The sequence below is a fragment of the Heterodontus francisci genome, chromosome 36, assembly GCF_036365525.1.
Source record: "Heterodontus francisci isolate sHetFra1 chromosome 36, sHetFra1.hap1, whole genome shotgun sequence".
Lineage (NCBI taxonomy): Eukaryota > Metazoa > Chordata > Chondrichthyes > Heterodontiformes > Heterodontidae > Heterodontus > Heterodontus francisci.
The window spans coordinates 51700720-51844898 of NC_090406.1; the positions used below are offsets into that span (position 1 = coordinate 51700720).

At 48.8% G+C, this 144179-nt stretch overlaps 2 protein-coding genes across 4 annotated transcripts; one reads left to right on the forward strand and one right to left on the reverse strand.

The window, feature by feature from the left end:
• Positions 1–24977: 24977 nt before the first annotated feature.
• LOC137351816 (uncharacterized) lies at positions 24978–91184 on the reverse strand. 3 transcript variants are annotated; one of them, XM_068016682.1, is made up of 10 exons: positions 91156–91184; positions 89015–89734; positions 81526–81622; positions 72441–72565; positions 66600–66663; positions 60943–61027; positions 57871–58033; positions 56186–56216; positions 30619–30647; positions 25137–25252 (listed from the first exon to the last, which is right to left on the reverse strand). In XM_068016682.1, exons 2-10 carry the CDS (start codon positions 89646–89648, stop codon positions 25233–25235), a joined length of 1248 nt encoding a protein of 415 aa, XP_067872783.1. In that variant the 5' UTR covers positions 89649–89734; positions 91156–91184; the 3' UTR covers positions 25137–25232. The 3 variants fall into 3 exon arrangements, with proteins under 3 accessions (XP_067872781.1, XP_067872783.1, XP_067872782.1); XM_068016681.1 differs by having other exon boundaries at positions 30619–30674; XM_068016680.1 differs by lacking the exon at positions 57871–58033 and having other exon boundaries at positions 24978–25252.
• A 9928-nt stretch (positions 91185–101112) lies between these two features.
• LOC137351482 (nascent polypeptide-associated complex subunit alpha, muscle-specific form-like) lies at positions 101113–114582 on the forward strand. Its single transcript, XM_068015930.1, has 20 exons — positions 101113–101519; positions 102192–102380; positions 102525–102820; positions 103104–103239; positions 103321–103467; positions 103509–103658; positions 103740–103968; positions 104213–104622; positions 104788–105037; positions 105164–105645; positions 106041–106514; positions 106577–106756; positions 107814–108257; positions 108906–109097; positions 110323–110679; positions 111015–111488; positions 111687–112001; positions 112357–112713; positions 113049–113434; positions 114518–114582. Exons 1-20 carry the CDS (start codon positions 101113–101115, stop codon positions 114580–114582), a joined length of 5940 nt encoding a protein of 1979 aa, XP_067872031.1.
• Positions 114583–144179: the final 29597 nt, after the last annotated feature.

Sequence of the window (144179 nt, forward strand, 5' to 3'; positions counted from 1 at the left end):
AAAGCAAAAGGAGGTGGGATCGCCCTGATAATAAAGGATGCAGTAAAGACAGTAGATAGAAAGGCTCTAACCTCAGAAAATCAAGATGTTGAATCAGTTTGGCTGGAAATGAGAAACAACAAGTGGTGGAAAAGACTGGTGGGAAAGGTTTGTAGGCCCTGTCACGTACATAAGAAGTGTGATGATACAAATTATGGACTAAATTTGAAGAGTTATAAAAACTGACTTTGTCTTTTAAAAAATGGACCTTTCTTTTTAAAAAGTGAACAATGCTCCAAAATAGCCACTGAAGAAAAAAGGGGCTTGTCCTATATATTCCTATATATTGTCCTATATATTCCTATATATTGTCCTATATATTCAAACTATCTGACAGCGACAAAGGAAAATCTGCAAAGCTAAGAGGTGTGAATTGCTCCCATCCTAAAACATTCCAGAATTAAATGTCTTCTTCTGAAACAAAGACTGTGTGAAGTAGCCACGTCCTGGGCCATTGTACGATCACCATGGGGAAGAGACCAAAATATCTCCTACCAGGAGGCGATAAGTAACACAGCTTTACCTTAAAAAAGCAGCCTAGAGAGAGAGACACCCCAGAGAAAGAAAGAAAGAAAAGCAGCATCCAGAAGCTTGTTTCCAGCAAACCAGAAGGCACTTTCCCTGCTGTGAAATCCTACATCTACACTTTATACAGCAGTGAACTAGAAGTGATCCACCACGCTCAACTGAACTTTCAAGCAAGAGAGAAAACTACATACACCTCAGGCCTGCAACCCACGAGAAGTCGAATTTCAAGAGAATTCAACAGGTTTAACATGGCCCCCCAGAAATCTACCCCCCAGTTATAATTGTTTCCTCCTTTTCCCTCTCTGTCTGTCTCGTGTGTGTGGATGTGTGTGTGAGAGAAAGCGTGAGTGGATGCGGTTACGACAATTTCGGGATTTATCAATAAACAATTGATTTTCGGTTTTAAACCTAGAGGAAAACCTGTTGCTGTCTGTTTATTTGACAAATAAAACACCAAGGGGTTAAACCCGAAAAAACAAAACACACTTGCTGCAGTCAGGTGGGAAGTGAACAGTGGGAACCACCCAAATCTCACTACATAGCCATAACAAATTGGGGGCTTGAAGCCAGGATTTGAACCAGCAGACAAACAAGAGATTTGGAAAATGGTAGGAAAATTGACATCTAAAATTGTGGAAAAATAACCAAACAGGTTTTCTTGTATTCTGTTTTTTCTATACAGTGCTAGAACTAAAAGTGATGGCCACATTTAATGCTAAGGAGTTTGTAGAGCAGAGAGAGATATCCCACAGTAAGGTAAACAATTTAAGTACTGAAGATTTAAAAAGCTTAGCTACAGAGATGGGAATCACTTTGAAACAAAAAACAAAGAAACCTGAACTGGTGAAAAGCCTAGCCACCCATTTTAAACTTACTTCTGAACCAGAAGAAGAGATCATGGAATCCAAGTCTGAAAACACAATTCTAGCTAGAATACAGTTGCAGATGAGAAGGAAAGAAATAGAGTTACAGTTGAAAAAGGAAGAGAGAGTTTCAGAAGGAAAGAGAGATAAGAGATTTTCAGTTGAAAAGAGAGGATGTACAATTGCAGAGAGTTGGGTTACAGAGGCTACAAACCCAAAATGAGAATGCTGGCTGCCACTCAAACCTTATCCCAAATTCAGAGCAAAACTTTGATGTACTGAGATACACAGTTAGTGCCAAAATTTAATGAAGAGGAAGTTGAGTCATATTTTATCTCATTTGCAAAGATAGCTACCAGACTACAATGGCTGAAAGAGTTTTGGAGTCTTCTCTTACAAGGCGAGTTTGTGGGTGGGCTGGTGAAGTTTTTTTCCCTGTTATCAGAAGAGAGTTCCCACGACTGTGAATAAACTAAAACTGCAATTCGAAATGCATATGAGCTGATACCAGAAGCAGATAGACAGAAATTCAGACACACCTGGAAAAGACCCACACAGACTTATATTGAATTTGCAAGAATTAAACTTATGGCTTTTGATTGCTGGATATGATCTCTCAAGCTAAAATGCTCATATGAAAATTTGAGAGAAGTGATGTTGCTGGAAGAATTTAAAAATAGCATCCCCAGTCGTATAAGAACCCACATGGAAAAACAAAGGGTCACAAGTGTAAGGGAAGCAGCCAAAATGGCTGACAATTATGAATTAATTCACAAATTCTAACTGAGAATAAATTTGCGTCTAGTAACTCTTCTAAGCTAGGGAGAGATAGCAGGGATGAAGATTAAGCAGAAATGGGCTCGGGAGAAAAGGAGAATAGGGAAGGAAAACAGACCGTCTCCAACTTTTAAAAGAAGGAACCCAGGTAATAAACCAGTAGGGGTTCACCCGACATGTTTCTAGTGTAGCAAATCTGGGCATTTCCAGGCAAATTGTTGCTATGCCAAAAAAACCAACAGGAGGTGCTACAGTCAAGCCCATTTCTGTGGCTTTGAAAGTGGTACTTCTGTGTTATAATATAACTCAAGAGCAGAGCACATGCCAGAAAAATGACTTTTGTGTCCCAGGCAACAGGCAAGGAAGTAACCATCCTCAGGGATACCGGTTGTTTTCGAACACTACTGGCAGCCAAATTTACAGAAATACCACTGAAAAGCAAAACAAAGACTACGGTATTGGTAAAAGGGCTTTCTGGCAAATGCTTGAAGGTTCCCTTTGTTAAAATTTACTTGTAGAGTAAGTTGATCACGAGGGTAGTGACAGTCAGAATCGTTCCAAACTTACCCATGCAGTGGGTAGACCTATTGATTTGTCAGGAAGCACAGTATTGTACCCAGAGGATCCAGAGCAGTCCACAGAGACTGGAGAAACTGAGGGGAGCAAACAAAACCCTGTACAGCTGCAGAGGGCTGAGGAAGTCCCAAAAATCTCACAGTGGGTGATAGAGCCAGAGCTGAAAAAGAATTAAAGGAGCTGAGATAAAAGCCACAAAGGTTGAAGGAAAAGCACCAGAGATAAAGTTAGCTGAAAAAACCTTTTTTAAAGATTTAAATAGGAATGAGGAAAGTTCCCAAACAGGAAAGCCAAGAGTGAGGGAGCTGCCCTCACCTAGTTGAAGTGCCAGAAGGGCATGCAGTGGAAGCTGGACAACCAGCTACAAGCAGTAGTGTCTCAGAGGACATGGGGCAAATTAGGGAAAAATCTATCTCTGAAGTAAAAGGGAAGATAATATACCCTAAAGTGAACCACACTTGTGAAAACACAAGAAAAGTAAAAGTGAGGTCAGCATGGATCTACCCACCAAAGAAACAAATGATCAGGTTCCAAACAAAAAACTAATCAAACTCAACAATTTAGATTCAGAACTCAGCAAGAACAAGGGGCAAGGAGGAAATCCCAGTGGCCTCGTAGGGACTAAAAAACAGTGTATTACCCTAGAAAATAGAACTATCAATGTGCTGGAAGCTGAATGGTTAAAGCCATGTATTGTGGAAGCAATAGTTAAGGAGATAAAGCTTGTACAGACAGAGAACATTGCATCCAGCAGTAACAGAAATTTGCATACTACAAGTTTCCCCAACAATCACGTGTTTCTGGAGATTAACGTTCCCAACGTAGTACAAACTGATGCGAGAGAAATTACAACCCCATTTGACAACATGTAACCAGAAGAAATGCAATTTTTTAAAGGTACCTCATCCAAAGGAAGGATGATGAAAAAACTTAAGCTTCAACCTGAAATGGCTGCAACAAGCAATGTGAGCTGTAGCAGTTGTAAGATGGAGGAGTGAATGAAATGAAAGTGCATTATTGTGACTCTATATCTTTTTTCTTGCTAAACCCAAAAAACAAACAACGTAAAAATGAAATCCAAGGAATTTCATTTTTTTTCCTTTTGGGGGAGGTGTCACACATACAAGACATGTGATGATTATGGACTAAATCTGAAGAGTTATAAAAACTGTCTTTTAAAAAATTGATCTTTTAAAAAAGTGAGCAATGTTCCAGAATGGCCACCAAAGACAAAAGGGGCTTGACCTTTTGTATATTCAAACTGTCTGACAAAGGAAAATCTTCAAAGCTAAGAGGTGTCAATTACACCCATCCTAAAACATTCCAGAATTAAATGTCTTCTTCTGAAACAAAGATTGTGTGAAGTAGCCACGTCCTGGGCCGTTCTGCTATTACCATGGGGAAGAGAGCAAACCGTCTTCTACCAGGAGGCGAGAAGTAACACAGCTTTACCTTAAAAAAGCAGCCTAAAGAGAGAGAGACACCCCAGAAAAAGAAAGAAAAGCAGCATCCAGAAGCTTGTTTCCAGCAAACCAGAAGGCACTTGCCGTCTGTGAAATCCTACATCTACACTTTATACAGCAGTGAACTAGAAGTGATCCACCACACGCAACTGAACTTTCAACTAAGAGAAATCTACAAACTCTCCAGGTCTGCAACCCATGAGAACTCAATTTCCAAGAGAATTCAACAGGTTTACCATGACCTCCTCCTGAAACCTACCACCGCACCCCCCCCCCCCCCCCCCCACCCCCACTTATAATTGCTTCCTCCTTTCCCTCCAAAAAAGTGCAACACAGAGGGATCTGGGTGTTCTTGTACAGGAAACACAAAAAGTTAGCATGCAGGTGCAGCAAGTAATTAAGAAGGCAAATGGAATTTTGGCCTTTATTGCTAGGGGGTTGGAGTTTAAAAATAGGGAAGACTTGTTACAACTGTACAGGGTGTTGGTGAGGCCGCACCAGGAGTACTGTGTACAGTTTTGGTCCCATATTTGAGAAAGGATATACTGGCATTGGAGGCAGTTCAAAAGAGATTCACTAGGCTGATTCCTGGGATGAAGGGGTTGTCTTACCAAGAACAGCTAAACAGGTTAGGCCTTTATTTATTAGAGTTTAGAAGAATAAGGGATGATCTTATTGAAATGTACAAGATTCTGAGGGGGCTTGACAGGGTAGATGTTGAGAAGATGTTTCCACTAGTGGGGGAATCACGAACTAGGGGACATAGTTACAGAGTAAGGGGACACTCGTTTAAACTGAGATGCGAAGGAATTTCTTCTCGCAGAGGGTAGTGAATGTCTGGAATTCTCAACCCCAGAGCGTTGTGGAGGCTCGATCACTGAAAGTATTTAAAGAGGAGGTAGATAGATTTTTGAGGGCTATGAGGAGCTGGCATGAAAGAGGATTTGAGGTTCTGGGGCAGATCAGCCATGATCTTATTGAATGGCAGGGACCGAATGGCCTACTCCTGCTCCTATTTCTTATGTTCTTTTGTTCTCTATCTTGCGTTGGTCAGTGATCGTGTTCCCTGATTTAGACTTGAGGTGGGGGGGGGTGGGGGTGGCGATCTTCTTGATGGTTGGCCCAAAAGCTCTCTTAATGTCATCATACATTCCTCTGATGTTTCCAGTGTCGGAGACTAGCTGAATACGACTGCGTAGGTGTTGCCAGTAGTCATTTGCACAGCGCCTGGCTGTTCTTTGTGCATCACTTCTGGCTACTTTAAGCGCTACGGATGTTAACACGCTGGGGGCTTTCTTGTAGTTCAGCAGTGCAATGTGCTGAGCAGCTATGACAGGTTCCAGCTCTACAAAGTGAGATTGAAACCAGTCTGCATTCTACTTCTCACGTTTGCCAAAGGTGGTCATTGCTGAGTCATAGATGGTGTCTCTGATGTGGGCCCACTTGGTCTCTGCATCCCCTGCATGTGTGTTTTGAAGGACTTTTTCAAGTGAATTTAGAAACTTATGTAACAGCTATGGATAAGAAATTCTGTTAGTGTTGATGGCCCTTCTGCTTGGAGTGATGTAGCTTCTTTGGTTTGAGTCTAACTTTGCTGCACACCAGGGAGTGGTCGGTGTCGCAGTCCGCACTGTAGAAGCTGCGTGTGATTTGAACGCTGTTTAAAGAGGCTCGCCTTGTGACCATGAGGTCCAGCTGGTACCAACGACGTGATCTTGGGTATGTCCATGAAACCTGGTGACAGGGTTTAGTATGAAAGAACGAGTTGGTGATGCAGAGGTTGTGATAGGTACACAACTCCAGCAGTCTCTGTCCATTCTCATTCATCCTTCCAATGCCATAGCGCCCAAGGCAGGATGGCCATGAGTCATGGTCGGCCCCAACCCTGGCATTAAAGTCCCCCAGCAGGAACAAATGTTCGGTATTAGGAATGCTACTAATGATATTATGGAGTTCTTCATAGAACTGGTCTTTAACTTCAGGTGGGGAGCAGAGTGTTGGAGCATAGGTGCTGAGTAGGTGTACTGGAACAGAGGCGGTGAGCAGTCGGATATACAGTATGCGTTCTGAGCCATTTGAAGATGGCTCTATCATGCTGAGCAAAGGGTTTCTGATGGCGAAGCCCACTCCATGCTGTCTTGGTTCTTCAGGATCCCTACCCTGCCAGTAGAAGGTGTAGTCATAAAGTCATAGAGTCGTACAGCATAGAAACAGGCCCTTCGGCCCACAGCGTCCATGCCGACCATAATGCCTATCTATACTAATCCCACCTGCCTGCATTAATTCCATATCCCTCTATGCCTTGCTCATTCAAGTACCTGTCCAGATGCCTCTTAAATGTCGCTACTGTTCCTGCCTCCACCATCTCCTCTGGCAGCTCATTCCAGATACCCACTATTCTTTGTGTGAAAAATTTACCCCTTTGATCCCCTTTAAACCTCCTCCCTCTCACCTTAAATCTATGCCCCCTAGTTTTAGTCACCCCTACCATGGGAAACAGACTCTGGCTATCTACCCTATCTATGCCTCTCATAATTTTATATACCTCTATCATGTCCTCTCTCAGCCTCCTTCGCTCCAGGGAAAACAGACCCAGCCTATCCAATTTCTCTTTATAACTCAAGCCCTCCAAACCAGGCAACATCCTTGTGAATCTTTTCTGCATCCTCTTTAGCTTACTCACATCTTTCCTGTAGTGCGGCGACCAGAACTGCACACTGTTCTGCACACATAGGGAGGTGTGTCTCCTGAAGTGCTGCAATGTCCACATTGAGTCTACTGAGCTTGTTGTTAATGATGGCGGTCTTCCGAGAATCGTTGATTTGTGTAAGGTCTTCCGACAGGCCAAGACACATAGTTCTGATGTTCCAGCTTTCAAAACGAAGGGCTGGTACCTTCTTTCCTTTTTTTGTTGTGATGTTTGGTGCGGTGTTACAGTCCACTTGTTGGGTAGTAACCCTGATCTCCAAGCACCCATTGAAGCAGGTGGACTGTGGTGGGACAGAACCTTTCTGACCAGGAGCTGCCCGGTTTGAGGCGGGGGTGCAAGGGGGGACGGGGTGGGGGGAAGGGGGTGTGAGGGGGGAGGGGGAGCAGGGGGTGCAAGGGGGGAGGAGGAGGGGGTGGGGGGAAGGGGGTGCAAGGGGGGAGGGGGTGAGCACTACCTAGAACTTTACTCCAGGGAAAATGTTGTCACTGATACCACCCTCAATGCAGCCCAGTCTGTGCCAGTCATGGATGAGCTGGGCGAACAGCCAACAAAATTGGAACTCAGTGATGCCATTGATTCTCTAGCCAGTGGAAAAACCCCTGGGAAGGACGGCATTACCCCTGAAATAATCAAGAGTGCCAAGCCTGCTATACTCTCAGCACTCCATGAACTGCTTTGTCTGTGTTGGGATGAGGGAGCAGTACCACAGGACATGCGCGATGCCAATATCATCACCCTCTATAAGAACAAGGGTGACCGCGGTGACTGCAACAACTACCGTGGAATCTAGGCTTATATTAGTTAGGCTTTAGAAGAATGAGAGGTCATCTCATTAAAACATATAAAATTCTTAAGGAACTTGACAGGGCATGATGCTCAGAGGCAATTTCCTTGGGCTTGGGAATGTAGAACTAGGGTCAGTCACAGAATAAGGCGTCAGCCACATAGGACTGAGATGAGGAGAAATTTCTTCACTCAAAGGGTTGTGAATCTTTGGAATTCTCTTCCCCAGAGAGCTGTGGATGCTCAGTCACTGAGTATATTCAAGACAGAGGTCAATAGATTTTTGGTTGGTTGGCATCCTTCCATCTACGAAAGATGATAGACAAGCAGCAAACAATCTATTTACCTGCGGTGTTTTCTCTTGGTGCACCTTTGCTGGTGGCTGTGAAGGCCAGTCCTTGAGAGGCAGATTCTGCCACAAGTGCCGCATGTGAAGCTGCCAGCTGACACTGTGAGTTGTTGTTTTCAGCGTTGGCACCTGTTGCCAAGCTGCTGTCGCCACTGGTTGTCGCAGTAGAGCACATCAGTCCACAGGGTGTGTCAACATTTCCCTTTTTCACCAGCTAGTGGTTCCCAGGTGCAATAGTCGACATTTAGGCCCTTCATGTCACACTTGCAAGCATCCTTGAAGCGGAGCTTAAGGTGCCCCACTGGTCGTCTGGCCCCGACTACCTCACCATACAGAAGGTCCTTGGGTATGTGAACGTCTTCCATCCTGCGGATGTATATTCAAGACAGAGGTCAATAGATTTTTGGATACTAAGGAAATCAAGGGATATGGGGATAGTGCAGGAATGTGGAATTGAGGTAGAAGATCAGCCATGATCTTATTGAATGGCAGAACAGCCTCAAATGGCCAAATGGCCTACTCCTGCTCCTATTTCTTATGTTCTTACACTGTACAGTCTCTCTGAGTGTCTCTCTGTCTCTATACGGGCCTAATTTTAACTCACTCAAAACCCATTCACTTACACAGAGTTAAAATTGGGCCCGTATAGAGACAGAGAGACACTCAGAGAGACTGTACAGTGTAAGAACATAAGAAATTGATATCTGGGCCTAATTTTAACTCACTCAAAACCCATTCACTTACACAGAGTTAAAATTGGGCCCAGATATCAATTTGTCTTCTTTCTCTATCTGTCTTTTTCTCTCTATCTGTCTGTCTGTCTCTCTCTATCTCTCTATACTTCTGACTAGATTTCTCTTTGATTTACTACCGATTATTGGTGTCCTTAGGTAGCAGCAGAAACACAGGCGGACTGGAGGGAAATCTCTGGACGCTGCTTCACTTTTTCATCATCTCAGCCACATCCGTGGAAACAGCCTCCACTGCCTGCACAGGATTAATGCTCCTGGGGCCGGATCTTGCTGGTAAAATAACGGTGTGTAAACATTGTATGACATTATTAATGCGCAAATCAGCCAGAAATTCAGTGGATGAGGAGATAAGGAGTGAGTTGTGAATCACCATTTCTAGCTGGTCGATTTATTTCATCCCACCATTTACCTCACACAAAAACCATCTTGCCCCTCGTCTCCCAAATTAATTAAGAACTTACTGGATTTGCACATTATTTGCCCATTAAACTCACAGCCAAGATTTGGTCCATTGTTCTTTTGAAGATTGGGTCTGAAATCAGATTCCCTAGATTCCTTAGCCGAGGCCAGTCATCCCACAACCCTCCCACCATGAAGGAATAGCAATTCCCCTCTTCCACGCTAAGGTTCTCACTCTCACTAGTGTTCAGTGATTCACCCTTCTGCCTCAGTAGCTTCTTCCTTCTAAGTAGGCATCTCTGTGCTGGATCTTGAGCAGGTAAGCTACCACAACAGAGTTGATGATGAACTGGAAGCAGTAGCAGCTGCATCTCTGGAGCTGCCTGGTGGCTGTCGGTCACCAGTCTCTTCTTCCATGGCACTGTCTATGAAACACAGTTTGTTCAGTTGTGCACATAGTGACAGTTGCCCCAAAAGAAATAGCAGCAGAGTGTAAGGGAATCACAATACTTTTGAAAGTTTGTGCAGCTGATACTATTTATGAAGAGCCTTGCCATGTATTTACCAACCTACTCTTGCCACCTAATCTCTAACCTTGCCCCCTCCCACAGCCTCTCCTGACTGTCTGCCGAGCTTCCTGTCCAGACAGATGTATTATTTTGGTTATTGGTATCCAATGGCAGTCCTGCACCACATTTTCCTTGTGGGGGAGAGACAACAAGGTTAAAAGAATGTGAGACAATTTTCCCCGTGACCCTATGGTGGTGAGCTGTGTCCCTTTTAAAGGATCTGTCCTTCAACACCTTTGTGGCAGCTGTGTGAATTTGGGTAGTACTTGAGTGTTTGCAGTGGTCTTTTGACATCTTGGTAAGCAAGTGAGTAAAGGTGGATGAATGGTAGAGGATGTCCATTGGTCCAGAGCCTTGACTTATCTTGGCTGTCCTTTGTTATCTTGAGACTCGACTATTCCAATGATCTCCTGACCAGCCTCCCAACTTGCATCCTCCAGAAATGTCAGCTCAACCTAAACTCTGCCACCCATATCCTAACTTGCATCAATTCCCACTCACCCATCATTCCTATGCTTGCTGACCTACATTGGCTCCCAGTTGAGCAAAGCCTGAATTTCAAAATTCTGATCCTTGTCTAGAGATCCCTCCATGGCCTCGCCCCTCCTTATCTCTGTAACCTCCTCCAACCCTGCAGCTCTCCAAGATATCTGTGCTCTTCCAATTCTGGCATCTTGAGCGTCCCCGATTTTATTCATTCCACTATTGGCAGCCATGCCTTCAGCTGCCTAGGCCCTCTAAGCTCTTGAATTCCCTTCATAAACCTCTCCACCTCTCTACCTCCCTTTCCTCCTTTAAGACGCTCATTAAAACCTACCTCTTTGACCAAGTTTTTGGTTGTCTGACCTAATATTTCCTTTTGTGGCTCGGTGTAATATTTTGTTAATACTCCTGTGAAGCGCCTTGGAAAATTTTATTATGTTAAGGGTGCTTATGGGAATTCTGTGGCAAGTAGCTCACCTCCTGACTCCCCAAAGCCTGTCCACCATCTACAAGGCAGAAGTCAGGAGTGTGATGGAATATTCTGCACTTGCCTGGATGAGTGCATCAGCAACAACACTCAAGAAGCTCGACACCATCCAGGACAAAGCAGTCTGGTTGATCTGTAGTATAAGGATGTAAGGGGTTAATGATGAAGATAGTGAGAGAAACCCCTCCCACTGTAAGAGTGATAATGTAACAGTCACATGGGAATAGACTTTGGAGAAGAAGAGGTGGCAGCACAAAGGATGCTAGCTTAGGTGGCTTGATGAGAGTGTATATAGTACAATGTAAATAATAGAGTTCTTAGTTGACCTAATCCTGAGTCTGAGACTTTCTCCAGAATGCCCCAGCTACGCTACAAAATACAACAACACACAGTATGATTGTCACCCCATCCACAACCTTAAACATTCACTCCCTCCACCACTGATGCACAGCAGCAGCTATGTGTACCATATACAAGATGCGCTGCAGCAATGCACCAAGGCTCCTTCGACAGCACTTTCCAAACCCGCGACCTCTACCACCTAGAAGGACAAGGGCAGCAAATACATGGGAACACCACCACCTACAAGTTCCCCTCCAAGTCACACACCATCCTGACTTGGAACTATTTCGCCGTTCCTTCACTGTCGCTGGGCCAAAATCCTGGAACTCCCTTCCTAACAGCACTGTGGGTGTACCTACCCCACATGGACTGCAGCAGTTAAAGAAGGCAGCTCACCACCACCTTCTCATGGGCAATTAGGAATGGGCAATAAATGCTGGCATAGCCAGGAACGCCTACATCCCAGGAAAGAATAACAAAAATGCAAGTTGTTGTTATTGTTGTTGTTGCCTTTGTGAGGTCATTGAACCTCTTCCTGCCAATGTACAGTAGTTCTTGGGGTGGTGGACGTTGCACTGACTGAAATCACCTCCCTCCACACATCCTGTGCCATTCACTTAAGGGGCCTTCTGCCCTCAGTGCCCAAGAGTCTGTTCTTTCTGGCCCTGACTTCAGCCTGCAACACCTCCACCGAAAGAAAAGAAACACTTGCATTTATATAGTGCCTTTCATGACCACCAGACCTCTGAAGACGTTTTACAGCCAATGCAGTACTTTTGAAATGTAGTCACTGTTGTAATGCAGGAAACACAGCAGACAGTAGGCCCACAACAAACTCCTACAAACAGCAATATGATAATGACCATCTGTTTTTGTGATGTTAATTGAGGAATAAATATTGGTAAGGATACTGGGGATAACACCCCTGCTCTTCTTCGAAAGACTGCCAATGGCTCTTTTACGTCCACCTGAGAGGGCAGACGGGACCTCCGTTTAACATTTCACCACAAGTCATCTTCCTGCTGCTGATCCCCTGCACCCCAAGGCTACATCTCTCCTTCAGAGAGTTTCGCAGTTGTCTGGCTTCAGTTCAAAGGGTAATCAGGTGTCCAGTTGGTCCCCATTAACCAGCTGCAGCCTTTAAAAGGGCTGCAGCTACTCAAAATTTCCCTCCCACCATCAGCGATTAGCCAATGAGGAGTGTAAGTCTTGCCACCACTACCCCTTGGACAGGAGGGGAATTCACACCATTGTGTGTTTCCATGCCCAGTTCTAGTGCAGATATAATGGTGCTTGGCAGTTTGTGGATTGTCCCACTTGATATCACCATAGACAGATGGTGCAGGAGTCAGCATTGAGAGCAGGCAGTCCTTCACTTGGAATCCTATTGAATGAGCTAACATAGGAAATTGCTAGATGAAAAAAGACCAAGGTCCATCTAGTTATCCTTTTACCTTCCTGGTAATGTATGGTACAGCACTAATCGTGTTATCCACTAATCAGAGCAATCAAACCCAGGCCAGTGTCAGCATCCATCCCCCAACACAAGCTGTACGAGCTTCTAGGGGGAAGTGACATTCTGGGATCTCTGCATTGATGTCCTGAATGACACCCCTGAACAAATGGGGACACCCCCAGAACAATCCGGGCACCCTCAGAACAGTCCAGTTCCCCCATAACAAGCCTGGCACCCCCAGAAAAACCTGCTCACACACAAAACAATCCAGACCACCCCATCCAGTTAATCCTAGAATAACCCGGTAACTTCAGAATAACCTAGGCACCCCCAGAACAACTTGGTCACCCCAGAGCAATCTGGGCAGCCCCAGAACAACCTGGGCACCTCATTCGCTGGCATTTGAGGGATGTTTACTGACGCATTACCCTGGCATTAATGGGAAACCCACAAATGGAAAGGACAACTTTGCCGTTCACTGGCCTGTGCAAAACAACAGAAAACAGGAGGCTTGTTGTCGGTCTGACAGACCATTCGTGCGTTGAGGGAAGAGACGGTTTTATAATTGATGAATAATATTGCACTACCAGATACCCCTCAATCTACACGTGGTAGAGTCCACCATACCCAGCACCACGGAAGTCTGGCATTCTATAAAGTCTTTCTTATGTGGCCAATTGTTTCTCTGCACGGCTGAAGTCATGAATGAATTAGTCATCCATCTAGGACAGTGTGGATCAGCTCCTGAATGGTTGGAGATGGGGCCCTCACGAATGCTTCCTGTTGATAGGAATTAAATGTGCTGTTGGGAGGTTTCTGTTGCTGTGACATTTTATAAATCTCCCTTTTCTCTCTCCACCACTGACTTACTTTTTGAGTAAAGTTCATTCAGGTTAGCAAACCATTTATCAAGTCACCCACTCTAGCCTAAGCAGTGAGCAACACTGGAAAATTCCTCTGCTCAGCCCAACCATCTCCTAAACCAGTACCCAGATCCATGCCTTTCCCGACAGGAATCCCTGGATACCATCGGCAGCAGGCTGATCTGTGTCTCTACTCCTCCAATACAAGACCAGGATATTGAGAGCCACTTTCAGTCCATGTTGGGAATCTGCACTCAGATTGGAAGGTGGAACACCGTGTGGACACAGCATTTACTTGAGTAGGCCTGTCAATCTGACATTAAGTTGCCAAAGAAATTACTGCCACTTCTGGAAATAGGTCTCCAAGTTTCATCTGGGTGCAATTAGCACTAAACACTGCAGTAGATAACCAATCCCATCGATGCTTCTTAAAGAATTTTACTGATTGATGCAAGGGAGCCATTTCCTCGCAGCAATCATGCAAATTTTCCACTTGACATTAATAAACAGTTTCTGATCATATTTTATTAAAAAGGATCATTTATTCCATTAATCAGAACCCTTTAGAGTACAATGTTAGAGAATACAAAATAGCAACATGTCTGGATTAAATTACGGTAAAAAATACACAGTACGTTGTTCATTGTACATTGTAAAAAATAAGTTGTGATCAAAGTGGCAATGAGAGATCAACCAGCTACAAACACACACACCCAAACCGACTCCCCCCACCCACACACCGACTCCCCCCACCCACCCAAACCGACTCCCCCCACCCACACACCAACTCCCCCCACCCACCCAAACCGACTCCCCCCACCCACACACCGACTCCCCCCACCTACACACACCGACTCCCCCCACCCACACACCGACTCCCCCCACCTACACACGCCGACTCCCCCTACCCACACACCGACTCCCCCCCCCACACACCGACTCCCCCCACCCACACACACTGACTCCCCCCACCGACACACACCGACTCCCCCCACCTACACACACCGACTCCCCCCAACCACCCACCGACTCCCCCCACCCACACACCGACTCCCCCCACCCACACACACCGACTCCCCCCACCTACACACACCGACTCCCCCCACCCTTCACACCGACTCCCCCCGCCCACACACCGACTCCCCCACCCACACACACCGACTCCCCCCACCCACACACCGACTCACCCCACCCACACACACCGACTCCCCCCACCTACACACACCGACTCCCCCCACCCACACACACCGACTCCCCCCACCCTCACACACCGACTCCCCCCACCCACACACCGACTCCCCCCACCCACACACACCGACTCCCCCCACCCACACACCGACTCCCCCCACCCACACCCAAACTGACTCCCCCCACCCACACACCGACTCCCCCCACCCACACACACCGACTCCCCCCACCCACACACCGACTCCCCCCACCCACACACACCGACACCCCCCACCCACACACACCGACACCCCCCACCCACACATCACATCCCCCCACCCACACACCGACTCCCCCCACCCACACACACCGACTCCCCCCACCCACACACCGACTCCCCCCACCTACACACACCGACTCCCCCCACCCACACACACCGACTCCCCCCACCCACACACCGACTCCCCCCACCCACACACACCGACTACCCCCACCCACACACCGACTACCCCCACCCACACACACCGACTCCCCCCACCCACACACACCGACTCCCCCCACCCACACACCGACTCCCCCCACCCACACACCGACTCCCCCCACCTACACACGCCGACTCCCCCTACCCACACACCGACTCCCCCCCCCCACACACCGACTCCCCCCACCCACACACACTGACTCCCCCCACCGACACACACCGACTCCCCCCACCCACACACCGACTCCCCCCACCTACACACCGACTCCCCCCACCCACACACACCGACTCCCCCCACCCACACACCGACTCCCCCCCACCTACACACCGACTCCCCCCACCCACACACCGACTCCCCCCACCCACACACACCGACTCCCCCCACCCACACACCGACACCCCCCACCCACACACAGACTCCCCCCACCCACATACCGACACCCCCCACCCACACACACCGACTCCCCCCACCCTCACACACCGCATCCCCCCACCCACACACACCGACTCCCCCCACCCACACACCGACTCCCCCCACCCACACACACCGACTCCCCCCACCCAGCTAAAATCATGCCCACACAACCCGACTCCCCCCACCCACACACCCTGACTCCCCTCACCCAGTTACAAACACACCCACACACCCTGACTCCCTCCACCCAGTTACAAACACACCCACTCACCCCTTGACTCCTCCCGCCCAGTTACAAACACACCCACCCCCACCCTGACTCCCTCCACCCAGTTACAAACACACCCACACACACCCTGACTCCCCCCACCCAGTTACAAACACACCCACTCACCCTGACTCCCCCTACACAGTTACAAACACACCCACGCACACCCTTACTCCCTCCACCCAGTTGCAAAAACACCCACTCACACCCTGACTCCCCCTACCCACTTACAAATACACCCATCCACACCCTGACTCCCTCCACCCAGTTACAAACACACCCACACACCCTGACTCCCCCCACCCAGTTACAAACACACCCACACACCTTGACTCCCTCCACCCAGCTACAAACACACCCACTCACACCCTGACTCCCTCCACCCAGTTACAAACACACCCACTCACACCGTGACTCCCTCCACCCAGTTACAAACACACCCACTCACACCTTGACTCCCTCCACCCAGTTACAAACACACCCACTCACACCCTGACTCCCCTCACCCAGTTGCAAACACACCCACTCACACCCTGACTCCCTCCACCCAGTTACAAACACACCCACTCACACCCTGACTCCCCACACCCAGTTACAAACACACCCACTCACAGCCTGACTCCCTCCACCCATTTACAAACACACCCACTCACACCCTGACTCCCTCCACCCAGTTACAAACACACCCACTCACCCCGTGACTCCTCCCACCCAGTTACAAACACACCCACACACCCTGACTCCCCTCACCCAGTTACAAACATACCCACACACCCTGACTCCCTCCACCCAGTTACAAACACACCCACTCACCCCTTGACTCCTCCCACCCAGTTACAAACACACCCACCCCCACCCTGACTCCCTCCACCCAGTTACAAACACACCCACACACACCCTGGCTCCCCCCACCCAGTTACAAACACACCCACACACCCTGACTCCCCCCCACCCAGTTACAAACACACCCACTCACACCCTGACTCTCTCCACCCAGTTACAAACACACCCACTCACACCCTGACTCCCTCCACCCAGTTACAAACACATCCACTCACCCTGACTCCCCCCCACCCAGTTACAAACACACCCACGCACACCCTTACTCCCTCCACCCAGTTACAAACACACCCACTCACACCCTGACTCCCTCCACCCAGTTACAAACACACCCACTCACACCCTGACTCCCCCTACCCACTTACAAATACACCCATCCACACCCTGACTCCCTGCACCCAGTTACAAACACACCCACACACCTTGACTCCCTCCACCCAGTTACAAACACACCCACACACCCTGACTCCCCCCACCCAGTTACAAACACACCCACACACCTTGACTCCCTCCACCCAGCTACAAACACACCCACTCACACCCTGACTCCCTCCACCCAGTTACAAACACACCCACTCACACCGTGACTCCCCTCACCCAGTTACAAACACACCCACTCACACCTTGACTCCCTCCACCCAGTTCCAAACACACCCACTCACACCCTGACTCGCCTCACCCAGTTGCAAACACACCCACTCACACCCTGACTCCCTCCACCCAGTTACAAACACACCCACTCACACCCTGACTCCCCACACCCAGTTACAAACACACCCACTCACAGCCTGACTCCCTCCACCCATTTACAAACACACCCACTCACACCCTGAATCCCCCACCCAGTTACAAACACACCCACTCACACCCTGACTCCCCCCACCCATTTACAAACACACCCACACACACCCTGACTCCCCCCACCCAGTTACAAACACACCCACACACCCTGACTCCCCCCACCCAGTTACAAACACACCCACTCACACCGTGGCTCCCTCCACCCAGTTAAAAACACACCCACTCACACCCTGACTCCCTCCACCCAGTTACAAACACACCCACTCACACCCTGACTCCCCCTACCCACTTACAAATACACCCACTCACACCCTGTCTCCCTCCACCCAGTTACAAACACACCCACTCACACCCTGACTCCCTCCACCCAGTTACAAACACACCCACACACCCTGACTCCCCCCACCCAGTTACAAACACACCCACTCACACCCTGACTCCCTCCACCCAGTTACAAACACACCCACACACCCTGACTCCCTCCACCCAGTTACAAACACACCCACACACACCCTGACTCCCCCCACCTAGTTACAAACACACCCACTCACACCTGACTCCCTCCACCCAGTTACAAACACACCCACTGACACCCTGACTCACCCCACCCAGTTACAAACACACCCACCCCCACCCTGACTCCCTCCACCCAGTTAAAAACACACCCACTCACACCCTGACTCTCTCCACCCAGTTACAAACACACCCACTCACACCCTGACTCCCTCCACCCAGTTACAAACACACCCACTCACCCTGACTCCCCCCCACCCAGTTACAAACACACCCACGCACACCCTTACTCCCTCAACCCAGTTACAAACACACCCACTCACACCCTGACTCCCTCCACCCAGTTACAAAAACACCCACTCACATCCTGACTCCCCCTACCCACTTACAAATACACCCATCCACACCCTGACTCCCTCCACCCAGTTACAAACACACCCACACACCGACTCCCCCCACCCACACACACTGACTCCCCCCACCGACACACACCGACTCCCCCCACCCACACACCGACTCCCCCCACCAACACACCGACTCCCCCCACCCACACACACCGACTCCCCCCACCCACACACCGAATCCCCCCCACCTACACACCGACTCCCCCCACCCACACACCGACTCCCCCCACCCACACACACCGACTCCCCCCACCCACACACCGACACCCCCCACCCACACACAGACTCCCCCCACCCACATACCGACACCCCCCACCCACACACACCGACTCCCCCCACCCTCACACACAGACTCCCCCCACCCACACACACCGACTCCCCCCACCCACACACCGACTCCCCCCACCCACACACCGCATCCCCCCACCCACACACACCGACTCCCCCCACCCACACACCGACTCCCCCCACCCACACACACCGACTCCCCCCACCCAGCTAAAATCATGCCCACACAACCCGACTCCCCCCACCCACACACCCTGACTCCCCTCACCCAGTTACAAACACACCCACACACCCTGACTCCCTCCACCCAGTTACAAACACACCCACTCACCCCTTGACTCCTCCCACCCAGTTACAAACACACCCACCCCCACCCTGACTCCCTCCACCCAGTTACAAACACACCCACACACACCCTGACTCCCCCCACCCAGTTACAAACACACCCACTCACCCTGACTCCCCCCTACACAGTTACAAACACACCCACACACACCCTTACTCCCTCCACCCAGTTGCAAAAACACCCACTCACACCCTGACTCCCCCTACCCACTTACAAATACACCCATCCACACCCTGACTCCCTCCACCCAGTTACAAACACACCCACACACACCCTGACTCCCCCCACCCAGTTACAAACACACCCACTCACCCTGACTCCCCCCTACACAGTTACAAACACACCCACGCACACCCTTACTCCCTCCACCCAGTTGCAAAAACACCCACTCACACCCTGACTCCCCCTACCCACTTACAAATACACCCATCCACACCCTGACTCCCTCCACCCAGTTACAAACACACCCACTCACCCCGTGACTCCTCCCACCCAGTTACAAACACACCCACACACCCTGACTCCCCTCACCCAGTTACAAACACACCCACTCACACCTTGACTCCCTCCACCCAGTTACAAACACACCCACTCACACCCTGACTCCCCTCACCCAGTTGCAAACACACCCACTCACACCCTGACTCCCTCCACCCAGTTACAAACACACCCACTCACACCCTGACTCCCCACACCCAGTTACAAACACACCCACTCACAGCCTGACTCCCTCCACCCATTTACAAACACACCCACTCACACCCTGACTCCCTCCACCCAGTTACAAACACACCCACTCACCCCGTGACTCCTCCCACCCAGTTACAAACACACCCACACACCCTGACTCCCCTCACCCAGTTACAAACATACCCACACACCCTGACTCCCTCCACCCAGTTACAAACACACCCACTCACCCCTTGACTCCTCCCACCCAGTTACAAACACACACACCCCCACCCTGACTCCCTCCACCCAGTTACAAACACACCCACACACACCCTGACTCCCCCCACCCAGTTACAAACACACCCACACACCCTGACTCCCCCCCACCCAGTTACAAACACACCCACTCACACCCTGACTCTCTCCACCCAGTTACAAACACACCCACTCACACCCTGACTCCCTCCACCCAGTTACAAACACACCCACTCACCCTGACTCCCCCCCACCCAGTTACAAACACACCCACGCACACCCTTACTCCCTCCACCCAGTTACAAACACACCCACTCACACCCTGACTCCCTCCACCCAGTTACAAACACACCCACTCACACCCTGACTCCCCCTACCCACTTACAAATACACCCATCCACACCCTGACTCCCTCCACCCAGTTACAAACACACCCACACACCTTGACTCCCTCTACCCAGTTACAAACACACCCACACACCCTGACTCCCCCCACCCAGTTACAAACACACCCACACACCTTGACTCCCTCCACCCAGCTACAAACACACCCACTCACACCCTGACTCCCTCCACCCAGTTACAAACACACCCACTCACACCGTGACTCCCCTCACCCAGTTACAAACACACCCACTCACACCTTGACTCGCCTCACCCAGTTGCAAACACACCCACTCACACCCTGACTCCCTCCACCCAGTTACAAACACACCCACTCACACCCTGACTCCCCACACCCAGTTACAAACACACCCACTCACAGCCTGACTCCCTCCACCCATTTACAAACACACCCACTCACACCCTGAATCCCCCACCCAGTTACAAACACACCCACTCACACCCTGACTCCCCCCACCCATTTACAAACACACCCACACACACCCTGACTCCCCCCACCCAGTTACAAACACACCCACACACCCTGACTCCCCCCACCCAGTTACAAACACACCCACTCACACCGTGGCTCCCTCCACCCAGTTAAAAACACACCCACTCACACCCTGACTCCCTCCACCCAGTTACAAACACACCCACTCACACCCTGACTCCCCCTACCCACTTACAAATACACCCACTCACACCCTGTCTCCCTCCACCCAGTTACAAACACACCCACTCACACCCTGACTCCCTCCACCCAGTTACAAACACACCCACACACCCTGACTCCCCCCACCCAGTTACAAACACACCCACTCACACCCTGACTCCCTCCACCCAGTTACAAACACACCCACACACCCTGACTCCCTCCACCCAGTTACAAACACACCCACACACACCCTGACTCCCCCCACCTAGTTACAAACACACCCACTCACACCTGACTCCCTCCACCCAGTTACAAACACACCCACTGACACCCTGACTCACCCCACCCAGTTACAAACACACCCACCCCCACCCTGACTCCCTCCACCCAGTTAAAAACACACCCACTCACACCCTGACTCTCTCCACCCAGTTACAAACACACCCATTCACACCCTGACTCCCTCCACCCAGTTACAAACACACCCACTCACCCTGACTCCCCCCCCACCCAGTTACAAACACACCCATGCACACCCTTACTCCCTCCACCCAGTTACAAACACACCCACTCACACCCTGACTCCCTCCACCCAGTTACAAAAACACCCACTCACATCCTGACTCCCCCGACCCACTTACAAATACACCCATCCACACCCTGACTCCCTCCACCCAGTTACAAACACACCCACACACCTTGACTCCCTCCACCCAGTTACAAACACACCCACACACCCTGACTCCCCCCACCCAGTTACAAACACACCCACGCACCTTGACTCCCTCCACCCAGCTACAAACACACCCACTCACACCCTGACTCCCTCCACCCAGTTACAAACACACCAACTCACACCGACTCCCCTCACCCAGTTACAAACACACCCACTCACACCTTGACTCCCTCCACCCAGTTACAAACACACCCACTCACACCCTGACTCCCCTCACCCAGTTGCAAACTCACCCACTCACACCCTGACTCCCCCCACCTAGTTACAAACACACCCACACACACCCTGACTCCCCCCACCTAGTTACAAACACACCCACTCACACCCTGACTCCCTCCACCCAGTTACAAACACACCCACACACACCCTGACTCCCCCCACCCAGTTACAAACACACCCTCACACACCCTGATTACCTCCACCCAGTTAAAACACACCCACTCACACCATGACTCTCTTCACCCAGTTACAACCACACCCACACACCCTGACTCCCCTCACCCAGTTACAAACACACCCACACACCCTGACTCCCTCCACCCAGTTACAAACACACCCACTCACACCCTGACTCCCTCCACCCAGTTAAAAACACACCCACTCACACCCTGACTCTCTCCACCCAGTTACAAACACACCCACTCACACACTGACTCCTCCCCCCACCCAGTTCCAAACACACCCACTCACACCCTGACTCCCCCTGCCCCCCACCCATTTACAAACACACCCACTCACACCCTGACTCCCTCCACCCAGTTACAAAAACACCCACTCACACCCTGACTCCCCCCGCCCCCCACCCAGTTACAAACACACCCACTCACACCCTGACTCCCTCCACCCAGTTACAAACACACCCACTCACACCGTGACTCCCCTCACCCAGTTACAAACACACCCACTCACACCTTGACTCCCTCCACCCAGTTACAAACACACCCACTCACACCCTGACTCCCCTCACCCAGTTGCAAACACACCCACTCACACCCTGACTCCCTCCACCCAGTTACAAACACACCCACTCACACCCTGACTCCCCACACCCAGTTACAAACACACCCACTCACAGCCTGACTCCCTCCACCCATTTACAAACACACCCACTCACACCCTGAATCCCCCCACCCCGTTACAAACACACCCACTCACACCCTGACTCCCCCCACCCATTTACAAACACACCCACTCACACCCTGACTCCCCCCACCCAGTTACAAACACGCCCACACACCCTGACTCCCCCCACCCAGTTACAAACACACCCACTCACACCGTGGCTCCCTCCACCCAGTTAAAAACACACCCACTCACACCCTGACTCCCTCCACCCAGTTACAAACACACCCACTCACCCTGACTCCCCCCACCCAGTTACAAACATACCCACTCACACCCTGACTCCCTCCACCCAGTTACAAACACACCCACTCACACCCTGACTCCCCCTACCCACTTACAAATACACCCACTCACACCCTGTCTCCCTCCACCCAGTTACAAACACAACCACTCACACCCTGACTCCCTCCACCCAGTTACAAACACACCCACACACCCTGACTCCCCCCACCCAGTTACAAACACACCCACTCACACCCTGACTCCCTGCACCCAGTTACAAACACACCCACACACCCTGACTCCCTCCACCCAGTTACAAACACACCCACACACACCCTGACTCCCCCCACCTAGTTACAAACACACCCACTCACACACTGACTTGCTCCACCCAGTTACAAACACACCCACTCACACCCTGACTCCCCCCACCTAGTTACAAACACACCCACTCACACCCTGACTCCCTCCACCCAGTTACAAACACACCCACTGACACCCTGACTCACCCCACCCAGTTACAAACACACCCACCCCCACCCTGACTCCCCCCACCCAGTTACAAACACACCCACACACCTTGACTCCCTCCACCCAGCTACAAACACACCCACTCACACCCTGACTCCCTCCACCCAGTTACAAACACACCCACTCACACCGTGACTCCCCTCACCCAGTTACAAACACACCCACTCACACCTTGACTCCCTCCACCCAGTTACAAACACACCCACTCACACCCTGACTCCCCTCACCCAGTTGCAAACACACCCACTCACACCCTGACTCCCTCCACCCAGTTACAAACACACCCACTCACACCCTGACTCCCTCCACCCAGTTACAAACACACCCACACACCCTGACTCCCCCCACCCAGTTACAAACACACCCACTCACACCCTGACTCCCTCCACCCAGTTACAAACACACCCACACACCCTGACTCCCTTCACCCAGTTACAAACACACCCACACACACCCTGACTCCCCCCACCTAGTTACAAACACACCCACTCACACACTGACTTGCTCCACCCAGTTACAAACACACCCACTCACACCCTGACTCCCCCCACCTAGTTACAAACACACCCACACACACCCTGACTCCCCCCACCTAGTTACAAACACACCCACTCACACCCTGACTCCCTCCACCCAGTTACAAACACACCCACACACACCCTGACTCCCCCCACCCAGTTACAAACATACCCACACACACCCTGATTCCCTCCACCCAGTTAAAAACACACCCACTCACACCATGACTCTCTTCACCCAGTTACAAACACACCCACACACCCTGACTCCCCTCACCCAGTTACAAACACACCCACACACCCTGACTCCCTCCACCCAGTTACAAACACACCCACTCACACCCTGACTCCCTCCACCCAGTTAAAAACACACCCACTCACACCCTGACTCCCCCCGCCCCCCCACCCAGTTACAAACACACCCACTCACACCCTGACTCCCTCCACCCAGTTAAAAACACACCCACTCACACCCTGACTCTCTCCACCCAGTTACAAACACACCCACTCACACACTGACTGCTCCCCCCACCCAGTTCCAAACACACCCACTCACACCCTGACTCCCCCCCCCCACCCAGTTACAAACACACCCACTCACACCCTGACTCCCCCCCACCCAGTTACAAACACACCCACTCACACCCTGACTCCCCCCCCACCCAGTTACAAACACACCCACTCACACCCTGACTCCCTCCACCCAGTTAAAAACACACCCACTCACTCCCTGACTCCCTCCACCCAGTTAAAAACACACCCACTCACACACTGACTCCTCCCCCCACCCAGTTCCAAACACACCCACTCATACCCTGACTCCCCCCACCCAGCTAAAATGCACCCAAACACACCCCGACTCCCCCCCAGCTACAAACACACCCAATTCCCCCCACCCAACTACAAACACTCCCATAATCTGAACAATTACTTGATATTTCTGTCTTTGTTCAATTGTACTGAGGTTGATCAAATCCTATTGAAAATCTAAAGCTCCTGGTGCAGAGATTGCAAATGGGAATTGCTGCTTCCAAGGGCTGGTGATGTAACCATATGTAGGTATTCTAACATTGCTGGAAATGTGTTGTTTGTGAACATGTTTCGACTCCACCATGCAGTTCTGACTTCTGTCACTTTGACTGACGGAATGTGCTCTCCTCTCCTGGCCGTTAGTTGTTGCAGTATGTGCCTTAGTCAAAAGAAACATCATTGAGAAACAGAGCAGCTCGGAACACACAAGCCTATTGTCAGGTTCTTTATTAAATGATGCAAAATTGATTAACTGCCAGTTCTGGAGAGTAAAATCATTTCTACGAGTCAGTAAACATGAGGTGAGCTCAGCTGTAAACTCATAGACTAAAAATTGGTTCGTGGCAATTCTTTGGGGCACAGAGGTCACAATTCACGACCTGCTTATGCCCAGGTTGAGGTGGAGGAGAGCAGCATGTAAATTTGTTGCTGCCATCTCATTTACCTGATTCAGTAGGGAGCCGCTAACCTTCTATTCTTAAAGGCAATCTGTCCCTTTTATTGAATTGCGAGTCTACAACATACTATGTTGCAATTGTAAACAAAGAAAATGGAACATCAGGGCAGAGAGAGGGTTCAAGGAATGCAGCGCTGGAAGCATTAGTGATGGAGATGGACAGGAGGAGAGATGTCATTGTTTCACAGGGGCCAGCAGGCCATCAAGGACACCCTCAGAAGGGACTGGGAGCAGGTAGCCAGGGAGGTCAACTGCCAGTGTCTGGGCCCGAAGACCTGGCAGCAGTGTCACAAGTCGTCTTATGACATCACACAGGTGGGTAAGGTCAGTGAATGCATCTTCACATGACATCTCCTACCCACCACACCACCAGCCCCTCATGCTTTTCAAAGCCACACATCACCATCACTCACCCAGCAGCATCCCTGGCACTCAGGACTCAGGCCTAAAATCCATATTCCACCTCAACTTCACACACCTAGCAATGCTGCCAGCCTCCCACCCACCTGCTGCTACCACATACCTCCAGCTATGGCAGGCACATCAGCCAAACATAGTGCTACACACTTACTGATATTCTCTCCTCTCTCTTGCAGGACAAGGTGGCACACAACAAAAGAGAGCAGAACAGAACCAGCAGTTGACAAGGACGCTTGTATCTCCTGAACCCCACGAGGAGATAACTCTCAGCATCATGGGACTGGCTGTGACAGAGCCCATGTCATCGGCATTTCTGAGAACATTAAGGATGACAGTGTATTCCTGCTTTATGCCCCTTCTCTGCTCCCAATCCATCCTCATTCTGCTCTCTGGATAGGGTAAACATTGAAGGGGGAGGTACTAAAAAAATGAGAAATCATAAAGACAAGAAGTCACTTGTAGGAGTGGTGCACAGGCCACCTCACATTAACCACACTGTAGGATGGGGTATAAAGGAAGAAATAATGGCAGCTTGTCAAAAAGGTACAGCAATAATTATGGGGGATTTTAATCTATATATAGACTGGAAAAATCAGATGGGTAGAGGTAACCTAGATGAGGAGTACATAGAATGTTTTTGGGATAATTTCTTGGAACAATACGTTCTGGAGCCAACCAGAGAGCAGGGTATATTAGACCTGGTGCAACGAGATAGGATTAATTAATGACCTCATAGTTAAGGTGCCCTTAGGTAGCAGCAATCATAATATGATTGAATTTTACATTCAGTTTGAGGGAGAGAAGAGTGGGTCCAAGACTAATATTTTAAACTTAAATAAGGGCAATTATGAGGGCATGAAAGCAGAGCTAAGTAAAGTGAACTGGCAAATCAGGTTAAGGGATAGGTCAATAGAGATGCAGTGGCAGACATTTAAGGGGATATTTCTGAAGACACAGAATAGATACATTTCAATGAGAAAGAAATATTCCAAGGGTGAGACCCACCATCAGTGGTTAACTAAAACAGTTAGAGATAGTATCAAACTTAAAGAAAAAGCCTATAATTGCACAAAGAAGTGAGGCTGGGTCTGAAGATTGGACAAAAAACAGCAAAGAATGACTAAAAGATTGATAAGGAAGGTAAAATTAGAGTACAAGAGAAAGCTGGCTAGAAATATAAAGACAGAATGTAAGAATTTCTCTAGATATTTAAAAAAGAAGAGTTAACAAAGTGAGCGTTGGTCCTATAGAAAGTGAGTCTGGGGAATTAATAATGGATAATAAGGAGATGGCAGATGAACTGAACAGATATTTTGCATTGGTCTTCACTATTGAGGATACGAGTAACATCCCAGTATTAGCTGTAAGTCAGGACATGGAAGGGAGGGAGGGATTCAAGAAAATTACAATCACTAAGGAAATGGTACTGGAACTTGTTGGAGCTGCAGGCTAACAAGTCCCCGGGTCCTGATGGACTTCATCCTAGGGTGTTAAAAGAAGCGGTTAGTGAGATAGTTGATGCGTTAGTTTTAATTTTCCAAAATTCCCTAGATTCGGGGAAGGTTCTGTTAGATTGGAAAATAACGAATGTAACTCCTTTATTCAAAAAGGGATGGAGACAGAAAGCAGGAAACTACAGGCCAGTTAGCTTAACATCTGTCTTAGGGAAAACGATAGAAGCTGTTATTAAAGACGTAATAACAGGGCATTTAGAAAACTTCAAGGTCATCAGGCAGAGTCAACATTGTATTGTGAAAGGGAAATCATGTTTATCCAATTTATTGGAGTTCTTTGAGGGAGTTACATGTGCTGTGGATAAAGGGGAACCGGTGGATGTATTGTACTTAGATTTCCAGAGGCATTTGATAAGGTGCCACATCAAAGGTTATTGCAGAAAATAAAATCTCATGGTGTAGCGGGTAATATATTGGCATGGATAGAAGATTGGCTAGCTAACAGGAAACAGAAAGTAGGCATCATTTTCTGGTTGGCAAGTAGTAATGAGTAGTATGCCACAGGGATCTGTGCTGGGACCTCAACTTTTTACAATTTATATACATGACTTAGATGAAGGGACTGAAGGTATGGTTACTAAATTTGCTGATGACACAAAGATAGGTAGGAAAGTAACTTGTGAAGAGGAGATAAGGGGGCTACAAAGGGATATAGATAGGTTAAGTGAGTGGGCAAAGATCTGGCAAATGGAGTACAATGTGGGAAAGCGGGAAATTGTCCACTTTGGCAGGAAGAATAAAATAGAAACATATTATCTAAATGGTGAGAGATTGCAGAGCTCTGAGGTGCAGAGGATCTGGGTGTCCTAGAGCATGAATTGCAAAAGGTTAGTATGCAGGTGCAGCACGTAATTAAGAAAGCTAATAGAATGTTATTGTTTATCATGAGGGCAATTGAATACAAAAGTAGGGAGGTTATGCTTCAGCTATACAGGGCATTGGTGACACCACATCTGGAGTACTGTGTACAATACTGGTCCCCTTATTTAAGGATGGGTGTAAATGCATTGGAGGCAGTACAGAGAAGGTTTACTAGACTAATACCTGCAATGGGTGGACTGTTTTACAAGGAAAGATTGGACAGGCTCGGCTTGTATCTGCTGGAGTTTAGAAGAGTAAGAGGCGACTTGATTGAAACATGTAAGATCCTGAAGGATCTTGACAGGGTGGATGTGGAAAGGATGTTTCCCCTTGTGGCAGAACACATTGAGAGAGTGGTGAGTAAAGTATATGAGATCTTGGGCTTCATAAATAAAGGCATTGAGTATAAAAGCAGGGAAGTTATGCTGAACCTTTATAAAGCTCTGGTTTGGCCCCAAGTGGAGTAGTGTGTCCAGTTCTGGTCACCACGCTTTAGGAAGGATGTGAGGGTCCTTGAGAGGATGCAGAGGAAATTTACCAGAATATTTCAGGGATGGGGGATTTTAGTTACAAGGTGAGTTTGGAAAAGATGGGATTGTTCTCCTTAGAGCAAAGGAGATTGAGGGGAGATTTAATAAAGCTGTACAAGATGATAACAGGTTTAGCTAAGTTAGACAAGGAAAAACTGTTCCCATTAACTTATGGTACTTAAGGACTGCGGACACAGATTTAAGGTTTTGGGCAAGAATAACAGGGGGAATATGAGGAAGCACTTTTTTATGCAGTAGGTGGTAATGACCTGGAACTTGCTACCTGTGAGGGTGGTGGAAGTGAAAACAATCAATGATTTCAAAAGGAAATTGGATGGGCACTTGAAGGAAATTAACTTGCAGGGCTACGGGGATTGAGGCAGGGTGTGGAACTGCCTTGATTGCTCCATGGCGAGCCAGCATAGACTCGATGGGCTGAATGGCCTCCTTCTGTGCCGTAAATGACTCTATGAGCAAGCTGAAGATGGCGTGGCCATGGACCTCTTGTTTTCCACCCCATTCCCCTACCCTCACACCAATCTTGCCGTTCTGATTTTCTGCTTTCAAACATCAAAGAACTGATGCCTGCTCACACAGGAGTCCCTGGATGAGAGAGAGCAACAGCACAGCACTGATGTAGAGGGCCCTGTCACTTGATCTGACACTCACAGTCACCAGCTCAGATACTGGAACTGCACATACCTTGGAGGCTGCTATAGAGTTGGGATAAGCCTGTGGTGAGTTACTGGGCATGAATGGGCTGCAGCCATCCCAGGGGTAAAAGATGGTTCATTTGCCAGCTCGCAGGAGGGCTAGATCGCAGGCCAGAGGAATAAGATGATGACCTCAATGGGGTGGCACACAGGACAGCACTGATAGACACGCACTCTGAAATGTTGGGTGCATTGGCTGGCCTAACAGACCGCCTTCTCTCACTGTCAAGGAGTATGGTGGGGTCTGGCTCCAAATTGGCATCTTTGTGCAGCCTCTGCTCCATCTCCCTGTCATGCTACAAACGCAAATGCACTGCAACCGTTGCAACCTTTGTGTGGATAGGCCACCTACTCCTCTGTCATCCCTCTGAGGATGCAGCCACAATCTCTGCCAAATCCAGGAACTGACCACAGCACCTTCAAAAACACTTTAGAATACTTCCAGAGATTTTACAAAGCAGAAGTTATTCAAAATAACCATACTTGTAAATTGGGTGCCTGGCCCTTTAAGCAATGGACCGTCTGGCAGTTTGATCTTTGGTGAGTGACAAGCGAATTTGTCCAATGAACCTGTGTGGTCCAAATTTGGAAGTTGGACGGTTACATCAGCTGCAAGGACTGAATGACGCCATGATAGCATCACTTCAGCTGCTTTTGGTGTGCGCGGGGATGCCCGTGTGAGCACCCTCCTTAACATGATGGGCTGCACTGACCGTGCCCAAAGCAGCTGGCAGTGCAGTGCGCAGCCCCCGGGAGGATGTTTGGCTTCCATAGCGACATCTCCAGTGGTACAAAGGATCCGAATTTCATGTCCATAGTTCCCTAGACTTTTGAATTGTTACAAAGCCAAGCGATCGAGACAGTTTTATGTGCAGTTTACTTTATGTCCAGTTCAAACCAGAACAGTCAACACTCAATCCTTGCCTGTGTCATTGTTTGGGGCAATCTAGATACATGCATTGGACTACAGAAACAATCTTAGTGAGTAATCAAACAATAAAACACAAAAACCAAAGGAAGGAGTTCCGTACCTGGACTGCCAACATCATCATAGATATTGCTGCAAGGCAGAGAGCACAGACAGTTACTGAGAGAAATAGGAACAGATTAAACATACTGGGAATATGGTCATTATTAATTCAGAGTAATAATTACTAGTGAAGTGACAATGAGCGAGTAATTCGTAATGAAGACTGGCAATTAATAACAAACCTGTTAGTAATACAGGATAGTCACAAGTCATTAGATTTGGTCATATTTAATGTGGGATTGCTGTTACTAATGACAATAATAATAATACTCAGTATTTGTCTGTCTGGACTGTTTTGATCAATCAGTTGAAGGGGGTTTTGGTGGGTTTATTTGGTGGGTGGTGCCTAGTGCCTGCGGAGTCCTGTGGGGCGCGCGGACAATTGGAGAGCATGACACACATGTGCCGTAAAAGACTATGCTCCTATGACTCTAGTGAGGGCAGCGTGCAGGGGTTGGTGGAGAACAAAAACTGCAGAAGGTAAAACTGCCCAACAACAAAGTTACTCTGGCTGGGGAGATTGGATGAGGGAAGGGATGGGAGTGATGGGGATGTCAAGAACGGGCTGGCGATGGCATAGGAGGGAGGGATCAGATGATGGAATTGTTTAAGTGTGGCAAAATGGCAGGGACAATTATTTGATACAACTTATTATTCAAAAGCTAAAAATGTGTGCTAAAAATTAAGATTCACTAGATTTGAATGAAAAGTTTTAGAAGCTGTCAGGTGAATTAAAAGAATACATCAGCGTTGATTCTAAAGACAAAGATGATAACAGTCTATACTGCCCAGACCTTTGACACAGTCTGACTCCAAAATGGCTGCCATCGCACAAACTTAGACGCAAGGAAGGAACAATTAAAGAGCTGAGTTTTATTCTGACGAGGGGGGTCCTGAGGGCGGGCCAGAAGGTGGAGGGAGACCCCGCCCTTTGCAAATCCATGGCGGGCAGGCAATTAGCTACTTAAAGGCCTCAATTGGCTTGGGGCGGGAAGGCTGTCCTCGGCCTTCCCTCTCCCAGACTAAATTGGAAGGCATCAGGAAGGTGACGGGCATTCCACCCCTCACCTTCCGATGCAATTTTATGGCCTCCCCCCCCTCGCCTCCATTCCCGTCCCTAGGGGGCTCATAAAACTCAGCCCATAATGTTGCTACAAAACTTGAATCCTAAACAAGGACATTGTCATGGAACAAGATTGGTTGTTCGGAAGCTGTTTTCTTCCATGATAGATGCTGAAATTAGAAAGAGTGATAATTCCTTGAATAATATATCGCCTATCAGATATAAATCTGTCTTTTCAACTTAGGAGAAAACAGTTCCCAATTAGACTTTCATATTCTATGACTAGGTCAGACTCTTGACATTTATATTCTTCGGCCTGTTTTTACACATGGACAGCTTTATGTAGCTTTTTCCAGAGTGAGAAGTTTTGCTTCTGTTAAAATCTTTGGTGAAAGAATACCCAAAAATCCTGTATTTAAAGAAGTACTGTTGCAATAAAGATACTAATTTGACTGCAAATGTTTTGCATGTCTCTGCTAGCAATAGAATGAAGACAGAAATTCAACTGGATGAGTCATAAAAACTGCAGCTATAAGAGCAGGTCAAAGTCTGGGTATTCTGTGGCAGTAACTCACCTCCTGATTCCCCAAAGCCTGTTCACCATCTAAAGGCACAGTCAGGAGTATGGTGGAATATTTTTCACTTGCCTGGATGAATGAGGCTCCAACAACACCCAAGAAGATGAATACCATCCAGGACAAATCAGCCCACTTGATTGGCAACCCATCCGCCACCTTAAATATTCACTCCGTCCACCATTGGCGCAATGTGACTGTAGTTTGTACTGCAAGATGTACCGAAACAACTTCCTTAGGCCCCCTTGACAGCGCCTCCTAAACCTGCAACCTCTGCTGCTCAGAAGGACAAGGGCAACAGGCACCTGGAAAAACAAGCACCTGCAGGTTCCCTTCTAAGTCACACATCATCCTGATTTGGAAATATTCTGTCATTGGGTCAAAATCCTGGAACTCCCCTCCTAACAGCACTGTGGGTCTACCTACACCACATGGACTGTAATATAAAGGTTTGAAATGGTTAATGTCTGGGACAGTGTGAGTAACACCTCCCACTATGATGATGTAAGAGATCACATGTAAGACAGGAGGAAAAGAAGAAGCATCATGACCACCGGAGAAGTTAGATCCATTTAAGTAAGGTGCATATAGTTCCTTAAATGTCATGAATAGTTATGGTCAACCTTACCAAAGACTCAGAAATCACTGCGAGCCAGAATAACCAAACCTACAACATGGTGGCAATGGTGAATAGTAGTAGTTTTTCCCATACAACACCCAGAAAAATTTGAAAATGATCAGACCTGAAGAAGTAGCGCCAAAATTGAAGAACTCAAGAAGAGGCTGTGAAGATCTCCAAAGCTGCTCTGTGGACAAAGTGAAGAGTCGGGGAGACAGCTTGCAGAGATATTCAGGCTGCACCACAGAGGTGTGGTGGTCTGTAAAAAAATCCCCAGCGAACGCAGGCGTTGAGTCGGAGAACCAAGCAACAGTCAGGCATCTGGTGAGCAATCCTTAAAAAAGGGTAGAAAATTGTATCTAATGGTGCACTAGGCAGGCAGCACCGGGAAAAAATCAAATTCCTGGCAAGGGCAGATCCAAGGTCAGCGCCATTACATGAGGTGACTGCAAGGCTGAAAAGCACGGGAAAACTTCTGAAAAGCATGGGAAAACTTCCAGTATGGGAAGGAAACTTTAAAATAGAAAGTAAACTACCTAAAAAGTTTAGAAAAGCTGTGGATCTTAAATTTACATTACCAGAGAGGCTTGAACATATGGAAGGACCAAATCAAACTCAAAACTGGTCACTTTGGAGAAACAGATTTTTGAGGCACAGAATGGCTTCTCAGTTAGACAGCAAGTCTGAAGTAGAACAAGTCAACATTTTACCGTAATCCATAGGGGCAATAGCAGACGATGATATTGCAAGACAAGGTATTAATGAGACATCAGATAAATTTTATGAAGTCTTAAAAGCCTTTGATGAGTACTTCAACCTGAGGAACAACAAGATTCTAGAAAGGGAAAAATTCAACAGAAAAGTCTAGAAACCAAGTGAACTGGTAAATGTTTTTATTAATGACCTCTACAGGATAGTTGAAGGATACGAATATGGAGATCTAAAATCAGAATTAATTTGAGACCGTATTGTAGTAGGTATTGCTAATGAATCCCTGTCTGATTTATTATAGTCTAAGGAAGAACTCACCCTAGACAAAGCAATACAGCTGGTGAGACAAGCAGAGGTCTGTAAGCAGAACACAGCAATCCTGAAAGGTGAAGAAAAACCTTGGTTCAGGAACTCTCCAATGACCATACAGTTCTTTAAGCACAGGACTATAAAAGAAGCACCAGAGAAGAAGGTACACTTGGGAGGGAAAGTTCAAGACGCCATGAAACCCTGCCAGCGCTGTGGCACCAAGAAGACCCACAGGCACGAACACTGTTCTGCAAACAAAGCAGAATGCTTTCACTGCAAGAAAATTAGCCATTTTGGAAAGATGCGCAAAAGTAAAACTTCTGTTTTCAAAGGTTCTAAAGAAAATGTCTTCACGCTTAGAGCTATTATTGAAGTTGAACAATCTCCATTGGAAGAGAAATCAGAAAACTTCCTTGGTGAGATCAGTGACCCTAATCATGCATTTTGGTCTGCAGATATATATGTCAACGGACGTATCACCAACTTTAAACTAGACACTGGAGCAACGTAACAGTTTTATCAAAGAATGAACCGCAGTTATCAACGCATTGCCTGCAACCAATAGAAACTCAGTTACTCGGTCCAGGAGGGTTTGAACTGAAAGTAAAGGGAAAGCTACAGGCAACACTCCAGTACAAGGGAAAAGAGATATTGGAAACACTGTATGTTCTACAGAATCAAAAATGTTCTCTTTTAAGTAGAAGAGCTTGTATAGACCTTCATTTTATCAGGAAAGTGGAAGAAATTAAGCAGCAAGAATTCAGGAGTCACTTCCAAAAAGATTTTCTGAAATTATTTACTGAACTAGGAAGACTTAAGACCGGATATAGCATTACGTTGTGAAAAGATGCTAAACTTGTATGTTTTTATGTTGTATGTTTTTTCTTGCCTAGGAAGATACCACACCCACTAATAAAGCAAGTCCAACTTCAGCTAGAAGGGATGACCAGGATGGGAGTCATTTCTCCTGTCACTGAACCTACAGAGTGGTGCTCGGGAATGGTTCCAGCTCCTAAACCGAATGGTAATCTTCGCATTTGTGTAGACTTAACCCAACTTGATAAGGCTGTGGCCTGAGAAATTCATCCAATGTCCTCAGTAGATGAAAGCTTGGCAGAGTTATCTGAAAGTATGATGTTCACAAAGCTCGACACGAATAGTGGCTTTTGGCAAGTCCTTTTGGATGAGAGGCAAGATTACTGACAACATTCATCACTTTGGAAGATGTTGTTTTAATCGTTTACCATTCAGTATAACAGCTGCACCTGAAATATTCCAAAGAACTATGTCAAATATTCTACAGGGCCTTAAAGGAACAATATGCCATATAGACGATATCTTAGTCCATTGTGAATCCATTGAAGAACATGACCTGAGGGTTAGAGCGGTTTTGAATTGCCCACAAGAAGAAGGCCTGATATTTAATGAGAAGTGTGAATTCTCAAAAATGTCTATTCGTTTCCTAGGGTACATTGTTAGCAGCAAGGGCGCAATAGCAGACCCGCAAAAGCAAGAACCATTAGTGAATTCCCAATTTCTACTCTGTCCAAGATTATCAACAATTCCTTGGAATGGTTAATCAGCTGGCAAAATTTCTGCCCAATCTAGCGCAAGTTAGAACTCTTAAGACAACTATTAAGGAAAGCTATTAAGGGTGGTACAGTGGCGCAGTGGTTAGCACCGCAGCCTCACAGCTCCAGGGACCCGGGTTCAATTCTGGGTACTGCCTGTGTGGAGTTTGCAAGTTCTCCCTGTGTCTGCGTGGGTTTTCTCCGGGTGCTCCGGTTTCCTCCCACAAGCCAAAAAGACTTGCAGGTTGGTAGGTAAATTGGCCATTATAAATTGTCACTAGTATAGGTAGGTGGTAGGGAAATATAGGGACAGATGGGGATGTTTGGTAGGAATATGGGATTAGTGTAGGATTAGTATAAATGGGTGGTTGATGGTCGGCACAGACTCGGTGGGCCGAAGGGCCTGTTTCAGTGCTGTATCTCTAATCTAAAAAATCAAGCATGGTGTTGGGATGCACATGAGGAGCAGGCATTTCAAAGGAGCAAGGAAATTCTGATTTCACCAGATATCTTAGCACATTACAATCCCTCACCACCGACCACAATTGCAACAGATGCTGCATCTACAGGGTTAGGGGCAGTCCTTTTTCAAGAGCAGCCAGATGAATGCTGCAGACCGGTTTATTATGCGTCTCGAGCATTATCTGAGACTAAGACGAGGTATGCAGTCAAAGAGAAAAAAGCTCACGCAGTGATGTGGGCTTGCGAAAAGTTTTCAGATTATATCATCACCTTATAGGTTGTCATAGAGACAGACCACAAAACCCCTAGTTCCCTTACTTAATGAAGAAGAACTTGGTAGAATGCCTCTGAGAATTCAGAGATTCCGGTTGAGGCTAATGAGATACACGTACGAAACGGTATATAGAATCATAGAGTCATAGAGTTTTACAGCACAGAAACAGGCCCTTCGGCCCAACGTGCCTGCGCCAACCATCAAGTACTCGTCCAAAACTAATGCCACTTCCCCACACTTGGCCCGTAGCCTTGTATATTATGGCGTTTCAAGTGCTCATCTTTATACTTCTTAAATATCGTGAGTGTTCCTGCCTCTACCACCCCTTCAGGCTGTGTATTCCGGATTCCAACCACCCTCTGGGTGAAAATTTTTTTCCTCAAATCCCCTCTAAACCTCCTGCCCCTTACCTTAAATCTATGCCCCCTAGTTATTGACCTCTCTGCTAAGGGAAAAAGTTTCTTCCTATCTATCCTATCAATGCCCCTCATAATTTTGTATACCTCAATCAGGTACCCCCTCAGACTTCTCTGCTTCAAGGAAAAACAACCCCAGCCTATCCAGTCTGTCTTCATAGCTGAAATGCTCCAGCCCAGGCAACATCCTGGTTAATCTCCCCTGCACCCTCTCCAGTGCAATCACATCCTTCCTATAGTGTGGTGAACAGAACTGTACACAGTACTCCAGCTGTGGCCCAACTAACGTTTTATACAGCTCCATCATAACCTCCCTGCTGTTATATTCTATGCCTCGGCTAATAAAGGCAAGTATCCCATATACCTTCCTAAACACCTTATCTACCTGTGCTGCTGCCTTCAGTGATCTATGGACAAGCACCCCAAGATCCCTCTGACCCTCTGTACTCCCTAGGGTCCTACCATCCATTGTATATTCCCTTGCCTTGTTAGTCCTCCCAAAGTGCATTACCTCACACTTCTCTGGATTAAACTCCATTTGCCACAGCTCCGCCCATCTTACCAGCCCATCTATATCGTCCTGTAATCTAAGGCCTTCCTCCTCACTATTTACGACACCACCAATTTTCGTGTCATCTGTGAACTTACTGATCATACCTCCTATATTCATGTCCAAATCATTAATGTACACTACAAACAGTAAGGGTTCCAGCAACGATCCCTGCGGTACCCCACTGGTCACAGGCCTCCATTCGTAAAAACAACCCTTGACCATCACCCTCTGCCTCCTTCCACTAAGACAATTTTGAATCCAATTTGCCAAATTACCGTGGATCCCATGGGATCTTACTTTCTCAACCAGTCTCACAAGCGGGACCTTATCAAAAGTCTTACTGAAGTCCATGTAGATGACATCAACTGCTTTACCCTCAACTACACACCCAGTCATCTCCTTAAAAAATTCAATCAAATTTGTTAAACACGATCTCCCACTGACAAAGCCATACCTTTCCAAGTGGAGATTAATCCTGTCTGTCAGATTTTTTTCCAATAATTTCCCTACCACTGATTTTAGACTCACCGGCCTATAATTACCTGGTTTATCCCTGCTACCCTTTTTGAATAATGGTACCACATTCGCTGTCCTCCAGTCCTCTGGCACCCTTCCTGTGGCCAGAGAGGATTTGAAAACTTGTGTCAGAGCCCCTGCTATCTCCTCCCTTGCCTCACAGTCTGGGATACATTTCATCTGGGCCTGGGGACTTATCCACTTTTAAGCCTGCTAATACAGCTAATACGTCCTCCTTTTCAATGCTAACTTGATCAAGTATATCACAATCCCCCTCCCTGATCACAACACCTACATCGTCACACTCCATAGTGAACACAGATGAAAAGTAATCATTCAAAACCTCACCTATGTCTTCCGGCTCCACACACAGATTGCCTCTTTGATCCCCAACGGGCCCCATTTTTTCCCTGGTTATCCTCTTGCCCCTAACATACTTATAAAATGCCTTGGGATTCTCCTTTATCTTGTCTGCCAGTGTTTTTTCATGCCCCCTCTTCGCTCTCCTAATTACTTTTTTAAGTACTCCCCTACACTTTCTAAACTCCTCTCAGGCCTCCGCTGTTTTCAGCACTCTGAATCTGCCGACGCCTCCTTTATTTTCCTTATCCAATCCTCTATATCCCTGGACCTTTTGGTCCTACTCTTCACCTTTGCAGGAACATGCTGGACCTGAACCCTCACAATTTCATTTCTAAATGACTCCCACGGGTCTGATGTAGACTTTCCTATGAGAAGCTGCTCCCAGTTCCCTTTGGCCAGATCCTGTTTTATCATATTGAAATCTGCCTTCCCCCAATTCAGTACTCTTATTTCCAGTCCCTCTATGTCCTTTTCCATAACAACCTTAAATCTTGCAGAGTTATTGTCACTATCCCCAAAATGCTCCCCCACTGCCACTTCTACCACTTGTCCGGCTTCATTCCCTAGGGTTAAGTCCAGTACCCCACTCCTCCTCTTGTAGGACTCTCTATGTGCTGGATCAAAAAGCTCTCCTGAATGCACTGGAAGAATTCCGCCTCCTTTAAGCTTTTTGCACTAATATAGGGGAAGTTGAAATCCCCCACTATTACCCTATTATTTTTGCACCTCTCTGAGATTTGCTTACATATCTGCTCCTCTATCACTGCCTGACTGTTTGGAGGCCTGCAGTACACTTCCAGCCAAGTGATAGCCCCCTTTTTGTTTTTAAGTTCTACCCATATGGCCTCATTAGAGGAACCTTCTAAGATATCATCCCTCCTTACTGCAGTAATTGACTCTTTAATCAACAGTGCAAAGCCACCTCCTCTTTTACCCTCTCTTCTATCACGTCTGAAGATTCTATACCCTGGGTTATTAAGCTGCCAGTCCTGCCCTTCCCTCAACCATGTCTCAGTGATAGCAATAATATCATATTCCCATGTGTTAATCAACACCCTCAATTCACCCTTACTAGTAAGACTTCTTGCATTAAAATAGATACAATCTAGCCTTGCATTATTTGCTTGAGCCTTAACAGCTCTACATTTACTCTGCCCTCCAGACTGACTTAGCATCACATTTATATTTGATTGTACATCACCTCCTACTGTGCTTCCACTCTGTATCCCAACCCCCTGCCAAATTAGTTTAACCCCCCCACAACAGCACTAGCAAACCTCTCAGCAAGGATGCCGGTCCCGTTCCGCTTCAGGAGCAATCTATCCATCTTATGCAGATCCCATCTTCGCCAGAAACAGTGATCCAGGAAACTAAAGCCCTCCCTCCTGCACCATCTCCTCAACCATGCATTCCTCTGCTCTAACCTCCTATTAATATACTCAGTAGCCCGTGGCACGGGAAGAAACCCAGAGATTACAACCCTTGAGGTCCTATTTTGTAATCTGCTACCTAGCTCCCTAAATTCTTTTTGCAGGACCTCATCCCTCTTTCTACCTATGTCATTGGTACCAGCATGGACCACGACCTCTGGCTGTGCACCCTCACCCTCCAGAATACTTTGTAGCTGCTCTATGTATAGGGCACGCTGCAAAAGACAGCGGATCTATTCATGGTTAATGGGAAATCCTACCTGATTGTTACTGATTATTTTTCAAGGTGGATCAAAGTCAAACATTTGTACACAACAACAACAAAGACAGTCTTTGAGCTTTAACAGAGACTTCTGTAACACATGGCATCCCTGACACGATTGTGTCAGATAATGGTCCTCAATTTGCAAATGACGACTTCAAACACTTTGCGTAAAACTGTGGATTTGTACATCTTACAAGTTCCCCTAGATATCCTCAATCTAATGGTGAAGCTGAAAGAGGAGTCTGAACTATCAAAGCACTGTTAAGGAAGAATGAAGATTTTCAAACAGCACTCCGAAGCTATAGATCTACTCCATTACTATGTGGATTAGCACCATCAGAATTGTTGATGGGCAGGAAGTTCATAGGAACATAGGAGCAGGAGTAGGCCATTCAGCCCATCGAGCTTGCCTTGCCATTCAATATGATCATGGTTGATCATCCACTTCAATGCCTTTTCCCCAGATTTACCTTCCAGGAGAGCAGCGGACCTGCGGGAAGCACACGGTGCGAGGGGTGGATAAATAGAGCCAGAGGATCGCGGCCGAGAGCACTTACCTTCTGGGAGAGTAGCGGAGAGGAGTCCAGGCGCACTGGAGTTTGAAAACAAAGTGAGTAGTGATGTCACAAGAAAGCTACAAGGTGATTGGTTGGTGAGTAACTGCTGTTAGGGAATAACGCTAAATAGCTGTGTTAGTACATTACTGTTAGGGTGTGTGTGCAGATAGCTTAATAATAAGGAACAAGTGAGTAGCTGGTATTTTGTTTTGAGTAAGGTTTATTTTAACTAGTGAACTGTATTGATTTTTAGTAGGATTTATCAGCACCAGTAAGGTTTTATTAATAATTCTAAGCTGTTATAGTATTGGTAAGGTTTTTCTTAGCAGTAGCAAATGGTCAACTAATAAATAAAGGTATGGCAGGGTTGCTTCAACCTCAAGAGTGCAACTCCTGTGTTATATGGGAGCTCCAGGATGCTTCCTGTATCCTGGAGAACGATTTGTGCAGGAAATGTTGTCAATTGAAGCAGCTTGAGCTCTGGCCTTTGGAACTTGAGCTGCAGCTGGCAACACTGGAGGATGAGAGCTACGTGGATAGCACGTTTATAGATGTGGTCACCCCACAGCTTAAGAGTATGCAGGGAGAGAGGCAATGGGTGACCACCAGACAGTCAAAGAGAATCAGGCAGGTAGTGCAGGAGACCCCTGAGTGCATCTCACTCTCCCAACAGGTATTCAGTTCTGAATACAGAGGAAAGTGATGCTTCACCTGGGGACTGCAGCCGGAGCCAAGTCCATAGCACCATGGGTGACTCAGCTGCACAGGGGGGTACAGGAAAGACTGGAAGAGGCATAGTGATGGGTGATTCAATAGTCAGGGGAACAGACAGGCGTTTCTGTGACCGCAGATGTGAATCCAGGATGGTGTGTTGCCCCCCTGGTGCCAGGGTCAGGGATGTCACTGAGCGGCTGCAGAGCATTGTGAAGTGGGAGGGTAAACAGCCTGCAGTCGTGGTCCACATTGGAACCAACAATAATAGGCAGAAAGAGGGATCTGGTCTTGCAGTCAGAATTTGGGGAGCTAGGTAAGAAATTAGCAAGCAGGACCTCAAAAGTAGTAATCTCCGGATTACTCCCAGCCATGCGCAAGTGAATATAGAAATAGAAGGATAAGACAGATGAATGCGTGGCTGGAAAGATGGTGCAGGAGGGAGGGCTTCAGATTCCTGGGACCAGCTCTGGGGGAGATGGGACCTATACAGGCCAGACGGGTTGCACCAGAACAGAGCCGGGACTGAGTTCCTTGCAGGACGTTTTGCCAGGCTGCTGGGGAGGGTTTAAACTAGTTTGGCAGGGAGATGGGGACCTGAGGATAGACTCAGCTGGGACAAAATCAGAAATGAAAATGAAAGGCAGAAAATTAATGGAAGACAGAGGAAACGAGGGTTAGAAAATTAAAAAAAAGTTTGGCAGTGCTCAAGGGTATCTATTTCAATCCAAGGAATAAAGCCACCCATTTATACTAATCCTACATTAATCCCATATTCCCTACTATATCCCCACCCCGAAGGGCCTGTTTCAGTGCTGGATCTCTAAATAAAATAAAATAAAATAAAGCAGATGAGCTGAGGGCACAGATAGACACGTGGCAGTATGATATCATAGCTATTACAGAAACATGGCTTAAGGAGGGACAGGAATGGCAGCTCAACATTGCCGGTTACAGTGTTTTCAGATGCAATAGGGAGGGGAATAAGAAAGTGGCAATTTTGGTCAAGGGAACTATTACAGCTGTGAGGAGAGATGATATGTTGGAAGGTTCATCAAATGAGGCCACATGGATTGAGCTAAGGAACAAAAAAGGGGCAATCACACTGCTGGGAGTGTACTATAGACCTCCAAACAGTCAGATGGAGATAGAAGAACAGATATGTTGGCAAATCTCTGAGAAGTGCAAGAACAATAGGGCAGTAATAGGGGATTTTAATGACCCCAATATTAACTGGGAAAGTTTTAGCGTGAAAGGAATTGAGGGAGCAGAATTCTTGAGGTGCATTCAGGAGAACGTTTTTGCCCAGTATATAGCAAGTCCAACAAGAGAGGGCACAGTTTTAGACTTAGTTTTAGAAAATGAAGATAGGCAGGTGGAAAGAGTGGCAGTGGGAGAGCATTTTGGTGGTAGTGATCATAATTCAGTCGGTTTTAACATAATTATGGAAAAGGACAGAGATAGAACAGGAGTTAGAGTTCTCAATTGGGGCAAGGCCAATTTTACTAAACTGAGGAGTGATTTAGCAAAAGTGGACTGGAAACAGCTACTTGAAGGTAAATCAGTGTCAGAACAGTGGGAGGCATTCAAAGGGGAGATTCAAGGGTATAAAAACAAGAAATGCTGGAATCACTCAGCAGGTCTGGCAGCTAGACCTGCTGAGTGATTCCAGCATTTCTTGTTTTTATTTCAGATTTCCAGCATCCGCAGTATTTTGCTTTTATTTTGGGAGATTCAAGGGTTTCAGGGTAAACATATCCCCACAAAGAAAAAGGGTGAAGCAGCCAAATCTACAGCCTTATAGATGTCAAGGAGCCTACAGGGTAAGATAAGGCAGAAAAGGAAAGCTTATGTCCAACACCGAGAACTCAATACTGCAGAAAGCCGAGAGGAGTATAGAAAGTGGAGGGGTGAAATCAATAAGGAAATTAGGAAAGCAAAGAGAGGGCATGAAAGAATATTGGAAAGCAAAATCAAGGTGAACCAAAAGATGTTTTTTCAATACATTAAGAGTAAGAAGATAACTAAGGAGAGAGTAGGGCCCATAAAAGACCAAAAAGGTAACCTACGTGTAGGAGTGGAAGATATTGGTATGGTTCTTCATGAATACATTGCATCTGTCTTCACAAAAGAGGGGGACGATGCAGATATTGTAGTTAAGGTGGAAGAGTGTGAAGTATTGGATGTGATAAACATAGGGAGAGAGGTAGTATTAATGGGATTATCATCCTTGAAAGTTGATAAATCACCAGGGCCAGATGAAATGTATCCTAGGCTGTTAAAAGAAGCAAGAGAGGAAATAGCAGAAGGTCTGACCACCATTTTCCAGTCCTCACTGGATACAGGTGTGGTGCTGGGGGATTGGAGAATTGCTAACATTGTACCTCTGTTTAAAAAGTGAGCCAAGGATAGACCGAATAGTTACAGGCCAGTCTAACCTCAGTAGTGGGCAAATTATTGGAATCTATTCTGAGAGACAGAATAAACTGTCACTTAGAAAGGCATGGGTTAATCAAGGATCGTCAGCATGGATTTGTTAAGGGAAGATCTTGTTTGATCAACTTGATCAAATTTTTTGAAGAAGTAACAAGGAAGATAGATGAGGGTAGTGCAGTTGATGTGGTCTACATGGATTTTAGCAAAGGAAATGCAACAAGGTGGATACAAAATTGGCTCAGTGGCAGGAAACAAAGGGTAATTGTTGACGGGTGTTTTAGCGACTAGAGGGTTGTTTCCAGTGGCGTTCTGCAGGGCTCAGTACTGGGTGCCCTGCTTTTCGTGGTGTACGTTAACGATTTGGACGTAAATGTAGGGGTCATGATGAAGAAGTTTGCGGACGATGCAAAGATTGGCCGTGTGGAAGATAGCAAGGAGGATAGCTGTAGGCTGCAGGAAGATATTGATGGTCTGGTCAGATGGGCAGAAAAGTGGCAAATGAAATTCAACTTGGAGAAGTGTGAGGTGATGGATTTGGGGAGGTCAAACAAGGCAAAGGAATACACTATTAATGGGAAAATACTGAGAAGTGTAGAGGAAGTAAGGGACCTTGGAGTGAATGTCCACAGATCCCTGAAGGTAGCAGGACAGGTTGATAAGGTGGTTAAGAAGGCATATGGAATCCTTTCCTTTATTAGCTGAGGTACAGAATACAACAGCAGGGAGGTTATGCTGGAACTGTATAACTCATTGGTTAGGCCTCAACTTGAATACTGTGTACAGTTCTGATCACCTCATTACAGAAAGCACGTAATTGCACCAGAGAGGGTGCAGAGGAAATTTACGGGGATGTTGCCAGGAGTGGAAAAATGCAGCTATGAGGAAAGATTGGATCGGCTGGGGTTGTTCTCCTTGGAACAGAAAAGGCTGAGGGGACATCTGATTGACATGTACAAAATTTTGAGGGGCCTGGATAGAGTGGACGTGAAGGGTCTATTCACCATAGCAGAGAGGTCAGTGACGAGGGGGCATATATTTAAAGTGATTGGTAGAAAAATTAGACCGGGAATGAGGAAAAGCTTTTTCAGCCAGAGGGTGGCGATGGTCTGGAACTCACTAACTGAAAGGGTAGATGAGGCAGAGACCCTCAACTCATTCAAAAGGAGTCTGGATATGCGCCTCAAGTGCCATAATCTGCAGGGCTACGGACCAAATGTTGGAAGGTGGGATTAGAATAGGTGGATCGTTTTTCGGCCAGGACAGATACAATGGGCCAAGTGGCCTCTTTCTGTGCCTTAAACTTCCTTCTTTTGTGATTCTACTATCCCCGTATCCCCTTATGTCATTTGTATTTAGAAATCTGTCCATCTCTGCTTTAAACATTCTCAATGACTGAGCTTCCACAGCCCTCTGGGTTAGAGAATTCCAAAGATTCACAACCCTTTGACTAAAAACATTTCTCCTCATTTCTATCCTAAGTGGCTTCCCCCTTATTTTGAAATTGTGTCCCCTGGTTCTAGACTCCCCAACCAGGGGAAACATCTTACCTGCATCTACCCTGACTATCCCTTTAAATATTTTGTAGGTTTCAATGAGATCATCTCTCATTCTTCAAAACTCTAGAGAATACAGGCCCGGTTTCCTCAATCTCTCTTCATAGGACAGTCCCGCCATCCCGGGGAACAAGTCTGGGGAATCTTTGTTGCACTCCCTTTATGGCAATAATATCCTTCCTAAGGTAAGGGGACCAAAACTGCACAGAGTACTCCACGTGCGGTCTAACCAAGGTTCTATACAAGCTCAAAACACAACTTCCCACCATACCCAAAAAATTACTTCCAGAGGGTTATCAGAGAGCTCAAGACAGAGAAAAGTCTTATCAAAAACAAAAAGATTATAACTATAATAGGAAGTATCTGTACCAGGAACCTACCCAAGTTGATGGAAGGAGAAAAGGTATGGTTATGAGACCAAGGCAGAGAAGGAGTAATCGCCCAGAGAGATGAGAATCAACAGAGATCTTAAGTACAAACTTCATAAGGTACAATAAGAAGAGACAGGAGAAATCTTATTTCTATTCATCAAAGATGTCAACCAGTCATACATTCGGAGAGAAGCAGCAGGAGAGAAGAGGATTTAAAAAGCGGGGCCAAAAGCTCGGAGACTCGGAGAGAAGCAGAGGGAGAGGAGAGGATTTAAAAAGCGGGGCCAAAAGCTCGGAGACTCGGAGAGAAGCAGCGGGAGAAGAGAGGATTTAAAAAGCGGGGCCAAAAGCTCGGAGACTCGGAGAGAAGCAGCGGGAGAAGAACGGGAGGTTCAGACGCAAATCAAAAATCGAAAAATGACATCACAATCAACAGAGAACACGGAGAAACAGAAAGCAGATGGGTGAGTATACCGGTAAGCTTTTAATTTAATCTAAGTTAATCAAATCTAAAATAAGACTTGATCGATTCATTAGTAAAAAAAATAAAAACTAAAGCGGATTTTGTAACTTAGCATAAATTTAGAGACCAGCAGGGAGGGTATTGGTTCAAATTAGGGGCTGGGAAATTAAAACATTTTCAATCAGGGTAGTGTAACAGTAAGAGTATAAACACAGAGAGGTATTAATTACAATTGATTGTTGAAACAGGATATTAAATAGATTGTTTAAAAAGAGAATAAAGGGTTTTTGTTCAGATCATGGCTGGACAGCTGCAACCTGTTGCTTGCAATTCCTGCGTCACGTGGGAATCTCAGGATACTTCATGTGTCCTGGGCAACCACGTGTGTAGGAAGTGTCTCCAGCTGCTTCAGCTCAACCTCAGGATTTCCGAGCTTGAGGGAAGCTGGAATCACTGCAGAGCATCAGGGAGCAGGAGAGTTTCCTGCATCGTACATTCCAGGAGGTGGTCACCCCACAGGCAGTAGGAGTCCAGGATAGTAGGTGGGTGGCCATCCAGAAGAGTAGCAAGAGGCAGGAGTCTTCGGGGTGTGCGCTGCTCCTAAACTGGTACTCAGCTTTGGAGACTGCTGAGAGTGATGACACCTTGAAGGAGTGCAGTCCAAACCATGGCACTGATGTGCATGGGACTGTACAGGAGGGAGCAACAAAGTGCAGAAATGCAGTTGTTATAAGTGATTCCGTAGTCTAGTGGACAGACAGGCATTTCTATAACCGTTATCATGAGTCCAGCATGGTGTGTTGTCTCCCTGGTGCCAGGGTAAAGGACATCACGGAGAGAGTGCAGCATATTCTGCAGGGGGAAGGGAGTGAGTAAGAAGTTGTGGTACATGTTGGTACCAATGACATAGCAAGGGCAGGTACTGAGGTCCCATGGTTAGATTTTCAGGAGCTAGGGGGAAAGTTAAAGAGTACGACCTCAAGGGTAGTAGTGCCACTTGCTAGTGACAGTAGATAGAGGAAGATAGGGAGGATCAATGTGCAGCTTGAAGCATGATGCAAGAGGGAGGGCTTAAGATTCTTGTGGCATTGGGACCAGTTCTGGGGCAGGAGGCACCGATTCAAAAGGGACGGGATGCACCTCAACGGGACTGGGACCAATGTCCTCGCGGGGAGGTTCACTAGTGTGGTTGAGGAGGGTTTAAACTAAGTTGGCAGGGGGGATGGGCACCAGCATGTAAAGGTAGAAAAGAGGAATAAGGTGCATAAGGTGAGAGTGTTAGATAATACTACCAAGGTGCACAGAATACTAGGGGAGATAGATAGCAGTAGAGTAGGGAATAATAAGTTATTAGGTGGGGTCAGGGTAGGGGAGGAAGTAATAAAGTCTAAATCAGGGTTAATGTGCATGTATGTACTACAGACAATGTCCCAGACACTGCCATCACCATCCCCGGGTATGTCCTGCCCCACTGGCAGGACAGACCCACCAGAGGTGGTGGCACAGTGGTATACAGTAGGGAGGGAGTTGCCCTGGGAGTCCTCAACATCGACTCCGGACCCCATGAAGTCTCATGGCATCAGGTCAAACATGGGCAAGGTAACCTCCTACTGATTACCACCTACCGCCCTCCCTCAGCTGATGACTCAGTACTCCTCCATGTTGAACACCACTTGGAGGAAGCACTGAGGGTGGCAAGGGCACAAAATGTACTCTGGGTGGGGGACTTCAATGTCCATCACCAAGAGTGACTCGGTAGCACCACTACTGACCAAGCTGGCCGAGTCCTAAAGGACATAGCTGCTAGACTGGGTCTGCGGCAGGTGGTGAGGGAACCAACACGAGGGAAAAACATACTTGACCTCGCCCTCACCTATCTGCCTGCCGCAGATGCTTCTGTCCATGACTGTATTGGTAGGAGTGACCACCGCACAGTCGTTGTAGAGACGAAGTCCCGCCTTCACATTGAGGATACCATCCATCGTATTGTGTGGCACTACCACCGTGCTAAATGGGATAGCTTTCGATCAGATCTAGCAATGCAAAACTGGGCATCCATGAGGCACTGTGGGCCATCAGCAGCAGCAGAATTGTACTCAACCACAATCTGTAACCTCATGGCCCGGCATATCCCCCACTCTACCATTACCATCAAGCCAGGAGACCAACCCTGGTTCAACGAAGAATGCAGGAGGGCATGCCAGGAGCAGCACCAGGCATACCTCAATATGAGGTGTCAACCTGGTGAAGCTACAATACAGGACTATCTGCATGCCAAACTGCGTAAGCAGCATGTGATAGACAGAGCTAAGCGATCCCATAACCAACGGATCAGATCTATGCTCTGCAGTCCTGCCACATCCAGCCGTGAATGGTGGTGGACAATTAAACAACTAACTGGAGGAGGTGGCTCCACAAATATCCCCATCCTCAATGATGGGGGAGCCCATCACATCAGTGCGAAAGATAAGGCTGAAGCATTTGCAACAATCTTCAGTCAGAAGTGCCGAGTTGATGATCCATCTCGGCCTCCTCCTGAAGTCCCCAGCATCACAGATGCCAGACTTCAGCCAACTCGATTCACTCCGCGTGATATCAAGAAATGACTGAAGGCACTGGATACTGCAAAAGCTATGGGCCCTGACAATATTCCGACAATAGTACTGAAGACCTGTGCTCCAGAACTTGCCACGCCCCTAGCCAAGCTGTTCCAGTACAGCTACAACACTGGCATCTACCCTGCAATGTGGAAAATTGCCCCGGTATGTCCTGTACACAAAAAGCAGGACAAGTCCAACCCGGCCAATTACCGCCCCATCAGCCTACTCTCAATCATCAGTAAAGTGATGGAAGGTGTCATCAACAGTGCCATCAAGCGGCACTTGCTTAGCAATAACCTGCTCCGTGACGCTCAGTTTGGGTTCCGCCAGGGCCACTCAGCTCCTGACTTCATTACAGCCTTGGTTCAAACATGGACAAAAGAACTGAACTCAAGAGGTGAGGTGAGAGTGACTGCCCTTGACATCAAGGCAGCATTTGACCGAGTATGGCATCAAGGAGCCCTAGCAAAACTGAGGTCAATGGGAATCAGGGGGAAAACCCTCCACTGGCTGGAGTCATACCTAACACAAAAGAAGATGGTTGTGGTTGTTGGAGGTCAATCATCTGAGCTCCAGGACACCACTGCAGGAGTTCCTCAGGGTAGTGTCCTAGGCCCAACCATCTTCAGCTGCTTCATCAATGACCGACCTTCAATCGTAAGGTCAGAAGTGGGGATGGTCGCTGATGATTGCACAATGTTCAGCACCATTTGTGACTCCTCAGATACTGAAGCAGTCTGTGTAGAAATGCAGCAAGACCTGGACAATATCCAGGCTTGGGCTGATAAGTGGCAAGTGACATTCGCACCACACAAGTGCCAGGCAATGACCATCTCCAACAAGAGAGAATCTAACCATCTCCCCTTGACATTCAACGGCATTACGATCGCTGAATCCCCCACTATCAACATGCTAGGGGCTACCATTGACCAGAAACTGAACTGGAGTAGCCATATAAATACTGTGGCTACAAGAGCAAGGCAGAGGCTAGGAATCCTGAGGCAAGTAACTCACCTCCTGACTCCCCAAAGCCTATCCACCATCTACAAGGCACAAGTCAGGAGTGTGATGGAATACTCTCCACTTGCCTGGATGGGTGCAGCTCCAACAACACTCAAGAAGCTCGACACCATCCAGGACAAAGCAGCCCGCTTGATTGGCACCCCATCTACAAACATACAGTCCCTCCACCACCGACACACAGTGGCAGCAGTGTGTACCATCTACAAGATGTACTGCAGCAATGAACCAAGGCTCCTTAGACAGCACCTTCCAAACCCGCGACCTCTACCAACTGGAAGGACAAGGGCAGCAAATGTATGGGAACACCACCACCTGCAAGTTCCCCTCCAAGTCACACACCATCCTGACTTGGAACTATATTGCCGTTCCTTCAGTGTCGCTGGGTCAAAATCCTGCAACTCCCTTCCTAACAGCATTGTGGGTGTACCTACCCCAAATGGACTGCAGCGGTTCAAGAAGGCAGCTCACCACCACCTTCTCAAGGGCAATTAGGGATGGGCAATAAATGCTGGCCAAGCCAGCGACGCCCACATCCCTGAATGAATTTTTAAAAAGTGTGAATGCATGGAGTGTGGTTCATAAGATTGGTGAATTAGTTTAGTTTAGTTTAGAGATACAGCACTGAAACAGGCCCTTCGGCCCACCGAGTCTGTGCTGACCATCAACCACCCATTTTATACTAATCCTGCACTAATTCCATATTCCTACCAGCTCCCCACCTGTTCCTATATTTCCCTACCACCTACCTATACTAGGGGCAATTGCTAATGGCCAATTTATCTATCAACCTGCAAGTCTTTGGCATGTGGGAGGAAACCCACACAGACACAGGGAGAACTTGCAAACTCCACACAGGCAGTCCCCAGAATTGAACCCGGGTCGCTGGAGCTGTGAGCCTGCGGTGCTAACCACTGCGCCACTGTGCCGCCCACAGATTGACATGTGGGAATATGATTTTGTGACTAGAACAGAGACCTGGCTCCAAGAAGGGCAGGACTGGATGTCAAATATTCCTGGATACAAGGTGTTCAGGAATGATAGGAAAGGAAGAAAAGGGGAAGGAATGGCGGTATTGATTAAAGAGAGCTTGAGAGAAAGGATATCCCAGAGGGGTCTAGGACAGAATCTATTTGGCTCGAGCTAAGGAACAGAAAAGGTGCAGTTACATTGCTCAGTGTAGTCTATAGGCCACCAGCTTGTGGAAAGGATGTAGAGGAACAAATTTGCAAAGAAGTTAGAGAGAGGTGCAAGAATTATAGTGTAGTTATAATGGGAAACTTTAATTATCTGAATATAGACTGGGATAGTACTAGTGTAAAGGGTAGAGAGGGGCAAGAGTTCTGTGTGTGTCTGCAGAAAGATTTTCTACAGCGGAATGTTTCCAGTCCAATGAAAGGGGAGGCACTGCTGGACCTGGTTCTTGGGAATGAGGTGGACCAAGTGGATCAAATATCAGTATGAGAACATTTAAAGGACAGCGATCATTTTAGGTTTGCTATGGGAAACGACAAAGAACAATGTAGAGTAAGAATAATTAACTGGGGGAAGGTCCAACTTCAATGGTGTAAGAATGGATCTGGGCTGATCGAATTGGAATCAAAGGCTGGCAGGAAAAACAGTAGCTGAACAATGGGCTACCTTTAAAGATGAGATAGTTCAGGCAAAGTCAAGGTATATTCCTTCGAAGAGGAAAGGTAGGGCGAACAAATCCAGAGCTCCCTGGATGATAAAAGAGATAAAGGTGAAGATGCAGAAGAAAACGTGTGCTTATGACAGATTTCAGGTAGATAACACCATGGAGAACCAAGCTGAATATAGAAGGTTCAGAGGGGAAGTGAAAAAACGAATAAGAGAAGCAAAGAGAGAGCATGAAAAGAGACTGGCAGCTAACATAAAAGTAAATCCTGAAGTCTTCTATAGACATATAAATAGTAAAGGTGGTAAAAGGTGGAGTAGGGCTGATTGGGGACCAAAAGGGGGATTTATGCATAGAGGCAGGGGGAATAGCTGAGGTATTAAGTAAATACTTTGCATTTGTCTTTACCAAGGAAGAAGATGCTACCTAGGCCACAGTGAAAGAGGAGGTAATTAATACACTAGAAGGATTTAAAATTGATGAACAGGAGGTATTAGATAGGTTGTCAATACTTAAATTGATAAAGCACCAGTACTGGATGAGATGCGTCCGAGGATACTGAGGGAAGTGAGAATAGAAATTGCGGAGGCATTGGCCATAATTTTCCATTCTTCCTTAGATTCTGGGGTGGTGCCTGAGGACTGGAGAAGTGCAAATGTTACACCCTTGTTCAAAAAGGATGTAAAGATAAGCCCAGCAACTACAGGCCAATCAGTTTAACCTTGGTGATAGGGAAACTTTTGAAACAATAATTCGGGTAAAAATTAAATCACATGGACAAATGTGGGTTAATTAAGGGAAAATCATGTTTAACTAACTTGCTGGAGTTTTTTGTGGAGGTAACAGAGAGGGTTGATGAGGGCAATGCTGTTGATGTGGTGTACATGGACTTCCAAAAGACATTTGATATGGTGCCAACTACAGACTTGTGAGCAAAGTTAAAACTCATGGAATCAAAGGGACAGTAGCAACATGGATACGCAATTGAATGAGTGACAGGAAACAAAGAGTAGTGGTTAATGGATGTGGTTTGGATGAAGGTTCGTAGTGTAGTTCCCCAGGGGTCAGTGTTGGGACCCTTGCTTTTCCTGATATATATTAATGACCTAGACCTTGGCATACAGGGCAACATTTCAAAATTTGTGGATGATAGAAAACTTGGAAGCATTGTGAAATGTGAGGAGAATAGTATGGAACTTCAAAAAAGACATAGACAAATTGGTGGAATGGGCAGACAAGTGGCAGATGAAGTTCAGTGCAGAGAAATGTGAAGTGATTCATTTTGGTGGGAAGAACATGGATGTTTCCCCTTGTGGGAGAATCTAGAACTTGGAGTCACTGTTTAAAAATAAGGGGTCGCCCATTTAAGACAGAGATGAGGAGAAATATTTTCTGTCAGAGGGTCATGAGTCTTTGGAATTCTCTTCCTCAAAAGGCAGTGGAAGCAGAGTCTTTGAATATTTTTACGGCAGAGGTAGATAGATTCTTGATAAGCAAGGGGGGGTGGAAGGTTATCGGGGGTCGGTGGAAATGTGGAGTAATCAGTTCAGCCATGAACTTAATGAATGGCGGAGCAGGCTCGAAGGGCCGAGTGGCCTACTCCCGCTCCTAATTCGTAAGTTCATATGAGACAATACAAAATAAAGGGTACAGTTCTAAAGGGGGTGCAGAAGCAGAGGGACCTGGGTGTATATGTGAATAAGTCATTGAAGGTGGCAGGACAGTTTGAGAGAGCAGTCAATTAAGCATACAGTATCCTAGACTTTATTAATAGTGGCATAGAGTACAAGAGCAAGGAGGTTATGTTAAACTTGTATAAGACACTTGTTTGTCCTCAGCTGGAGTATTGCATCCAGTTCTGGGCGCCGCATTTAAGGAAAGATGTGAAGGTATTGGAGAAAGTACAGAAAAGATTCACGAGAATGGTTCTAGGGATGAGGAACTTTTACGAAGATAGATTGGAGAAATTGAGACTATTTTCCTTGGAGAAGAGAAGGCTGAGAGGGGATTTGATAGGGAGAAACTGTTCCCACTCATAAAAGGATCAAGAATGAAAGGGCACAGATTTAAGGTAATTGGCAAAAGAAGCAATGGTGACACGAGGAAATCTTTTTCACACAGTGAGTAGTCAGGATCTGGAATCCACTGCCAGAGCGTGCGGTGGAGGCAGATACAATGAAGGCATTCAGAAGGGAATTAGATAGTTGCTTGAAAAGGAAGAATGTACAGAGTTATGGGAGAAGGCGGGGGAATGGCGCTAAGTGAGTTGCTCACTCGGAGAGCCGGTGCAAACACAATGGGCTGAATAGCCTCCTTCTGTGCTGTAACAATTCTGTGATTCTTTGATTTGGATGAAACAGATGTTGATCCTGAAATTCAGAAAACACCCAATACTATAAAGTTGAATGAAGACCATTCAAGTCAAGAAACAGGAGTTCAGAGAAAGATCTTCCAAGTCTGACAAGAACACGATCAGGGAGAGTTGTGAAGCCTCCTGACAGATTGAATCTGTGATGTCAGAGACTTGGGAGGAGATGTGGTAGTATGTAAAAGTAAAAATTAAGATAAATATATATATGGAAAAATACTTGGGGGGAGATGTAGTACAAGGGTTTGAAAGGGTTAATGTTTGGAACAGTGTGATGTAAGATATCAAATATAAAAGAGGAGAAGAAGCCTCATGACCATCAGAGAAGTTAGTCATGTTTAAGTAAAGTCTATATAATTCCTTAACTGTCAAATAGTTATGGTTCAACCTTACCAAAGACTGTGTAATCTCTGCTGGATAGAGTAAACCAAACATACAACATGGACTGCAGCCGTTCAAGGTGGTGGCTCACTACCATCTTCTGATGGGCAATTATGGATGGGCAATAAATACTGGCCTGCCCAGTGAAACCCAGAGCCCGAGAATTAATAAGAACAAAGATAATTGATCGAGCAGGGTCAATTTTAATGGAGAGAGTGCTCCAGTTTCCTCCCACATGCCAAAGACTTGCGGGTTGATAGGTAAATTGGCTATGGTAAAAATTGCCCCTAGTGTAGGTAGGTGGTAGGAGAATTGAGGGAAGGTGGGGATGTGAGAGGGAAAATGGGATTAATGTAGGGTTAGTATAAATGGGTGGTTGATGGTCGGCACGGACCTGGTGGGCCGAAGGGCCTGTTTCAGTGCTGTATCTCTCTATGACTGTATGACTCTATTAGTTGTCTGGACTGACCAATTATAATTTGAATTGTTCATTAGTAAAATAAGTCTAATTACATTAGTAATAAAAGCATATTAATAAAGGGGCTGATCATTTGTAGTGAGACCTGAGATTAAGGAAGATGCAGATTGATCATTAATATGAAGTCAGGCCATTTGAAATGAGGGCCTGATTGATCTCTATCACTCCTCCATTTTCATCATCTATCGTCATCTCACGTCACATGTTGCTGATCCCTTAAATATGTTTCTCTTATCTACTGTCCCACTTACTTCGTCTTTATCAACCCCCCCCGCCACCTTACTCAACGATTGTACCCATCTGAAGCATTCTTTGCCTCCCTCTCCTCTACTCCCTTTTCTCGCTTCCCATTCTCTTCCTTCTGTTTCATTCATCTTTTTCCTGTTTTGTCATTTTTATCTCTTGTCCTGTTTCCTTCTTTCCCTCAGTTCTTTTACTCTCTCGGTCGTCCCTCTTGAACCCCTGTATCTCATTACCTCTCTCATGAGTCACTGCATCTCTCTCATTCCCCCTCTCTTGAACCCTTGGCTTTCATTTCCTCTCTTGAGTCACTGCATCTCTCTCATTTTCCCTCTCTCGAACCTCTGTATTTTTCTCATTCTCCCTCTCTTGAACCCCAGTATCTCCCATTTTCTACTTTCATTGCCCCTGCCTCCTCTAGTTGTAACTGCAATTCTTTTTCTCATTGTTTGTCTCATTGTCTTAACTTTCCTCTGTCTTTACCATATCTCCATCTCTCTGACTCTCCCCCTTGACCTTTCTCCAGCCCCCTTCCTTTCTATTCCTTTCTCTTTGTCATCCCACTATTTCTGTTTCTCTCTATACCTTCATCTTGTTCCCTCTCCTGTTGACAGCACAATTATTGTTTTGTCTCACTTACCTTCCATCTCCCTTGTTCATCTCTCACCACTCCTTTCTTGTCTTCTCTTCCTAGTGTCACCTTCAATTTTTCCCTCATATTTGTTCCTTGGCTTTTCCTTTCCTGCTCCATGTTTCAGATACAATCTTCTCATTCCTATATTCTTTTCACTACTCTGACTTCTCCCCCTCACTGCGATCCATTTGACTCCTGATCAGTACTCTACATTCCTTCCCTTCCTCATTACCACTCTCTCACCCACTAGCTCTGTCTCTTTCCTGCTTTCTCTTTCATCTCCTGTCTAGGTCTCCTTTTATTCTTCATATTTATTTTTGTGTGCTCGCCCATTTGTTTATGACATTGTCTCGGTGTTCATTTCTAATCCACTGTATTTGCAGTAAATCTGACCTAAAGCCGGCTTCTACTAAATTTCAGAAGGGCTTATAGTCATATTCAGCCATAAAGACAGGGCTAAATTGTGGCGAGTCGAAGAGACTTAGTAGTTGGCAGGAAAAAAGACAGAGGCGCAAGGGGAGAGCCAACTGTGCAACAGCCCCAACAAACAAATTTCTCTGCAGCACCTGTGGAAGAGCCTGTTACTCCAGAATTGGCCTTTATAGCCACTCCAGGCGCTGCTTCACAAACCACTGACCACCTCCATGCGCGTATCCATTGTCTCTCGAGATAAGGAGGCCCAAAAGACTCTTATAGTCATATTTACATATTTAGTTGTAACAGAAATGTTTATCTGTCAACCAATATCACGAAAACAGATTTGATCAGTATTCCATTGCTGTTTGTGAGATCTTGCTGTGTACAAACTGGTTGTCACATTTCCTATATTAAAACAGTGACAACACTTCAGAAATACTTAAATGGCTGTAAAACATTTGGGACATCCTGAGGTTGTGAAAGGTGCTGTCAAAATGCAAGTTCATTCTCTTTCAAACTGATTTCTAGTTTCTATTTTATTGTATAAAGATATAGCAAACTGTGTGAACTTACTCCAGCAGCAGTGATCTTGGCACGAGTCCATCTGTGTGGAGAACACACAACAAAAAATAAGACTCTGTCCCGGTGCACATTTCATTCTGTCACAGTCTTTCTATCTGTCTAAATCTCCAACAGTCTCTTTCTCTCTCTCTCTCTGTCTAATTGGTAACGCTGCTGTCCTGTGATAGCTCTGTCCATCACGTAGATCATTCCGAAGGGTCTGATTTTCACTTTGCTCATAACCTCTAAGTCCACTCCTAACCAGGAAGCTGAACTTTATGGCTCTCTGTTGTTTCCTTTGGTGATCTGTTTAAAAAAGATCTCTCCCTTCATTGCCCCTTCTGCCCAATCACTAGAATGAACATATGTCAGATACAGGGATCACTAAAAATAGCAACACAAGTTAATAAAGCCACAAAAAAGCAAACAAAGCTTCATCTGTACAGGAATAGAGTTGAGAAACAGAGAAGTTGTGTTCAACTTGTATAGAACCTTGATTAGACCACACTCAGACCTCACAGTTTTGGTCTCCATATCTCAAAAAAAGCATATCGAGTGACTGGAGAAGATGAAAAAAGATTTAAGAATGATACCACAACTGTGAGCTTAGGAAAGAATGAACGGGTTGGGGCTCTTTTCTCTAGAAAAGAGAAGACTGAGGGCTGACAAAGGTCTTGAACATTTTGGAGGGATTTGACTGAGTACAAGTAGAGAAGATGTTTCTACTTGTGTGGGAGACCAGAATTAGGGACCATAGATGTGATAGTCATGAATAAATCCAATGGGGTTAGATGAAGAAGGGTGGAGAAGACGCGTGGAGCATAAATGACATGGACCAGTTAGGTCAAATAATCTGTTTCTGTGCTGTAAACACTTTGTAATACTACGTAACTATGTAACACTTTGCACCTTGCTCTCCAAACTCCATCTGGTCCCAATGTCTTAAAGAAGGTCAAGTCAAAACTGATCAGTGAGTGAGTGGTCAATCTATGGGACAGGCTGTCATGGAGGCACTAGGAGCAGTTAGTACTAATTCATCCAAATGCAAATTAGATAGATTTCTTTCCCAATCTGACCCATATCTGGGGTGGCCCTTCTGACACCTGCCTCAAATTCCTGGACAAAAACACAAGAACAAGTTTGTCTAATTTGTTTTCATCCTTTAACTTGGGTACAATAGTGTAGTGGTTATGTAATTGGACTAGTAATCCAGAGGCGTCCAGTAGAATGTGAGAATTTCACTGTGACAGTTTGAGTATTTGAATTAAGTTCAAAAAATCTGGAAACAAACAGCTGGGATCAGTAAAACTGACAGGACGCTGTCAGATTATTGTAAATACCTAGCTGGTTCATTAATGCCTTTTCGGGAAGGAAATCTACCATCCATACTGGCTCTGGCCAATGTGACTCCAGTCCCACATCAACCTGGTTGACTTAACTGTAGTCTGAATTGGCCTAACAGGCCCCTCAGTTTTATCAAATTGCTACAAAGAGTGGACTACAGCAGTTCATGAACGCAGCCCACCAGCATCTTCCCAGCGCAACCAGGGATGGGCAATAAATGTGGCCTTGTCAGTGATGCCCAGATCCCGAAAATGAATAAAAATAAGTCTCCAGTACCTCCCTCCCTCGCTCACATGATGTTCTTGTTCTGATAATTCACTATGTGTCTTCCTCTCTAGTTTATTATTACGTACATTTTCCATCTTCATTCCGGCAAAGTGCCTTCTTCTCATCTGGATACTCAATCACTTCCAGGATTTCTCCAGGTTTCAGTGACAGATCCTTTCCACTTCCTTTCTTAAGTCTTGAATTGAGGTCTACCATTACGTGAGTCATCACCTTGATGTCCCCTTCATACTGTTAGAGACAGAGTGACATCAACACAGATTATACACCCTTGTCATCCGCGCACACTCTCCAACTCCACCTCCCTGAATAACACTCCAAGCCCGATGTAGCTCTGATACCAGACAGGTGGCCTGCACCTTTATACCAATCCTGCCCCTAGAGTACTAATCCTGCCTCTCCTACACCGATCCTACCCCTCCTGTACCAGCCCTGCCTCTTCTATACTGATCCTGCCCCTCCTGCACTGATGCTGCCTCTTCCATACTGACCCTGGCCCTCCCGTAAAGACCCTGCCCCTCCCCTACCAACCTTCCCCTTCCTGTACTAACCCTGCCCCACCCCTACCGACCTTCCCCTTCCTGTACTAACCCTGCCCCACCCCTATTGACCTTCCCCTTCCTGTACTAACCCTGCCCCACCCCTACCGACCCTCCCCTACCTGTACTAACCCTGCCCCACCCCTATCGACCCTCCCCTTCCTGTACTAACCCTCCCCCTCCCCTAACGACCCTTCCCTTCCTGTACTAACCCTGCCCCACCCCTACAGACTCTCCCCTTCCTGTACTAACCCTGCCCCAACCCTACCAACCCTCCCCTTCCTGTACTAACCCTGCCCCACCCCTATTGACCTTCCACTTCCTGTACTAACCCTTCCCCTCCCCTAACGACCCTTCCCTTCCTGTACTAACCCTGCCCCACCCCTACAGACTCTCCCCTTCCTGTACTAACCCTGCCCCACCCCTATTGACCTTCCACTTCCTGTACTAACCCTCCCCCTCCCCTAACGACCCTTCCCTTCCTGTACTAACCCTGCCCCACCCCTACAGACTCTCTCCTTCCTGTACTAACCCTGCCCCAACCCTACCGACCTTCCCTTCTTGTACTAACCCTGCCCCACCCCTACAGACTCTCCCCTTCCTGTATTAACCTTGCCCCACCCCTACCGACCCTCCCCTTCCTGTACTAACCCTGCCCCACCCTTACCGACCCTCCCCTTCCTGTACTAACCCTGCCCCTCCCCTACCGACCCTCCCCTTCCTGTACTAACCCTGCCCCACCCCTACCGACCCTCCCCTTCCTGTACTAACCCTGCCCCACCCCTACCGACCCTCCCCTTCCAGTACTAACCCTCCCCCTCCCCTAACGACCCTTCCCTTCCTGTACTAACCCTGCCCCACCCCTACAGACTCTCCCCTTCCTGTACTAACACTGCCCCACCCCTACGGAGTCTCCCCTTCCTGTACTAACCCTGCCCCACCCCTACCGACCTTACCCTTCCTGTACTAACCCTGCCCCACCCCTACAGACTCTCCCCTTCCTGTACTAACCCTGCCCCACCCCTACAGACTCTCCCCTTCCTGTACTAACCTTGCCCCACCCCTACCGACCCTCCCCTTCCTGTACTAACCCTGCCCCACCCCTACCGACCCTCCCCTTCCTGTACTAACCTTTCCCCACCCCTACCAACCCTCCCCTTCCTGTACTAACCCTGCCCCACTACTACCGACCCTCCCCTTCCTGTACTAACCCTGCCCCACCCCTACCGACCCTCCCCTTCCAGTACTAACCCCGCCCCTCCCGTATCAATCCTGCCCTCCCATACTGACTCTGCACCTCCTGTACCAATGTGGATAACTCCGAGATGTTTAATGTAAAGCCTGGCTCGGGTATAAAATTAAAACCTGACCCGGACCCGACCCGACCACAACCAAGCAGAATCCGGCCCGGTCCCGAGTCCTTTAATTTTTTTTCCGCCCGATCCGACCTGACCCAACACGAATATCGTTCATCCATTCTGGCAGCAAGCTATTCCTGCAGATGGAGTTGTGGGGAATCAAGGGGGAGCCTGATCCCGTGAGTTCCCGGAGGCAGCATTGTCCAGCCCGACCTGACCCAAGCCCGAATGCTGGACTCGGAATACTGACCCGAGTAGTCAGGTCTCGTTGGGTTCGGGTCGGGTAGCCAGGCTTTAATTCAATGGAAATTATTTCTCACCAGGTAATTGCTCTATGGAAAGATTCCTTCATAGCAAGAGGTCCTTAGTGATGTAAGGTCAGGCTTGTGGAATGGATTGCAGCCCAGAGGTTTTCCTCCTCCCCAGTTGGGGGTGGCAGGTGGGAGGTGGTGGTGGAGTCATTCCACCAACTCCCCATCACCTGTCAGCACTTTTGGGAATTTCCACCCGGAATGATGATCGACTGTTCTATTAGTAGATGCAAATGGCAGGTGTGGCTCATTCAACATATGTCCTCTCCTTTGCACCATAGCAACGCTGGAGACTCGGAACGACAACACCCACTTGTATCAGTTGATGTAGCAAAATATCGCAAGGCACTTCACGGAGTTGTCATAAAATAATGGACACCATGCCTCAGGATGAGATATTACGAGGGAGTGACCAAAAGCTGGGTCGATAAAGTGGGTTTTCTGACGCACCTTAAAGGATGAGAGAGAAGTTGGGGGTTTCCGGAGTGAATTCCAGAGCTTAGGGTTTTGGCAGCTGAAGGCACGGCCACCAATGCTGAAGTGATAAAACTTGGGGATGCGCAGGAGGCCAGAATTGGAGGAGCGCAGATATTGGATGGTTGTAGGACTATAAGAGATTACAGAGATATGGAGGGGTGAGGCCAAGGAGGGATTTGAACATGAGGATGAGAATTTTAAAATATGGGCCTTACTGGACCTGATGCCAATGTCGGCCAGTGAGCACAGGGTGTGATGGGTGAACAGAGCTTGGTGCCAGTTAGGATGCAGGCAGCAGTGATCTGAATTAACAGGGAGACTTCCTGTCCATCTGGGAATGATGGGCTGGATGGAGTAGATAAGAATTGAGAGAAATTAGTCTTAAAATGGAAGATTCAAATCGCTAAAATAAATCACCAAAGTTTTACACCTTTGGTTATTGAAGGTGTACTCACTTTAAATTTCTTCCTGAATTCCCTCTCCTCTTCTTTTTCATTCTTTTCATTTCTAATGACTGAAGGTCCAGAATCATTTTGCAGTCTTAAAAATAGAAGAATAAGGTACCAGAGAATCATTCAAAATTTGACACACAGGATTTCATTCAAACTCTGATACATAATTTTTCCAAATTTTGCACATTGAATTCTCTTTCTAATGAATTCTATCAAGGGCCCAAGACTCATTGGTTCCAGGAATAACCCTGAGGGAAGAGGTTAGCAACTTGTGTCTGTCCTATGGGATCACTCTAGTGGAGCAAGTAGAATAGTCAAGTAAGCCTTTCTTACAAATATGTACACATATACACATTATAAACCGATTCTGCAATTGATGCAAAGTACGAGGTTAGGCCTGGAGCAGTGAGGACATTGGGCTGAATTTTAACCTAAAAAGATGGGTTTGGGTCCAGTAGAGGGATACAGTCTCAAAAATCTCTTTCCTGACCTAAATCTGCCTCCAGTACACTCGGCTTTAACTGAGGCTGCAAGTTGGGAGGGCAGCTAACCTACTTCAAATAGATGGGTTGGAACTTTAAAAATGATAATGAGGCTGTGAGCCTCTTAGAGATGAGGAATTGGTGGATTCAGGAGGTGAGTGCCTTCAGACCTACCTCCTGGATCCTGGATGGTATTTATCTCCTTGAGTGTTGTTAGAGCTGCACTCATCCAGCCAAGTGGAGAGTATTCCATCACACTCCCGACTTTTGCCTTGTAGATGGTGGACAGACTTTGGGGAGACAAGAGGTGAGTTACTCACTGCAGAATTCCCAGCCTCTGACCTGCTCTCGTAGCCACAGTATTTGTGTGACTGCTCCAGTTAAGTTTCTGGTCAATGGTGATTCCTAAGATATTGATTTGGGGGATTTGACAATGGTAATAGCATTAAATATCAAGGTGAGGTGGTTAGATTCTCTCTTGTTGAAGTGGGCACTTGAATGATGCGAATATTACTTGCCACTTATCAGCCCAAGCTTTTGTGTGTCTGTGTGTGCATGTGTCACAGGGGAAGCATTCAGGAACAGGCCAACAGAAACCTTGGCACGAGCGTGGATTCAATCATTGCAGGGCAGCATCTACTAATGGGAAGAGAATGCAGAGCTGAATGGCCCAGATGACTTTCAGTGATACCACACTCCGACAGGCGGTCGTGCTGGAAGGATATGCTGGTTATAGATGAGAGAGGAAGTTGAATTATGAAGAAAGGTTTGAATAACTTGGAGGTGACTTGGATGGTTCTTGTAGAGGTATACAAGATAATCAGTAGAAAAAATTAATCTAGGCAATATTATCAAGTTAAACCACAACTTCAGCACAAGGGAACAGAAGGGTACAAACTGAAAAAGGTATGTTCAAGACTGAGGTCAGGAAGCATTCCTACGTATGCACACATACATGGGCACACTCACATATGCAGTCATGGGCACATATGTACATACACGAACACACATGCATGTACACTCGGACACACACAAATGCACAGGCACACATACATGAGTTCACACTCTCATGCACATGTTGGCACCAATGCACACTCACACTCATCCAATAATTAATACATCCAGGAAGGGGAATGTAAGCAAACACTTTACAAGCATTCCTGGAGTTACATGGAACGATAACAACTACAAATATTTGTATTGATATAGCGCCTTTAACGTAATAAGAATACCAAGGCGCTTCACAGGAGCATTATAAAACAAAATATGTCAGCGAACGACATAAGGAGATATTAGGCTATATGGTCAAAGAGGTAGATTTTAAAGAGTGTCTTAAAGGAGAAAAATGACCTAGAGAGGCGGAGAGGGGTAGGGAGAGAATTCCAGAGCTTAGGGCCTAGGCAACTGAAGGTGAAGGCACAGCCGCCAATGGTGAAACAATTAAAATTAGCGATGCTCAAGAGGCTAGAATTAGGAGCACAGATATCTCGGAGGGATGTGGAGCTGGAGGAAATTACAGAGATAGGAAGGGGCGAGGCCATGGAGGAATTTGAAAACAATGAGAATTTTAAAATCAAACTGTTACTTAACCAGGAGGCCATGTAGGTCAGCGAGCACAGGGGTGATGGGTGAAATGGATTTGATGTGAATTCAGACACAGGCAGCAGAGTTTTGGATGACCTCAAGTTTACGGAGGGTGGAACGTGGGAAGCCAGCCAGGGCTGTCATGTCTAGAGGTAACAAAGGCATGAATGAGAGTTTCAGCAGGAGATGAGCTGAGACAGGGGCACAGTTGGGCGGTGCTGCGGAAGTGGCAATAGTGATAGCGCAGATATGTGGTTGGCAGCTCATCTCGGAGTCAAATATGAAATAGCATGTACAGCAGAGAAACTGGCCATTCAGCCCAACGAGTTTATGTCAGTTTATACTCTGCATGAAACAAAAACAAGAAATGCTGGAATCACTCAGCAGGTCTGGCAGCATCTGTGGAAAGAGAAGCAGAGTTAACGTTTCGGGTCAGTGACCCTTCATCGGAACTGACAAATATTAGAAAAGTCACAGATTATAAGCAAGTGAGGTGGGGGTGGGGCAAGAGATAACAAAGGAGAAGGTGTAGATTGGACCAGGCCACATAGCTGACCAAAAGGTCACGGAGCAAAGGCAAACAATATGTTAATGGTGTGTTGAAAGACAAAGCATTAGTACAGATTAGGTGTGAATACACTGAATATTGAACAGCAGCAAGTGCAAACCTGAAGAAAAACAACCTGAAAAAAACAGTGGGTAAGCAAACTGAACAAACTAAGATGAAATGAAATAAATGCAAAAAAAGATTGTAAAAAATGTAAAAAGGAATGTAAAAAAAAGGAAGAAAAAATAACTAAAAATGAAAGTAAAATGGGGGGCTGTCATGCTCTGAAATTATTGAACTCAATGTTCAGTCCGGCAGGCTGTAGTGTGCCTAATCGGTAAATGAGATGCTGTTCCTCGAGCTTGCGTTGATGTTCACTGGAACACTGCAGCAATCCCAGGACAGAGATGTGAGCATGAGAGCAGGGGGGAGTGTTGAAATGGCAAGCAACCGGAAGCTCAGGGTCCTGCTTGCGGACTGAGCGGAGATGTTCCGCAAAGCGGTCACCCAGTCTGCGCTTGGTCTCCCCAATGTAGAGGAGACCACATTGTGAGCAGCTCTTCCCTTCTTCATGTGTGATTCAACTAGTGAGTTCCACATTCTCACCACTCTCTGTGTAAAAAAATTCTTCCTAAGTTCTTTATTTGATCAGTTAGGGACTATCTTATATTTGTGCACCCCTCCCCCCCCCACCCCCACCACTTTGTTCTGGACTCACCCACAAATGGAAACAGTTTCTCTACATCCAGCCTATTGAGCTGCTGCATAATTTTAAAGACCTCTATCGGGTCTTCTTTAGTCTTCCCTTCTCCAGAGGAAGAAGCCACAACCTGCTCAATCGTTCCTGAAGATTTAAGAGGGAGTTGAATGCTGCAGTGGGTTTTTTGGAAGAATGAGATAGCAGGCCTAATGGTCTGCCCCAGCTGTGCTGTTTGGAAGTGGTGTTTCTCCTATTGTGTCTGCCTTCCTTCTCTTTAAGTTGTGGCGCCTATACAGAACTGGCAATAACAACCACCATGTTGCATAGATGGGAAATAGAGGACACAGTTACTGGCATCGGTGCTGTGCTGGGTCTTTGAGAACTCACCTTCATTCACAGATACAGCGGCACAGTGGCGCAGTGGTTAGCACCACAGCCTCACAGCTCCAGTGACCCGGGTTCAGTTCTGGGTACTGCCTGTGTGGAGTTTGCAAGTTCTCCCTGTGACCATGTGGGTTTCTGCCGCATGCTCCAGTTTCCTCCCACAGCCAAAGACTTGCAGGTTGATAGGTAAATTGGCCATTGTAAATTGCCCCTAGTATAGGTAGGAGAATTGAGGGAAGGTGAGGATGTAAGGGAATATGGGATTAATGTAGGATTAGTATAAATGGGTGGTTGTCGGTCGGCACAGACTTGGTGGGCCGAAGGGTCTGTTTCAGTGCTGTATCTCTCTATGATTCTATATACCCATGAGTGAGGAGCTGGCCTCTGAATGAACAAATTATATGTTCCTTCAGGCAGGCTTGGAAACAAAAGGTGCCAGTGGAGCTTATTAAAGATGGGATACTCTGCACAATGGGAACTGAGTGAGGGAGGAAGAGTTAGATATACAGAATGTATGAAAAATGGTATCAGAATCTGTCAACAATTTTATTTGGGATTAACATAGGTGCGGACAGAAATAGAGGGAATAAGAAAAGGTGTGAAGAAAGAGTGGAGTGGAATTTGCAAAGGTGAAGAACAATGTTAGAAACACCAGCAATAACAACTTGCATTTATGTAACATCTTTAATGTAAAACATCCCAACCGATTCACAGGAATGTAATCATGCAAAAATTGACACTGAGCCACGAGACATTAGGACAGGGGACCAAAAGCTTGATTAAAGGTTTTAAGCAAGAAGGAAGGTGAGAAAGGTAAAGAAGTAATTTCAGAACTTAGGGTCAAGGCAGCTGAAGGCACGTTCGCCTATGGTGGAGTGAAGAGAATCAGGGATATGCAAGAGACCAGAATTGGAGGAACGACAGATGAGACTGTTGATGAGGAAAGAATGGGAGAGAGTGCGTAAGCAGTGAAAAAGCAACATGCAAGGAAGCCAAAAAAAAATGTGTCCATAAAAGGCAAAATGAAGAGTATGTGGGTATGCAAAAGTTTGAGAGGATGCGAGGAGACAGAGCATGATGAAATGTATAGAGTAGGAAAATTGGTATAGAGCATGCCCTAACCCTTCCCCTTTCACTGCTTCCTCATTGCTCATGCATCATGTAATAACCTCCTTTGCCCTTTCCCTATTGTCATCTTATGATTCTGTAGCCAGGTTACTACCAAGGTGGTGCCCTACATTCGAACTGGTACCTGTAGCTCATTGTCTGGATCCCGCCTACTGTGGACGAAAAGGCACCCACAGCCTGCCAATCTATGTCTTTCACCACCTCTTGCCTAAAGGGGAGCACGAGAGAAATAGAGTGAGAGGGAGATGGAGCTGGAGAGACCAACATCGCGGGAGACACCGTCAGCATGCGGGAGAGACAGAGATAGAAAGCCCAAGAGAGAGAGAGACAGAGGAAGAGTCTGAGAGAGAGCAAGACAGATATAGCCGAGAGACAGACAGAAACAGGCTGCGAGACAGAGAGAGACAGAGCCTTAGAGAGAGAGAGAAAGCGAGACAGATATAGCCCAAGAGACAGACAGAAACAGGCCGCGAGACAGAGAGACAGAGCCTGAGAGAGAGACAGAGAGTGAGACAGATATAGCCTGAGAGACAGACAGAAATAGGCTGCGAGACAGAGAGACAGAGACTGAGAGAGAGACAGAGAGTGAGACAGATATAGCCTGAGAGACAGACAGTAACAGGCTGAGAGACAGAGAGAAAGAAAGACAGAAAGAGAGAGAGAGAATATATTTTCACAACAAATTCTTTGTTAGTCCTCAGAGTGAGCAGGCAGTTCCATTATTAAACCCAGTAACACCATTTGGTTCAGTGTTCTGACTGGGTGTGCACAGATGATCATTCTGCTGGTAGCTGCTGATTGAGTGCCCAGGGGTTGGGATGTTTGTGAGCTGTACCTGAACTCTGGCGGAGGGTCGGGAAACTCGTCACTGATCAGGTCAACATCATCATACATTTTCTCTGAAAGACAGGGAAGGAATAAGCATCTCATTACACCAGTTACATCACATTACCAGTTCTTGTATTGTCCAATGACAACTGAACAGTGAATTTGAATTCAATTCATTAAATAAATCTGGAATAAAAAGCTCACAACAGTAAAAGTGACTGAAACAACCAGATTGTCATAAAAGACCCAAATGATTCACTAATGTCCTTTAGCAAAAGGAAAACAGCTGTCCTTAACTGGTCTGGCCTATATGTGACTCCAGACCCACAGCAATGTGGTTGATTGTTAACTTGGTTAGACCACACTTGAGTACTGTGTGCTGTTCTGGTTGGCCTATTATAAAAAGGGTATAGAGGCACTGGAGAGGCTGCATAGATTTACAAGGATGATACCAGAAATGCATGGGTATGTATATCAGGAAAGGATGGATAGGCTGGGTCTCTTTTCTCTTGAAAAGAGAAGGCTGAGGGTGACCTAATGAGGTCTTTAAAATGATGAAATGTTTTGATAGAGTGGATACAGAGAGAATATTTGCACTTGTGGGGAAGAGGGAAACTGGAGGTAATCAAAATGATAGTCGGCAAGAAATCCAATAGAGAATTCACAGAATCACAGAATCGTTACAGTGCAGAAGGAGGCCATTCAGCCCATCGTGTCCACACCAGCTCTCTGAAAGAGCAATTCCCTCAGTTCCATTCCCCTACCTTCTCCCCATCACCCTGCACATTCTTTTCATAAAGCAGTCTAATTTCCTTTTGAATGCTTCATTTGAACCTGCCTCCACCACGCTCTCAGGCAGCACATTCCAGACCTTAACCACTGGCTCCGTGAAAAAGTTTTCCCTCATGTCACTTTTGCTTCTCTTACCAAATACTTTAAATCTGTGCCCTCTCGTTCTCGATCCTTTCACGAGTGGGAACAGTTTCTCTCCATCTACTCTATCCAGACCCCTCATGATTTTGAATACCTCTATCAAATCAGAAGGATTCAGAAGGAACGTCTTTACCCAGAGAGCGGTGAGAATGTGGAACGGTTCTGATGAAAGATCACAGAGCTGAAACGTAAACTCGGCTTCTCTCTCCACAGATGCTGCCTGACTTGCTGAGTATTTCCAGTATTTTCTGTTTTTATTTCAGATTTTCAGCATCTGCAGTATTTTGCTTTTATATTATGGCCCAGCAATCCACTCAGTTGTTTCAAACGGCTACAAAACATATAAGAATAACACTGGATGGACCAGCCGGCATAATCTAGGCACTGGACACGACAGCGGCACACCCAACCCAGTTGAAACCTAGAAACAGAAAATTTATGGTGTAGCAGGAGACATTCAGTCCATCATGTCTATGCCAGACAAAAAAAGAGCAATCCAGCCTAATCCTTCTTAGCAGCTCTTGATCCATAGTTTACAGCATTTCATATGCATATCCAAACGTATGTCAAATGCTATGAATGTTTCCTAGCACCATGGGTGAAAACATTTCTTCTCAACTTCCCTCTAATCATTCTGCAAATTACTTTAAATTTATGTCCCCTGGTTAGTGACCTTTCTGCTAAGGGGAATTAGGGCCTTCCTATCTACTTATCTAGGCCCCACATAATTTTATACACCTCAATTAAATCTCCCCTCAGCCTCCTTTGTTCCAAAGAAAACAACTCCAGCCTATCCAATCTTTCCTCATAGCTAAAATACTCCATTCCTGGCAACATGGTCATAAATCTCCTCTGTCCCCTCTCTAGTGCAATCATATCCTTCCTGTAATGTGGTGGTGACCAGAACGGCGCACCAGAACGGTGGTGTCCAGCTGTGGCCTAACTAATGTTTTATACTGTTCCAGCATATACTCCCAGCTCTTATATTTTATGGCTTGGTTAATAAAGGAAATTATCCTGTATGCCTCCTTAAACACCTTATCTACCTGTCCTACCACCTTCTCTGGGGATGTACTGCAGGGTCCCTGTGTGCCACTACACTTCTCAGTATCATACCATTTATTGTGTATTCCCTGCCTTGTTTGCTCTCCCCAAATGCATTACCTCACACTTCTCTGAATTGAATTCCATTTGCCACTTTTCTGCCCACCTGACCAGTATATTGCTGTCTCCCTGCAGTGCACAGCCTTCTGCCTCAATATCAACCACACGCCAATTTTTGTATCATCTGCAAACTTCTTAATCATGCCCCCTACATCTATGTCTAAATCATTGATAGATACCACGAAAAGCAAGAGCCCTTCGGAACTCCACCGGAAACCACCTTCCAGTAAAAAAAAAAGCAGTTGAACATTACCCTTAGCTTCCTGCTACCGAACTAATTTTGGATCCAACATGCCACATGCCCTTGGATCCCATGGGCTTTTACTTTTCTGACCAGTCTGCCAAGTGGGACCTTGTCAAAAGCTTTGCTTAAATCCATATTTATTAAAGAAACCTGGTTAGTGTGCTTTATTCTGGGGAAAAAATAGAGTATCTGATTGACTGTTTCGGTAAGTGGGAAAATTTAAATATATGTTGTGACCTGTGGAGAAGTGGGACTGAATTAACAGTGCACTCCTCCTGCCTCAGACGTAACATTTTCTGCTTTTATTTATTTGACATAACCTTCCCTTTTTTTGCCTTATGCTCGTTGACATGCAGTGGGCTCTAGATTTGGGAGTCCCACCCTTTTCCTCTCTGGGAACATCTTTGCTCTGAATCTTCTAAATTTCTTGCTTTGAATACCTCCCACATGCTCTGACACTAATTTACCTTCAAGTAGCTGTTTTCAGTCCACTTTTGCCGAATCACATAATCAGCTCAGTAAAATTGGCCTTTCCCTAATTTAAAACTTTTACACTTGGTCAATCTTTATCCTTTTCCATAACTATGCTAAACCTAACTGAATTATGATCACTACCACCAAAATGCTCTCCCACTGATGCCCCTTCCATCTGCCCAGCTTAATTTCCTAAAACTAAGTGCAGAACTGCCCCATCTCTTGTTGGGCTTGCTATGTACTGGCAAAAATAAGTTCTCCTGCTCTGATGAATCGATACTCCTCCAGGTTGATCACCACTTGGCAGAAGCACTGAGGGTAGCAAGGGCACAGAATGCACTCCTGGTGGGAGACTTCAATGTCCATTACCAAGAGTGGCTCAGTAGTGCCACTTCTGACCAAGCTGGTCGAATCCTGAAGGGCATATCAGCCAGACTGCGCCTATGGCAGGTGGTGAGGGAACCAACATAAGGGAAAAACCTACTTGATTTCATTCTCACCAATCTGTTACAGATGCATCTGTCCATGGCAGCATTGGTAGGAGTGACAATTGCGCAGACCTCGTGGAGGTGAAGCACTGTCTTCACACTGAGGACATAATCCATTGTGTTGTGTGGGCTAGATTCAGAACAGATATAGCAGCTCAAAACTGGACATCCGTGAAGCATTATGGGCCATCAGCAGCAGCAGAATTGTATTCCACCACAATCTGTAACCTCATGGTCAGCATCTTCTTCACTCTACCATCACCATCAAGCCGGAGGACAAACCATGGTTCAATGTGGAGTGTAGGAGAAGATGCCAGGAGAAGCATCAGGCATATTTAAAAATGTGGTGCTGACATGGTGAATTTATAACACAGGAATACATGCCTGCTAAACAGTGGAAGCAGCATGTTATAGACAAAGCTAAGCAATCCCACGACCAGAGCATCAGTGAGCAGGTTATTGCTGAGCAAGTGTTGCTTGGTAGCACTGTTGATGATACCTTCCATCACTTTGCTGATGATTGAGAGTAGACTGATGGGGCAGTAATTGGTTGGGTTGGATTTGTCCTGCTTTTTGTGTACAGGACATACCAGGGCAATTTTCCATGTTGCTGGGTAGATGCCAGTGTGGTAGCTGTACTGGAACAGCTAGGCTCAGGGCGCGGCTAGTTCTGGAGCACAGTCTTCAGTACAATTGCTGGAATGTTGTCAGGACCCATAACCTTTGCAGTATCCAGTGCCTTCAGCTGTTTCCTGATATCACATGGAGTGAATCAGATAGGCTGAAGACTGGCACCTGTGATGCTGGAGACCTCAGGAGGAGGCCGAGATGGATCATCCACTCGGCAGTTCTAGCTGAAGATGATAGCAAATGCTTCAGCCTGATATTTTGCACTGATGTGCTGGGCACCCCCAACATTGAGGAAGGGGATATTTGTGGAGCCACCTCCTCCAGTTAGTTGTTTTAATTGTCCACCACCATTCACGACTGCATGTGGCAGGACTGCAGAGCTTAGATCTGATCCGTTGGTTCTGGGATTGCTTAGCTCTGCCTATAACATGCTGCTTCCGCTGTTTGGCATGCAAATAGTCCTGGGTTGTAGTTTCACCAGGTTTATACCTCATTTTGAGGTATGCCTGGTGCTGCTGCTGACATGCCCTCCTGCACTCTTCATTGAACCAGGATTGGTCCCCCGGCTTCATAGTAATGGTAGAGTGGGGGCTTTGCCAGGCCATGAGGTTACAGATTGTGGTTGAGTACAATTCTGCTGCTGCTGATGGCCCACAGCGCCTCATGATGCCCAGTTTTGAATTGCTTGATCTATCCAAAATCTGTCCAATTTAGCACAGTGGTTGTGCCACACAATAGGATGGAGGGTATACTCAACGTGAAGACTGGACTTCATCGCCACTGGACTATGCGGTAGTCACTCCCACCAATACTGTGATGGACAGATGCATCTGCAACAGGTAGATTGGTGAGGATGATGTCAAATAGGTTTTTCCCTCTTTTTGGTTCCCTCACCACCTGCCGCAGACCCAGTCTAGCAGCTATGTCCTTTAGGACTCGGCCAGCTTGGTCAGTAGTGGTGTTGCTGAGCCACTCTTGGTGATGACATTGAAGTCTCCCACCCAGAGTACATTCTGTATTCTTGCTACCCTCAGTGCTTCTTCCAATTGGTGTTCAACATGGAGGATTACTGAGTCATCAGCTGGGGGGCAGTGGGGGAGGGGGTGCGGGGTGCGGGGCAGTAGGTGTTAATCAGCAGGAGTGCCACAGTTTTGCCCAATCACTTAATCTATTAATATCTCCTTGTAATTTTATGTTTCCATCTACATTGCTTACAATGCTGCCTATTGCTGTGTCATTAACAAATTTGAATTTGTGGTTTTCTATCGCATCATCTAAGTCGTTAATACATATGGTCAACAGTTGAGGCCCCAACTGAAATTCTTGCAGGTCACCACTAGTCACATTCTGCCAATTCTAGTATCTACTCATTATCCCTACTCTCTGCCTCCTGCCACTCAGCCAAATTCCTAACCAGGTCAATAATTTGTCTTCAATTCCATGAGCTTCCATTTTGGCTACAGTCTGTTATGAAGAACTTTATCAAATGCCTTCTAGAAAATCATAACATCCATAGACATTTCCCTGTCCACTACTTCAGTCACTTCTTCAAAAAATTCAATCAGATTCATCAGGCGTGACCTACCCTTTATAAATCCATGCTGGTTTTCTCTGATCGACTTGAATTTTCAAGGTGTTCAGTCACCCTATCCTTAATTATAGACTCTAATAATTATCTGACAACAGATGTTATGCTATCTGTTCTATAATTCGCTGATTTCCCTCTCTCACCTTTCTTAAATAGTGGAGTAACATGCACAATTTTCCAATCTAAGAGACTCCCGAACTGAAGATTACAGTTCGGGCATCTGCAATGTTCTCAGCTATTTCCATTTAAAACTCTAATAATTCTAATATACTGATGGTGACATTCACTAACAATCGAACTGTAACTGTGCTCTTAGAATTTCAATACCTTCCATCATGCTGCCTGATTTGAAAGGTAGGATCGGAGGGAGGATTTTGAGTGCCCTCATGTTCTTGCCGAGCAGCCCCACTGGCTCCACATCATCATATTCATCATGTTCCAGTTGCTGCAACCTGGGGACAGAGACAAACAGAAGAACTTCAGTCTCCTTCCCTCTACACAAACCCACAAAAGCACTCAGTCTTTCTCAAACAGGGCAAAATACAATTTCATATTACTATAGCCATGCCTCAGTGGGTGGCACTCTTGTCTCTGAATCAGAAGTTTGTGGGTTCAAGTCCCACTCCAGAGACTTGAGTTCATTATCTAGCCTGACACTCCAGTGCATTTCCGAGGGGGTGCTGCAATGGCAGAAGTGCCGTCTTTTAGATGCGTTGTTAAACTGAGGTGCCGTCTGCCGTCTCAGATGTAAAAAAATCCCAAAACATTTAAAAGCAGCAGGGGAATTTTCTCTGCTGTCCTGGCCAATATTTTTCCCTCAATCAACATCTAAAACAGATCATCTGATCATTATCACGGTGCTGTTTGTGGGAGTTTGCTGCACACAATTTGACTGCCCCAAATCGTACATTTCAACAGTGACTACACTTCAAAAGTACTTCATTGGCTGTAAAGCACTTTGGGACATCCTGAGGTTGTGAAAGGCGCTATAGAAATGCAACTTCTTTCTTTTTAAAAAAAGTGTCTCGTACCCAAACACAAAGAATACAAGTTGTCGACACCAGTAGATAAACAGGCCCTTGAATACACCACAGGAATCTGGGCCACATCTCAGACAGCACTTAATGAAATGAAAATGGGAGACTGTGGATGGAAGTTTTGGAAACTCCATAAGTTGATTTCAAAAGCTGGAAAATTACTAAAGCTGCAATGTTCAGAAAGGATCAGAAACAAAATTCTGGGAACCAAAAGCTAAGAGGTCTGATGTTTAATGTAGAACAGTCAGTGTAAGAGAAACAATTCAAGTCCATGTAACAGCAATAAACACTGACACCGTACCTAAAGACGTTTACTAGAATACTTTAAGGACAGAGGAGAATTGATGTTTGAGGGAAATGTGGAGAACATAAGAACATACGAACTAGGAGCAGGAGTAGGCAATTCAGCCCCTCGAGCCTGCTCTGCCATTCAATACGATCATGGCTGATCTCATCTCAGCCTCAACTCCACTTTCCTGCCCGTTCTCCATAACCTTCAACCCTTTACTAATTAAAAATCTGTCTATCTCCTTCTTAAATTTACTTAATGTCCCGGCATCCACCACACTCTGGGGTAGTGAATTCCACAGACTCACGACCCTTTGAGAGAAGTAATTTCTCCTCATCTCTGTTTTAAATCTGCTACCCCTTATCCTAAAACTATGACCTCTTGTACTAGATTGCCCCACCAGAGGAACCATCCTCTCTATGTCTACTTTGTCAATCCCCTTAATCATCTTATATACCTCAATTAGATCTCCTCTCATTCTTCTAAAGTCCAGACAGTAAAGGCCTAAACTGCTCAATCTCTCTTCATAAGACAAGCCCCTCATCTCTGGAATCAATCTAGTGAACCTCTTCTGAACTGCCTCCAATGCAACTACATCCTTTCTCAAGTAAGAGGACCAAAACTGTATGCAATACTCCAGGTGCGGTCTCACCAATGCCTTGCAGCAACACTTCCCTGCTTTTATACTCTATTCCCTTAGCAATAAATGCCAAAATTCCACTGGCCTTCCTTATCACCTGCTGTATCTGCAAACTAGTTTTCTGCGATTCATACACAAGGACACCCAGATCCCTCTGCACCGAAGCACTCTGAAGTTTCTCTCCAATTAGATAATAATTTGCCTTTCTATTCTTCCGACCAAAGTGGATAACCTCACACTTATCCATGTTAAACTCCATCTTCCAAATTTTGTCCCGTTTATCTAATCTATCCATATCCATTTGTAGATTTATTTCTTTATTGCAACTTACTGTCCCACCTATTTTAGTGTCATCTGCAAATTTGGCTATAGTACCTTCTATCCCTGCATCCAAGTCATTAATATAGATTGTAAATAGTTGGGGCCTGAGGACTGAACCCTGTGGCACCCCACTAGTTACATCTTGCCAATCAGAAAAAGACCATTTATCTGTTTTTTGTTGGTTAGCCAATCCTCTATCCAAGCTAATAAATTGCCCCAACCCCATGTGATCTTACCTTGTGTATTAACCTTTTGTGTGGCACCTTATCAGATGCCTTCTGGAAGTCCAGATATACTACATCTACAGGATCCCCATTATCCACTTTGCTTGTTACAGCTTTGAAGAACTCTAGCAAATTAGTCAAACATGATTTACCCTTCATAAAACCATGCTGACTCTGATGGATTGCGTTTTGACTTTCTAAATGTCCTGTTATTACTTCCTTTATAATGGATTCTAACAATTTCCCAATGACAGATGTTAAACTAACTGGTCTATAGTTTCCTACTTTCTGCCTCCCTCCCTTTTTAAATAAGGGCGCTATATTAGCATTTTTCCACTCCACTGAAACCTTTCCCGTATCCAGAGACTTTTGGAATATTATAACCAATGGATCCACTAGCTCCACTGTCACTTCCTTTAAGACCCTAGGATGTAGGCCATCAGGCCCTGGGGACTTGCCTGCCTTCAATCCCAATAGTTTGCTCAGTACCTTTTCCCTATTGATGATGATTTTTCTCTTTCTATAACCTCTGCATTACCTGTTACTATTGGGATGGTACTAGTGTCCTCCACTGTGAAAACTGAAGCAAAATGCTGATTTAGTGCCTCTGACATTTCTGTGTCCGCCTCTATTAACTCCCCGTCTCATCCTCCAAAGGACCAACATTCACTTTAGCCACTCTCTTCCCTTTTATATACTTATAGAAGCTTTTGCTATCTGTTTTTATATTTTGCATTAGTTTTCTTTCATAATTTACCTTTGCTCTTTTTATTACTTTTTTAGTAACCCTTTGTTGATCTTTAAAAGTTTCCCAATCTTCCGGCCTGCCACTGGCCTTTGCAATATGGATTGCCTTAGTTTTTGTCTTTATTAGATTAGATTAGAGATACAGCACTGAAACAGGCCCTTCGGCCCACCGAGTCTGTGCCGAACATCAACCACCCATTTATACTAATCCTATACTAATCCCATATTCCTACCAAACATCCCCACCTGTCCCTATATTTCCCTATCACCTACCTATACTAGTGACAATTTATAATGGTCAATTTACCTATCAACCTGCAAGTCTTTTGGCTTGTGGGAGGAAACCAGAGCACCCGGAGAAAACCCACGCAGACACAGGGAGAACTTGCAAACTCCACACAGGCAGTACCCGGAATCAAACCCGGGTCCCTGCAGCTGTGAGGCTACAGTGCTAACCACTGCGCCACTGTGCCGCCCATGTTATCCTTAACTTCCTTGCTTAGCCATGGATGGTTTTTCACCCTTCTCGAATCTTTCTTCCTCTCTGGAATATATTTTATTTGGGATAAATTGAATATCTCCTTAAAACATCTGCCACTGCTCGTCAACTGTCCTACCTTGTAGTCTTCCTGCCCAGTCCACTAGGGCCAGATCTGTCCTCATGCCTATGTAATTACCTTTGTTTAACTCCAGAACGCTAGTGTGGGACTCCAGCTTCTCGCCCTCAAACTGAATTTGAAATTCTAGCATGCTATGATCACTTTTCCTGAGAGGATCCTGAACAATGAGATCATTTATTAATCACACCTCATTACACAGCACCAAATCTGGAATAGCCTGCTCCCTGGTTGGTTCCACAACATATTGCTCCAAAAAACAATCTCTAATACATTCAATGAACTCTCCCTCGAGGCTACCCTTGCCAATTTGACTTATCCAGTCTATATGTATATTAAAATCACCCATGATTATTGCCGTACCTTTCTTACAAGCTTCCAGTTATTCCTGGTTTATACTGTGCCCCACTGCGGAACTACTGTTTGGGGACCTATAGATTACTCCACCAGTGACTTCTTTCCCTTGCTATTTCTTATTTCTTCCCAGACTGTTTCTACGCCTTGATCTCCAGTGCCTATATCGTTTCTCACTACAGCACTGATCTCTTCCTTTATTAACAAAGCTACACCACCTACTTTTCCTTCCTGTCTATCATTCCGAAATACTGAGTACCCTTGGATATTCAATTCCCAAACCTGGTTTCCCTGCAACCACGTCTCAATAATTGCGACTAAATCATACCCATTTGTCTCTATTTGCGCTGTTAACTCATTTATTTTATTCCAAATGTTTCTTGCATTCAGATACAAAGCCTTTAAGTTTGTTCTATTATTAAATTTCCCTACTCTTGTACGATTCCTTGGTGCAATATGATGTTCACACGTTCCGTCCCTTCCTTTTATTTTCTGGTAACAATCAGCCTCACCACTAACTGCACTCCTACCTTCTCCTTTAACTTCCTGTTTTTCCATGCAACTGAACCCTCCCCCCCCACCGCCCCCCCCCCCCCCCGCCCCCAACTATTTAGTTTAAAGCCCTATCTACAGCCCTAGTTATGCGATTTGCCAGTACTCTGGTCCTAATATGATTCAGGTGGAGCCCGTCCCAACGGAACAGCTCCCTCCTTCCCCAGTACTGGTGCCAATGTCCCATGAATTCGAACCCATTTCTCCCACACCAATCTTTGAACCACGCATTTACCTCTTTAATCTTATTGACCCTTTGCCAATTTGCTCAGGTAGTAATCCGGAGATTATTACCTTTTTGGTTCTGCTTTTTAATTTCGCCCCTAGCTGCTCATATTCCCTCAGCACAACCTCTAACCTCATTCTACCTATATCGTTGGTACCTACATGGACAACGACAACTGGATCTTTCCCCTCACACTCTTAGCTTGCCTATCCTGTTTATTTTATTTGCTGACAGCATTTATTGCCCATCCCTAATTGCCCTTGAGAAGTAATGGTGAGTCAATTCTTGAACCATTGCAATACGTGTGGTGTAGGAGGGAGTTTCAGAATTTTTCTCCAAGTTGCTGAATATCTGATCTATTCTGCCTTGGATTTCATTTTCACCAAGCGAACAGAGCATGCACCTGCCTTCTCCTTCCATCCCTTGTGGGTCTGCATCTCATAGATCTCCTTATTGGTCTGGTGGTAGAGCGTCTCCATCTGGGCCCAGGTAGAACTGGGCTGTCTCAATAGCTGGGGCTGGGGGAGACCCAGCGATGATGAAGGAATGGTGTTATATTTCTAAGTCAGGATGGTGTGTGACTTGAAGGGGAACTTGCAGGTGGTGGTGTTCCCATGTGTCTGCTGCGCTTGTCCTTCTAGTTGGTAGAAGTTGCAGGTTTGGAAAACGTGTCAAAGAAGCCTTGGTGAGTTGTAGCAGTGCATCTTGTACATGCTATACACTGCTGCCACTGTGCGCTGGGGGTGGAGGGAGTGAATGTTGAAGGCAGTGGAATGGGTGACGATCATATAGGCTATTTTGTCCTGGATGGTGTCAAATTTCTTGAGTGTTGTTGGAATTGCACCCATCCAGGCAAGAGGAGAGTATTCCATCACACTCCTGACTTTGCCTTGTAGATGGTGGACAGGCCTTGGGGAGTCAGGAGGTGAGTTGACTGCCACAGAATTCCAAGCCCCTTGCAGGCAGTGTATTTGTAGTTATGTGGCTGGTTCAGTTAAGTTTCTGGTCAGTGGTGGCCCCCAGGACGTATATGGTGGGTGATTCAGCAATGGTAATGCCATTGAATCTCAAGGAGAGCTGTTAGATTTTTTTGAAGAGATGATTATTACCTGGCACTTGTGTGCTGCATGTTACTTACCACTTATCAACCCAAGACTGAATGTTGTTCAGATCTTGCTGCATGAGGGCACCGATTAATTCAGTATCTGAGGAGTTGCGAATGGAACAGAACACTGTGCAATCATCAGAAAATGACCACTTTTGACCTTATGATGGAGGTAAGTTCATTGATGAAGCAGCTGAAGGTGGTTGGTTCTAGGACACTGGCCTGAGGAACTCCTGCAGCAATGTCCTGGGGCTGAGATGATTGGACTACAGCAAGCACAACCATCTTCGTTTGTGCTAGGTATGACTCCAGCCATTGGAGAATTTTCCCCGATTCCCATTGACTTCAATTTTACAAGGGCTCTTTGATGCCATACTCAGTCAAATGCTGCCTTGATGTCAATAGAAATCACTCGCACCTCACCTCTGGTGTTCAGCTCTTTTGTCCATGTTTGGACCAAGGCTGTAATAAAGTCAGGAGCCAAGTCATCCAGGCGGAACCCAAACTGAGCATCAGTGAATAGGTTATTGCTGAGTAAGTGCCGCTTGATGGACAATTCAGTATCTGAGGAGTTGCGAATCATTTTGCTGATGATTCAGTCTAGACTGATGGGATGCTAATTGCCTGTATTGGATTTGTCCTGCTTTTAGCGGACAGGACATACCTGGGCAATTTTCCACATTGCCGGGTAGATGCCAGTGTTGTAGCTGTACTGGAACAGCTTGGCTAGGGGCGCGGCAAGTTCTGGAAGTCTTCAGCACTACAGCCGGGATGTTGTCAGGGCCCATAGCCTTTGCTGTATCCAGTGCCTTCAGTCGTTTCTTGATATCACCTGAAGTGAATCGAATTGGCTGACGACTTGCAGCTGTGATGCTGGGAACCTCAGGAGGAGGCCAAGATGGATCATCCACCCGGCACTTCTGGCTGAAGATGGTTGCAAATGCTTCAGCCTTGTCTTTTGCCCCACATACTGGGCTCCATTATCATTGAGGATGGGGATGTTCATGGAACCTCCTCCTGCTGTTAGTCATTTAATTGTCCATCATCATTCATAATTGGATGTGGCAGGACGGCAGAGCGTTGATCTGATCGGTTAGTTGTGGAATCCCTTAGCTCGATCTATAGCACGATGCCTTCAGTGTTTAGCATGCATATGGTCCTCTCTTGTAGTTTCACCAGCCTGGTGCTGCTCCTGGAATCCTCTCCTACACTCCTCATTGAATGAGGGTTGGTCCCCTGGCTTGATGGTAATGTAGAGTGAGGAATATGCTTGGCCATGAGGTTACAGATAGTGATGCAATACAATTCTGCTACTGCTGATGGCCAACAGTGTCTTATGGATGCCCAGTTTTGAGCTGCTGGTTTTGTTCTGAATCTATCCCATTTAACACGATGGCAGTGCCACTTAACATGATGGAGGGTGTCCTCAGTGTGAAGACAGAACTCTGCAATGCTCATTTCTCCAAAACCAGCATGGAGAGCAGCATCTGCAACAGGTAGATTGGTGAAGATTAAGTCAAATAGGTTTTTTTGCTCGTTTTGGTTCTCTCACCACCTGGCTCAGGCCCAGTCTGACTGATACGTCCTCAGGACACGGCCAGCTTGGCCAGTAGTGGTGCTACCTAGTCACTCTTGATGATGGACATTGAAATCCCCTAGATGTTCTTTATCTGTGTACATTTTGTGCCCTTGCTCCCTCAGTGTTTCGTCCAATTACTTAACATGGAGGAGAACTGATTCATCAGCTGAAGGAGGGCAGTAGGTGGTAATCAGCAGGTTTCCTTGCCCATGTTTGACCTGATACCATGAGACTTCATGGGGTCCAGAGTCAATGTTGAGGACTCCCAGGGCAACTCCCTCCCTACTGTATATCACTGTGCCACCACCTCTGGTGGGTCTGTCCTGTTGGTGGAACAGGACAGACCCAGCTATGGTGATGGAGCAGTCTAGGGCATTGGCTGTAAGGTATGATTCCGTGAGTATCACTATATCAGGCTGTTGCTTGACTAGTCTGTGAGACAGCTCTCCCAATTTTGGCACAAGTCCCCAGATGTTAGTGAGAAGGACTTTGCAGGGTGGACAGGGCAGGTTGTGCCTTTGTTGTGTCTGGTGCTTAGGTCAATTTTGGGTGGTCCAGTTTTAGTCTTATTCCACTTTTCTGTAATAGTTTGTTACAATGAGTGTCTTGCTAGGCCATTTCAGAGGGCAGTTAAGAGTCAACCACATACAAACCGGGCAAGGATGGCAGATTTCCCTCCCTAAAGGGAATTAATGAACCAGGTGGGTTTTTATTACAATCTTGTAGTTTCATGGATACCGTTACTAATACCATCTTTTTATTCAATATTTATTTAATTGAATTTAAATTCTCCCCAGCTGTTGTGGTGGGATTTGAACTTATGGCTCTGGAGCATTAGTCCAGGCCTCTGGATTTCTAGTCCAGTAACATAACAACAATGCTACCATTCCTATTCCTGATTTGCAGAAGGCAAAAAGGTAACTCACAAGATCCTTGTAAATATAATGAAAACACTTGGAATGATTAAGAATGTTCAGTGATTGGATGGTAACTTGGTGGAATAATGGGAACAAATGGTGGTGAAGCAATGGTGGTTCAAACTGACAAGCAAAGAAAAATGCCTGGGGCTTCTCACAATATTTACAAATTCTCCGTATGAAGATAATGCTTCCCAAAAATGCAGGCAGCCTTGGAAATTAGAATTTGCTGGGAGTTTTTGGAGTAGGGTGGGGTGGGGTTTGTCTAGGGCAAATTCTCCATGGCACTGGGAGTGAGCTTGGGGGATAGGGATGTCCTACCCTGGCAGTTCCCAATTCTGTGACCTCAGTGAGTCCCGGTGCGAATGTGCATCCTGTATGTCCAGTTGTATTGACCTTCTGAAGGGGGATCCTCTGGAGGATGGAAGAAGAGGTGCAGGCCACAATCGTCTTAGGTGCTGGGCAGTGTGGGTCAGTTGGTGGTTAAGGTGCCCACAGTGACATTGTGTGCCCTTCAGGACCAGATTGAGCAGACACCACCCACTGAACCCGCAAATGCTGGTGGGCTCAGGACCAGAATCGGCATGTAAATGCTGGAATTGTCCCACACCATCTATTGGACATTCTGGGCCACAATGACCAACATTCCCTCATTCTTGTGCCCTTAACAGAAAGGGTGAAGGGAAAAATTACTCTTGTCACTGAGAATTGCTCTCTCCCTGAATGCATTCACAAACTTGGTGTTACAGCAGCTCCCCCCCACCCCGCCCCAATGAAGCCCCTTAACATGAGGTGAGTACTCACATGGCCACTTTGTTACATTTCACAGCCTGTAAGCGGACCTTCTGAAGAACGTCTGGAGTCAGAGGGAGGAACAGGGAAGGAGCCTGTGACTGGACTGCTGTAGAAATGGCAAGATCCCAGGCGATGGTCAGTCAGTAGTACTACTATAACAACAACATCATCAACAACACTTCACAATGGAATAGACAGGGATGAAGGGGGAAAGTAGGGAGCGTGACTGAAACCTTGATTGAATAGATAGGTTTTGAGTTTGCTTTTGAAAGTGGAGAGATTGATTGGGGAGTTCCAGAGAGTGGGGCTAAGAACGTGAATGGTAGGGCAATGGGTGGGCCAGAGGTAGATGGTTGGAAGGTATGGGAGAGTCTTGAGGTTGCAGGATAGGGCAGAGTGAGTCATGAAGAGATTTGAAGCAAAGATGGGGGACTTAAACTTAATGCAGTGCCAACAGAAAGCCACTACAGGTCAGCGAAGAAGGGTGAGGAGCGTTGTTGTGGAAGGATGAATTTTTATTAGATATCCTCTTAACATTCTCTATTGTAGTCAAAAGAAACTAATCTTCGGAGTCTTTCTTCAAAACTATAACCTCTCATTTTTGGTGTCATTCTCATTGATCTTTGCTATCTCATTTTGATGGCTTTAATGGGCTCTCCCAGAACTGCACATAATACTCCAAGTGTGGCCTGATCAATGTCTTGTGCAAATTCATTATTACCTCCATGGTGACATATTCAATGCATAAAGCCAAATTTAATATTTGTCTTTTTATGATCCTTTTCTATCGGCATTATCACCTTTAAAGATCCCTGTCACTTTTCTTTCTCCACAATATTTTTTTGTATTCATTCCTGGGATGTGGGCGTCGCTGGCAAGGGCAGCATTTATTGCCCATCCCTAATTGCCCTTGAACAGGTGGTGCTGAGCTGCCTTCTTGAACCCCTGCAATCCATGTGGGGTAGGTACACCCACAGTGCTGTTAGGGAGGGTGTTCCAGGATTTTGACCTAGCAACAGTGAAGGAACGCTTCAAATTTCTGTGTTGAACAATATTTTCCACCTATCTGCCCATCCCACTAACCTCTCAAAGTCCTCTTGTTATCTCCTGCATTATTCCTCAGTTTACATAATCTATCAACAACAAATTTTGATTATTCCACTGATGTAAGTGTACATATCATTCCCATAAATCGATGGAAAAGAGGTATCAGCACAGATCCCTGGGGCACACCGCTATCCACATCCTTTGAGCCCAACATAAGATTAATTTCCCCCTGCTTTGTGCTTTCTGTCCCCCTAACCAACACTTTATTCACATGGCCACATTTCTTTAATACCACTAGTTGATGTACCATGAAGAAGCACATGGAGAGTCAAGAGCAAGGAGAATTAGAGGGCATGGGAGGAAGGGAAGGGAGAAAAGGTTAGAGGTCAGGAGAACATAGGAACATAGGAAATAGTAGGCCATTTGGCCCCTCAAGCTTGCTCTGCCATTTGACCAGATCTTGGCTGATCTACTCCCTCAATGTTATTTTCCAGCACTATGCCCATATCCCTCGATATCTTTAATATCTAGAAATCTACTGATCTCTGTCTTGAACATACTCAATGACTGAGCCTCCACAACCCTCTGGGGTAGAGAATTCCAAAGATTCACCACCCTATGAGTGAAGAAATTCCTCCTTATCTCAGTCCTCAAATGGCCTGCCTCTTATTCTAAGACTGTGTCCTCTGATTCTAGACCCCCCCAGCCAGGGGAAACATTCTTCCTGCATCAACCCTTGTCGAGCCCTGTAAGAACTTGGTGAGTTTCAATGAGATCACCTCTAATTCTTCAAAACTCTAGAAAATACAGGCCCAGTCTCCTCAATCTCTCCTCATAGGACAATCCTGCCATTCTATGAATTATTCTGGTGAACCTCCGCTGCCCTCCCTCTATGGTAAGTATATCCTTCCTGAGGCAAGGAGACCAAAACTGTACACAATACTCCAGATGCGGTCTCATCAAGGCTCTATACAATTGCAATAAGACTTCTTTACTCCTGTACTCAAATTCTTTTGCAATAAAGACCAACATATCATTTGTCTTCTTAATTGTTTGCTGCACCAGCATGTTAGCTTTCAGGGACTCATGAGCAAGGACCCCTAGGTCCCCACATCCAAATCATTGATATAGCTTGTGAACAACTGGGGCCCAAGTACTGATCCTTGCGTTACTCCACTAGTTACAGCCTGACAACCTGAGAATGACCAGTTTATTCCTATTCTCTGTTTTCTGTCTGTTAGCCAATTCTCAATCCATGCCACTATATTACCCCCAATCCCATGTGCTCTCATCTTGCTTACTAACCTGAGGCAGCAGCGGGTGGGGAAGGAGTGAGGCAGCGGAGGGTGGGGAAGGAGTGAGGCAGCAGTGGGTGGGGAAGGAGTGAGGCAGCAGTGGGTGGGGAAGGAGTGAGGCAGCAATGGGTGGGGAAGGAGTGAGGCAGCAGTGGGTGGGGAAGGAGTGAGGCAGCAGTGGGTGGGGAAGGAGTGAGGTTGCGGAGGGTGGGGAAGGAGTAAGGCAGCAGTGGGTGGGGAAGGAGTGAGGTAGCAGTGGGTGGGGAAGGAGTGAGGCAGCAGTGGGTGGGGAAGGAGTGAGGTAGCAGTGGGTGGGGAAGGAGTGAGGTAGCAGAGGGTGGGGAAGGAGTGAGGCAGCAGAGGGTGGGGAAGGAGTGAGGTAGCAGAGGGTGGGGAAGGAGTGAGGCAGCAGAAGGTGGGGAAGGAGTGAGGCAGCAGAGGGTGGGGAAGGAGTGAGGTAGCAGTGGGTGGGGAAGGAGTGAGGAAGCAGAGGGTGGGGAAGGAGTGAGGTAGCAGTGGGTGGGGAAGGAGTGAGGTAGCAGAGGGTGGGGAAGGAGTGAGGCAGCAGAGGGTGGGGAAGGAGTGAGGCAGCAGAAGGTGGGGAAGGAGTGAGGCAGCAGAGGGTGGGGAAGGAGTGAGGTAGCAGTGGGTGGGGAAGGAGTGAGGCAGCAGTGGGTGGGGAAGGAGTGAGGTAGCAGAGGGTGGGGAAGGAGTGAGGCAGCAGAAGGTGGGGAAGGAGTGAGGTAGCAGAGGGTGGGGAAGGAGTGAGGTAGCAGTGGGTGGGGAAGGAGTGAGGCAGCAGAGGGTGGGGAAGGAGTGAGGTAGCAGAGGGTGGGGAAGGAGTGAGGTAGCAGTGGGTGGGGAAGGAGTGAGGCAGCAGTGGGTGGGGAAGGAGTGAGGTAGCAGAGGGTGGGGAAGGAGTGAGGCAGCAGAGGGTGGGGAAGGAGTGAGGCAGCAGTGGGTGGGGAAGGAGTGAGGCAGCAGAGGGTGGGGAAGGAGTGAGGTAGCAGTGGGTGGGGAAGGAGTGAGGCAGCAGAGGGTGGGGAAGGAGTGAGGTAGCAGAGGGTGGGGAAGGAGTGAGGTAGCAGTAGGTGGGGAAGGAGTGAGGCAGCAGAGGGTGGGGAAGGAGTGAGGTAGCAGAAGGTGGGGAAGGAGTGAGGGAGCAGTGGGTGGGGAAGGAGTGAGGCAGCAGTGGGTGGGGAAGGAGTGAGGTAGCAGAGGGTGGGGAAGGAGTGAGGCAGCAGAGGGTGGGGAAGGAGTGAGGCAGCAGTGGGTGGGGAAGGAGTGAGGTAGCAGAGGGTGGGGAAGGAGTGAGGCAGCAGAGGGTGGGGAAGGAGTGAGGTAGCAGAGGGTGGGGAAGGAGTGAGGCAGCAGAGGGTGGGGAAGGAGTGAGGCAGCAGTGGGTGGGGAAGGAGTGAGGTAGCAGAGGGTGGGGAAGGAGTGAGGCAGCAGAGGGTGGGGAAGGAGTGAGGTAGCAGAGGGTGGGGAAGGAGTGAGGCAGCAGTGGGTGGGGAAGGAGTGAAGTAGCAGAGGGTGGCGAAGGAGTGAGGCAGCAGAGGGTGGGGAAGGAGTGAGGCAGCAGTGGGTGGGGAAGGGGTGAGGTAGCAGAGGGTGGGGAAGGAGTGAGGCAGCAGAGGGTGGCGAAGGAGTGAGGCAGCAGAGGGTGGGGAAGGAGTGAGGCAGCAGTGGGTGGGGAAGGGGTGAGGTAGCAGAGGGTGGGGAAGGAGTGAGGCAGCAGAGGGTGGGGAAGGAGTGAGGTAGCAGAGGATGGGGAAGGAGTGAGGCAGCAGTGGGTGGGGAAGGAGTGAGGTAGCAGAGGGTGGGGAAGGAGAGGCAGCAGAGGGTGGGGAAGGAGTGAGGTAGCAGAGGGTGGGGAAGGAGTGAGGCAGCAGTGGGTGGGGAAGGAGTGAAGTAGCAGAGGGTGGCGAAGGAGTGAGGCAGCAGAGGGTGGGGAAGGAGTGAGGCAGCAGTGGGTGGGGAAGGGGTGAGGTAGCAGAGGGTGGGGAAGGAGTGAGGCAGCAGAGGGTGGGGAAGGAGTGAGGTAGCAGAGGATGGGGAAGGAGTGAGGCAGCAGAGGGTGGGGAAGGAGTGAGGCAGCAGTGGGTGGGGAAGGAGTGAGGTAGCAGAGGGTGGGGAAGGAGTGAGGCAGCAGAGGGTGGGGAAGGAGTGAGGTAGCAGAGGGTGGGGAAGGAGTGAGGCAGCAGTGGGTGGGGAAGGAGTGAGGTAGCAGAGGGTGGCGAAGGAGTGAGGTAGCAGAGGGTGGGGAAGGAGTGAGGTCGCAGTGGGTGGGGAAGGAGTGAGGTAGCAGAGGGTGGGGAAGGAGTGAGGCAGCAGAGGGTGGGGAAGGAGTGAGGTAGCAGAGGGTGGGGAAGGAGTGAGGCAGTGGAGGGTGGGGAAGGAGTGAGGTAGCAGTGGGTGGGGAAGGAGTGAGGTAGCAGAGGGTGGGGAAGGAGTGAGGCAGTGGAGGGTGGGGAAGGAGTGAGGTAGCAGTGGGTGGGGAAGGAGTGAGGTAGCAGAGGGTGGGGAAGGAGTGAGGCAGTGGAGGGTGGGGAAGGAGTGAGGTAGTAGAGGGTGGGGAAGGAGTGAGGTAGCAGAGGGTGGGGAAGGAGTGAGGTAGCAGTGGGTGGGGAAGGAGTGAGGTCGCAGTGGGTGGGGAAGGAGTGAGGTAGCAGAGGGTGGGGAAGGAGTGAGGTAGCAGAGGGTGGGGAAGGAGTGAGGTAGCAGAGGATGGGGAAGGAGTGAGGCAGCAGAGAGTGGGGAAGGAGTGAGGCAGCAGTGGGTGGGGAAGGAGTGAGGTAGCAGAGGGTGGGGAAGGAGTGAGGCAGCAGAGGGTGGGGAAGGAGTGAGGTAGCAGAGGGTGGGGATGGAGTGAGGTAGCAGTGGGTGGGGAAGGTGAGGTAGCAGAGGGTGGGGAAGGAGTGAGGTAGCAGTGGGTGGGGAAGGAGTGAGGTCGCAGTGGGTGGGGAAGGAGTGAGGTAGCAGAGGGTGGGGAAGGAGTGAGGTAGCAGAGGATGGGGAAGGAGTGAGGCAGCAGAGGGTGGGGAAGGAGTGAGGCAGCAGTGGGTGGGGAAGGAGTGAGGTAGCAGAGGGTGGGGAAGGAGTGAGGCAGCAGAGGGTGGGGAAGGAGTGAGGTAGCAGAGGGTGGGGAAGGAGTGAGGCAGCAGTGGGTGGGGAAGGAGTGAGGTAGCAGAGGGTGGGGAAGGAGTGAGGTCGCAGTGGGTGGGGAAGGAGTGAGGCAGCAGAGGGTGGGGAAGGAGTGAGGTAGCAGAGGGTGGGGAAGGAGTGAGGCAGTGGAGGGTGGGGAAGGAGTGAGGTAGCAGTGGGTGGGGAAGGAGTGAGGTAGCAGAGGGTGGGGAAGGAGTGAGTCAGTGGAGGGTGGGGAAGGAGTGAGGTAGCAGTGGGTGGGGAAGGAGTGAGGTAGCAGAGGGTGGGGAAGGAGTGAGGCAGTGGAGGGTGGGGAAGGAGTGAGGTAGTAGAGGGTGGGGAAGGAGTGAGGTAGCAGTGGGTGGGGAAGGAGTGAGGTAGCAGAGGGTGGGGAAGGAGTGAGGTAGCAGTGGGTGGGGAAGGAGTGAGGTAGCAGAGGGTGGGGAAGGAGTGAGGTAGCAGTGGGTGGGGAAGGAGTGAGGTAGCAGAGGGTGGGGAAGGAGTGAGGTAGCAGTGGGTGGGGAAGGAGTGAGGTAGCAGTGGGTGGGGAAGGAGTGAGGTAGCAGAGGGTGGGGAAGGAGTGAGGTAGCAGAGGGTGGGGAAGGAGTGAGGTAGCAGTGGGTGGGGAAGGAGTGAGGTCGCAGTGGGTGGGCAAGGAGGGAGGCAGCAGTGGGTGGGGAAGGAGGGAGGTAGCAGAGGGTTCGATCCAGCAATGAGCTTCTACCTTTTCCTTTGGGTCTCCCTCTTGTCACCGAAGACTAGGTCACATAATGTTACTGTCAGAGCAGCAGCAACCAGTGCAATAGTTGTGAATATCCGGGCCACTCACTATGTTTAATATATAATCAAAATGAGTTCATTTTTATCGCAAATCAATTACGTGATACCTTATAAAAATTCACATCAACAATATTCACTACGTTCCCTTCAACTACTCACTGTAACCTTCTCCAGTAATTCAATGAGCATTGTTCAGCATGAACTGCACTTTGTACATCACATTGACTGTCAGTGTGAGAACCGAGACCCTTCTCAGTGTTGACGAATTTCAGACCCTATCACAAGTTTGACCACAACTCACAGTCGCTTATTTGCCTGATCTATCATTCACCATCTCTTTAACGACAGTGTAATGATCAGCATGCTTCAGCCATTCTGGAATGGATAAGATCAAGGTCTGAAGACTTTTAGTCCCTTTAACTTTTGACCATTCACCTTCAAAAGTGGCCCTTCCACAGCCCCCCTCAGATACTCCTATACTCCCCCCCTCAGATACTCTTACATCCCCCCCCTCAGATAGTCCTACACTCCCCCCCTCAGATACTCCTATACTCCCCCCCTCAGATACTCTTACATCCCCCCCCTCAGATAGTCCTACACTCCCCCCTTTGATATTCCTACACTCCCCCCTCAGATAGTCCTACACTCCCCCCTCTGATATTCCTACACTCCCCCCTCAGATACTCCTACACTCCCCCCTCTGATATTCCTACACTCCCCCCTCAGATACTCCTACACTCCCCCCTCTGATATTCCTACACTCCCCCCTCTGATATTCCTACACTCCCCCCTCAGATACTCCTACACTCCCCCCTCTGATATTCCTACACTCCCCCCTCAGATACTCCTACACTCCCCCCTCTGATATTCCTACACTCCCCCCTCAGATATTCCTACACTCCCCCCTCAGATACTCCTACACTCCCCCCTCTGATATTCCTACACTCCCCCCTCAGATACTTCTACACTCCCCCCCTCAGATACTTCTACACTCCCACTGTTCCTTTGACACTCCTGTGCCTGTTGTATTAAAATACATTATTTTTAATGGATCAACGACTCTACAAAAACAACTTCTTATATTTACATAGCACCTTTAATGTAATAAACTCTGTTCTAATTATACTGCCATATCAATAATTATTATCTCTACTGAAATGCGGCAGACTATCATTCCGATGACAGTAACTCTTTTATTCACAATGACTAGTCAGTGAATGGTCAATATATACCTGTGGTTGGCCTTGTTTCTGTTGCTCTCTGGTATTTCTTGAGGCAGACTACAGGCGGGCGCCTTGGTTTCACTGGCGCAGGCCCAGTTACTGATGGTAGACTTCTTTGATTCAGGATGACAGGTTCTTTGTTTGCAGTTTCAGTCCTCTGCTTACCCCAAGGACATCTAACTCCAGGTACCTGGCAATCCTTCCAGTCATCTCGGGTGACAGGTTGTAACTTCAGCATTAAGTTCTGTCGGAAGGCCTCAGACTTGGTACAAGGCCCTGGCTCAGAGTCCTGGCATGACCACTGTCTGTCAGGGATTACCCGAGAAGGGAAAGATCCAGCAATGGAGCAGCTGCTGCTACCTCCTGTCTCAGGCTGTGGAGACTTTGAGCCATCTGGTAAAGGTTTCAAGGCCGCATGAATCCTCACTCCTGGTTTAGCTCTTGTCTTTGGGCCTGAAGGTGGTTTATGGTCTTTCTGTTTGGGAGTACCATTGTTACTATCCAGTGTGAGAGGAAGCCCTTCCTTAGCTGTGGCTTTAGGTGACAGACTCCCACTGAAAGCAGGCCGAGTTGCGAGCGGAACGGCAGAATTCAGCTTGCAGCGAGCATCCCTGTTGGGTGCCTTGGAGTTAAACTTGGCCATGAAGCCTTTTCATTCTTCTTTCTCCCACAGAGACACACACACTAAAAACTCCTCACAAAGTCAACTGTCTGTCCTCCAACGATGATCTGTATGTGTTTGAGAACAAAGGACAAGCGATAGCTCCAACGTGTAAAACCTGCAAAGTGTCTTACAGCTCCAATCACCCACAAACCACAGTGTGCATCCTATACAATGGCCTGCGCTGCACTTAAAACAATAAAACCACAGGCTAAAAGCCTTAGCAGGGTCATCGAAATTAAACGGTACATATAGGTCAGGTTGTGGCATTGACTAATATAGCAACCCAACGCTTAGAGGATAATATATAGACTGCCAACTAGGACAGTAATGTCTATTGTTAAAACATTCGAAAGGAATGCATTGATTACGGAAAAGAAAGACTTGCATTTCAGTAGCGCCTTTCACAACCTCAGAATGTCCCAACGTGCTTTACAGCTTTATAGCTAATGAAGCATTTTTGAGGTGCAGACACTGCTGTAACGTAGGATTCAAAAGAGACAAGAGAAAATGGGTTGAAGTAAGAAAAGGATGAAAAGCAGTCAGTTTAAGTCCTGAAACAGGAACTGAATGGCAGACAGCAACATGATCTTTCTCAGTCTACTGCATTCAGATTAAAATTGGGACAGTTTACTAGAGGTCATGTGGAAACAATGTGGAATCTATTAAGTTATAGATATAGAGACCTGGTTGTGTTGTTTTTAACAATCTAGAGCAGTGCAGAAGGCTAAACTGGACAAACATCACAAGCTGCAAGGGCAGGAAACAACACTTACCTAACACATACCGACCCTCAGGGCTGTTACTGGGGTTACGGTAACAATCAGGAAACAATATTAGCGAGCTGGCTCTGCTTTAGCAGCAAAGATTGTACTTACCAATTTATCCATGCAATTATAATTTATTTGCAGGGACTCCAAGAGTTTTTATTTTTAAAAATATAATCAGAAAAACAGAGTGAAAGCTGGTGGAAAGGGGATGGAGAGAGAGTTCAATATTACAAAATCTATGGCAAGTGTCAGAGAGCAGAAACATGTAGGGCGGCAAGTTAACTGCCGAGTGGGGGCAGGTTTGGGTGTGGGCGGGGGGGTGGGTGGCGGTTAGATAGTTGAAAAATGCCAGCGGATCGGAAACCAACTCACTCTTGACTTTATTAGAGCCCATTCTGAGGTGAGTGGGAAACCCTCGTAGAGCTGTCAAGTCAGTCATTTAAACATTAAAACAAGCAATTAATTGTGTTTTTAATCCAGGATTCTGGCTTTACCAGCCAGCGCTCAGGGTTCTTGAACTGTGTGGAACTTGTCAGGGTCAACAGGTCACGTACAGTGGAGAGTAATTGACCAATGTAACTGACAGGCTGGAAAACCTTTAAAAAGTGAAACTGCGCAGCTATTCCCCTGCCTATGTGAAAGGCTTGTGCTCATAGCACTTGTTCTGAGGTGATTTCCAACTTTTGGAAGTAATTTCACCTACCATAGAGTTTACTCACCTTGATCTGATCTTCCCTGCTGCCAGCCTTCACTGCAGCTTGGGAGCAATTTATGCATGGACCTCTGATGAAGAGTAATAGGAGCAGCCACACCAACAGCAGCAGAAGCAGCAATAACAGCAACAGCAGCTGCCTTCTCCACAGCCACAAGCTGCTGCACAGGACAGAGGAGATCGACACATAAGATCCAGCTCAAAGGAGGTGATGCCCTCAGTACAGGGTATACAGGCAAAAGATTAGCTTCCTCAGTATGACAGAGCAACAGTGCTTTAGGACACTCAAGCTTTCGCAGCAGGTCATTTCTGACACCTGCAGCCTCCTTGAACAATATGTCCTTCTAAGAGGGCCAGGTGGATGTTATATTCCAGAAAGCCAAGTGATAAAGGATAGAACTGAAGCCAATCATCACACACTTTTATAAGCATTTACTGACAACGATGTACATTACAAATATACACCTCCTAACCGAACAACCATAGTTTCAGTCTGTTCCTATTTATAGGAGCACCAATGAATCCACAGTTAATGCCCCCTCGTCTGCACACAATTAAATACAGTTAATATATAATTAACAGATTCCCTTCTCTCTCTTTAAATAAACATTAGAATTTATATGTACAACCAAAATTTCAAAACAAATCAAATCATAAACCTCCGTATTCTGTACAAAGCATTACATTGCAAGAGGTCCCTCCTCTAAGACTCCTAACATTTTTTTTGTACATGCACATCTTTTAGTAATAGAATCAGACAGTTGATGGCTTGCATCCACCCATTTAATTTTAGAGATTTCCTTTCTCTCCAGTATTTGTTTCAAGCCAGAAAGGTCAATCTGTAACCTTTTTTCACTTGCACTTTTTGTAGAATGTACATTATGCCACAATGAAAGATTATCTACATAACATTCAATGGGTGTACTATCTTCAGTATGCCTTTTGTACAGAATCTCAGCTAAAATATTTCACAAGTAGAATCTGGTGTTCACTGCCTCCAGAGTCAGTGTTTCAGCAGCCACAGTACTTTTAACAACACTTTTTATTTTCTTAGCTTCTCAAGCTAAAGGACAACATTTTCCATTTTCACCCATCAGAAATATTATGAAACCAGCTGCACTAGAATAACCATTAGGAAGATTAGCATGTGAAGCATCACTAAAAATGATTAGTTGCATGTTCCTTGGGTCATCTAAGGATGGGAACTTAAATACACATTTCTCCAAATTTAACTTTCTTAATGTTTTATTTGCACTTAAATCGTTCTCAACTTTAGGGTATTTCATCTTCGTACTTAACTCCAATACATCAAGACTAGCATCTGGTCTAGTCTGAGTGCCCAACCAGTTCAACTGACCAAGCAAGCTTTGCAATTGCTCTGTCTCTTCTTTAGATATATCATCCTTTTGTGATGACCGAGTGTGATTAACCAGGATGGGAGTAACACTCTCTAAATAGAATTGTTGATTTAACGTTATCCAGACCTATCCTACATAATAACCAAGCCAGTATATTTAAAAGCCCCACAAGACTGACTCCCAATTTTAAATTCTTCTCTACTCTTCTGAAGAATACGTTTCTCAAATTCCACAGTACCATCCGATAAGAAATCATCAACATGCATCATGAAGATGCCTGAAAGTTTTCCTTTATGATACCAAGAAAGCATTGTGAGATCTGCTTTTAATTGAATTCAACCTATTTTCAGCAAAACAGATCTCACTACATTCTGGAAGCATCACAGAATCATAGAATGGTTACAGCATGGAAGGAGGCCATTCAGCCCATCATGTCTGTGCCAGTTCTGTGCAAGAGTAACTCACCTAGTTCCACTCCCCCACCTTTTCCCTGCAGCCCTGAAAATGTTTTCTCTTCAGATAATTATCCTGTTCTCTTTTAAAGGCCTCAATTGAACGTGCCTTCACCACACACTCAGACAGACCATTCCAGATCCTAACCACTTGCTGCATAAAAAAGGTTTTCCTCATGTCGCCATTGCTTTTTTTGTCAATCACATTAAATCAGTGTCCTGTGGTTCTGGGCCCTTCAGCCAATGAGAACAGTTTCTCCCGATCTACTCTGTTCAGACCTCTAATGATTTTGAATACCTTTATCAAATCTCCTCTTAAACATCTCTTCTCCAAGAAGAACAGCACCAGCTTCTCCAACCTATCCACATAACTGAAGTTCCTCATCCTTGGGACCATTCTTGTATATCTTTTCTGCACCCTTTCTAATGCCTTAACATCCTTCCAAAGGTGTGGTGCCCAGAACTGGACACCATATTCCAGTTGAAGCTGAACCAGTATTTTATACAGTTTTGCCATAACTTCCTTGTTTTTGTACTCTATACCCCTATTAATAAAGCCCAGGATCCCATATACTTTATTAACTTCTTTCCCAACCTCCCTGAAACTTTCAATAATTTGTGCATATATATCTCCAGGTCCCTCTGCTCCTGCACCCTCTTTAGAACTGTACCCTTTATTTTCTATTGCTTCACCTCATTATTTATTTATTTATTTAGAGATACAGCACTGAAACAGGCCCTTCGGCCCACCGAGTCTGTGCCAACCAACAACCACCCATTTATACTAACCCTACAGTAATCGAAGAGACTTAGTAGTTGGCAGGAAAAAAGACAGAGGCGCAAGGGGAGAGCCAACTGTGCAACAGCCCCGACAAACAAATTTCTCTACAGCACCTGTGGAAAAGCCTGTCTCTCTGGAATTGGCCTTTATAGCCACTCCAGGCGCTGCTTCACAAACCACTGACCACCTCCAGGCGCGTATCCATTGTCTCTCGAGATAAGGAGGCCCAAAAGAAAGAAAAAGAACAGTAATCCCATATTCCCTACCACCTACCTACTTTCTTTTGGGCCTCCTTATCTCGAGAGACAATGGATACGCGCCTGGAGGTGGTCAGTGGTTTGTGAAGCAGCGCCTGGAGTGGCTATAAAGGCCAATTCCAGAGAGACAGGCTTTTCCACAGGTGCTGTAGAGAAATTTGTTTGTCGGGGCTGTTGCACAGTTGGCTCTCCCCTTGCGCCTCTGTCTTTTTTCCTGCCAACTACTAAGTCTCTTCGACTCGCCACATTTTAGCCCCGTCTTTATGGCTGCCCGCCAGCTTTGGCGAATGCTGGCAACTGACTCCCACGACTTGTGATCAATGTCACAGGATTTCATGTCGCGTTTGCAGACGTCTTTATAGCGGAGACATGGACGGCCGGTGGGTCTGATACCAGTGGCGAGCTCGCTGTACAATGTGTCTTTGGGGATCCTGCCATCTTCCATGCGGCTCACATGGCCAAGCCATCTGAAGCGCCGCTGACTCAGTAGTGTGTACAAGCTGGGGATGTTGGTCGACTCGAGGACTTCTGTGTTGGAGATACGGTCCTGCCACCTGATGCCAAGTATTCTCCGGAGGCAGCGAAGATGGAATGAATTGAGACGTCGCTCTTGGCTGACATACGTTGTCCAGGCCTCGCTGCCATAGAGCAAGGTACTGAGGACACAGGCCTGATACACTCGGACTTTTGTGTTCCGTGTCAGTGCGCCATTTTCCCACACTCTCTTGGCCAGTCTGGACATAGCAGTGGAAGCCTTTCCCATGCACTTGTTGATTTCTGCATCTAGAGACAGGTTACTGGTGATAGTTGAGCTGAGGTAGGTGAACTCTTGAACCACTTCCAGAGCGTGGTCGCCAATATTGATGGATGGAGCATTTCTGACATCCTGCCCCATGATGTTCATTTTCTTGAGGCTGATGGTTCGGCCAAATTCATTGCAGGCAGCCGCAAACCTGTCGATGAGACTCTGCAGGCACTCCTCAGTGTGAGATGTTAAAGCAGCATCGTCAGCAAAGAGGAGTTCTCTGATGAGGACTTTCCGTACTTTGGACTTCGCTCTTAGACGGGCAAGGTTGAACAACCTGCCCCCTGATTTTGTGTGGAGGAAAATTCCTTCTTCAGAGGACTTGAACGCATGTGAAAGCAGCAGGGAGAAGAAAATCCCAAAAAGTGTGGGTGCGAGAACACAGCCCTGTTTCACGCCACTCAGGATAGGAAAGGGCTCTGAGGAGGAGCCACCATGTTGAATTGTGCCTTTCATATTGTCATGGAATGAGGTGATGATACTTAGTAGCTTTGGTGGGCATCCAATCTTTTCTAGTAGTCTGAAGAGACCACGTCTGCTGACGAGGTCAAAGGCTTTGGTGAGATCAATGAAAGCAATGTAGAGGGGCATCTGTTGTTCACGGCATTTCTCCTGTATCTGACGAAGGGAGAACAGCATGTCAACGGTCGATCTCTCTGCACGAAAGCCACACTGTGCCTCAGAGTAGACGCGCTCGGCCAGCTTCTGGAGCCTGTTCAGAGCGATCGAGCAAAGACTTTCCCCACTATGCTGAGCTACACTTGCACCTACACTAGTGGCAATTTACAATGGCCAATTTACCTATCACCTGCAAATCTTTGGCTGTGGGCAGAAACCAGAGTATCCGGCGAAAACGCACGCGGTCACAGGGAGAACTTGCAAACTCCGCACAGGCAGTACCCAGAATTGAACCCGGGTCCCTGGAGCTGTGAGGCTGCAGTGCTAACCACTGCGCCACTGTGCCGCATATCAAAATTTTTTAAAATTCATACATGGGATGTAGGCATCACTGGCAAGGCCAGCATTTATTGCCCATCCCTAATTGCTCTTGAGAAGGTGGTGGTGAGCTGCCTTCTTGAACCGCTGCAGTCCATTTGGGGTAGGTATACCCACAGTGCTGGTAGGAAGGGAGTTGCAGGATTTTGACCCAGCGACAGTGAAGGAATGGCGATATAGTTCCAAGTCAGGATGGTGTGTGACTTGGAGGGGAACTTGCAGGTGTTGGTGTTCCCATGCATTTGCTGCCCTTGTCCTTCTAGTTGGTAGAGGTCGCGGATTTGGAAGGTGCTGTCTAAGGAGCTTTGGTGCATTGCTGCAGTACATCTTGTAGTTGGTACACACTGCTGCCACTGTGCTTCGGTGGTGGAGGGAGTGAATGTTTGTAGATGGGGTGCAAATCAAGCGGGCTGCTTTGTCCTGGATGGTGTCGAGCTTCTTGAGTGTTGTTGGAGCTGCACCCATCCAGGCAAGTGGAGAGTATTCCATCACACTCCTGACTTGTGCCTTGTAGATGGTGGACAGGCTTTGGGGAGTCAGGAGGTGAGTTACTCACCTCAGGATTCCTAGCCTCTGACCTGCTCTTGTAGCCATGGTATTTATACGGCTACTCCAGTTCAGTTTCTGATCAATGGTAGCCCCTAGGATGTTGATAGTGGACGATTCAGCGAATGTAATGCCGTTGAATGTCAAGGGGAGATGGTTAGATTCGCCCTTGTTGGAGATGGTCATTCCCTGGCACTTGTGTGGCGCGAATGTTACTTGCCACTTATCAGCCCAAACTTGGATATTGTCCAGGTCTTGCTGCATTTCTACACGGACTGCTTCAGTATCTGAGGAGTCATGAATGGTGCTGAACATTGTGCAATCATCAGCGAACATCCCCACTTCTGACCTTATGACTGAAGGAAGGTCATTGATGAAGCAGCTGAAGATGGTTGGGCCTAGGACACTACCCTGAGGAACTCCTGCACTGATGTCCTGGAGCTCAGACGATTGACCTCCAACAACCAAAACCATCTTCTTTTGTGCTAGGTATGACTCCAGCCAGTGGAGGGTTTTCCCCCTGATTCTCATTGAGCTCAGTTTTGCTAGGGCTCCTTGATGCCATACCCGGTCAAATGCTGCCTTGATGTCAAGGGCAGTCACTCTCACCTCACCTCTTGAGTTCAGCCCGTTTGTCCATGTTTGAACCAAAGCTGTAATGAGGTCAGGAGCTGAGTGGCCCTGGCGGAACCCAAACTGAGCGTCACAGAGCAGGTTATTGCTAAGCAAGTGCCGCTTGATGGCACTGTTGATGACACCTTACATCACTTTACTGATGATTGAGAGTAGACTGATGGGGCGGTAATTGGCTGAGTTGGACTTGTCCTGCTTTTTGTGTACAGGACATACCTGGGCAATTTTCCACATTGCAGGGTAGATGCCAATGTTGTAGCTGTACTGAAACAGCTTGGCTAGGGGCGTGGCAAGTTCTGGAGCACAGGTCTTCAGTACTATTGCCGGAATATTGTCAGGGCCCATAGCTTTTGCAGTATCCAGTGCCTTCAGTCGTTTCCTGATATCACGCGGAGTGAATCGAATTGGCTGAAGTCTGGCATCTGTGATGCTAGGGACTTCAGGAGGAGGCCGAGATGGATCATCAACTCGGCACTTCTGGCTGAAGATTGTTGCAAATGCTTCAGCCTTATCTTTCGCACTGATGTGCTGGGCTCCCCCATCATTGAGGATGGGGATATTTGTGGAGCCACCTCCTCCAGTTAGTTGTTTAATTGTCCACCACCATTCACGGCTGGATGTGGCAGGACTGCAGAGCTTAGCTCTGTCTATCGCATGCTGCTTCCGCTGTTTGGCACGCAGATAGTCCTGTGTTGTAGCTTCACCAGGTTGGCACTTCATTTTGAGGTATGCCTGGTGCTGCTCCTGGCATGCCCTCCTGAACTCTTCATTGAACCAGTGTTGGTCTCCTGGCTTGATGGTAATGGTAGAGTGGGGGATATGCCGGGCCATGAGGTTACAGATTGTGGTTGAGTACAATTCTGCTTCTGCCCACAGCGCCTCATGGATGCATTGCTAGATCTGTTCGAAATCTAAATTTAGCACAATGATAGTGCCACACAACACGATGGACGGTATCCCCAGTGTGAAGGCGGGACTTCGTCTCCACAAGGACTGTGCGGTGGTCACTCCTACCAATATAGTCATGGACAGAAGCATCTGCGGCAGGCAGATTGGTGAGGATGAGGTCAAATATGTTTTCCCCTCCTGTTGGTTCCCTCACCACCTGCCGCAGACCCAGTCGAGCAGCTATGTCCTTTAGGACTCGGCCAGCTCGGTCAGTAATGGTGCTCCCGAGTCACTCTTGGTGATGAACATTGAAGTCCCCCACCCAGAGTACATTTTGTGCCCTTGCCACCCTCAGTGCTTCCTCCAAGTGGTGTTCAACATGGAGGAGTACTGAGTCATCAGCTGAGGGAGGGCGGTAATCAGTAGGAGGTTACCTTGCCCATGTTTGACCTGATGCCATGAGACTTCAGAGTCGATGTTGAGGACTCCCAGGGCAACTCCCTCCCTACTGTATACCACTGTGCCACCATCTCTGGTGGGTCTGTCCTGCCGGTGGGACAGGACATACCCGGGGATGGTGATGGCAGTGTCTGGGACATTGTCTGTGAGCTATGATTCTGTGAGTATGACTATGTCAGGCTGTTGCGTGACTAGTCTGTGGGACAGCTCTCCCAACTTTGGCACAAACCCCCAGATGTTAGTAAGGAGGACTGTGCAGGGTCGACAGGGCTGGATTTGCCGTTGTCGTTTCCGGTGCCTAGTTCGATGCTGGGTGGTCCGTCCGGTTTCATTCCTTTTTATTGACTTCGTAGCGGTTAAGTACAACTGAGTGGCTTGCTAGGCCATTTCAGAGGGCATGTAAGAGTCAACCACATTGCTGTGGGTCTGGAGTCACATGTAGGCCAGACCAGGTAAGGACAGCAGATTTCCTTCCCTAAAGGACATGAGTGAACCAGATGAGTTTTTACCACAATTGACAATGGTTTCATGGCCATCATTAGACTAGCTTTTAATTCCAGATTTATTAATTAAATTCAAATTCCACCTTCTGCTGTGGTGGGATTCGAACCCATGTCCCCAGAGAAATACCCTGGGTCTCTGGGTTACTAGTCCAGTGATAATACCACTATGCCACCGCCTACCCTGAATGAATCACTTCACACTTTTTTCCATTAAATTTCATGTGCCACTTGTCCACCTATTCCACTAGCCAGTCTGTGTCCTCTTGAAATTTATCACTATCCTCCTCACAGTTCACAATATTTCCAAGTTGTGTGCCATCCGCAAATTTTGAAATTGTGCCCTATATGTCCAAGTTTAGGTCATTAATATATATCAAGAAGAACAGAGTCCCAACACCAACCCCTGGGTAACCCCACTGTATAACGTCCTCCAGTCTGAAAAACAACCATTCACAATTACTCTCTGTTTCCTGTCACTCAGCAAATTTCATATCCTTGCTGCTACTGTCCTGTTTATTCCATGGGTCTAAGTTTACTGACAAGTCTGTTGTCTGGCACTTTATCAAATGCCTTTTGGAAGTCCATGTGCACTGCATCAACCACATTAACTAGTAATCCAGAACCCAGGCTAATGCTCTGGGGACATGGGTTCGAATCCCACCACAGCAGATGGTGAAATTTGAATTCAATTAATAAATATGGAATTAAAAGCTAGTTTAATGGTGACCATGAAACCATTGTCGATTGTTGTAAAAGCCCATCTGGTTCACTAATGTCCATGAGGGAAGGAAATCTGCTGCCCTTACCTGGTCAGGCCTACATGTGACTCCAAACCCACAACAGTGTGGTTGACTCTTAAATGCCCTCTGAAATGGCCTAGCAAGCCACTGAGTTCAAGGGCAATTAGGGAAGGGCAATAAATGCTGGCCGAGTGAGAGACACCCACATCCCACAAACAAATAAATAAAAATTACCCTCATCAACACTCTGTTACCTCATCAAAAAACTCAAGGAAGCTAGTTGAACAGTATTTTCCCCGAACAAATTTGTGCTGGCTTTCCTTAATTAATTCACATTTATCTAAGTGACTATCAACTTTGACCCGATATAGCCTTTCTAAAAGCTTTCCCACCACCAAGGTTAAACTGACTGGTGATACTGGCAGTAATCCAGAGATTACTACCTTTGAAGTCCTGCTTGCTGGTTTCTTTCCTAAAATCTGCCTGCAAAACCTCACTCCTCTTTCTACCTATGTCGTTGGTACCAAGATGGACCATGACTGCTGGCTGCTCACCCTTCCCCCTCACAGTGCTCTCTAGCTGTTCTGCAACATCCTGGCACCACGGAGGGAACAAACCATCCTCGATTCATGTCCACGGCTGCAGAAATGCCTGCTTGTTCCCCAAACTACAGAAACCCCTATCACTATTGCTTTCCCAATATTCCTCCTTCCCCACCCCCAGTACGGCTGAGCCAGTCGTGGTCTAGACTCTGGCTGCACACCCCAGAGGAACCATCACTATCGCCAGTATTCACAACGGCGTATTGGTTGGTGAGTGAGATGCACTCAAGGGACTCCTGCACTACCTGCTTGTTCTATCTTAACTGCTCAGCAGTCACCCATTCCTTCTCTGCCTGTATACCCTGAAGCTGTGTGGTGACCACATCTATAGACATGCTATCAACAAAACTCTCAACCTTGCAGAGGCACTACAGACACAAGAAGTGTCCTGGAGTTCCCACCTGAAGCATGACATGGTTCTGCCATATCTCTATTTATTAGACTATGAAACTTACCATTTAAAAAAAGACTCACCAGCTACTCACCAATCAGCTGTTCCCAATCTGCTTCCCACTGCTCCCAGTCTGCTTCCCACTGCTCCCAGTCTGCTTCACACTGCTCCCAACCTGCTTCCCACTGCTCACAACCTGCTTCCAACTGCTCCCAGTCTGCTTCACACTGCTCCCGGTCTGCATCACACTGCTCCCAACCTGCTTCATACTGCTCCCAACCTGCTTCATACTGCTCCCAACCTGCTTCATACTGCTCCCAACCTGCTTCCCACTGCTCCAAACCTGCTTCACAATGCTCCCAACCTGCTTCCCACTGCTCCCAACGTGCTTCACACGGCTCCCAACCTGCTTCCCACTGCTCCCAACCTGCTTCCCACTGCACACAGCCTGCTTCACAATGCTCCCAAACTACTTCCCACTGCTCCCAACCTGCTTCCCACTGCTCCCAGTCTGCTTCAACATGCTCCCAACCTGCTTCCCAATGCTCCCAGTATGCTTCACACTGCTCCAAAACTGCTTCCCACTGCTCCCAAACTGCTGCCCACTACTCCCAAACTGCTTCCCACTGCTCCCAACCTGCTTCCCACTGCTCGAACCTGCTTCACACTGCTCCCAACCTGCTTCCCACTGCTCCCAACCTGCTTCCCACTGCTCCAACCTGCTTCACACTGCTCCCAAACTGCCTCCCACTGCTCCCAGCCTACTTCCCACTGCTCCAACATGCTTCCCACTGCTCCCAGCCTGGTTCACACTGCTGCCAACCTTCTTCCCACTGCTCCCAGCCTGCTTCACAATGCTCCCAACCTACTTCCCACAGCTCCCAACCTGCTTACCACTGCTCCCAACCTGCTTCCCACTGCTCCAACCTGCTTCACACTGCTCCCAAACTGCTTCCCACTGCTCGAACCTGCTTCACACTGCTCCCAACCTGCTTCCCACTGCTCCAAACTGCCTCACACTGCTCCCAACCTGCTTCCCACTGCTCCCAGTCTGCTTCCCACTGCTCCCAGCCTGTTTCACACTGCTCCCAACCAGCTTCACACAGCTCCCAACCTGCTTCCCACTGCTCCCGGCCTGCGTCACACTGTTCCCAACCTGCTTCACACTGCTCCCAACCTGCTTCCCACTGCTCCCAACCTGCTTCCCACTGCTCCCAAACTGCTTCCCACTGCTCGAACCTGCTTCACACTGCTCCCAACCTGCTTCCCACTGCTCCAAACTGCCTCACACTGCTCCCAAACTGCTTCCCACTGCTCCCAAGCTGCTTCGCACTGCTCCAACCTGCTTCCCACTGCTCCCAAACTGCTTCCCACTGCTCCCAACCTGCTTCCCACTGCTCCCAAACTGCTTCCCACTGCTCGAACCTGCTTCACACTGCTCCCAACCTGCTTCCCACTGCTCCAAACTGCCTCACACTGCTCCCAAACTGCTTCCCACTGCTCCCAAACTGCTTCCCACTGCTCCCAACCTGCTTCCCACTGTTCCAACCTGCTTCACACTGCTCATAAACTGCTTCCCACTGCTCCCAACCTGCTTCCCACTGCTCCCAACCTTCTTCCCATTGCTCCCAGCCCGCTTCCCACTGCTCCCAACCTGCTTCCAACTGCTCCCAACCTACTTCCCATTGCTCCCAGCCTGCTACACACTGCTCCCAACCTGCTTCACACTGATCCCAACCTGCTTCCCACAGCTCCCAAGCTTCTTCCCTTGCTGCCAGCCTGCTTCACACTGCTCCCAGCCTGCTTCACTGCTCCCAACCTGTATCACACTGCTCCCAACCTGCTTCCCACTGCTCCCAGTCTGCTTCCCACTGCTCCCAGCCTGTTTCCCACTGCTCCCAACTTGCTTCACACTGCTCCCAACCAGCTTCACACAGCTCCCAACCTGCTTCCCACTGCTCCCAGCCTGCGTCACACTGTTCCCAACCTGCTTCCCACTGCTCCCAACCTGCTTCCCACTGCTCCCAACCTTCTTCCCAGTGCTCCCAGCCTGCTTCACACTGCTCCCAACCTGCTTCACACTGCTCCCAACCTGCTTCCAACTGCTCCCAACCTACTTCCCATTGCTCCCAGCCTGCTACACACTGCTCCCAACCTGCTTCACACTGATCCCAACCTGCTTCCCACAGCTCCCAACCTTCTTCCCTTGCTGCCAGCCTGCTTCACACTGCTCCCAGCCTGCTTCACACTGCTCCCAACCTGTATCACACTGCTCCCAACCTGCTTCCCACTGCTCCCAGTCTGCTTCCCACTGCTCCCAGCCTGTTTCACACTGCTCCCAACTTGCTTCACACTGCTCCCAACCTGCTTCACACTGATCCCAACCTGCTTCCCACAGCTCCCAACCTTCTTCCCTTGCTGCCAGCCTGCTTCACACTGCTCCGAGCCTGCTTCACACTGCTCCCAACCTGTATCACACTGCTCCCAACCTGCTTCCCACTGCTCCCAGTCTGCTTCCCACTGCTCCCAGCCTGTTTCACACAGCTCCCAACCTGCTTCCCACTGCTCCCAGCCTGCGTCACACTGTTCCCAACCTGCTTCCCACTGCTCCCAACCTTCTTCCCAGTGCTCCCAGCCTGCTTCACACTGCTCCCAACCTGCTTCACACTGCTCCCAACCTGTTTGACACTGCTCCCAGTCTGCTTCCCCCTGCTCCCAACCTGCTTCCCACTGCTCCCAACCTTCTTCCCATTGCTCCCAGCCTGCTTCACACTGCTCCCAACCTGCTTCCAACTGCTCCCATCCTACTTCCCATTGCTCCCAGCCTGCTTCCAACTGCTCCCAGCCTGCTTCACACAGCTCCCAACCTGCTTCACACTGCTCCCAACCTGCTTCACACTGCTCCCAAGCTGCTTCCCACAGCTCCCAACCTTCTTCCCTTGCTCCCAGCCTGCTTCACACTGCTCCCAACCTGCTTCACACTTCTCCCAGTCTGCATCACACTGCTCCCAACCTGTTTGACACTGCTCCCAGTCTGCTTCACACTGCTCATAACCTGCATCACACTGCTCCCAACCTGCTTCACACTGCTCCCAACCTGTTTGACACTGCTCCCAGTCTGCTTCCCCCTGCTCCCAACCTGCTTCCCACTGCTCCCAACCTTCTTCCCATTGCTCCCAGCCTGCTTCACACTGCTCCCAACCTGCTTCCAACTGCTCCCATCCTACTTCCCATTGCTCCCAGCCTGCTTCCAACTGCTCCCAGCCTGCTTCACACAGCTCCCAACCTGCTTCACACTGCTCCCAACCTGCTTCACACTGCTCCCAAGCTGCTTCCCACAGCTCCCAACCTTCTTCCCTTGCTCCCAGCCTGCTTCACACTGCTCCCAACCTGCTTCACACTTCTCCCAGTCTGCATCACACTGCTCCCAACCTGCTTCCCACTGCTGCCAGTCTGCTTCACACTGCTGCCAACCTTCTTCCCACTGCTCCCAGCCTGCTTCACACTGCTCCTAACTTGCTTCACACTGCTCCCAACCAGCTTCACACAGCTCCCAACCTGCTTCCCACTGCTCCCAGCCTGCGTCACACTGTTCCCAACCTGCTTCACACTGATCCCAACCTGCTTCATACTGCTCCCAACCTTCTTCCCAGTGCTCCCAGCCTGCTTCACACTGCTCCAAACTGCCTCACACTGCTCCCAAACTGCTTCCCACTGCTCCCAACCTGCTTCGCACTGCTCCCAACCTTCTTCCCACTGCTCCCAGCCTGCTTCACACTGCTCCCAACCTGCTTCACACTGCTCCCAACCTGCTTCCCACTGCTCCCAACCTGCTTCCCACTGCTCCCAACCTTCTTCCCAGTGCTCCCAGCCTGCTTCACACTGCTCCCAACCTGCTTCACACTGCTCCCAACCTGCTTCCCGCTGCTCCCAGCCTGCGTCACACTGTTCCCAACCTGCTTCACACTGCTCCCAACCAGCTTCCCGCTGCTCCCAACCTTCTTCCCAGTGCTCTCAGCCTGCTTCACACTGCTCCCAACCTGCTTGACACTGCTCCCAACCTGTTTGACACTGCTCCCAGTCTGCTTCCCCCTGCTCCCAACCTGCTTCACACTGCTCCCAACCTGCTTCCCACTGCTCCCAACCTGCATCACACTTCTCCCAGTCTGCTTCCCCCTGCTCCCAACCTGCTTCCCACTGCTCACAACCTTCTTCCCATTGCTCCCAGCCTGCTTCACACTGCTCCCAAGCTGCTTCCAACTGCTCCCAACCTACTTCCCATTGCTCCCAGCCTGCTTCACACAGCTCCCAACCTGCTTCACACTGCTCCCAACCTGCTTCACACTGCTCCCAACCTGCTTCCCACAGCTCCCAACCTTCTTCCCTTGCTCCCAGCCTGCTTCACACTGCTCCCAACCTGCATCACACTTCTCCCAGTCTGCATCACACTGCTCCCAACCTGCTTCCCACTGCTGCCAGTCTGCTTCCCACTGCTCCCAACCTTCTTCCCACTGCTCCCAGCCTGCTTCACACTGCTCCCAACCTGCTTCACACTGCTCCCAACCTGCTTCCCACAGCTCCCAACCTTCTTCCGTTGATCCCAGCCTGCTTCACACTGCTCCCAACCTGCTTCCCACAGCTCCCAACCTTCTTCCGTTGATCCCAGCCTGCTTCACACTGCTCCCAACCTGCATCACACTGCTGCCAACCTGCTTCACACTTCTCCCAGTCTGCATCACACTGCTCCCAACCTTCTTCCCATTGCTCCCAGCCTGCTACACACTGCTCACAACCTGCTTCACACTGCTCCCAACCTGCTTCCCACAGCTCCCAACCTTCTTCCCATTGCTCCCAGCCTGCTACACACTGCTCCCAACCTGCTTCCCACTGCTCCCAACCTGCTTCCCACTGCTCGAACCTGCTTCACACTGCTCCCAACCTGCTTCCCACTGCTTCCAACCTACTTCCCACTGCTCCAACATGCTTTCCACTGCTCCCAGCCTGGTTCACGCTGCTGCCAACCTTCTTCCCACTGCCCCAACGTGCTTCACATTGCTCCCAACCTGCTTCACACTGCTCCCAACCTGTTTGACACTGCTCCCAGTCTGCTTCCCCCTGCTCCCAACCTGCTTCCCACTGCTCCCAACCTTCTTCCCATTGCCCCAGCCTGCTTCACACTGCTCCCAACCTGCTTCCAACTGCTCCCAACCTACTTCCCATTGCTCCCAGCCTGCTTCCAACTGCTCCCAGCCTGCTTCACACAGCTCCCAACCTGCTTCACACTGCTCCCAACCTGCTTCACACTTCTCCCAGTCTGCATCACAGTGCTCCCAACCTGCTTCCCACTGCTGCCAGTCTGCTTCACACTGCTGCCAACCTTCTTCCCACTGCTTCCAGCCTGCTTCACACTGCTCCCAACTTGCTTCACACTGCTCTCAACCAGCTTCACACAGCTCCCAACCTTCTTCCCACTGCTCCCAGCCTGCTTCACACTGCTCCCAACCTGCTTCACGCTGCTCCCAACCTGCTTCCCACTGCTCCCAGCCTGCGTCACACTGTTCCCAACCTGCTTCACACTGCTCCGAACCTGCTTCCCACTGCTCCCAACCTGCTTCCCACTGCTCCCAAACTGCTTCCCATTGCTCCCAGCCTGCTTCCCACTGCTCCCAACCTGCTTCCAACTGCTCCCAACCTACTTCCCATTGCTCCCAGCCTGCTACACACTGCTCCCAACCTGCTTCACACTGATCCCAACCAGCTTCACACTGCTCCCAACCTGCTTCCCACAGCTCCCAACCTTCTTCCCTTGCTCCCAGCCTGCTTCACACTGCTCCCAACCTGCATCACACTGCTCCCAACCTGCTTCCCACTGCTCCCAGCCTGCTTCACACTGCTCCCAACCAGCTTCACGCAGCTCCCAACCTGCTTCCCACTGCTCCCAGCCTGCGTCACACTGTTCCTAACCTGCTTCACACTGCTCCCAACCTGCTTCCCACTGCTCCCAACCTTCTTCCCAGTGCTCCCAGCCTGCTTCACACTGTTCCCAACCTGCTTCACACTGCTCCCAACCTGCTTCCCACTGCTCCCAACCTTCTTCCCAGTGCTCCCAGCCTGCTTCACACTGCTCCCAACCTGCTTCACACTGCTCCCAACCTGCATCACACTACTCCCAAACTGCTTCCCACTGCTCCCAACCTGTTTCCCACTGCTCCAACCTGCTTCCCACTGCTCCAACCTGCCTCACACTGCTCCCTAACCGCTTCCCACTGCTCCCAACCTGCTTCACACTGCTCCCAACCTGCTTCACACTGCTCCCAAGCTGCTTCCCACTGCTCCAACCTGCTTCCCACTGCTCCCAACCTGCTTCCCAGTGCTCCCAGTCTGCTTCACACTGTTCCCAACCTGCATCCCACTGCTTCCAGTCTGCTTCACAATGCTCCCAACCTGCTTCCCACTGCTCCCAGTCTGCTTCACACCGCTCCCAACCAGCTTCCACTGCTCCCAGTCTGCTTCCCACTGCTCCCAACCTGCTTCACACTGTTCCCAAACTGCTTCCCACTGCTCCCAACCTGCTTCCCACTGCTCCAACCTGCTTCACACTGTTCCCAAACTGCTTCCCACTGCTCCCAACCTGCTTCCCACTGCTCCCAGCCTGCTTCACACTGCTCCCAGTCTGCTTCCCACTGCTCCCAACCTGCTTCCACTGCTCCCAGTCTGCTTCCCACTGCTCCCAACCTGCTGCCCACTGCTCACAACCTGCTTCCCACTGCTCCCAGCCTGCTTCACACTGCTCCCAGTCTGCTTCACACTGCTCCCAGTCTGCTTCCCACTGCTCCCAACCTGCTTCACACTGTTCCCAAACTACTTCCCACTGCTCCCAAACTGCTTCCCACTGCTCGAACCTGCTTCACACTGCTCCCAACCTGCTTCCCACTGCTCCAACCTGCCTCACACTGCTCCCAAACTGCTTCCCACTGCTCCCAACCTGCTTCCCACTGCTCGAACCTGCTTCCCACTGCTCCCAAACTGCTTCCCACTGCTCCCAACCTGCTTCCCACTGCTCCAACCTGCTTCACACTGCTCCCAACTTGCTTCACACTGCTCACAACCTGCTTCCCACTGCTCCCAGCATGCGCCACACTGTTCCCAACCTGCTTCACACTGCTCCCAACCTGCTTCACACTGCTCCCAACCTGCTTCACTCTGCTCCCTACCTGCTTCCCACAGCTCCCAACCTTCTTCCCTTGCTCCCAGCCTGCTTCACACTTCTCCCAACCTGCTTCACACTTCTCCCAGTCTGCATCACACTGCACCCAACCTTCTTCCCATTGCTCCCAGCCTGCTACACACTGCTCCCAACCTGCTTCACACTGCTCCCAACCTGCATCACACTGCTCCCAACTTGCTTCCCACTGCTCCCATCCTACTTCCCACTGCTCCCAACCTACTTCACACTGTTCCCAACCTTCTTCCCACTGCTCCCAGCCAGCTTCACACTGCTCCCAACTTGCTTCCCACTGCTCCCAACCAGCTTCACGCAGCTCCCAACCTGCTTCCCACTGCTCCCAGCCTGCGTCACACTGTTCCCAACCTGCTTCACACTGCTCCCAACCTGCTTCCCACTGCTCCCAACCTTCTTCCCAGTGCTCCCAGCCTGCTTCACACTGCTCCCAACCTGCTTCACACTGCTCCCAACCTGCATCACACTGCTCCCAACCTGCTTCCCACTGCTCCCAACCTGCTTCACACTGCTCCCAACCTGTTTGACACTGCTCCCAGTCTGCTTCCCCCTGCTCCCAACCTGCTTCCCACTGCTCCCAACCTGCTTCCCATTGCTCCCAACCGACTTCCCACTGCTCCCAACCTGCTTCACACTCCTCCCATCCTGCTTCACACTGCTCCCAACCTGCTTCACACTGCTCCCAACCTGCTTCCCCCTGCTCCCATCCTGCTTCCCACTGCTCCCAACCGACTTCCCACTGCTCCCAACCTACTTCACTCTGCTCCCATCCTGCTTCCCACTGCTTCCTACCTACTTCCCACTGCTCCCAGTCTGCTTCACACTATTCCCAGTCTGCTTCCCACTGCTCCCAGTCTGCTTCCCACTGCTCCCAGCCTGCTTCACACTCCTCCCAGTCTGCTTCCCACTCCTCCCATCCTGCTTCCCACTGCTTTCAACCTGCTTCACACTGCTCCCAACCTGCTTCCCCCTGCTCCCAACCTGCTTCACACTGCTCCCAACCTGCATCACACTGCTCCCAACTTGCTTCCCACTGCTCCCATCCTGCTTCCCACTGCTCCCAACCTACTTCACACTGTTCCCAACCTTCTTCCCACTGCTCCCAGCCAGCTTCCCACTGCTCCCAACCAGCTTCACGCAGCTCCCAACCTGCTTCCCACTGCTCCCAGCCTGCGTCACACTGTTCCCAACCTGCTTCACACTGCTCCCAACCTGCTTCCCACTGCTCCCAACCTTCTTCCCAGTGCTCCCAGCCTGCTTCACACTGCTCCCAACCTGCTTCACACTGCTCCCAACCTGCATCACACTGCTCCCAACCTGCTTCCCACTGCTCCCAACCTGCTTCACACTGCTCCCAACCTGTTTGACACTGCTCCCAGTCTGCTTCCCACTGCTCCCAGCCTGCTTCACACTCCTCCCAGTCTGCTTCCCACTCCTCCCATCCTGCTTCCCAATGCTTTCAACCTGCTTCACACTGCTCCCAACCTGCTTCCCACTGCTCCCATCCTGCTTCCCACTGCTCCCAACCTACTTCCCACTGCTCTCAACCTACTTCACTCTGCTCCCATCCTGCTTCCCACTGCTTCCTACCTACTTCCCACTGCTCCCAACCTGCTTCCCACTGCTCCCTTCATACTTCCCACTGCTCCCAACCTGCTTCCCACTCTCCCAACCTACTTCCCAGTGCTCCCAGCATGCTTCACACTGCTCCCAACCTGCCTCCCACTGCTCCCAACCTGCTTCCCCCTGCTCCCAACCTACTTCCCACTGCTCCCAACCTACTTCCCAGTGCTCCCAGCCTGCTTCACACTGCTCCCAACCTGCTTCACACTGCTCCCAACCTGCATCACACTGCTCCCAACCTGCTTCCCACTGCTCCCAACCTGCTTCACACTGCTCCCAACCTGTTTGACACTGCTCCCAGTCTGCTTCCCCCTGCTCCCAACCTGCTTCCCACTGCTCCCAACCTGCTTCCCATTGCTCCCAGTCTGCTTCCCACTCCTCCCATCCTGCTTCACACTGCTCCCAACCTGCTTCACACTGCTCCCAACCTGCTTCCCCCTGCTCCCATCCTGCTTCCCACTGCTCCCAACCGACTTCCCACTGCTCCCAACCTACTTCACTCTGCTCCCATCCTGCTTCCCACTGCTTCCTACCTACTTCCCACTGCTCCCAGTCTGCTTCACACTATTCCCAGTCTGCTTCCCACTGCTCCCAGTCTGCTTCCCACTGCTCCCAGCCTGCTTCACACTCCTCCAAGTCTGCTTCCCAAACCTCCCATCCTCCTTCCCACTGCTTTCAACCTGCTTCACACTGCTCCCAACCTGCTTCCCACTGCTCCCATCCTGCTTCCCACTGCTCCCAACCTACTTCCCACTGCTCCCAACCTACTTCACTCTGCTCCCATCCTGCTTCCCACTGCTTCCTACCTACTTCCCACTGCTCCCAACCTGCTTCCCACTGCTCCCTTCATACTTCCCACTGCTCCCAACCTGCTTCCCACTCTCCCAACCTACTTCCCAGTGCTCCCAGCATGCTTCACACTGCTCCCAACCTGCCTCCCACTGCTCCCAACCTGCTTCCCCCTGCTCCCAACCTACTGCCCACTGCTCCCAACCTACTTCCCACTGCTCCCAGTCTGCTTCCCACTGCTCCCAACCTGCTTCCCACTGCTCCCAACCTGCATCACACTGCTCCCAGCCTGCTTCACACTGATCCCAACCTACCTCCCACTGCTCCCAACCCGCATCACACTGCTCCCAGTCTGCTTCCCACTGCACCCAGCCTGATTCACACTTCTCCCAACCTACTTCCCACTGCTCCCAACCTGCTTCCCACTGCTCCCAACCTACTTCCCACTGTCCCAACCTACTTCCCAGTGCTCCCAACCTGCTTCCCACTGCTCCCAACCTACTTCCCACTGCTCCCAACCTGCTTCCCACTGCTCCCAACCTACTTCCCACTACTCCCAACCTGCTTCCCACTGCTCCCAACCTACTTCCCAGTGCTCCCAACCTGCTTCCCACTGCTCCCAACCTACTTCCCACTGCTCCCAACCTGCTTCCCACTGCTCCCAACCTACTTCCCAGTGCTCCCAACCTGCTTCCCACTGCTCCCAACCTACTTCCCACTGCTCCCAACCTGCTTCCCACTGCTCCCAACCTCCTTCCCACTGCTCCCAACCTGCCTCCCACTGCTCCCAACCTACTTCCCAGTGCTCCCAGTCTGCTTCACACTGTACCCAACCTGCGTCCCACTGCTTCCAGTCTGCTTCATACGTATCCCAACCTGCTTCCCACTGCTCCCAACCTGCTTCCCACTGCTCCCAGCCTGCTTCACACTGCTCCCAGTCTGCTTCCCACTGCTCCCAACCTACTTCCCAGTGCTCCCAGTCTGCTTCACACTGATCCCAACCTGCAGCCCACTGCTTCCAGTCTGCTTCACACTGCTCCCAGCCTGCTTCCCACTGCTCCCAACCTACTTCCCAGTGCTCCCAGTCTGCTTCACACTGATCCCAACCTGCAGCCCACTGCTTCCAGTCTGCTTCACACTGCTCCCAGCCTGCTTCCCACTGCTCCCAACCTACTTCCCAGTGCTCCCAGTCTGCTTCACACTCTTCCCAGCCTACTTCCCACTACTCCCAACCTGCTTCCCACTGCTCCCAACCTACTTCCCAGTGCTCCCAACCTGCTTCCCACTGCTCCCAACCTACTTCCCACTGCTCCCAACCTGCTTCCCACTGCTCCCAACCTACTTCCCAGTGCTCCCAACCTGCTTCCCACTGCTCCCAACCTACTTCCCACTGCTCCCAACCTGCTTCCCACTGCTCCCAACCTCCTTCCCACTGCTCCCAACCTGCTTCCCACTGCTCCCAACCTACTTCGCAGTGCTCCCAGTCTGCTTCACACTGATCCCAACCTGCGTCCCACTGCTTCCAGTCTGCTTCATACGTATCCCAACCTGCTTCCCACTGCTCCCAACCTGCTTCCCACTGCTCCCAGCCTGCTTCACACTGCTCCCAGTCTGCTTCCCACTGCTCCCAACCTACTTCCCAGTGCTCCCAGTCTGCTTCACACTGATCCCAACCTGCAGCCCACTGCTTCCAGTCTGCTTCACACTGCTCCCAGCCTGCTTCCCACTGCTCCCAACCTACTTCCCAGTGCTCCCAGTCTGCTTCACACTGTTCCCAACCTGCTTCCACTGCTCCCAGTCTGCTTTACACTGCTCCCAGCCTGCTTCCCACTGCTCCCAGTCTGCTTCCCACTGCTCCCAGCCTGCTTCACACTCCTCCAAGTCTGCTTCCCAAACCTCCCATCCTGCTTCCCACTGCTTTCAACCTGCTTCACACTGCTCCCAACCTGCTTCCCACTGCTCCCATCCTGCTTCCCACTGCTCCCAACCTACTTCCCACTGCTCCCAACCTACTTCACTCTGCTCCCATCCTGCTTCCCACTGCTTCCTACCTACTTCCCACTGCTCCCAACCTGCTTCCCACTGCTCCCTTCATACTTCCCACTGCTCCCAACCTGCTTCCCACTCTCCCAACCTACTTCCCAGTGCTCCCAGCATGCTTCACACTGCTCCCAACCTGCCTCCCACTGCTCCCAACCTGCTTCCCCCTGCTCCCAACCTACTGCCCACTGCTCCCAACCTACTTCCCACTGCTCCCAGTCTGCTTCCCACTGCTCCCAACCTGCTTCCCACTGCTCCCAACCTGCATCACACTGCTCCCAGCCTGCTTCACACTGATCCCAACCTACCTCCCACTGCTCCCAACCCGCATCACACTGCTCCCAGTCTGCTTCCCACTGCACCCAGCCTGATTCACACTTCTCCCAACCTACTTCCCACTGCTCCCAACCTGCTTCCCACTGCTCCCAACCTACTTCCCACTGTCCCAACCTACTTCCCAGTGCTCCCAACCTGCTTCCCACTGCTCCCAACCTACTTCCCACTGCTCCCAACCTGCTTCCCACTGCTCCCAACCTACTTCCCACTACTCCCAACCTGCTTCCCACTGCTCCCAACCTACTTCCCAGTGCTCCCAACCTGCTTCCCACTGCTCCCAACCTACTTCCCACTGCTCCCAACCTGCTTCCCACTGCTCCCAACCTACTTCCCAGTGCTCCCAACCTGCTTCCCACTGCTCCCAACCTACTTCCCACTGCTCCCAACCTGCTTCCCACTGCTCCCAACCTCCTTCCCACTGCTCCCAACCTGCCTCCCACTGCTCCCAACCTACTTCCCAGTGCTCCCAGTCTGCTTCACACTGTACCCAACCTGCGTCCCACTGCTTCCAGTCTGCTTCATACGTATCCCAACCTGCTTCCCACTGCTCCCAACCTGCTTCCCACTGCTCCCAGCCTGCTTCACACTGCTCCCAGTCTGCTTCCCACTGCTCCCAACCTACTTCCCAGTGCTCCCAGTCTGCTTCACACTGATCCCAACCTGCAGCCCACTGCTTCCAGTCTGCTTCACACTGCTCCCAGCCTGCTTCCCACTGCTCCCAACCTACTTCCCAGTGCTCCCAGTCTGCTTCACACTGATCCCAACCTGCAGCCCACTGCTTCCAGTCTGCTTCACACTGCTCCCAGCCTGCTTCCCACTGCTCCCAACCTACTTCCCAGTGCTCCCAGTCTGCTTCACACTCTTCCCAGCCTACTTCCCACTACTCCCAACCTGCTTCCCACTGCTCCCAACCTACTTCCCACTGCTCCCAACCTGCTTCCCACTGCTCCCAACCTACTTCCCAGTGCTCCCAACCTGCTTCCCACTGCTCCCAACCTACTTCCCACTGCTCCCAACCTGCTTCCCACTGCTCCCAACCTACTTCCCACTGCTCCCAACCTGCTTCCCACTGCTCCCAACCTACTTCCCAGTGCTCCCAGTCTGCTTCACACTGATCCCAACCTGCGTCCCACTGCTTCCAGTCTGCTTCATACGTATCCCAACCTGCTTCCCACTGCTCCCAACCTGCTTCCCACTGCTCCCAGCCTGCTTCACACTGCTCCCAGTCTGCTTCCCACTGCTCCCAACCTACTTCCCAGTGCTCCCAGTCTGCTTCACACTGATCCCAACCTGCTTCCACTGCTCCCAGTCTGCTTTACACTGCTCCCAGCCTGCTTCCCACTGCTCCCAACCTACTTCCCAGTGCTCCCAGTCTGCTTCACACTGTTCCCAACCTGCTTCCACTGCTCCCAGTCTGCTTTACACTGCTCCCAGCCTGCTTCACACTGCTCCCAGTCTGCTTCACTGCTCCCAAACTGCTGCCCACTGCTCCAACCTGCCTCACACTGCTCCCAAACTGCTTCCCACTCCTCCCAACCTGCTTCCCACTGCTCCAACCTGCTTCCCACTGCTCCCAAACTGCTTCCCTCTGCTCCCAACCTGCTTCCCACTGCTCCAACCTGCTTCACACTGCTCCCAAACCGCTTCCCACTGCTCCCAACCTGCTTCCCACTGCTCGAACCTGCTTCACGCTGCTCCCAACCTGCTTCCCACTGCTCCAACCTGCCTCACACTGCTCCCAAACTGCTTCCCACTGCTCCCAGCCTGCTTCACAATGCTTCCAACCTTCTTCCCACTGTTCCAACCTGCTTCCCACTGCTCCCAGTCTGCTTCCCACTGCTCCCAGCCTGCTTCCCACTGCTCCCAGTCTGCTTCCCACTGCTCCCAACCTGCTTCCCACTGCTCACAGTCTGCTTCACACTATTCCCAGTCTGCTTCCCGCTGCTCCCAGTCTGCTTCACACTGCTCCCATCCTGCTTCCTACTGCTCCCATAATGCTTCCCACTGCTCCCATCCTGCTTCCCACTGCTCCCAGTCTGCTTCCTACTGCTCCCAACCTACTTCCCACTGCTCCCATCCTGCTTCCCACTGCTCCCAACCTACTTCCCACTGCTCCCAACCTGCTTCCCCCTGCTCCCAACCTGCTTCCCACTGCTCCCAGTCTGCTTCCCCCTGCTCCCAACCTACTTCCCACCGCTCCCATCCTGCTTCCCACTGCTCCCAACCTACTTCCCACTGCTCCCAGTCTGCTTCCCACTCCTCCCATCCTGCTTCCAACTGCTCCCAACCTGCTTCCCCCTGCTCCCATCCTGCTTCCCACTGCTCCCAACCTACTTCCCACTGCTCCCAACGTACTTCACTCTGCTCCCATCCTGCTTCCCACTGCTCCCAACCTACTTCCCACTGCTCCCAACACTGATCCCAACCTGCTCACAACCTGCTTCACACTGCTCCCAACCTGCTTCCCACTGCTCCCAACCTGCTTCACACTGCTCCAACCTGCTTCACACTGCTCCCAAACCGCTTCCCACTGCTCCCAACCTGCTTCCCACTGCTCGAACCTGCTTCACGCTGCTCCCAACCTGCTTCCCACTGCTCCAACCTGCCTCACACTGCTCCCAAACTGCTTCCCACTGCTCCCAGCCTGCTTCACAATGCTTCCAACCTTCTTCCCACTGTTCCAACCTGCTTCCCACTGCTCCCAGTCTGCTTCCCACTGCTCCCAGCCTGCTTCCCACTGCTCCCAGTCTGCTTCCCACTGCTCCCAACCTGCTTCCCACTGCTCACAGTCTGCTTCACACTATTCCCAGTCTGCTTCCCGCTGCTCCCAGTCTGCTTCACACCGCTCCCATCCTGCTTCCCACTGCTCCCAACCTGCTTCCCACTGCTCCCAACCTGCTTCCCACTGCTCACAGTCTGCTTCACACTATTCCCAGTCTGCTTCCTCCTGCTCCCAACCTGCCTCCCACTGCTCCCATCCTGCTTCCTACTGCTCCCATAATGCTTCCCACTGCTCCCATCCTGCTTCCCACTGCTCCAACCTGCTTCACACTGTTCCCAACCTGCTTCCCACTGCTCCCAGCCTGCTTCACACTGCTCCCAGTCTGCTTCCCACTGCTCCCAACCTGCTTCCACTGCTCCCAGTCTGCTTCCCACTGCTCCCAACCTGCTGCCCACTGCTCACAACCTGCTTCCCACTGCTCCCAGCCTGCTTCACACTGCTCCCAGTCTGCTTCACACTGCTCCCAGTCTGCTTCCCACTGCTCCCAACCTGCTTCACACTGTTCCCAAACTACTTCCCACTGCTCCCAAACTGCTTCCCACTGCTCGAACCTGCTTCACACTGCTCCCAACCTGCTTCCCACTGCTCCAACCTGCCTCACACTGCTCCCAAACTGCTTCCCACTGCTCCCAACCTGCTTCCCACTGCTCGAACCTGCTTCCCACTGCTCCCAAACTGCTTCCCACTGCTCCCAACCTGCTTCCCACTGCTCCAACCTGCTTCACACTGCTCCCAACTTGCTTCACACTGCTCACAACCTGCTTCCCACTGCTCCCAGCATGCGCCACACTGTTCCCAACCTGCTTCACACTGCTCCCAACCTGCTTCACACTGCTCCCAACCTGCTTCACTCTGCTCCCTACCTGCTTCCCACAGCTCCCAACCTTCTTCCCTTGCTCCCAGCCTGCTTCACACTTCTCCCAACCTGCTTCACACTTCTCCCAGTCTGCATCACACTGCACCCAACCTTCTTCCCATTGCTCCCAGCCTGCTACACACTGCTCCCAACCTGCTTCACACTGCTCCCAACCTGCATCACACTGCTCCCAACTTGCTTCCCACTGCTCCCATCCTACTTCCCACTGCTCCCAACCTACTTCACACTGTTCCCAACCTTCTTCCCACTGCTCCCAGCCAGCTTCACACTGCTCCCAACTTGCTTCCCACTGCTCCCAACCAGCTTCACGCAGCTCCCAACCTGCTTCCCACTGCTCCCAGCCTGCGTCACACTGTTCCCAACCTGCTTCACACTGCTCCCAACCTGCTTCCCACTGCTCCCAACCTTCTTCCCAGTGCTCCCAGCCTGCTTCACACTGCTCCCAACCTGCTTCACACTGCTCCCAACCTGCATCACACTGCTCCCAACCTGCTTCCCACTGCTCCCAACCTGCTTCACACTGCTCCCAACCTGTTTGACACTGCTCACAGTCTGCTTCCCCCTGCTCCCAACCTGCTTCCCACTGCTCCCAACCTGCTTCCCATTGCTCCCAGTCTCATTCCCACTCCTCCCATCCTGCTTCACACTGCTCCCAACCTGCTTCACACTGCTCCCAACCTGCTTCCCCCTGCTCCCATCCTGCTTCCCACTGCTCCCAACCGACTTCCCACTGCTCCCAACCTACTTCACTCTGCTCCCATCCTGCTTCCCACTGCTTCCTACCTACTTCCCACTGCTCCCAGTCTGCTTCACACTATTCCCAGTCTGCTTCCCACTGCTCCCAGTCTGCTTCCCACTGCTCCCAGCCTGCTTCACACTCCTCCCAGTCTGCTTCCCACTCCTCCCATCCTGCTTCCCACTGCTTTCAACCTGCTTCACACTGCTCCCAACCTGCTTCCCCCTGCTCCCAACCTGCTTCACACTGCTCCCAACCTGCATCACACTGCTCCCAACTTGCTTCCCACTGCTCCCATCCTGCTTCCCACTGCTCCCAACCTACTTCACACTGTTCCCAACCTTCTTCCCACTGCTCCCAGCCAGCTTCCCACTGCTCCCAACCAGCTTCACGCAGCTCCCAACCTGCTTCCCACTGCTCCCAGCCTGCGTCACACTGTTCCCAACCTGCTTCACACTGCTCCCAACCTGCTTCCCACTGCTCCCAACCTTCTTCCCAGTGCTCCCAGCCTGCTTCACACTGCTCCCAACCTGCTTCACACTGCTCCCAACCTGCATCACACTGCTCCCAACCTGCTTCCCACTGCTCCCAACCTGCTTCACACTGCTCCCAACCTGTTTGACACTGCTCCCAGTCTGCTTCCCACTGCTCCCAGCCTGCTTCACACTCCTCCCAGTCTGCTTCCCACTCCTCCCATCCTGCTTCCCAATGCTTTCAACCTGCTTCACACTGCTCCCAACCTGCTTCCCACTGCTCCCATCCTGCTTCCCACTGCTCCCAACCTACTTCCCACTGCTCTCAACCTACTTCACTCTGCTCCCATCCTGCTTCCCACTGCTTCCTACCTACTTCCCACTGCTCCCAACCTGCTTCCCACTGCTCCCTTCATACTTCCCACTGCTCCCAACCTGCTTCCCACTCTCCCAACCTACTTCCCAGTGCTCCCAGCATGCTTCACACTGCTCCCAACCTGCCTCCCACTGCTCCCAACCTGCTTCCCCCTGCTCCCAACCTACTTCCCACTGCTCCCAACCTACTTCCCAGTGCTCCCAGCCTGCATCACACTGCTCCCAACCTGCTTCCCACTGCTCCCAACCTGCTTCACACTGCTCCCAACCTGTTTGACACTGCTCCCAGTCTGCTTCCCCCTGCTCCCAACCTGCTTCCCACTGCTCCCAACCTGCTTCCCATTGCTCCCAGTCTGCTTCCCACTCCTCCCATCCTGCTTCACACTGCTCCCAACCTGCTTCACACTGCTCCCAACCTGCTTCCCCCTGCTCCCATCCTGCTTCCCACTGCTCCCAACCGACTTCCCACTGCTCCCAACCTACTTCACTCTGCTCCCATCCTGCTTCCCACTGCTTCCTACCTACTTCCCACTGCTCCCAGTCTGCTTCACACTATTCCCAGTCTGCTTCCCACTGCTCCCAGTCTGCTTCCCACTGCTCCCAGCCTGCTTCACACTCCTCCAAGTCTGCTTCCCAAACCTCCCATCCTGCTTCCCACTGCTTTCAACCTGCTTCACACTGCTCCCAACCTGCTTCCCACTGCTCCCATCCTGCTTCCCACTGCTCCCAACCTACTTCCCACTGCTCCCAACCTACTTCACTCTGCTCCCATCCTGCTTCCCACTGCTTCCTACCTACTTCCCACTGCTCCCAACCTGCTTCCCACTGCTCCCTTCATACTTCCCACTGCTCCCAACCTGCTTCCCACTCTCCCAACCTACTTCCCAGTGCTCCCAGCATGCTTCACACTGCTCCCAACCTGCCTCCCACTGCTCCCAACCTGCTTCCCCCTGCTCCCAACCTACTGCCCACTGCTCCCAACCTACTTCCCACTGCTCCCAGTCTGCTTCCCACTGCTCCCAACCTGCTTCCCACTGCTCCCAACCTGCATCACACTGCTCCCAGCCTGCTTCACACTGATCCCAACCTACCTCCCACTGCTCCCAACCCGCATCACACTGCTCCCAGTCTGCTTCCCACTGCACCCAGCCTGATTCACACTTCTCCCAACCTACTTCCCACTGCTCCCAACCTGCTTCCCACTGCTCCCAACCTACTTCCCACTGTCCCAACCTACTTCCCAGTGCTCCCAACCTGCTTCCCACTGCTCCCAACCTACTTCCCACTGCTCCCAACCTGCTTCCCACTGCTCCCAACCTACTTCCCACTACTCCCAACCTGCTTCCCACTGCTCCCAACCTACTTCCCAGTGCTCCCAACCTGCTTCCCACTGCTCCCAACCTACTTCCCACTGCTCCCAACCTGCTTCCCACTGCTCCCAACCTACTTCCCAGTGCTCCCAACCTGCTTCCCACTGCTCCCAACCTACTTCCCACTGCTCCCAACCTGCTTCCCACTGCTCCCAACCTCCTTCCCACTGCTCCCAACCTGCCTCCCACTGCTCCCAACCTACTTCCCAGTGCTCCCAGTCTGCTTCACACTGTACCCAACCTGCGTCCCACTGCTTCCAGTCTGCTTCATACGTATCCCAACCTGCTTCCCACTGCTCCCAACCTGCTTCCCACTGCTCCCAGCCTGCTTCACACTGCTCCCAGTCTGCTTCCCACTGCTCCCAACCTACTTCCCAGTGCTCCCAGTCTGCTTCACACTGATCCCAACCTGCAGCCCACTGCTTCCAGTCTGCTTCACACTGCTCCCAGCCTGCTTCCCACTGCTCCCAACCTACTTCCCAGTGCTCCCAGTCTGCTTCACACTGTTCCCAACCTGCTTCCACTGCTCCCAGTCTGCTTTACACTGCTCCCAGCCTACTTCCCACTGCTCCCAACCTGCTTCCCACTGCTCCCAACCTACTTCCCACTGTCCCAACCTACTTCCCAGTGCTCCCAACCTGCTTCCCACTGCTCCCAACCTACTTCCCACTGCTCCCAACCTGCTTCCCACTGCTCCCAACCTACTTCCCACTACTCCCAACCTGCTTCCCACTGCTCCCAACCTACTTCCCAGTGCTCCCAACCTGCTTCCCACTGCTCCCAACCTACTTCCCACTGCTCCCAACCTGCTTCCCACTGCTCCCAACCTACTTCCCACTACTCCCAACCTGCTTCCCACTGCTCCCAACCTACTTCCCAGTGCTCCCAACCTGCTTCCCACTGCTCCCAACCTACTTCCCACTGCTCCCAACCTGCTTCCCACTGCTCCCAACCTACTTCCCAGTGCTCCCAACCTGCTTCCCACTGCTCCCAACCTACTTCCCACTGCTCCCAACCTGCTTCCCACTGCTCCCAACCTACTTCCCACTGCTCCCAACCTGCTTCCCACTGCTCCCAACCTACTTCCCAGTGCTCCCAGTCTGCTTCACACTGATCCCAACCTGCGTCCCACTGCTTCCAGTCTGCTTCATACGTATCCCAACCTGCTTCCCACTGCTCCCAACCTGCTTCCCACTGCTCCCAGCCTGCTTCACACTGCTCCCAGTCTGCTTCCCACTGCTCCCAACCTACTTCCCAGTGCTCCCAGTCTGCTTCACACTGATCCCAACCTGCAGCCCACTGCTTCCAGTCTGCTTCACACTGCTCCAGCCTGCTTCCCACTGCTCCCAACCTACTTCCCAGTGCTCCCAGTCTGCTTCACACTGTTCCCAACCTGCTTCCACTGCTCCCAGTCTGCTTTACACTGCTCCCAGCCTGCTTCACACTGCTCCCAGTCTGCTTCACTGCTCCCAAACTGCTGCCCACTGCTCCAACCTGCCTCACACTGCTCCCAAACTGCTTCCCACTCCTCCCAACCTGCTTCCCACTGCTCCAACCTGCTTCCCACTGCTCCCAAACTGCTTCCCTCTGCTCCCAACCTGCTTCCCACTGCTCCAACCTGCTTCACACTGCTCCCAAACCGCTTCCCACTGCTCCCAACCTGCTTCCCACTGCTCCAACCTGCCTCACACTGCTCCCAAACTGCTTCCCACTGCTCCCAGCCTGCTTCACAATGCTTCCAACCTTCTTCCCACTGTTCCAACCTGCTTCCCACTGCTCCCAGTCTGCTTCCCACTGCTCCCAGCCTGCTTCCCACTGCTCCCAGTCTGCTTCCCACTGCTCCCAACCTGCTTCCCACTGCTCACAGTCTGCTTCACACTATTCCCAGTCTGCTTCCCGCTGCTCCCAGTCTGCTTCACACTGCTCCCATCCTGCTTCCTACTGCTCCCATAATGCTTCCCACTGCTCCCATCCTGCTTCCCACTGCTCCCAGTCTGCTTCCTACTGCTCCCAACCTACTTCCCACTGCTCCCATCCTGCTTCCCACTGCTCCCAACCTACTTCCCACTGCTCCCAACCTGCTTCCCCCTGCTCCCAACCTGCTTCCCACTGCTCCCAGTCTGCTTCCCCCTGCTCCCAACCTACTTCCCACCGCTCCCATCCTGCTTCCCACTGCTCCCAACCTACTTCCCACTGCTCCCAGTCTGCTTCCCACTCCTCCCATCCTGCTTCCAACTGCTCCCAACCTGCTTCCCCCTGCTCCCATCCTGCTTCCCACTGCTCCCAACCTACTTCCCACTGCTCCCAACGTACTTCACTCTGCTCCCATCCTGCTTCCCACTGCTCCCAACCTACTTCCCACTGCTCCCAACACTGATCCCAACCTGCTCACAACCTGCTTCACACTGCTCCCAACCTGCTTCCCACTGCTCCCAACCTGCTTCACACTGCTCCAACCTGCTTCACACTGCTCCCAAACCGCTTCCCACTGCTCCCAACCTGCTTCCCACTGCTCGAACCTGCTTCACGCTGCTCCCAACCTGCTTCCCACTGCTCCAACCTGCCTCACACTGCTCCCAAACTGCTTCCCACTGCTCCCAGCCTGCTTCACAATGCTTCCAACCTTCTTCCCACTGTTCCAACCTGCTTCCCACTGCTCCCAGTCTGCTTCCCACTGCTCCCAGCCTGCTTCCCACTGCTCCCAGTCTGCTTCCCACTGCTCCCAACCTGCTTCCCACTGCTCACAGTCTGCTTCACACTATTCCCAGTCTGCTTCCCGCTGCTCCCAGTCTGCTTCACACCGCTCCCATCCTGCTTCCCACTGCTCCCAACCTGCTTCCCACTGCTCCCAACCTGCTTCCCACTGCTCACAGTCTGCTTCACACTATTCCCAGTCTGCTTCCTCCTGCTCCCAACCTGCCTCCCACTGCTCCCATCCTGCTTCCTACTGCTCCCATAATGCTTCCCACTGCTCCCATCCTGCTTCCCACTGCTCCCAGTCTGCTTCCTACTGCTCCCAACCTACTTCCCACTGCTCCCATCCTGCTTCCCACTGCTCCCAACCTACTTCCCACTGCTCCCAACCTGCTTCCCCCTGCTCCCAACCTGCTTCCCACTGCTCCCAGTCTGCTTCCCCCTGCTCCCAACCTACTTCCCACCGCTCCCATCCTGCTTCCCACTGCTCCCAACCTACTTCCCACTGCTCCCAGTCTGCTTCCCACTCCTCCCATCCTGCTTCCAACTGCTCCCAACCTGCTTCCCCCTGCTCCCATCCTGCTTCCCACTGCTCCCAACCTACTTCCCACTGCTCCCAACCTACTTCACTCTGCTCCCATCCTGCTTCCCACTGCTCCCAACCTACTTCCCACTGCTCCCAACACTGATCCCAACCTGCTCACAACCTGCTTCACACTGCTCCCAACCTGCTTCCCACTGCTCCCAACCTGCTTCACACTGCGCACAACCTGCTTCACACTGCTCCCAACCTGCTTCACACTGCTCCCAACCTGCTTCCCACTGCTCCCAGCCTGATTCACACTGCTCCCAACCTGGTTCTCACTGCTCCCAACCTGCTCACAACCTGCTTCCCACTGCTCCCAGTCTGATTCCCCCTGCTCCCAACCTACTTCACTCTGCTCCCATCCTGCTTCCCACTGCTCTCAACACTGATCCCAACCTGCTCACAACCTGCTTCCCACTGCTCCCAACCTACTTCACTCTGCTCCCATCCTGCTTCCCACTGCTCCCAACCTACTTCCCACTGCTCTCAACACTGATCCCAACCTGCTCACAACCTGCTTCACACTGATCCCAACCTGCTTCATACTATTCCCACCTACTTCACAGTGGTTCTGACCTGGTAATACTTATCCTGGTCTCTTGAATCTGCTCCAATCCTGGTCTGCTTCATACATTCAGGCCGTAGACACATTTGTTTAATTTCCATAGTTTTTCTTTTTCATCTGTTGCGTCTTTGGGTGGTGTCAGAAACACTTCTCTCTGAAAAATGTCACCCTGCAGAAATGCAGCTTTCATGTCAATTGATCTACACTCCCATGAATATGTGATCAAAAGAGCTAAAAAGATTTTTAAGATTACTTTTCCAGCTCTGGAAGAATCTGCTCTCACATCCGTGTCACCCGGTCGCACCTCAAAACCCCCTCGCAACTACCCTCACTTGTTAGTCCCATCTACAAGGTCTTTTTCAGTACAAAGCCACTTATGTGACAAAGCTGGTTGACCCTTATCTGGTACCTCAGAATAAACTGCAAACTCTTTCCAACTATCTAACTCCCTTTGTTTTGCCTCTCTTATTAGTTTATCCTCAAGTTTATTGGCAGCCACAGAAACATCATAGTCATGAGGACTGCTGTTTCTTGTTCTGTTGCAAGACTATTCTGAAGCCTTCATTTCATTGTGTAATCTATTCAAGCTGCAGCCTCTACCTGCACTTTTCTGTCTGTTGGGGCTACTACTGTGAGATCTCCCTCTTGAGGTTCTTTCTCCAGTTCGTAATTGTTCTCTGATGCAAGAGTCACTTCTGGACCCACTATCCGTACTTGCACTGCACTCTCACTTTCCACTCTTTCACCTCATTCTGCCACTCCATGGATCTCACTCTTGGTCTTTATCCCAAACATTCAACCAATATTTGAACTTATCAGCAGCTTTTCCTGCACGTCCCACAATGGTCACATCCCTCCATTCATTAGACCCCTCTGGAATATATATCACCTGAGTATCCACTCTGGACAATTGGCCTGTGGTTGTGATAGCTCTGTCCATGTGTCATGGTAACTCAGATTATCACCATCCAGCCCTTGATCTACTACGTTTAGCTCTTCTGGACCTTCATCCCTAAACACATCAGCATTGGAGGGACAAGATGCCTCGTTTACTTCTATCAGCTGCTCATGATCCAAGATTTTGTAATTAATTCTGATTAATCATGATCACTATGTCTTAACAGTGTGTTTGCCAGGTTTGAGAAGTATTATCTTATTATCATGACCTATTACCGTCCTCGGGCCTTTCCATTTCCTGTTACTCTCTATTTTGATATGCCAAATGTCCTGAATTGAGCTCTGTCTCAGATCGTCTTATATCTCAGTGCTCTCTAAATTTTCTCTGAGACCTCAGCCGTGATGAAAGCCCATCTCCCTGCATGTAAAGCGTTCAAATATGCAGAAAAAATGGAACTAATTGTAGTACTATCTAGAACAGGAGGACTATCACATAGAACAGAAGACAATTTGGGATTTTGACCAGAGACTAATTGATAGGGACTATATCCTCCAACCATCTTCTGCCACCATATTATAATCCAGAAAGCCAGATGGTGAAGGATAGAACTGGAGCCAATCTGTACACACTTTTATAATCATTTATTTACAGAGATACACATTACAAACATGGACCTCCTAACCCAACAACCACAGTTTCAGTCTGTTCCTATTTATAGGAACACAAGTGAATCCACAGTTAACACCCACCACCTGCTTACAATTGTCATGCAGGACCCCACCTGCCAAGAATGAGTTACTCATATTTCACGACATGAACATTAAAACTTAACATTGTTGCTGCGAAGAAAAGAGGGCCTATCACAAGGAATTGTCAGGCCCTTCACCGGAAAGACATTTTTGCATACTAACAGACAGTGTTGGAACAAAGGAACCAGTCCCTGCTCCCCCAATGCACAGAGGACGTGCTCAGCCGTCTCTGAGGGCTCCTCAGCTTCCTTCCACTGTTGCTCCTCTGTCACCCTTGAATGATCTATGGCAGATGAAAGACATGAAACTGGCATGCAGAAAGGATTCAAACTCTACATTGTGCATATCATGACATTTCAGATAGTGGTGACATCAATTCAGTATGAGTGACTGTTATGTGCCAAGTGGCAGTGTGATATCTAATGCTGTCACCAGGTATGTGGGAGACCCCCCAACTCTCCATCACCAATGGCCATGCACTCAGCCACCCTGAAGATTCCATAGCCGCCTCCTCCACAGTGGTCAGTGTGGCTATCACTGGAGGGCTGCCCTGGTTCCCGTTTTCCCTCGAGTTCTGTGCTCTGTTCTGCAAGGAGAGAAAGCAGAGCATTGCAAGTGTGAGCAGCAAAATGTTTGGAGAGGATGGAATGACAACACTTGTGGAGGGTGACTGTGAGAGTTGGGTGTGAGATGGCAGTGAAGTGAAGGTTAGTGTCACTGTTGGCTGCTCAGATGGGAATGTGAGGAGGTGCCTCAAGAGAGAGGAATGAGTGGAACTGCAAGGTGTGTTAGTCTGAGGAATGGTGTGCAGGAGAATGCTGGGGAAGTCAGAGTGTAGGGGTTGACACCCAGAAGTATTATGCCACTCACTTTTCCTGCTGTAATTAGGTCATTAAACGTCTGTGGCACTGCATTCAGCTGCGAGGGAGCACACCCCTGCTGCTTACTACCTCAGCAACCTCCAGCCATGCCTGCTTTGTTTGAGGGACTTCCCTTCATGGGAAACAACATGTCTCTTTGGGCCCTCATTACCTCTAGGATCACTTCCAGGGAAGATTTGAAGAACCAGGGGGCAGCCTTTCCTTGTCTTCCGGCCATCATTCTCCTTCCACTAGCCTTCCCAAAGAATGCAGGAAGCAGCCATTCGGACCCTTGTCGGGTCTCTTTAAATAGAGAGTCTTCCATTGACAAGTGTAGGTCATCATACACTCGCACCCTCTGATTAATCGGGAAACCCAGAAAACGAAATGTGAATAAGTCACCAGGACCAGATGAGATGCATCCAAGGATACTGAGGGAAGTAAGAGTGGAAATTGCAGAGGCACTGGCCATAATCTTCCACTCTTCCTCAGATACAGGGGTGGTGTCAGAGGACTGGAGAACTGCAAACGTTGCACCCTTGTTCACAAAGGGTTGTAAGGACAAGCCCAACAACTACAGACCAGTCAGTTTAACCTTCATGGTGGGGAAGCTTTTTGAAATAATAATTCGGAACAAAATTAACAGTCACTTGAACAAATGTGGATTAATTAAGGAAAGCCAGCATAGATTTGTTAAGAGCAAATCATGCTTAACTATCTTGCTTGAGTTTTTTGATGAGGTAACAGAGAGGGTTGATGAGGGTAATGTGGTTGATGTGGTGAACATGGACTTCCAAAAGGCATTTGATAAAGTGCCACATAACAGGCTTGTCATCAAAGTTAGAGCCTATGGAATAAAAGAAACAGTGGCAGCATTGATACAAAATTGGTTAAGTGACAGGAAACAGAGAGTAGTTGTTTTTCAGACTGGAGGAAGGTATAGAGTGGGGTTCCCCAAGGGGTCAGTGTTAGGACCCCTGCTTCTCTTGATCTGTATTAATGACCTAGACTTGGGTGTACAGGACACAATTTCAGAATTTGCAGATGACATAAAACTTGGAAGTGTTGTGAACTGTCAGGAGGCTGGTAATAAACCAGCGGGCAAGTGGAATGGGTGGGCAAGTGACAGATGAAAACAAATGCAGAGTGATTCATTTTGGTAGGAAGAACAAGGAGAAGCAATATAAATTAAAGGGTACGATTCTAAAGAGGGTTCAGGAGTAGTGGGACCTGGGGGTATATATGCACAAACCATTGAAGGTTCCAGGGCAGGTTGAGAAAGTGGTTAATAAAGCATACAGGATCCTAGGCTTTATAAATAGAAGCACAGAGTAGAAACACAAGGAACTTACGAGCATACGAATTAGGAGCAGGAGTAGGCCACTCGGCCCCTCAAACCTGCTCTGCCATTCAAAAAGATCCTAGCTGATCTGATTGTAACCTCAAATCCACATTCCTACCTACCACTGATAACCTTTCTCCCCCTTGCTTATCAAGAATCTATCTCTGCCTTAAAAATATTTAAAGACTCTGCTTCCACCGCCTTTTGAGGAAGAGAGTTCCAAAGACTCACGACCCTCTGAGAGAAAAAGTTTCTCCTCATCTCTGTCTTAAATGGGCGACCCCTGATTTTTAAATAGTGACCCCTGGTTCTAGATTCTCCCACAAGGGGAAACATCCTTTCCACATCCACCCTGTCAAGACCCCTCAGGATCTTATATGTTTCAGTCAAGTCACCTTTTACTCTTCTAAACTCCAGCGGATACAAGCCTAGCCTGTCAAACCTTTCCTCACAAGAACAAAGAACAGTACAGCACAGGAACAGGCCATTCGGCCCTCCAAGCCTGCGCAGATCTTGATGCCTGCCGAAACTAACACCTTCTGCATTTCTGGGGCCCATATCCCTCTATTCCCTTCCTATTCATATATTTGTCAAGATGTCTCTTAAACGTCGCTATCGTATCTGCTTCCACCACCTCCCCTGGCAGCAGGTTCCAGGCACTCACCACCCTCTGTGTAAAGAAACTTGCCCCGCACATCCCCTGTAAACTTTGCCCCTCGCACCTTAAACCTATGTCCCCGAGTAACTGACTCTTCCACCCTGGGAAAAAGCTTCTGACTATCCATTCTGTCCATGCCACTCATAAATTTGTAAACCTCTATCATGTCGCCCCACCACCTCCGTCGTTCCAGTGAAAACAATCCGAGTTTTTCCAACCTCTCCTCATAGCTAATGCCCTCCAGACCAGGCAACATCCTGGTAAACCTCCTCTGTACCCTCTCCAAAGCCTCCACGTCCTTCTGGTTGTGTGGAGACCAGAATTGCACGCAATATTCTAAGTGTGGCCTAACTCAGGTTCTGTACAGCTGCAACATGACTTGCCACTTTTTATACTCTAAGACATCCCACTCATTCCAGGTATTAGTCTAGTAAAAATTCTCTGAACTGCTTCCAATTCATTTCCAATCTTCCGTAAATAAGGAGACCAATACTGTACTCCAGATGTGGTCTCACCAATGCCCTGTATAACTGTAGCATAACCTCCCTACTTTTGTATTCATTAAACTATAACATTCTATTAACTTGCCTAATTACGTGCTGTACCTGCATACTAACCTTTTGCGGTTCATGCACTAGGACACCCAGATCCCTCTGCATCTCAGAGCTGTGCAATCTCTTACCATTTAGATAATACATTTCTTTTTTATTCTTCCTGCCAAAATGGACAATTTCACATTTTCTTACATTATACTCCATTTGCCAGATCTTTGCCCACTCACTTAACCTATATATGTCCCTATGTAGCCTCTTTATGTCCTCTTCACAACTTATTTTCCTACTTATCTTTGTGTCATCAGCAAATTTAGCAACCATAGCTTCAGTCCATTCATCCAAGTCAATTATATAAATTGTAAAAAGGTTGAGGTCCCAGCACAGATCCCTGTGGCACACCATTCGTTACATCTTGCCTATCAGAAAATGACCCATTTATGCCTACTCTCTGTTTCCTGTTAGCTAGCCAATCTTCTATCCATGCTAATATGTTGCCCCCTACACCATGAGCTTTTATTTTCTGCAATAACCTTTGATGTGGCACCTTATCAAATGCCTTCTAGAAATCTAAGTACAGTACATCCATCAGTTCCCCTTTATCCACAGCATATGTTACTTCTTCAAAGAACAGTGGCGCGGGGGCAGCACAGTGGCGCAGTGGTTAGCACCGCAACCTCACAGCTCCAGTGACCCGGGTTCAATTCTGGGTACTGCCTGTGTGGAGTTTGCAAGTTCTCTCTGCGTGGGTTTCCTCCGGGTGCTCTGGTTTCCTCCCACATGCCAAAGACTTGTGGGTTGATAGGTAAATTGGCTATTATAAATTGCCCCTAGGATAGGTAGGTGGTAGGGAAATATAGGGACAGGTAGGGATATAGAATTAGTGTAGGATTAGTATAAAATGGGTGGTTGATGGTCGGCACAGACTCGGTGGGCCGAAGGGCCTGTTTCAGTGCTGTATCTCTAAAACTAAAACTCCAATAAATTCACAAAACCATGTTGACTCTGCCCCTGATTACCTTGAATTTTTCTAAGTGCCCTGCTATAATGTCTTTAATAATAGCTTCTAACATATTCCCTATGACAGATGGTTAGATAGGGTGGATAGTGAGAGTCTTTTTCCTCGGATGGTGATGGCAAACACGAGGGGACATAGCTTTTAATTGAGGGGTGATAGATATAGGACAGATGTCAGAGGTAGTTTCTTTACTCAGAGAGTAGTAGGGGCGTGGAACGCCCTGCCTGCAACAGTAGTAGACTCGCCAACTTTAAGGGCATTTAAGTGGTCATTGGATAGATATATGGATGAAAATGGAACAGTGTAGGTCAGATGGTTTCACAGGTCGGCGCAACATCGAGGGCCGAAAGGCCTGTACTGCGCTGTAATGTTCTAATTCTAATTCTAAGATGTTAAGCTAACTGGCCTGTAGTTACCTGCTTTCTGTCTTCCTCCCTTTTTGAATAAAGGAGTGACATTGGCTATTTTCCAATTTAATGGAACCTTCCCCGAATGCATTCAGATACAGAGCCTTTAGTTTTGTCCTTTTATTTTTGTAACTTCTAGTCTTATCTGCTGACTTACTCTTCGATTTGTAATCACTGTCCCTTCCTGTCATGGTATGTTTATCCTTTCCCATATTAATACCTTTTCTTCTTGCTTGGTCTCTACTCTTTGATTTACCACATCTTCCCAAATTTGATCCCTTGCCCCCCACTATTTAACTTAAAACCCTCTCTACTTCCTTAGTCATGCAACTCGCTAGAACACTGGTCCCAGCATGGTTCAGGTGTAGACGGTACCAACAGTACAGGCCCCACTTTCCCCAGTGCTGGTGCCAGTGCCCCTCAAACCAGAATCCACTTCTACAACATCAGTCTTTGAGCCACTCATTCATTTCTCTGATCTTATTTGCCCTTTGCCAATTTGCACATGGCTCAGGTAATAATTCAGAGATTGTTGCCTTCGAGGTTCTGCTTCTTAATTTGGTGCCTAGATCCTCATACTCCCTATGTAGAACCTCTTTCCTTGTCCTTCCTGTGTCGTTGGTACCTACATGGACCATGACAACTGGATCCTCCCCCTCCCACTGAAAGTTCCTGTCCAGCCCTGAGCAGATGTCCTGAACCCTGGCACCGGGCAGGCAACACAGCTGTCTGGACTCTTGCTCTTTGCTGCAGAGAACAGTGTCAATCCTCCTCAATTGAATCTGCCTCCACCACCCTCTCAGGCAGTGCATTCCAGATCCTAACCACTTGCTGCATAAAAATGGTTTTCCTCATTTCACTGTTGCTTCTTTTGCCAATCACCTTATCACTATACTGTCCCCTACAACCACTGCTTTCCGTTTTTCTTCCCCCGATTGAATGGCCATGGTGCCATGGTCAGTCTGCTCATCCACCCTGCAGACCTCATTTTCGTCAACACAGGTTGCAAGTTCTTCAAACCTATTTGAAAGTTGCAAAGGTTAATGCTCCTCCACTACTGTCTGCTCAGTCCTTTTACGTGCCTCACTCACGGTCACACCCTCCTGTCCATCATCGCTGACCAAAACAGACAACCCGATCCTAAGGGTTGTGGCCGTCTTCTGGTACAAAGTGTCCAGGCATCTCTCCCCCTCCCTGATGTTGTGCAGTGTCTGCAATTCAGCTTCCAGTTCAATAATCCTGATCTGGAATTCCTCTAGCGGCTTACACTTTCTGCATACGTGTTTGTCTTGGATCGCGTTGGCGTCCAGGAGATCCCACATTCCACAGCTGCAACACAACACCTACCCTGCCATTGTTACTTATGTTATTTAGTTAATTTAATTTAGTTACTTTCTTAATGAATTTGAAATAATTCCTATGTATTCTACAATTTACTGTGCTTATTAAATGCTCATACCGCCTACAACTACGAGTTATACATTTCTTAATTACACAGGCATGTGTTTTAGGTATTTATTTTAAAGTTTTAGTTTTTTTTATTTATGGACCTTCCCTAACTCCGGTGTCCTAAGCTGGCTATTAACACACTATCCCTTACACTAAGCACTTATCGGCCAATCAACTTACGAGCTTCCTGTGATGTCACAGTTGTTTTTTCCACTTAGTTTCTTCAAACTGAGCGCGCACTGGATCACAGCAGCTGAAATGGTGAAATGGTGTGCTCCGCTCTGACTCCCAGATAGGTTAGGTTAGGCTGCACTCCGATCCCCACACTTAATTTATAAGTGCTCCACTGCTCCCAACTGTCTCCCGCAGGTCCACTCCGTTATGATAAAGTTCCGTATAAAACCTTGGTTCAGCCTCAACTGGAGTATTGTGTCCAGTTCCGGGCACCGCACTTTAGGAGGGATGTGAAAGCATTGGAGAGGGTGCAGAAAAGATTCACGAGAATGGTTCCAGGGATGAGGAACTTCAGTTAGGTGGATCGTTTGGAGAAGCTGGGGCTGTTCTCCTTGGAGAAGAGAAGATTAAGAGGAGATTTGATAGAGGTGGTAAAAATCATGAGAGGTTTGGACAGAGTATATAGAAAGAAACTGTTCCCATTAGTAGAAGGATAGAGAACCAGAAGACACTGATTTAAGGCAAAAGAAGCAACAGTGAAATGAGGAAAACCCTTTTTATGTAGCGAGTGGTTAGGATCTGGAATGAACTGAGAGTGTGGTGGAGGCAGATTCAATCGAGACCTTCAAAAGGAAATCAGACAATCATCTAAAAGAAAATATTTGCAGGGCTATGAGGAAAAGGTGTAGGAGTGGGACTAGCTGACTAGCTGAGGACTGGCATGGACACGAAGGGCTGAATGGCCTCCTTCTGTGCTTAAATCATTCTTTCATTCCATGATTCTAATGCCTTGGCTGAGTTAAAGAGCCATGGCAAAGACCCCTGCTGAATCAAATGGGTTCCCAACCCATTACAAGCTGGTCAGTTGAAATAAAATTCTATCTATGGGGCTGAATTTTGTGCTCCTGTCTAAGGTGGGATTGGTGGAAGAGGGGCAGAGAAGTGCCGCAGAGTCATGCACCCCGAATCCCGGCGCCGTGTCGCAGTATTCCGATTATACCATAGGCGGGGAAGTACCGTGGCGATGCTGCCACCCCGACACGATGCATCATCATTTAAATGCCTGAAATGCTGTTTTGCATTGATTTGAATTTAATTATAAGCGATCCAACAAGTGTTCCGCAATTTTGTGGGTGACATGCGGCAATCACGTACCTTCGGTTTTGTGACCCTGAAAAGCTGGTGGCAGAAGGTAACCATGACCATATCAGCAAAGGGGGAAGTTGGGGGCTGCGGTGGCCATTGCTGCTATGCTGTATGTCAAAGGGAGTTCTGTGTACCGGGGGAGCTCTGCATGGGGATGTGTGAATGTGCAGAGTTCTACAAGCATAGAGGTAGTGTGTGTCAGCAGCCATTAGAAGGTCTCATTAATGATGTAATGTGTGTGATGTCTCACACAGCTAGAAAAAATGGTAGACCAAGATGAACCTTTATTCATGAGCCACATGAGGCATCCAGACAAGCAAACGTTAAGAGATATTTGGCGACACAGGTTCATCTCTGCATCGGAAGGGAGCCGAAGGGCGCAAGACAGCTGCCATGGGGCTCATTCACCCTATCTTTCTGGATCTCCTTGGTGCCTTGAGGCACCTCCGGAGGCAGGCCCAAGTGGCAGCTGCGCCTCAGCCTGAAGCTCCAAGACACGAGCAGCAGCAGCTGGTAAGGCCAAGAAGGAACCAAGTATGGCAGAGAGTCTACAGGACTCTTCGCCTACCTAGAGATGTCTGAACTACACTGACATTGAAGACTACTACTGTCCAGGGAGGCCGTCACAGACCTATGCAGCCTACTGCAAAACGAGTTGCGACCAATGGGCTTTGATGGTCACTCTATGCCTGTGGCCCTAAAGATAACAATGGCGCTCAACATTTATGCATCGGGTTCTTTCCAGGGATCCACTGGTGACATGTGTGGGATCACCTAGGGTGCAGTGCACCGCGGCATTAAGGAGGTGACCAATGCCCTGTTCAACAGGACCAGTGGCTGTGCGCTAACGGACAGACCCTAACAGTCAGGCTGGGAGGGCCACCAGAGTTGGGGAGATAGCTGGATTTCCCACAGGTGCAAGGTGTAATTGATAGTCCGCCTATGGCCATCAAGGCTCCCACAGACCAACTAGCTACCTTCAACTGCATCAACAGAAAGTGCTTCCATTCAATCTGTGTTCAACTGGCCTGCGACCACCAAAAATGTTTCCTGCAAGTGTGTGCCTGTTTCCCGGGAAGCAGCCACAATGCCTACATACTTAGTGCCACAGCTTTTCATTCTCCCCTGCTCGCCTTTAGGAGTGGATTCTCGGGGACATGGGTACCCATTGAAGACTTGGCTACTCACACCTGTGAGGAACTCTCGCAATGCTGTGGAGGAGAGGTACAGCGCTTGCCACGGCTCCACCCAAGTGAACATTGAGCAGGCCATTGGGCTGCTGAAGATAAGATTCCACTGTTTTGATCGATCTGGGAGAGTCCTGCAATATGCCCCAGAGAGGTTTTGGTATATCGTGGTGGTCTGCTGCACTTCGCATAATGTAGGACTGTAGAGTATCCTCCAATGAAGACTAAGAATAGGAGCGACAAGGCCAAGCAGCTAGGGAAGAAGACAGCACAGCAGTTGAGGCCAGACATGGTGATCCTTGCTCAAAGGAGGCAAGAGAGAACCTCAAAATGACAAAATTTCAGCAACCCTGATGTATACTCAGTAACAATGCAATAAATACTGACCACCACGCATGTAGTCTTCTGCCTCCTTTCCAACTGTGTTATCTGAGTGAAGGCCACTGATTGCTTTAAGGCCCATGGGAGAGCATATGTTGATTTGTTCTTCACTCACATTGCCATGATTGAGGTTCGTGGTCACATTGACACTGCTCTAAGGGTTATGTTGGGATTCAGAGGGTCACAGTTGAGGCTTGGTGATGGGTGCTCTCCACACAATGAAGGCTAATGATTGGCACAAAAGAACATTTAATTGAACTGTAAATGACCTAGTTGCGTCACCTGAGAATACCCATGTGTGGCTAGGTGTTTCGTTAATATGCATGCAGGTGCTCCTGTGCGGTGTGATCCGTGCGCTAGCAGCTGTGCTGGAAATAGGCTGCTGATCAGGATGGCCCTTGGCCTGAGGCTTGGAGGGACCCAGCTGCCTCAGGGTTTCCTGCACTGGTGCAGAACTCAGGCTCATTGGCAGAGGGGTTGAGGAGCCACCGTCTCCTCCTGCCTCCGAAAGCTCACTTGAACCTCCCTACTCACTATAGAAGGAGCAGGAAAGCTCTCCAACTTCCTGATCCTTCTCTCGCCTTGCCACTGCTGATCTGAGCTCATGACTAAGGCGAGGGTTTGCAGGTCATGGCACATCTATGGAATCTAGCTCTCCGAGAGGGTCGCCAACTTCTCAATGGAGGAATTCATGTGCCCGTGTGCCTGGGACATGGCAGCAGTCATGGCATGGATGGACTCCCCCACCGTCTACTCAAGTCCACGCACAGCCTCTGGCATTGCCGCCAGATGTTGCCTGACTGCTCCCTGCAACTCCATCATGCCCTGTGCTGTTAACACCAGAGACTCGCCATAAGCATGGGGCTCTGCCTGGGCCTGGCCACTCATAGTCCTCTGACTGTCAGAGGCCTCGGCTGTCTCAGCCTCTGCCAGCTGCTCAGGCATGTGTGGTGCTCTCACCAGTTTGTTACCCAGATTCTATTCGCTGGAGTTCAGAAGAGTGAGGGGGGATCTCATAGAAACCTATAAAATTCTAACAGGACTTGACAGGGTAGATGCAGGAGGGATGTTCCCGATGGCAGGTGAGTCCAGAACCGGGGTCATAGTCTAAGGATAAATGGTAAACCTTTCAGGACTGAGATGAGGAGAAATTTCTTCACCCAGAGAGTGGTGAACCTGTGGAATTCGCTACCACAGAAAGCAGTTGAGGCCAAAACATTGTATGTTTTCAAGAAGGAGTTAGATATAGCTCTTGGGTCTGAAGGGATCAAAGGATATGGGGGGAAAGCGGGAACAGGCTACTGAGTTGGATGATCAGCCATGATCATAATGAATGGCGGAGCAGGCTCGAAGGGCCGAATGGCCTACTCCTGCTCCTATTTTCTATGTTTCTATTCTTAAGCAGAGGTGAAAATAACTGCGCTGGTGGAAGGTGCAGGAGAGTCATGTGAAAGTGCATCGAGAGTCATGTGAAAGTGCATCCTCTGAGTGTTCCTCCTTCTCAAAGGTTGACGGGAATCCTTCAGGGGCTGCAGTCACCTGCAAACACCTACCTGCAAGTTACAATAAAAATGTGTGGGTTATGCAACACACATTACATTAAAGACAGCATGCCGGAGTTTGTTCTCCATTACTATTGCATTTGCGGCTGCTTGGAAATAATCACTCTCTTGTGCAGGGACCCCACTTTCCCCATTTGAAATAGGGTGTCCACCCTTGGCAAGCTGCTAATTCCAGGGCCTCCTCTTCGACCTGGCTCAGAGGATGGTGTCTGGCACTCCACCACCTGTCCTGACCACCTGTTATGGGCCCTCTTCTCCTGCAAGATCAAGGATATAACAATTGGAAAGTGTCAAATTAACAGCTCTGTTAACATGGGCCCATCGTCACCAACTGGAGGAGGTCATGTATCTCGAACTGACTTACCACGTCATGGGATTTACTTGGGCTGAGGTATATGTGAGGGAGACTTGTTTCACAGATGCAGCCATGTATCTGTCATGAATCTGCTCTTGCCTCTGTCTTTGGAATGGCAGTGGCATCCTCACCATGTGACACACTGTGTAGTGACACACAAATCACACAAAGCAATTTTAGAACATGGCAATTGCCTTGCTTGAACGCAGGAGGTCATTGACCCTTTCACTGCACTGGAGCCAGTTGTGTCAGGTGACCCCACGGCTGCAGACCTCTGTCCAGGCTTGCTTAGTCAGGTGGGAGGACCTCCTCTTGCTATTGCTGGGGAAGAGGACCTCCCCCTTCCTCTTGCAGCCTGGAGGCGAATCAGCAGGGAGGTATCTGTGAAGTGTGGGCCCACTGTTGCTCTGACCTCTGACATTCTCAGCTGTCTTCCGAGGGAGGCTGCTTGCTGAGGTTGCAATTTAATGAACTGTTCAGATGTTTTCAATGAGCTGCTGTACAATTGAAGGAGTGAGTGAATGCAGGGCTGGTTGGCTTTTAAAGATGGTTCCAGCACTTGCTCCGGCACCAGCTGACGCTGTGAACGGCGTCTCACTTGCCGCCCCCGCCACATGATTGGGGGAAGATGGCTGCCTCCATTATATAAAATGGCCACCTGCCGAGTAATTGTAGTGGAGTCGTCGCTCACCTGACAAGCAGAACCAGCGCCATTTTACACACCCACCACCGCTCCTGGTGTCGGATTCATTAAATTCAGCCCATTGTGTGAGCATCATAGAGAGGCTGACCTGACATAGCGAGACACAGACAGTGTCAGACACAGAGACACAGACAGTGAGTCAGACACAGAGAGACACGGACAGTGTCAGACACAGAGAGACATGGACAGTGTCAGACACAGAGAAACGGACAGTGAGTCAGACACAGAGAGACACGGACAGTGTCAGACACAGAGAGACATGGACAGTGTCAGACACAGAGACATAGACAGTGTCAGACACAGAGACACGGACAGTGAGTCAGACACAGAGAGACACGGACAGTGTCAGACACAGAGACATAGACAGTGTCAGACACAGAGACACAGACAGTGAGTCAGACACAGAGAGACATGGACAGTGTCAGACACAGAGAGACACGGACAGTGTCAGACACAGAGAGACATGGACAGTGTCAGACACAGAGACATAGACAGTGTCAGACACAGAGACACGGACAGTGAGTCAGACACAGAGAGACATGGACAGTGTCAGACACAGAGACATAGACAGTGTCAGACACAGAGACACGGACAGTGAGTCAGACACAGAGAGACATGGACAGTGTCAGATACAGAGACATAGACAGTGTCAGACACAGAGAGACACAGACAGTGTCAGACTCAGAGAGACACAGACAGTGTCAGACACAGAGACACAGACAGCGAGTCAAACACAGAACTGAGAACACAACAAATAGGAGCCGAAGTAGACCATATGGCCCGTCAAGACTGCTCTGCCATTCATTACGATCATGGCTAATCTTGGCTTCAATTCCACTTTTCTGCCTGCTCCCCATATCCCTTGCTTCCCTGTGGGACCAAAAATCTATCTATCCCAACCTTAAATGCATCCACAACCCTCTGGGGTAGAGAATTTCAAAGATTCACAACCCTTTGAATGTAGTAATTTCTCCTCATCTCAGTCGTGAATAATCATCCCCTTATCCTGAGACTGTGTCCCCATGCTCTGGAATCCCCGACCAGTGGGAATAATCTCTCAGCTTCTACCCTATCAAGCCCTTTCAGAATCTTGTATGTCTCAATTAGATCGCCTTTCATTCTTCTAAGCTCCAGAGAATATCGACCCAATTTACTCAGCCTTTCATCATAGGTCAACCCCCTCTTCCCAAGGACCAATTTAGTAAATCTTCACTGCACTGCCTCCAGTGTAAGTATATCCTTTCCGACCACTGGCATTAATATCGGAGTGGAACGGACGGCGGGAGCGGATAAATACTTAATTCATTAATTTACATTTATTTAAATATTTAGATTTGGCTCCCATCGCCGAGCGGCGGGGAGCCACCACGAGGCCTCGCTGCTGCTGGCAATATCAGGCCAGGCCTTTCTGGCGTCAAGGCCCGTGGCGGGCCTTTGCTGGAGGCATTTTCTGCTCCTCGCCCCCACCCACCCCCGCCACAAACCCCAATGTCAGAGGGAGGGGCTGTAAAATCCAGCCCAGTGAGTCAGACACAGAAGTGAGTGAGATACAGAGACAATGAGGAAACATAGACACAGACAGTGGGTGAGACACAGAGAGAGACACAGTCAGAAAGATAGACAGTGAGTGTCTGGGATGGGGAAGTTCCACTCTCAACAACATAACTTTGGAGCCCTTACCATCTTACAGTCATAAAGTCATTTGGGCGGCACAGTGGCGCAGTGGTTAGCACCGCAGCCTCACAGCTCCAGCGACCCGGGTTCAATTCTGGGTACAGCCTGTGTGGAGTTTGCAAGTTCTCCCTGTATCTGCGTGGGTTTCCTCCGGGTGCTCCGGTTTCCTCCCACATGCCAAAGACTTGCAGGTTGATAGGTAAATTGGCCATTATTAATTGTCCCTAGTATAGGTAGGTGGTAGGGAAATATAGGGACAGGTGGGGATGTGGTTGGAATATGGAATTAGTGTAGGATTAGTATAAATGGGTGGTTGATGGTCGGCACGGACTCGGTGGGCCGAAGGGCCTGTTTCAGTGCTGTATCTCTAAAACTAAAAAACTAAAAGGAGGCCAATTGGCCTATTAAGTCCATGCCAGCTCTCTGTAGAGCAATCCAGTTAGTCCCTTGTCCCTGCTTTACCCCTGTAGCCCTGCAAATTTATTTTCCTGAAGCACCCATCAATTTCCTTTTGAAATTATTGATTGTCTCCTCTTCTGCCACCCTCGTAGGCAGTGAGTTCCAGGTCATTACCACTGGCTGCATAAAAATGTTCTTCCCCACATTCCCCCCTGTATCTCTTGCTCAAAACCATAAATTTGTGTCCGCTAGTCCTTGTACCTTCAGCTAATGTGAACAGCTTCTCTTTGTCTACCTTATCTAAACCAGAACTAGATGTAATACTCCAGTTGGGGTTTAACCAGAGTTTTATAAAAGTTCAGCATAACTTCCCTGCATTTGTACTCAATGCCTCTATTTATGAAACCCCAGATCCCATATGCATTACTGCTAATCACTCTTTTAATATGTCTTGGCACTGAAAAGATCTATGCACAAGTCTCCGGGTGCTCTGTCCCTGCACACTCTTTAGAGTTAATTGTGTTTAATCATATGCTGTACAGAACCTTAGTTAGGCCACACTTAGAATATTGCGAGCAATTCTGGTCGCCACACTACCAGAAGGACTGGAGGCTTTCGAGAGGGTACAGAGGAGGTTTACCAGGATGTTGCCTGGTCTGGAGGGCATTAGCTATGAGGAGAGGTTGGAAAAACTCGGATTGTTTTCACTGGAACGACGGAGGTGGAGGGGCGACATGATAGAGGTTTACAAAGTTATGAGCGGCATGGACAGAGTGGATAGTCAGAAGCTTTTTCCCAGGGTGGAAGAGTCAGTTACTCGGGGACATAGGTTTAAGGTGTGAGGGGCAAAGTTTAGAGGGGATGTGCGAGGCAAGTTTTTTACACAGAGGGTGGTGAGTGCCTGGAACCTGCTGCCAGGGGAGGTGGTGGAAGCAGGTACGATAGCGACGTTTAAGAGACATCTTGACAAATATATGAATAGGATGGGAATAGAGGGATACGGTCCCCGGAGGTGCAGAAGGTGTTAGTTTAGGCAGGCATCAAGTTCGGCGCAGGCTTGGAGGGCCGAATAGCCTGTTCCTGTGCTGTACTGTTCTTTGTTCTTTGTTTGTATGCAGGTGGAGGGTGTTAATTAGGGTCTTTCTTGTTTCATTCTGCTCATTTGATTTCTTAAATGGCTCAGGATCCTGTATAACATGGAATATTGCATTCAGACCATTCCTCATCTCCCCCATGACGGCAGACCTGAATTTCTTTGCTGCTGACAGGTCCTGAGACCTCTGTCTGCCACATTGCTGCACCTGAATACCCTGCAGTGTTGCCACTTTGCAGAAACCACTACTGTACCCAAATCCCAAACTGTCCCACTGCAATGAAGAATAAAACCAGATGCACCACCCAGCAGCAAAGGAGGCACTGGAAATGACAAAGGCACACCCGGCCCAGTTGACCCTGCAAAGTCGTCCTCACTAACATCTGGGGGCTTGTGCCAAAATTAGGAGAGCTGTCCCACAGATTGGTCAAGCAACAGCCTAATTTAGTCATACTCAGCAGATTATACCCTACAGCCAATGTCCCAGATTGCTTGATTACCAGCAATTTGTATCATCTACAAGATGCACTGCAACAACCTGCCACCGCTCCTTTGACAGCACCTTCCAAATCAGCGACCTCTGCCACCTCGAAGGACAAGGGTAGCAGACACATGAGAACAACACCACCTGCAAGTTTTCCTCCAAGTATCGCACCATCCTGACTTGGAAACATATCGACGTTACTTCACTGTTGCCGGAAAATCCTGGAATCCCTTCCTAACAGCACTGTGGGTGTACCTACATCAGACGGACTGCACCAGTGCTCACCACCACCTTCTCAGGCAATTAGGGATGGGCAATAAATACTTGTCTTGCTGGTGATGCTCACATCCTATGAATCATTTTTTTTTAAATCCCTAGGTATGTCCATCAGAAGTGCTGGCACAGTGGCATACAGTTGGGAGGGAGTGGCCCTGGGAGTCCTCAACATAGACTCCAGACCCCATGAAGTTTCATATGGCATCAGGTCAGTAACGGGCAAGGAAACCTGCTGATTACTACCTACTGCCCTCCCTCGTGTGACCAATCAGTGTTGCTCCGTGTTGAACATCAGTTGGAAGAAGCACTAAGGGTAGCAAAGGCACAGAATGTACTCTGGGTGGGGGACTTAGATGTCCATCACCAAGAGTGGCTCGTTGGCACCACTACCAACTGAGCTGGCTGTGTCCTGAAGAACATATGTGCGAGACTGGGCCTGTGGCAAGTGATGAGAACCAACAAGAGGGAACCTGAAATACAAACAGCAAGTGTTGGTCTCAGCAGGTCTGGCAGCATCTGTGGAGGGAGGAGCACAGTTAACGTTTCAGGGCTGTGACCTTTCATCAGAACAAGATGGAATAACCTACTTGACCTCATCTTCACCAGTCTATCTGTGTCTCAGATGTATTTGTCCATGGTCAACGCACAGTCCTTGGGGAGCCTAAGTCTTGTCTTCACACTGAGGACACCTTCCATTGTGTTGTGTGGCACGACCACCATGCTAAATGGCATAGATTCAGAACAGGCCTAGCAGCTAGACTGGGCATCCATGAGGGGCTATGGGCCATCAGCAGCAACAACATTGTATTCAGCCACATTCTACAACCTCATGGCCCGGCATATCCCTCACACTACCATTACCATCAAGCCAGGGAGCCAAGCCTCAATGAGGAGTGCAGGAGGGCATGCTTTTATTTTAATCCTGAATTGAATGGGTTCAACTGAAACAAAGGTGGTATTAAGTGAAAACATCATAACTGGATTATTCACTAAAATAAAAGCAAAATACTGCGGATGCTGGAAATCTGAAATAAAAACAAGAAATGCTGGAAATACTCAGCAGGTCTGGCAGCATCTGTGGAAAGAGAACAGTTCCGAAGAAGGGCCACTGACCCGAAATGTTAACTCTGCTTCTCTTTCCACAGATGCTGCCAGACCTGCTGAGTATTTCCAGCATTTCTTGTTTTTATAACTGGATTATTCTCATCCTGACCCTAATAACAAAAAACACTGGCTGCCGCCCGGTGGGAGTTGAACAGTGGGAATCACTCACACTCCTCACCACGTGGCCGTTACAGTGTTTTGAAAAGTAAGTAATCATTACCAGGTTGGAAATAGACACCTGGGAATTAGCAGTAAAGGATGGGTGGGGGTGGCAGGTCAAGAGTACGATGGGGTTAACCACGGCTCAGACAGAACTGGAGACGAGGAGCATTTGGAGCTGGGCTCCTGACATTTGGCAACATGGAGGCAATAATACTTGGGTTTGTCAGTGTATTCCGGAGCAAGCAGTGAGGTCAGAGTGAGGGGTGAGGGAGAAAGAGTAGGTATTATTCAATTTAGGGAGCATTTCCAAAGATTTGGCAGCATTTGAGTAGAAGGGTTTAGTGATGGAGATACAAGAAATGGTAGCTTTTTTTTTATTCGTTCATGGGATGCCAGCTTCACTGGCAAGGCCAGCATTTATTGCCCATTCCTAATTTCCCTTGAGATGGTGGTGATGAGCTGTCTTCTTGAACTGCTACAGACCATGTGGTGCAGGTACCTCATTAATGCTGCTAGGGAGGGGATGATGTACAGGTTTTGGGGAATCAGAGGTGAATTACTTACTTGCTGCAGCCTCAGGTGTGCTCTTGTACCCACAGTAGGTATATGGTTGGTCCAGTTAAGTTTCTGGTCAATGGTAACCCCCAGTGTGTTGATGGTGGGGGATTCAGTGATAATAATGCCACAGAATGTCAAGGGTAGATGGTTAGAATCTCTCCTGTAGGAGATGCTCATTTCCTGGCATTTGTGTGACACAAATGTTATTTGCCACTTATCAGCCTAAGCCTGAATGTTGTCCAGGTCTTGTTGCAGGCTGGCACAGACTGCTTCAGTATCTGAGGAGTTATGAATGAAACTGAAAACGGCGTTATCATCAGCAAACATTCCCACTTCTGGCCTTATGATGGAGGGAAGGTCATTGATGAAGCAGCTGAAGATGGTTGGACCTAGGACACTACCCTGAGAAAATCACACAGCGATATCCTTAAACTGAGACGATTGGCCTCCAACCATCACAACCATCTTACTTTGTGCTAGGTATGACACCAACCAGGAGAGTTTTCCCCCTGATTCTCTTTGACTCCAATTTTGCTAGGGCTCCTTGACGCCACACTCTGTCAAGTGCTGCCTTGATGCCAAGGGCAATCACTCTCACCTCTAGAATTCAGCTCTTTTGTCCATATTTGGAGCTGAGCTGTAACAGGGTCTGGAGCCAAGTGGCCCTGGCGGAACCCAAAATAAGCAGGTTGTTGCTGAATAAGTGATGCTTGATAGAACTGTTGATGACACCTTCCATCACTTTGCTGATGATTGAGATGGGGCAGTAATTGGCCAGATTGGATTTGTCCTGCTTTTTGTGGGCAGGACACATCTGGGCAATTTTCCACATTGTCAGGTAGATGCCAATGTTCTAGCTGAACTGGAACAGCTTGTCTAGGGTGTGGCTAGTACTGCAGCACAAGCCTTCAGTACTACAGCCGGGATGTGGTCAGGGCTCATCGCCAATGCTGTATTTAGAGCTTTCAGCAGTTTCCTGATATCTCGGAGTGAATTGCATTGACTGAAGACTGGCATGCGACGTTGGGGACCTTCGGAGGAGGTCGGGATGAATCATCCACTCGCCACTTCCAGCTGAAGGTAGTTTCAAATGCTTCAGCCTTGTCTTTTGCACTCGTGCTTGGCTCCGACATCATTGAGGATGGAGATGTTTGTGGAGCCTCCTCCTCCAGTTAGTTGTGAAATTGTCCACCTCCATTCACAACTGGATGTGACACAACTGCAGAGCTTTGATCTGATCCTTTGTTTGTGGAATTGCTCAGCTCTGTCCACAGTATGCAGATTCCGCCGTTTGTAGTTTCACCAGGTTGGCTAGTCATTTTAGTTATGACTGACAAACCCCAGTATTATTGCCTCCATGTTGCCAAATGTCAGGAGCCCAGCTCCAAATGCTCCTCGTCTCCAGTTCTGTCTGAGCCGTGGTTAACCCCATCGTACTCTTGACCTGCCACCCCCACCCATCCTTTACTGCTAATTCCCAGGTGTCTATTTCCAACCTGGTAATGATTACTTACTTTTCAAAACACTGTAACGGCCACGTGGTGAGGAGTGTGAGTGATTCCCACTGTTCAACTCCCACCGGGCGGCAGCCAGTGTTTTTTGTTATTAGGGTCAGGATGAGAATAATCCAGTTATAAAAACAAGAAATGCTGGAAATACTCAGCAGGTCTGGCAGCATCTGTGGAAAGAGAAGCAGAGTTAACATTTCGGGTCAGTGGCCCTTCTTCGGAACTGTTCTCTTTCCACAGATGCTGCCAGACCTGCTGAGTATTTCCAGCATTTCTTGTTTTTATTTCAGATTTCCAGCATCCGCAGTATTTTGCTTTTATTTTAGTGAATAATCCAGTTATGATGTTTTCACTTAATACCACCTTTGTTTCAGTTGAACCCATTCAATTCAGGACTAAAATAAAAGCAAAATACTGCGGATGCTGGAAATCTGAA

Excerpts from the sequence above, each read along its gene's own strand:
- LOC137351482 (XM_068015930.1), top strand. The coding sequence starts at position 101,113 with ATGCTTCACACTGCTCCAAAACTGCTTCCCACTGCTCCCAAACTGCTG. Across the intron at positions 106,757-107,813 it reads CTTCCCACTGCTCCCAACCT|CCTGCTTCACACTTCTCCCA; the intron begins GTTTCCCACTGC and ends CCTTGCTCCCAG. Across the intron at positions 111,489-111,686 it reads CTTCCCAGTGCTCCCAACCT|TGCTCCCAGTCTGCTTCACA; the intron begins GCTTCCCACTGC and ends CCTACTTCGCAG.
- LOC137351816 (XM_068016680.1), bottom strand. The coding sequence starts at position 89,648 with ATGGCCAAGTTTAACTCCAAGGCACCCAACAGGGATGCTCGCTGCAAG. Across the intron at positions 61,028-66,599 it reads GACCCTCCGCCAGAGTTCAG|ACTGCAAAATGATTCTGGAC; the intron begins GTACAGCTCACA and ends TCTATTTTTAAG. Across the intron at positions 56,217-60,942 it reads AATTCAGGAAGAAATTTAAA|ATGGACTCGTGCCAAGATCA; the intron begins GTGAGTACACCT and ends TTCTCCACACAG.